This window comes from Dreissena polymorpha, chromosome 2, assembly GCF_020536995.1.
Source record: "Dreissena polymorpha isolate Duluth1 chromosome 2, UMN_Dpol_1.0, whole genome shotgun sequence".
Classification (NCBI taxonomy): Eukaryota; Metazoa; Mollusca; class Bivalvia; order Myida; family Dreissenidae; genus Dreissena; species Dreissena polymorpha.
This window is the reverse complement of record NC_068356.1, coordinates 145,519,658-145,663,836: the sequence shown is the minus strand read 5'-3', so window position 1 is coordinate 145,663,836 and position 144,179 is coordinate 145,519,658. Positions and strand designations below refer to the sequence as shown.

General features: G+C 35.0%; 2 protein-coding genes across 2 annotated transcripts; both read left to right on the top strand.

Moving 5' to 3' along the window:
* The first annotated feature begins 25,766 nt into the window (after nucleotides 1-25,766).
* On the top strand, nucleotides 25,767-28,308 carry LOC127870464 (uncharacterized). Its single transcript, XM_052413053.1, has 4 exons — nucleotides 25,767-26,066; nucleotides 26,611-26,774; nucleotides 27,233-27,472; nucleotides 28,031-28,308. Exons 1-4 carry the CDS (start codon nucleotides 25,901-25,903, stop codon nucleotides 28,298-28,300), a joined length of 840 nt encoding a protein of 279 aa, XP_052269013.1. The 5' UTR covers nucleotides 25,767-25,900; the 3' UTR covers nucleotides 28,301-28,308.
* A 33,430-nt stretch (nucleotides 28,309-61,738) lies between these two features.
* On the top strand, nucleotides 61,739-116,021 carry LOC127870156 (uncharacterized). Its single transcript, XM_052412813.1, has 16 exons — nucleotides 61,739-62,031; nucleotides 90,255-90,588; nucleotides 93,016-93,080; nucleotides 99,225-99,299; nucleotides 100,765-100,844; nucleotides 105,832-105,952; nucleotides 106,403-106,494; nucleotides 106,822-106,948; nucleotides 107,346-107,459; nucleotides 108,046-108,253; nucleotides 108,642-108,706; nucleotides 112,463-112,570; nucleotides 112,753-112,929; nucleotides 113,425-113,513; nucleotides 113,853-113,994; nucleotides 114,435-116,021. Exons 1-16 carry the CDS (start codon nucleotides 61,956-61,958, stop codon nucleotides 114,752-114,754), a joined length of 2,193 nt encoding a protein of 730 aa, XP_052268773.1. The 5' UTR covers nucleotides 61,739-61,955; the 3' UTR covers nucleotides 114,755-116,021.
* Nucleotides 116,022-144,179: the final 28,158 nt, after the last annotated feature.

Genomic DNA, 144,179 nt, shown 5'->3' with positions numbered 1-144,179 from the left:
ATTTCTTTCTTGTTTTTTTTATATTATTGTTAGTAAAATCAAACTATTAAGTTACCATTTTAAACTCTATCAAGCCAAACGAATTGCAAATTAATTTATGGGAGAGGTTGTTCACTTTCGAAATAAATCAGTTTTCTAAATCAAAATTGAGAATATGTTTGCCTTATCGTTGAAGTATTTTTGCCGATCAATTACCAATTGTGTGTTTATAACCAATCGACCAAAAGATGGTTCTTTCGTTAAGAGAAAAAACTGTTCGCTTCGTTGCATTCGAATTTCGTTTAAATGGGTATACAATGTTTACTGACTGTAGCATATTATGATAAAGAGGACTCAACCTTATTGGCTTGATAGAGTTTGATGGCGAGAATGCGAGAACGCGATAGTACGATGACGACAATGCGACAGTGCGATGATGACAGTTCGACAATAGATGGGTTAAGCATCTATAGCGTTCCACAATGACATCGGTTTTCGATTCCCTGTGTCCTTGTCCATCAATCAATCTCCTTCCTATCCAAATTATTAGGTCTTTCCTCCCAGTGTCTGTGTATATCTGTATTAGTTCCGTCATTCATTATGTAACGTATTCAATTACAAGAAATATACATCTGCGTTCGTATTATAGCTGGAATGTAAGACAAGTACGTTACAATTCTAACAGAATAACAGCCAATTTGTTTTATTATTGTATTATGTCGTCTTTCTTGGAAATTCATTTCGGTGACCTTAAAAAATAGTTGTTTGTTTCCATAATATACGACATTTCTGCATTTTGCATTACACCATTAGTTGATGCAAGTATTGTGTAAAAGTCAGTCACTTGAAATTTATTTTCATTTCAGAAAAACTAGCAAATGGAAACTTAAGCCGGCAAAAAAGCACGTCTGATATTGATCACTAACCGATATAAGAAAATCCGTCATAAAATTAAGAGAGCATGATGTAAATAGAGAATACTATGTTAGTGTGATTGTGTACTTAAATTTATCCCACGAGTGAAGAAAGGTTTACATGGCGAGGCTTTGTCGGACCGTATTTGGTACAAAAACGAATATGTACAAGTTTGTACCATATTCGGCCGAATATGGTACAACTGTCTAATTGTACCATATACGTATCTGCAGTTTTGGGGTAAAATGCCTGACCGAATATGGTACAAACTTGTACCATATTCGGATGAAAAATGTACCACATTCGTTCCGAATATGATACACACTCATCATCGTAATCATCATCATCATCGTTATCTCATCATCATCATCATCGTTATCTCATCATCATCATCATCACATCAATTATCAACACCCCAATGATCATCATCGTTGTTATCTTTACCAACACCACCATCATCATCACCATCAAAACCAACATCATCATATCCATTATCATGATCGTAATGGTGATCACAAAAGTTTTTTTTGTGATGATAATGACAGCGATGTTTTCGGTCGATAATGAGGATGTTGTGATGATGATGACGACGATGAGAATATCATCATCATCATCGGCCAATAAACATCGCCATCATCACAAATATTTTGTTATCATCATCATCATTATCATCATCGTCGGCCGATAAACATCGCCGTCATCATCATCTAAAAACTTATCATCATCATTATAACCATCATCATCGTCCGATAAACATCGCTGTCATCATCATCCCAAAACGTTTGTTATCATCATCATCATCATTATCATCATCATCATCATCATCACCACAATCATCAAACCCCAATCATCATAACCACTGTCATCATCATCACCACCACCATCATCATCACAATTTTTTTACCATCATCATCATCACAAATGTTTTGTCATCATCATCATCACATATTCATTTTACATTTTGTATTTTATAATTTGTTTCATTCAAGAGATTCAACAAACTTGTACTTTTTTCATTTATTGGTATACTGACAGGATTTTTCAAAGTAATATTGAAGAACATAGAACAGCATTTAAATTTTAATCCAACTGTAGCATTTTGACAAGACATAATATACATATATACATTCATTTTAGTAGCAGCCAAAATATCCCAAATGTGCTTCGTAAAAAGTTACCAGTAAATGAGCAAATGACAACAAATTTCCGGTAGAAGAACATAATCATCAATCACAAAAATAACATAACAGGTTTCCAAACACCGATATACATGTATATTTCACCTGTAATGTCTGTACATGACATCTATGATATCATACCAACCGATTCCACTAACACGCAAACGCAGCCATGCGTTTGCCCATTTTGGCCCCTTGATGATTTCTTTTATTGCCGAAATAAGACCGCTGTTTCTGCCCGCTCTTGTTAATAGGAAACGAACGCTAACAGGATTTCTGTTACTAGTATCTAGTCCAATATCCGGCCGAATGTAAATTCTAGGTGTTTGCAAACTCATTGACCTTATTAAATCTCTAAAGGGTTTGCCGACCTTCGCCAACACAAACTGGATTGACGGGTTTGATTGTATGCAGAACTTAAAAATTTCAACTTGAATGTGAAGTGGTAACATCAGAAATGGAAAAGTCGTTCGCTTCTGTGCCCTCCTATTGTTTATCATATCTTGAAGCTCTTTCAGGGCTGAACACACAGAGACGTCACCGTTGTCGCCAGAGTCACCGTTGTCGCCGGAGTCACCGTTGTCGCCAGACGCAGCGTTGTCGCCGGAGTCACCGTTGTCGCCGGAGTCACCGTTGTCGCTGGAGTCACCGTTGTCGCCGGAGTCACCGTTGTCGCAAGAGTCACCGTTGTCGCCAGACGCAGCGTTGTCGCCAGATGCAGTGTTGTCGCCAGACGCAGCGTTGTCGCCGGAGTCACCGTTGTCGCCAGACGCAGCGTTGTCGCCGGAGTCACCGTTGTCGCCGGAGTCACCGTTGTCGCTGGAGTCACCGTTGTCGCCGGAGTCACCGTTGTCGCAAGAGTCACCGTTGTCGCCAGACGCAGCGTTGTCGCCAGATGCAGTGTTGTCGCCAGACGCAGCGGTGTCGCCGGAGTCACCGTTGTCGCCAGAGTCACCGTTGTCGCTGGAGTCACCGTTGTCGCCGGAGTCACCGTTGTCGCAAGAGTCACCGTTGTCGCCAGACGCAGCGTTGTCGCCAGATGCAGTGTTGTCGCCAGACGCAGCGGTGTCGCCGGAGTCACCGTTGTCGCCAGAGTCACCGTTGTCGCCAGACGCAGCGTTGTCGCCTGACGCAGCGTTGTCGCCAGACGCAGCGCTGTCGCCAGAGTCACCGTTGTCATACTACTGTTCTAAGCGTGATATTATGTCCTTGTACACGCGTTGATTGATACGGATACTAACGTAATGCATGCCAAATCCTTCTGGGAAATACCCCAATGCAATTGTTCCAACATCACCATCGAACTTTCCATCTGCTGACACAATTGATGAGTGTTCTAGTCCTCGGGTAGAAACTACCAGGCACTGCAAATTATATTCTCTCATAAGTGCAATGAGCGTGAGGTTGTCGCCGTATGTCCCATTCTTAGACATATTCTTAACGTATTCATCAAATGTTTCATCATAGACAAAAGTTTCATAGAAATATCTGTTTTCTACAATGTGATGGACTGCTTCCTTACGTAAAGCATCTACGTCTTTGTATATACCAATTTTACCAAGTTGATGCGATATAGCAGCAAATTGACAATTTCCATCCGGATTTGGGTCCATGGCAATATTCACCCCATCCAACAACTGCAGATTTTCATGGTGTGTTAAAACATGATAGTACTTAGTTCTGTGATTTTGTTTCTCTGAGCGGTTCTGTTTTAATGAATGTGTTTTAATTTTTCGTTGTTTCTCTAACGCAACAGTTAGGCTAGTCATGTTTTCGACCCCAACCGATTTGCTTACGAATCCAAGTTCGGGTTTGTTCGGTACTTGAAATGACACGATATAAACCCCATTTCGTTTTACTTTTTCTACCTTGCCTTCGATAACATATCTTTTGGTTGGCACCCTGGATTTTCGAAAGGGATAGCGAATTAATACTGTCTCTCCTACTTTGTACTTGCTTGGGGAAGTTGCGTTTTTCAACAGCGACCTGTAAGCCTTTTTATTTGCTCGCCGTATGGTTTTCTTTATTTCACGAGAACCATGACGTTCTTTGGTAAAAACATGACTTCTTCCGTAGTAGGCTTCAAAGGGCGTGAGACCCCCAAGAACTCGTTTGAAACTTGTGTTTATGGCATAGGCTAAATCTTGAAGCCCTTCGACCCAGTTAAATCCACGTTTACTTTTTGTTGCAAATAGAATCTTGGCCTTTATAACACTGTTTGACCTTTCACACTTGCCCTGTGATTGAGGATGATACGGCCTACTATTGATCATTTTGATGTTGTACTTGTTCAACAAAAGTTTCATACTAGGGCCTTTAAATTCCAGTCCGTTGTCACATTGGATGATGTCAGGGGCAAGGTTAACCATCAACACGTCCTCTAATGCCTTTGCAAATTCACGCGAACTCTTCGTTTTCAGGGGTTTTGGCATAACGTACCTAGAATAAACGTCCACGACTTGTAGAATATAACTGTATGTGGACCCCTTGTAGCTAACACTTTGATTTTTCATGTTAATTATGTCAATCTGCCATCTTTTGTCTGGTTCCTCTTCTGTAATTGTCTTTGGCTTTGGCTTGTTTGTAAATCTCGGATACTTCTCATGGTAATACTTGCTATTGTACAGTATTTCAAGGATAGCTTGTTCCGAGAACCCCGTGTAATTTACTTTCAGTTTGTTGTAAATAACCCTTGCTCCACATCCTTTGTTTTCCATGAACATCTTCTCAACAAATCTAGGAAGATCTTCTTTCACAAGGACTTGCTTTCCGCCACACAATAAAGAACCCCGGTCACCAAGCTCGAAGTCCTTACGTTTTCTAATCATGGCCAAACAATTATTCTCTTCAGGTGTCCGTTTCTTCACAGGGACATCGAACGATCCGTTTAAACATCTGACAATAATGTCGTACTTCGACCTGGGCAAGCACCCTAATTGCTTCCTTTTTCTCCTAATTGCTTCCTTCATCTGAAATAATATAATAAGTTATTATACATTTATACTTCATTAGTTAATAGAGCTTGTATTGAACACCGCGTGTCGAAAACGAATGTCTCACGACATGAGCTGAGCTAAAATCACTCGTCTGATAGCTCCGCTAAAATTTACAATCCGAACTTCCGGGCAATATGCGCAATGAAAGTAGCAAGTACTTCATGTAAAGTTTCATTGAAATCCAACCGAATTCAAATTCAGGGGAAAAATAGCGGGCAAACTTATGGCGGTCAACGGACAAACGGTCTGTAGAAACCAATGCTACGTGGATGGAAGGGATATAAAGAAGGGGCCCTGGGGGCCTAGGTCGCTCACCAGAAGTCACGACTAGGCAGGGTTCGAAGGTCAAAGACCTATAAACTCCATAAAATTTAAAATGTTCAAATCTACAGATTACAGGAGCTCGATCTGATTTTGGTGGAAAATACACTTTCGAAAAAATGACTGTAGCTTAAATATTTTAGCAGTTTAGGAGTTACGCACCCGGAAGGAATGCCACGGACAATTGGATAGACGGACGGACAACTGCAAATGCACTCTGAGGGGGGGGGGGGGGCATAAAACATAAAAATCAATGCATGTTAAAACATCAATGCATATTAAGACAACTGAAAATTAAAATTATGTACAGTACTTACTGTCAAGAATTCTTTTGAAGTTTGAAGAAAGTTTGGATTTCAATTCTTTCTAGTCGAAAATCACAACTTTTCTTGCCGACCGCCAAGTCAAATATGGTTACTGACTTCTGAGTAAGACTCGTGTGCAAAATTCCCGCCTTTTTAAAGCGGCACGTTATCAAAGAAAAAATCGGAAACTTCAAAGCTTTGTCGGCTTCTCAGCAATATGACGTCGGAACGACAAATCAACTTTACAAAGTAATGTTTAGGAATACAGTCACACCTGTCTAAAGCAGCCAGTCAAACATCCTTATTTTTGGAGAGATATATTCATTTAAAAGAGCTCAAAATCTCTTAAATCGGATTTTGGTGAAAATACACTTTCGAAAAAAAAAGTTTTAAAAATTTGAAAATTGCTATTAATGATCTCCACGAAAGTATCTGGCCCGCCCGGGAATCGAACCCAGGCCGCCTGCGTGCCAATCTGACGCGCAACCGACTGAGCTAGCCGGCGAAACAGTTACACAACCAGCAAAATCCATGTAAAGTGTGGTTAGGTTAGCTGTTTCTGTTACTGCTAGTTACGACGACGACGACGACGATGATGATGATGATACTTTTGTCACTTCCAATATTAGGTTAATACAATGTATTTGAGTTTGAAAAAAAGTTTACACATCGGCAGACTATTTCATTTATTAAGAAATACATAATTTATGTACCATATACGTAGGCCATTTTCATTTTTATGAGTTTTTTTGGTATGTACCAAATACGTTTTGGCGAGCATAGAAAAACTTATTCCAACCGAATATGGTACAATGTTTGTACCATATTCGGTCGAAAATTGTACCATCTTCGGTCCGAGTATGGTACATTTGTACCATATTCGGCCGAATATGGTACAAATGTACCATATTCGTTTTTGTACCAAATACGGTCCGACAAGGCTTGCCGAGCCGTGTAAGCCTTTCTGACACGAGTGGGATAAATTTAAGTACACAATGACCCTAACATAGTATTCTATTTATCCTACAATTAACTGAATCTTACATTGCGTAGTAATATTTATTGTGATCTTTCCTGTTTACGGAAATCGAAATAGTCCTTAAGAATTCCACGCAAAAGAAAAGTAACGAGACAAAATATCGCTATACGCCTCGATTCAAATTTAATCAGCGTTCCAAATGTAACACACTCAAGTAGAACACAGACGGTTGTGTTCAAACTACATTTCTTGTTTCACCACTGTAAAAGACCATAAAACAGACATGGCTCCCGCCATTTTGAAATTTACAAAATGTGTAGACACATACCGTGGCTACGTGAAGCATGAGTCAGCATTTATTCCAGCCGATATTGTTAATTTTAGTCTATAAACACACACTTTTTTTTCACACTTTATACTTACTTACATAAATTATTGTTCTACTCACCGAAGTTGTATAATAACCACGTCCATGTTTTTTTCGTAATTTTTAATTTGCTTCCATGACGAGTTAAAATTCTAGACAAATTTCTTCATCGTCATCCATCTATTCCATTTTAAAGCACTGGTTGTAAGCAGGCAATTCTTTGTGGATAGACATTCTTTGATCGACTGACAAAGGAACGACTAAACCATCAAAGAAATTACCATTTTAATTCGACATCGATTTCCTAAGAAAAGATAAAGAACAATTCACTGACACTTTTTTTTAATTTAATCCATCAATTGTTCAACAAAACATCGCGTTATTCGAGTACATTCGACATTTTAACTAAATCGAAAATGCAGTCTCACCAGTTTCATTCCAGTTTTATATCCAAACACTGTGTTTTTCACATTCATAATATTATAGTAATCCATCGTAAACACACATACACACTCGTAAACTCGTTAAACGACTGCGTACCCAATGACCTAAATGACGCAATCAGGGGTGAAAGGCCAAAAAAACTAGTCCCTACGTAATGTTCTTAAAATAAGTGTGGATGAAACCTGATCTAAAAAAAACTGTGGAGAAAACCTTATGTTTTCTTTATGAGTCGTATTTGTTCTATAAAATCATTTAGCTGTAGGATAAACACCAGTATGTTGCTAATACTCCATGTGCAGATTTGAGGTTCATGTTTTTAGAACAAGCCACACGACTGGTTCTTCATGATGCGTGTTGTTTTCCATGGAAATAACAAGGTTTGTATGTTCACACAAAAAGTTTAATCACTTCGTCTGAAATACATATACCCAACTTATTGAGCACTTTGGGCTGGACTTATCTCACATCGCTGTGCAAACGAGCTCTAAACAGAGACACTAAATATTATGTCTGATAAGTAAGTGAATTTATTTATCTAGACATGTGTTTTTGGTTTCTTGTATGTTTAACTAACGATGTATATTTTACGAAGTATCTGGGGTCATAGCGAATAAAGACAATTAAGTTGACCATATCAATTGTGTCCAACGACATCAGGCGGCTAGACATCCCAATGCTTGTAAATGGACTGCTCCAAAAAGAGATTTGAACAAACGTATCACGATTTCATGTTTGCATGTATTATTACGCAATTGCCCTTTACTCCGATACTAAATATTGATATATATTAATGATAACGATAACTTTGACTGTCATACAGATAATATACGTGTTTTAAACAGGCCAATAAAGTCCGTTTGGGAAGTTATATATATTCAAATAAAGTATGGACATCCCGTTCTGTAAATTTCGTAAAGTACAGCATAGTAAAGTAGGAAATACTTAAGAAAGATGTGTTTATTAAGTTTTCTTTATTGGTATTGTATTTTAAACTAAATATCCTTGTTTCACACAATCGCTGCCAGTGTCTGATGTCCATTTTAACAGAACACCCTTTTTTATTTAAGTTCATTTGAAAGTACTTATAAAATGGTACTATATTTTTTTACTACGGATGATTGGTGTAGAACGATTAATGACAAGGCGGTTTATAAAACAAAACAAAAGGTATTATAAACCATTATTTGGGAATAAAATGTGAAGTTAAAATATAAAAGAAATTGAAACATATCACAACCAAAGCGAGATAGCACAGTAATACTAGTATTTTTCGATTAATGACCAACTTATCCCCCTTAAATTTGTTCGGCTTATGCTTTTATTAATCGTTGACAAGAGATTATATTTCAAAATTTAGTTCTTTAGTGGATAATTGAAAACTCGCAATGCTCATTGGCGCCTGGCTTATCATTTTGGAAACTTTATTTGTTGTTGTTTTATTTTATCTTATACTCAACTGCATAATTGTTGTCCTGATTTCGGAAACACTTCAATGCGTATATGAAATAGCGGCTTGTGTGTAATTGCTGTTCTAATCGCTGGAGTTCATCGTTATATGAGCCTTCTGACAGAACTGAGCTTAATACATGTGCGTTAAGTGTCGTCCCAGATTAGCCTGTGCAGTCCGCACAGGCTAATCAGGGACGAAACTTTCAGCCTAAACTTGATTTTCGGTAAGGAGGGACTTCCTTGAAACTAAAAATACCATAAAAGCGGAAGGTGTCGTCCCTGATTAGCCTGTGCGGACTGCACAGCTTAATCTGGGACGACACTTTACTTACATGCATTAAGCCCATTTTTCTCAGAACAAGGCTCATATGTATAAAGTCAGATAGGAATATATGGCTGTGTTACATCCGCCGGACTATACAAGATTTACTTGCGCTCAATGCTTTCCATGCACTGTCAAATGTTAAACGATTCGTTGATTCTGCAAGTATGAAGAAGTATTCTCAAGTCATGTTACAAAAGACAGTATCCATTATAAGATGTTCCCATACAAATGTAAATACTTTTGTATACGCTTGATATGAAATAAAACCGTCGTATGTTTAATCTTGTTGAGAAGAATGTGCCCACTTCAGTGCCGCTGTCAACTCATCTCTCTATGAGAATCATATGCAAATACAGCGAATGTTATAACAAGTATCATTGGTGTAAACATGGTAGAATACAAACATTCTGCAACTTGTTAGATCTAAAAATCGATTAACGATGTTATCTTATTTTGTTGTACGGATGATCTTGAGTCAGGATCGGATTCATTCGGTTTGCGTTAATTTGCATAATTTGGAGTGCACTTTCCTGTGCTTTCTATTGGGTCCGCGCGCTGTTATTGGCGTCGCCCTGAAGGGCGACGACTAGTATGTAATGCATTTTTTTCGCTTATGGGAGAAGTTATTTTACGGATCAATTAATATTTTTTTGTTTTAAGAATATCTTGCATAGTGGTAATTTTTTTGTGTAAATTAGTGTAAATAAGTACTTCATTTGTTCCTATTACATTTATTACAACATTTATTGGCAATAATGCAAAGCTAATTGTTTTAATTAATAACTGATCCACAACTGATCACAGGGGAAAGATCACAGGGACTGGGCAAATACGCGAAACTTTCTTGTTTTGTATAAAAACAAAACAAAATTAAAATATATTTATTTTGTGTTTTTTCTAATTTGCTTATTTAGTGCAGAATCAATGTTGTACGATATTTGACGACCTATCGCGCAAGCAAGTTTATTGGAAGGCGTAGTGGTACGAAAAGTACAATGTATTAGTTTATTAATATACATATAATAACGATTGCTATACACAACTTCACCAAATAGCAGTACATAAGTGAATGTCAGCCGGAATAGCTCAGTTGGGAGAGCGTTAGACTGAAGTTGTTTACGCAACAGTCATCTAAAGGCTTCGGCACGAACGGAACAGTTTGGAGGCTGACAATTTTTTTCAGTCAGGTTATTAAATAAAATAAGCTTTATTTTATGTAGACATTTTAAAATCCATTTACTACAATTAGACATTTTTATTAAAATTAATGGATGCAACGTGGTGACAACGTTAATTAAAATTTCTTACATCACTTAAATATCTTATTAAAAAATACACGTGTTTTTATATTAACAAATAAATTCAATCAACACATCTATTATCCATGTATTTTTATGGTTGTCTATCATAGGCCTATCCCTACCACATATAGAGCGCGAAGCGCGACACGTATTATTGATTGTAACAATGAGTTGCGATAAAGGAAGCAGTCGCTTATCAAGGAGGGGCTGTGTCCCAGCAACCTGTTTCCCTAGAGTCAAGCATTCCTCGGAGTTTTTTTTAGAACCACATATAGAGCGCAATGCGCGACACGTATTACTATCCATGTGGTATGGGTCCTTTAGAATTATCCGACCATTACGTCCATAGTCATCTTCCTTAGAATTTGAGAAATTTTGAAATCCTTGTTCGAAGTACAAAATTTTCATCCGATTGTTCCCAAACTTTCACAGGATTTTTTTATCAATGAGGACCCAACCCAAACTCTAAATGAGCAATATCGGACCATTAGTCCAGAATTTTGTCTCTTTGAATTTAAAACTAAAAGTGAAACACTGCTTGGTTAGGTAATTATGTCAACATTTTTCACCAAATTCTTTCCAAACTTAGAGTGTCTTCATATCAATGAGCATTTTTACCTCATTTAAAATGAGAAACATCGGGACAATAAGTGCAGATTTTTTTCTATTAAATTTGACAAAATAAACAATGTCCACTTGTTTTAAACATTTCACAACTTTCGTCTAAATCTTTCCAAACTTGTTAAGTGTTTTTATATCAGTATTACTCGAACCCTATTGAAAATGATGAATATCGGAGCAATAAATTTATTATGATCTTTTACTGAATTTCAAAGTATTGTGAAATGCAGCTTCTTTATACAATTTACAGTTTTCATTCAATTTTCTTTTCAAACTTTTACATTGTTTTCATATCAATGAGTACTCAACCCCTATCGTAAATGAGCAACGTAAGAATAAGTTCGGAATCATCTCCCCTTGAAGTTGAGAAAAATATAAAATTACGCTTACAAGATGAAGCAGATTTTTTAAAACCTACACAGTTCTGTTCCATTAATGAAAACTGCACACGGATACCAGTAAAGAAAAGGAAACCGATGTTAATAAAATGAACTATGAAATATTTGGAAGTTACACAAACTCATAGATAATGGTTATTTGGGGGTTATAACACAACATCATAAATAATGGTTATTTGGGGGTTATAACACACAATCATAGATAATAAACATATATAAAACACCTATAAAATATACACAATATTGTTAATTTCGATAAGGCGAGTCTTTTATATTAGTATTTCTCATATAATACCCTATCTCAACAAAACAATAATTCTTTGTAAAAACGTCATGCCAAAAAAGAAAAATATTGCAGGATACCAAACCACATACGCATACGTGGACTCGAGAAGTCTGATGGACTGGCACATAAAACTCGGCCGCAAGATTCCAAATGTGCAATCACCTAATTATGATTCAAACCAGAAATTCATTAACAAACACAAACGAAACATCCTTCTATCGTTGTCATGCACGAGTTCATTTTATTTGTATAATATTTTTTTGTAAATTTCGAAAGGCGAGTGTTGTGTGCGTCAACTTTCGTCGGGAACTTAATCAAACAAACCGATGTCGTCAAGTGGTCTTTAGTTGTAAACATTTGAAATGAGAAAACGCTCTATGCAAACAAGGCAAATCTCAGTCATATTGGAGATATATCCGCTCGAAATGACCTGCATAGCAATTGTCATTACATGGGATTCTTGCACTATGTGCACTAGCTAAAATGCCATTTCACTAAACGTAACATATGTGATTTCAAACATTTGCAATAAAAAAATTTAAAAAAGAGTTAGCTTATATGTTATGTGCGTACAAATAATCACACTTAAAAAGCAATCATGAATTGAAAGAAAACCAATTCTAAAAATGTTTTTGATAGTGCTTTTCATTAATTTATTTTTAATAGTTTCATTACCATCAACTTTCGAATAAGATATAATCTTTTTAACAAAAGAAGGTGATTATTATGTACCATTCTCCGTTTCATCATTACTCCCACCATTGTGTCAATTGCCATACGCCTTTTCTATTTCGTCATAATTCTTTCTTTTCCAAACAGTTATTACTTATATTTGTTAGTAAAGATTATTCACTTCATTATTCTGCCTCATAATATATGACATTCCATGCCTCGAAATAAAGTTTTACTTTTGGTATATTATAACATAAAATGTGTAGGGAATAAAACATGTTTGCCATTTCCAATAATTCCTAAGATATTAAAACGACGTTCGTAACACTTCACATTAAATAGATGAATATGCTCACGGTTAATGTATACATCATTCACAAAACAAATCATGCCATGAGGTTTCACAGTGATCAGCGTAGTGTTACAAAATTAAATTCAGGAAACTGTGTATTGAAAGTCTTCACACAGTTGCAATAACTATTAATTACTCCGGTATAAATCAGTCTTGCTTTTCTGGTCATAAAGTACTATTCAAATATGTCCGTAATTTAATGTAAAACCTTTAAATTAAGTCAAACATACAATCTATAGTGTGCATGTATATGTAGTATGACTGCATTTTAGGAATAATAAAGTATGTTATGTGATATGTAAAATAAACAAATTAGCACGTATCAAAGGTCACTGTTTTTGTAAACTTTGTTTGGCTTCTTTTCATTTGAGTGTAGCCTGACTTCCCGCAGGTTTTCCGTTGTTGTCTGCAATCTTGAAATATAACGTAGTATTTTACTGAAAACATGTCTTTCAGTTTATCACAATGATTGACCTAAAGAATATACCATTGCAAATCTCAACTAGAAATGGCGCGGCAGAGGCCGACGCGTATCCCCACGCCGCATGTTTGACCCAGGGGCGCCACATGGTTGGTAATAGGGTCAATGCACAGTTGAGATTGACCGTATTGTCATAAGAGAACTTCAGTATCAATTAGAAGTGAATCGGTGTAGAAATGAAGAAATTATAGTGAAAGACAATTTTGGGAGGGTGTGGCCTATTATGGGCCCCAGGGTTGGTAAAGGGGCCATACATAGTTCAGATTGACCTTATTGTCTTAAGAAATTGACGGTATCAATTTGAAGTAAATCGGTGTAGAAATGAAGAAATTATAGTAAAAGGCAATTTTTGGTGGCGCGTGGCCTATGTGGACGGGGCGCCCCAGGGTTTGTGATGGCTCCATGCATAGTTGAGATTGACTGTATTGTCATAAAAGAGGTTCAGTATCAATTTGAAGTGAATCGATGTAGAAATGAAGATATTATAGTAAAAGGCAATTTTGTGTGGGCGTGGCATATGTGGGCTGGGCGCCCCAGGGTTGGTAATGGGGCAATGCATAGATGAGATTAACTGTATTGTCATAAGAGAGGTCCAGTATCAATTTGAAGTGAACCGGTGTAGAAATAAAGAAATTATAGTAAAAGGCAATGTTGGGTGGGCGTGGCCTATCCTATGTGGGTGTGGCCTATTATGGGCGGGGCGCCCCAGGGTTGATAATGGGGCCATACATAGTTGAGATTGACCGTATTGTCATAAGAGAGGTTCAGTATTAATTAGAAGTGAATCGGTGTAGAAATGAAGAAATTATAGTAAAAGACAATTTTGGGTGGGTGTGGCCTATTATGGGCGGGGCGCCCCAGGGTTGGTAATGGGGCCTTACATAGTTGAGATTGACTGTATTGTCATAATAGATGTTCAGTATCAATTTGAAGTAAATCGGTGTAAAAATGAAGAAATTATAGTAAAAGGCAATTTAGGTGGGCGTGGCCTATTTTGGCGGGGCGCCCCAGGGTTGGTAATGGCGCAATGCATAGTTTAGATTGACCGTATTGTCATAAAAGAGGTTCAGTATCAATTTGAAGTGAATCGGTGTAGAAATAAAGAAATTATAGTAAAAGGCAATCTTGGGTGGGCGTGGCCTGTGGGCGGGGCGCCCAAGGGTTGGTAATGGGGCCATGCATAGTTGAGATTAACTGTTTTGTCATAAGAGAGGTTCAGTATCAATTTGAAGTGAATCGGTGTAGAAATTAACACATTATAGTAAAAGGCAATTTTGGGTGGGCGTGGCCTATGTGGGCGGGATGCCCCAGGGTTGATAATGGGGCCATGCATAGCTCAGATTGAACGTATTGTCATAAGAGTGGTTCAGTATCAATTTAAAGTGAATCGTTGTAGAAATGAAGAAATTCTAGTAAAAGGCAATTTTGTGTGGGCGTGGCCTATGTTGGCGGGGCGCCCCAGGGTTGGTAATGGGGCCACGCATAGCTGAGATTGACCGTATTGTCATAAGAGAGGTACAGTATCAATTTGAAGTGAATCGGTGTAGAAATGGAGAGATTATAGTAAAAGGCAATTTTGGGTGGGCGTGGCCTATGTGGGCGGGGTGCCCTAGGGTTGGTAATGGGGCCATGCATAGCTGAGATTGACCGTATTGTCATAAGAGAGGTTCAGTATCAATTTGAAGTGAATCGGTGTAGAAATGAAGAAATTATAGTAAAAGGCAATTTGGGTGGACGTGGCCTTTGTGGCCGGGGCGCCCCAGGGTTGGTAATGGGGCCATGTATAGTTGAGATTGACCTTAGTGTCATAAGAGAGGCTCAGTATCAATTTGAAGTAAATCGGTGCAGAAATGAAGAAGTTAATGTAAAATAACATAAAAAAATGAATGAAAATCTCTGACCCGGCCCCGCCCCAACCCCCATAACTTTTGACTCAGGGGTCAGATCAAAATTCCGTCACTGTCACCGTCGCACATATGCTTATAGCTACCATGTATGTAAGTTTCAAGGTTCTAGTGCTAATAGTGTAGAAAGAGCAGGTGGCCAGGTACGGACGGACAGACGCACATCTATACAATATCCCCACTTTTTCTCCAAAAAACGTGGGGATAATCATTTATTATACAGTAAACTTTTTTTCGTGGTATTTGCTGACTTTTTGTATCAACTTTAATATTCGATTTCCTGTGTACGATACTGAGCTCTAGTCATCCTGATTCAGGTATAAATTATTCCGAATATTGGAAATTTCGATGTAAATATCACCGGTATTTAACTGAGATCTGTCCGCGGCTGCTAACAAAGGGGATTAACAATGGCCTGAATTGGTCATAAATGTTGTGACTGCTTAAAGGGATCTTTTCACGCTTTGGTAAATTGACAAAATTGAAAAAAGTTGTTTCAGATTCGCACATTTTCGTTTTAGTTAAGATATTTGTGAGGAAACAGTAATACGGAACATTTACCATGGTCTAATATAGCCATTATATGCATCTTTTGACGATTTTAAAACCTAAAAATTATAAAGCGTTGCAACGCGAAACGATTGAATAATTTGGAGAGTTCTGTTTTTGTCGTTAAATTTTGTGAAACTACGAAGATTGCTTATATAAGGTATAAAATACGTCAAGTATGTGTATTCGGCGGAATAGCTCAGTAGGCTAAAGCGTTTTTACTTCAGGACTCTGGCAGGACTCCAGGGGTCACTGGTTCGAAACCTGCTCCGGGCTATGTTCTTTTCCTTTTTTTAATTTTATTCTTGATTTTTTACTGGAGCTTTTACGATCCAATGTTTACATTTATCAATATAAAGCATTTAATGAATAAGTTAAAAAATGCCAAAATCTGTGAAAAGGCCCCTTTAAGCGTACTATAGGACATAAACGATACGTTTTGTCTAAAATGACAAGATGTTTTTGAAAATGCCTTCGTTTAACAATCCGCTTATTGAGTAAACATGAATATTCCACATCATTGGAACACCATCCGATGTGTTCGTGTGTACATACGTCATACGATCACACATATAATGAAACAATGGTAAGTTGTCAAAAACAAAAAATAATTTTGTCTGGCGCAGAAATTAGATGATCTCATTACAAATTACCTGCCTATCTACGTCATAATGGGAAAATGGGATACCAGGAAAATGCAAATGTATTAACAGAACAATCGATACAAAGTCACTTAAGATATGTATAGTTACTTAATATAATTAGTTTTCACTGCCCTTAAGCATCAATCGCGTTTTTATCAGCCACAATATACCGAATCCCTTAGTAATTGTCACAGCCTTTAACCAATTCCTACGCATATTTTTCATTAAGTATTCACTTTTTTCTTTTTATACAACAAAATTATTTTCGTCATCTGATATGTGTTGTATGAAACACAAGAAATATACATCTGCGTTCGAATTATCGAACAAATGTAGCACAGCAATGTTACCATTGTAGTAGGACTATAGCAAAATTTATTATCGCTATATGTCGTCTGTCTTGGAAAGTTATGAGGGTGACCTTTACAAAAATAGCGTTTAGTTTCAAAGTGCATCTTTTTAAATGTGTGTTTGTGTCTTCTAAAACTATCCATTTTGTCTCCGCAGGAAGTAATAAAACCAAGCAAGAAGAAACTTAATCCGATACAAAAATTACATCTGAAATAACTCAGATACCACTAATAATAATCAATGTTAGCATACAGTTAAAGTGTCGGGTGTAGCTATATGCGGAAGTGGGAAGAAGAACTCATGACAGCTTTTTAAGTACTGGCATTTTATAGACGACAGTTTTGGAATATGGTTAGGCACCGCACGTGAGCTTGAGGCTTTCACCATAAATGCGAATTCCATACACGAGAATATTCAAGTCGACCTTTAATATAGTCCGCACAGTATCGTTTTCGTAGATACAACCGTACGCCATATCTACACAGATCTCTATGTTAAACCCACGAAGAAACGTAAAATTTCGTGCCACCCCTAGCAATAAAAGATCGTTAGCATATGGACTCGGGTTGCGAATATGAAGAATATGTGAACATGAAGAAGATTACAATAAGCATAGAAATGACCTGAAATTGCAGTTAAGAAAACGCGGGTATAGCGGGAAATTCTTAGAGGTCAGTTGCCCTAGGTAGATACACTGTCGCGAACAGATTTACTGGAACAATAAAAAAAACAAAGGTCAAATTACAGAGTTCATCTTGTGGTCATGTTTTTCAGTCTTCCCAACGTACACAGCATTGTACACAATCATGTTAACGTGTTGTACAGATCGGACAGGATGCGCGAGGTTTTCAGTGAAACGCCTTTGGTAGAAAACTGTAGGGATAGAAACCTCTGTGATACCCTGGCACACAACAAGACAAGCACGGGTACCTTCATCACGCATGCATGCGAGGCAAACTGCACGCACTCTAACACAATGTCAACAAGTTGCATTCAAGACACCGACGGTAAAATAACTTAAAGCACGTGCCACAATGTTACTTGTTGCACGAGGAACGTGGTATACAGTATAGAATGCAACAGGTGCAAGTACGTTGTTTATGTTGGCGAGATAGAGAGGCACATCCGAGAACGCATGATAGAACACTTACGAGACATACGCCTGCACAAAGAGAAGCCCATTACTTCACACTTTGACTTGAGCCATTTCGATGACAACATGTACTTCAAAGTCCTAGAGACGCTTAATATCGCTGGACGCCAAGAACGTGTGATTATGGAAGCGTTGTCGATTAAGAGACTACAGACTATGAAACCTTTCGGCTGTAATGTAAAAGACAAATGTAATAAACAATACGTCAGACAAACTAATCTGAGTGTTTCCCGCTGAATGAAAAGCCATAGATTTGATATCAGAAATTGTTCAATAAATCCTATTTCACATGTTGCTACACATTTTGGATCCACCGACAATGATTGCACTTTATCAGATTTCTCTTTTGTACTTATTGATGTTGTTCAAAACAATCAAGACCGTTTCTGCAAAGAAACATTTTGGATACATAAATTAAAAACTATGATTCCTAACGGTCTAAATAATAATTCTTTATGACATATGCAAAACATAATTTACATATTCATTTGATGTTTGTCTATTAATGTTTTTTATACATTATATTATTACTAATAGACTGTTGTATCATCACTGATCCATCTTTGTATTATGTATTATGTAATATTATTTTTCCGTCAAACGACGTTACGTTATTGTATGACGTCACTTCCTTTGTATTTGTTTATATTGATTAACTACCGATGAAGGCTACGGCCGAAACATGTTTGATACTTAAGACATTTTAAAGTGATAGTATGGGCATCTAACCGTTTATAGGTGTCTATCGCAACCGTTGTTTATTTTTGGTGTTTTCACTTCATATACACTTATATTTGTTAATGCAGCATCAACATACTAAAACAATATCCCGAAAAAAGAAAAATAATAATTTTGAATATCAACCGTAATTTCGTTTGACAACTGATAACGCATGTACAATGTGAACCAAATTTAGTTTTAAGGCAGATTCGTTTATACGACACAAAGACACAGTTTTGTTTTACGAATGATTTCGGCTTACAGGACTGGGTGGGTCACTTAAAATATTGAATATAAAATATATTTTTATAAACAACTGGTAGCAAGATGAGGTGCTTATAATTGGTCAGTAATCACATTTTAACTTACTCTTTTGACCTGTTAAAGCGGGTATATACGATTTTTATATGTGCTGAATTGTAAAATATTGATACAAATATGTTATAATAACACACAATATGCAAGAAAAATGATACATTTAAGACGAATTTCATAAAATACAGCAAATACAAATTAGCGCCCCAAGCCGATTGTGACGAAGATAATTCGTAATTATTTTCCTACAATAACCGATGCATTCGTCTTTTTAGTAAGTGTTCGTGTGTCGTATGAATCGATATCGCTGCAGGAATTTCAAATGAACCGTTAAACTAAATTTAGACTCACATCGTACATGCATGATATACATGCTGGCGAATTCGGCTGTACAGCCTTTTTCGATTTCAGAATTAAATATCTGGCTTATTCAGCATTTTTCGACACATGTTCTTCTTAACTTTTATTTTAGTTTATATTGAAATATATGTATAATAAGTTTTTAACACATTTTATATTAATTAATAAATATTTGACAAGATCGTATATACCCGCTTTAATTCTTTTCAGCTCAATTCAACAGTGAACAATGCCCATAATATCACTTTAATAAACGACGTGTTTGTACGATTTATTAAAAAAAAAATTACCACTAAATGTACACAAACATGTGTAAATCAGTTGTAAAAGACTTAAATCCTGCTTATGAGTCAGATAGCTATAAAGAGCATGATACTTGGGATTTCAAGTGCTTGAAATTACAAAAAGAACATTAAGAAGTAGAAAGAAAGAAGATTATAAACTATTTGTTGACATACAAAGATTATCAGTTTTATTTCACATGGTCATTTTGTTCATGTAAATATTATGTGATATCATAAATGTTTTTATTGTAACTTGTAATCAAAATATTTTTGTGTCATAGTAATTTATGTAATTCATTATAGTATACTTACCTTGTAATTGTTGTGTTGTCCACACGAATTGGGACAATTCTTGAAATGTGAGGGTACTGCTAGGCCGTTACCCCACCCAGTTGTTATTGTATTGCGTAATTTAAATAAGGTTCGTTTCCGATTAAATATCATAATCAAAGTAAGAATTTATATGAAACATTAAAGATAAATATCTTATTAATTGATTTAAAGTCATACCCATTGTTAAACTTGTGAATTTGTCCACGATTTAACTTATTGTTGTTGTTCGCGCTTGCATCTTATTCATTCATTAAGTCCGCCATTTCGTAAGACGTTCATTGGTAGTTATTTTTATGTCGTCATATGTCATTGACGTCACGCCCGGTTTAAGTATAAATAGCGGGGTCAAACGTAAACAAGTTTCACTTTCGAATACAGCTAAAACGAATACGCATAAAATTTAGTAGATAACTTTAAACATACTTCAGATTATTGATAAACACTTAGGGTTTGAAAATAGTGAGATGCAGGTACGAATATTTTATTATTGATTGTATACGATATTTTGATATATGCTTTTGTTATAATGAAACTGAAAGTAAAAATACAGAAACGTTTATAACCCTTTGTTTTATCCTGTTATACGGCATAACAATATGAATGGAAATAGCAGCTCATCAACTAGAGCATTGTACAATATTTCAAGAATTTTTAATGTTTTATGATGGTCAGTACATTTTTTGCACATTCAAGTGCTTTTTGTGTTTTAAAACCTAATTCAAAACATACATTTTCAACAAACACGTTCGAATTCAGTTCAAAAATGCTTTACACGCATTTATTTTAATGTGTAAAAGACCTGGCATTGGAATGACCCAGCCAAACTCAATTAAATTTGAAAGAGTGTTATTATAAAATGCTGCATGTATGGTCTGCAAAAGCTTACATGCCATTAAATGCTTCATTGCATCTGGAGGAAGAAAATACATTGAACAAAAGTTGTTCAACAATAGAAGAAACCTCTCAAATTCTAAAAAACATCCATTTTCTGTCCCCATTCCCCATAATGCCAGACCTAGCATCCAAGTTGTATAATATTTGTGAAATGTTTTCAAAACTTGAGGGATTGAAAAGATTTGGCTAACCAGTTTTTACCGCAAATGCATTTTCATTTATCTCTTCATATTTAAAGTGGTTATAAATGAGTGTTTGTATTTTTAAAAATTTACAGTCCCTAGCTACCCCCAAAATTTGTGGACTTTCTACTCTTTTTTTCATTTTGTCCTCCACGTTCAAGACATATTTTTTTCTGATACACTTTGCTCTTTCTCAAATATAAAAATATTTACTACATCCAAGTTACATTGACATTGACAACCAAAGGTTTATCGATTCTTCGATGTCATTACCCCACCAACCATTTAATGAATCGAAACGGAAACACAGCTCAGACAGCGTGAGTAGCTTTCTTTGATTATTTTTGAAAATTTACCAGTACAGCGTGGACCTAATTGCAACATTTGTTGATTCAGTTGTTTTAAACAAGTTTTTAAATACATAACTGCGTTCTTTGTTGTCCTTTGCAATAAACATAATCAAAAGTATTCATCATATGATGACTGCACGTCCTGTAATGAAGCAAGCAATGAGAAAGAGCTTGAAATGCAGAGGGCATTTGCCTACGACATAAAGTCAGCCAAAAGAAAGCAAATTTGGAGAGATAATTAATAAAAGTAAGTTTGCCCACAACGCAAAGGTGCTAGAGAATCAAAAAGGAGAAATTATACCGTTCAAACGTCCATCCAGGGTGACTGATGGAATGAAGTATGCTTAGTGTGAATCTTGTTTTGGTGCTTTCCTTGGATGTGACCTTTTGGGGCATGTGCAAAAATGTCATCCTGAGAAAAACGGAAATTGAACACAATTGAAAAGGTGTCACCAGATTTCAAGTGCTGTGCTATTGACATGTTCAAGTGAAGCAGCTGCTGATGTCCGTGAAATCATACTCAACCGAATGACAACTGACAATGTTTCCCTTATTGCAGGAAATGATTGTGAAATTGTTGAGTTTGGTAAAAACATTTTTATGAAGTATGCCAAAAACCAACATCAGCACCAATACATACGACAAAAGATGAGGGAGCTGGCACGATTTCTATGATATGTCAGAGCTGCCAGCAACACCATTGAAGCTAAGAGATTGTACTGACAATACAAAGTTTTCTGTCTGTGTAGAGGTAGTGAGGTATTTGTGTGGATACAATAAACATGATTTTTCATTTAAAGTGATATTATGGGATTTTTCACTGTTGAATTGAGCTTAAAAGAATAAACATTTCAAAAGAATTAGTTACAATGTGATAACTGACCAAATATCTACAACTCATCTAACTACCAGTTGTTTATATAAAAAAATATACATTGTCTAAGCCGAAATGATCCGTAAAACAAATGTGTGTCTTTGTGGCGTATGAACGAATATGCACTAAAACTAAATTTAGATTCACATCGCACATCATTTCTGTCATCAGTTGTCAAAACGAAAGTACGCTTGATATTCAAATGCATTATTTTTCTCTTTCCGGGATATTGTTTAGTATGTTGATGCTGCATTAACAAATATAAGTGTAAATGAAGTGTAAACACCAAAAAGAAACAACGGTCGCAATAGACACCTATAAACATAGCATATACTGTTAGATGCCCATAATATCACTTTAAGTTAAAAGCTAATGGCATTGGCATCACTGAGGTTGGGAGTTTTTGCTCGTGTTATGTTGCAGTTAATTTTGTTTGTTTTTTCCTGTTTCACAACTCCAGTTAAAACCTGTTTTCAGCAAACATGGAACTTCTAGTTCGGATCAACTTGTCTTTTTAAATTCTTCAAAAGAAAATCAAGGACAAAACTTGTTAGGTATTGGAAAATGTATCAAATTCTATATTATTTTAATGAAATGTAAATATAATTACATATATGTTTTTAGAGATTATCAGTTTACTAATGATTTATATCAGGGCTCAAAAATTATTTGAATAGTAGGTATAACTTGGTTTAAATGGTTTACATGTTTTATTATTAGGATCAGAGGCGCAGCAGAAGAAGTTGACTCCACAGACACTTCTTCACCACATGCTAGAAGACCCACAGCAACAGCACGATTATCCGGCCATGCAATATGTGGTGCCCATTGGCCGTTTAGTGCCCACATCAACGGCTGTAGTGGGACGAGTTTTTTCCGCCATGAACGCCATTTGCACCTCCAAAAGACACTCCCGCTGAACTACGTTACAATGAGAGGTGCGTCTGTACGACAACGCGATACGGCGTCAAAACTACAACGGTTACGGCGTCTTTCCACAGTTTGTTGACGATACGGGACGTTGTTAAAATAAATAATAATAACGGTACTTTTGAATAGTATCTGTATGTGTAAGCCAATGTATATTTAAATACGGATATTGTGTTTCTCTTTCACAGCTTGCCATATAATTTATTCATATATAATCGATAAAATGCAAGTTTTACAGACCTGTTTAGACAACTCATAACATCATTGGAATATAATTCAAAGTCTGACGTTAAACAGAAGAAAATGCAAACAGACGTAAGCAAGAACGCATATTGAATCAATCTTATCAGGAGCTGTCTCAAAATTAACTGCATGCAAGTGTAACGAGATAAATTTTTATGAATTCAAATGTTACGGCGTCTTACAGAGAGTGTTACAGTGCATTTACTACAACATGTTTAAGGTTACGGTATAGTATCGACGGGTACTAGAGGTTTCGGTAAATAACAAGTTCGGTTAATTGTATTTATATAGTAAATGTTGTGGAGGGTGCGGTAAAATGGATTTTTATAGAGGTATACTTACAATGAGGTGTTAATGCCAACTATTATTGTCTTATGTCAGGGGCATATATTTGCTTATATATCCTTTTTAATTGATTTATTAATGCAATGCCTACAGTAAATAATTTAGGGGCATGTATGAGCTACCACTGAACTTTATAAAAAAAATAATGTTAGGTACCAAACCAAAAAATGTAGATTGAATTTAAAATGTTACTTTATTGAACGTACATTTACGATTTAAATAAATCAATATTTTTGTTTATTTAAGATTTGGTTCATTTATTTAAAAAAAAATAGTAATAATAAATGTTGATTTAAAGACAGAATTATTAGAAGATCTTCAATTAAGATTAATGCTATTAACACATGTTCAAAGTCTTGTAAAATATTATAGTACCGATTTATTTTATAAAAAAAACAACATTAAACAAATATTAATGAATTTGCGATTCTAAGATTAATTGAGTCTTTAATTAAATATTTTTACTATTATTTTATCTAAAAACAAATATACCAAATCTTTTAAAATTAATTTACTGATTGATTAAAAAAACGCCATAAAGAAATACAAATAAATATTACCTAAATGAACTGTTGCTTTTCAATGACCTTTATATGTTATTGAATTCCCCACTTTCGAAGTGTGAAATACTTTCTACATTCCTGTTAAATTCTTTACAGTAATTGAGGTAATTAGTAACTGTTGTTGTTGCAATCAATGACGACACCCATACTCACGGCCAAAATGCTACTATCGTGGAACGAAATCTCCATGTTTGACTTCCTGCAGGCGCTGTAACGCTGTAAAGAAGACACCGTTACATGTCTTAGTCGTAAGAGAAAATACCGTAACATGTACACGTAGTTGACATGCTACAACTTTTTGCAAAATCGGATAGAAATCACCAATAATAGTACATACATGGGCATCACATGTTTGTAAAAGACTGAACTCGATACAAATCATTGAACATAATCATCGTGACAGAAATTGCAAGCCAGAAACAACGAATTTATTGGATTTTCTATGTTTTGAGCTTGAACTTCTTTCTTTTGTCATGATTTCACACTAGCAAATGTCTCGATAGCCTAGGTAGCGAGTAAAGAAACATTAAAGTCTCTACATCAACGAAAATTTCGTTAAGTATTTCGTAAAATAAAGTTTACACCTAAACAATCAGTGTTCCTTATAGCAATAGCCAACATTTCAATGCTAGATGTGGTATGATTACATAGATTTTTGTAGATACAAAATGCTCGTTATTATTTATTTGTGGCCACAATTAATTCCCGCGAATATATCTATTCATACGACACACGAACACCATAAAAACGAGCATTTTGTATCTACAAACATCTATTTTACCAGACTACATATTGCGTTGAAATGTCGGCAATTGCCATAAGGAACACTGATTTTTAATTGGTTAAAGCCACACACCTTGAAATGAAGTACATTTTAATCAATTAATATAGATTCAATTTGAAAGTGTGCAAAATTTTTATTGAATCTAAAGCCTAGTAAGCAAGTTATTTATTATTTTTCAAACGGTCCCGCTTTTAAAACCGAAAGTAGCATTTGTAATTCAAAGGATCACGGGTTATATGACACATTCGGAATACCTCCGGTTTCATCTACAGAAATAAACAAACATGGCGGATAGTGGAACGGACATGGTGAGTAGCATCTGTATTCTTACAAATATTTCAATTAAGAAACTATTAATAAGTTTCATATGCATATTATCACATAAAAGTGACTCTGAATTATCGATTGCAATATATGTTAGCCATATTTATGCAATCAAATTCTTTAAATCCTTGCGAAACAGTGGAAAATTTGCTTGGGGCCCCCCACGGGGAAATAAAAGAACATGTTTTTTTCGAAAGAATTCACTAGTTTAAGAAAAGGTGGATGTAAATAATAAGTGCTATCTGTATAAACTATACTTATTAGTTATAAATGTAATAAAACTCCACATTAGCACCACGTGTATACCAATGTGTCATTTATTTTGACTAATTTCTTTATACCATTTCAGACATGTAAATTATTATATCATTTGAGATTTTTTGCTATTATGTTAATGAAGAAATGTTTTCTTAGGATACAGATACATCGATGGATAGTTTAGGCTTTAGAGGGGGGAATGGTGGACGGGGCAGTCGTGGTGGTCGGAGTAGTCATGGTGGACGAGGTAGTCGTGGTGGCCGGAGCAGTCGTGGTGGGCGTGGTGCAACAAGGGGTAGTGCAAGTGGAAGTGGAAATGGTGGTCGGGCTGAAGAAGGTATTTTTTATTTTAATATATTTATTATGATTATCCCTCAGTTCACGCTTTCTAGACTTTACATATATAAGTATTTCCTGGTCTTTGTACGAGTACACTAGGTGATTGGAGCTGCAGTGAATATGCTTCAAAAATATTTGAATGATAATATAATATATATTCATTGTAAGTATAGTTCAGCCATGTCATGGCAAAAGGGACATGAAGGCTATCCAGATCAACCTGTTCTTGAAGCGCAGTCTGATCCACACTGTTCAATATTCAGATTGAACAATACAGATGTTGAGCAAACAGTTTCGATCCTGATCTGACTGTACTTTCAAGCGCAGGCTGATCTGGATCTATTAAATTGGTTGCAATAGTATAAAGGTCCCTTTTCCAGTGACGTGCCTCATTTGTAAACAAAATATATCCACATCAAATACATGAAAGAACTTTACAAATTGTTTTGTGTTTTTTTTTGCTCCCCCTAGAAGTTGATGCAAATGCCAAGTGAGTGACAGGTAACAAAACACTAATAAAACAATATGTCTTAACATTATAGGCGGTGGAGTAGAAAGAGGTCGTGGTGTTGCTAGGGGTCGAGTAGGAGGCAGGCGTGGAGGTAGAGGTCGTGGTGGTAGAGGTCGTGGAGATGAAGTCAGAATTGCGAGAAGTGACAAAGAACGTCTTGAGGCATTGTGGGCTGAGAGGAAGCAACAGATGAGGGTAATTACATAAAAAATAAATTATTACTAAAAAGGGTTGAACATATAATACAGCTGTCACTTGAAATACATACTTCAGCATCAGGATAGTGGGGGAAATGACAAATGTAACTGCACGGAAAGCTACCCGGGGCTTTGGTTCAGAGATAGTGGGCCCTGGTCTCTTTCAATTTAAGGCCAGGACACATAATCATTGGTTAACATAGACTTCATCCCCACAGGATAAAGATTATACAATGGTGTACTGACAAAAAATTGTCCTCATTATTCAACGGCCTTGTTGTGCATGGTTTCAATTGGCTGTTATATAAATCATAATAGACGTGTAGTTGTCAACACTATCACTCATCAATATGATAAAATAAGACTTAAGACTATATGTGGAACCTAAATAATGACACTTAAAATTTTGTATGGTTTGGACATGTCGATAAACATCTACATATTATATATTTTCAGGATGTAGTTAAAGACATGCCTGTCGACGAGCTCCGAGAACTTGTCCTAAAACTGATTGATAGAGAGCCAGGACTTGTGATCGATCTGTGCGAGGGTGCACAGGCCGGTGACAACCCTCCACCTACACCAGAGCCACTGCAACCTGCATGGTGTACATGTGGTAACTGCAGGGCAATGGCGACAGACCTAGAGAATGTCTGTTGTAAATGCCTTCCAAGAAACTGTGTTTCAACTAGAGCTGTAAGTTTCATTAAATCAACATTTCTCTAAATCATGTATAATGGGCAAGGTTGAATACTTAATTCGTAAGAAACTCAACTGGATCAAAAGTTCAAAACTGTTAGTTACATGAACTCAAAACTATAGTCTAATGTTACTTTAAAAAAATGGCACATATTTTTTATCAGTATTGTCCCACTTGAGCCATTTGAAGCAAAAATGGCACTATGGCAATGCATAGTCTTCAGCTGATGCCCTTTGACTGCAGTCTGAGAGAATCTATAAAATGCTAGTTCAGGTGAAATCTTGCCACTGCCATTGATCACACAGGCCGCCATTGCTGCAGTCAATAACAACACTAGTGCCTGCTTTGATTTTGAAACTAGGTATGAATAAATTATAACGACCAGTTTTGATTTAGACCACTCTGCGCTAAAAATTAGTCTACAGCCTAAACCAGGTTTACCATACTTGTTCGGACCATCAAGACTTATCGTCTTAATTGCACATTTAGGATAATTGTGCCCTACCTCTATTTCTCAAGCAATTGTTTATAATTTATAATTTTTCTCAATTCAGGAGATTGACAGACTAGTGTTGGATCCACAGGTCCTTGCTTTAGGCCACACTTATTACAGGGCAGTGTTGGCAAGGCGGCGCGAAAGAATTGAGGATGCCCACAAGCGTAACCGGCATTGTGCATACCGGAATTTCACGTTGTGGAGGTGGGGACGTCTGGGAGCAGGGGTTAGGAGAGTTATACCGAGTTGCTGTGTCCTGAGGATCAGAGCACAGTACCCATCTCCTACAGGACAGTATGTTGGATACATTCCTGGGCGGTATTACTGAACAATTGTGTTTCTGTGTAAATACTGTGTAAATAAAAGACAAAAGTGTATCCATTTTTTTCATGTTGTATTCTACTAAAAACATTCCGTAACAAGAAATTTTAACAACTCCCACCAGGAGCACATTTTATACAAAAATTAAATTTGAATATATAAAAGGAAGTTAATATGAAATGAGAAATATGTTTTATAAAGGGAGATAATTGGTTGGTATTGGGTGCGATGTGTTATCTGATTATGGTGAATAGTTGAGCTAAATAATTTAAAAACCCTTTGATAAATGTACAAGAGGATCATAGATCCTGCTCTCATCTGTTATCAGCAAAGTTATGGCCTCTGGATTATCAGCAAGGTTTTCTTATCATTTGAACTCGTTTTGATCCCACATGACCAACATTCAAACTTTACCTTTAAATCATCAAAACATAAATTGTGACCAACTTTCATGAAGATTAAAGCAAAAGTGTGGTCTCTAGAGCGGTAACAAAGTTGTGTATCATTTGACCAAGTGACCTTTTTATTTTCAACATGACCCATATTCCAACTTGACCTTAAAGTAATTAAACAAATATTTTGACCAACTTTCACGAGATTGGAGCAAAATTGTGGTCAATGAAGTGGTAACAAGATTTTTTTATTTGACCTAGTTTCACACCCACCATGACCCATATTCAAAGTTGATATTTCATTGGGATACAACTTCTCAAAAAGTTTGGTGAAAATCAAAGCAAAAAAGAAAGCGCTGGAGTATTAACGGTGAAATTGATTAACAGCGGAAGCAATCACAAAACCTCACATTGTCAGAGCTAAACAAGAATGCCAAACTGTCACAAGATACGCCCGTTTGAAGGTTTTGAACAATACCCATAAATAAAATACCGACTGTCAATTTCCTTAATCATGGAAAGCCCGAAGGAAATTCGGCGAAACAAGTGTATATCACAATTAATGGACTAGGGTAAAATACACAATGGTGATTGTTTTAAACGCACTAAGTGACCATGTGACTTATTTTTTTGACCCAGCATGACCCATATTTTAACTTGACCTATATATCATCTAGACACAACTTCTGACCTAATTTGGTGAAGATCAGATGAAAAGTATTTCAATAAGGGAGCGGACACCATGCTAAATCCTTGAAATGCACTAAGTGACCCAGTGACCTAGTTTTTAACCCGGAATGACCCATGTTCAAACGTGACATAGACATTGTCTAGATACAAGTTCTGACCAAGTTTGGTGAAGATCTGATGAAAATTATTTGAATTAGAGAGCGGACACTGCTGTGGACGCCAAGGGTTATCTTATACGTCCCGTTTTGAAAAAAGGCGTATAAAAATGAACCAGACACATAATATAACAAGTATAAGACTAGTGTTGACATTGGGACGCAGGGGTCTGGGTGTTTTGCATCGTGAGGGAATACATATCTGGCAGTAAACAGTGTTTTTCAAGGATGCTTGTTTATTAAACGATCAATTGTACGAAATTTTCGTTGATTTTGAGTAGTAATGTTACTTTTATACATGAAAATAAATGCCATATCCCGTTGAACGTGTAAGTTTAAACAAAGAATTTATCTGTATAAAGTAGTTATGACGCCGTATCGCGTTGTCGTACAGACGCACATCTCATTGTAACGTAGTTCAGCGGGAGTGAAAGACCTTAAATTAAGCAACGTTCACTTGATAATCTTCCTAGAATAACGCTTTTCTGTCAAGTATCATTGACACCTCAGCAAATCAGTTATGCTCTGGGTCATTTTAAGGGCCTGCGACCCAGAATGGTGAAGTTGTAATATAGTATTCATTATGCACTGGTGTGAACAATATATCTCCATTTCATTGATAAACATAGTGACATTTTTGATTTATAAATAAGACAGCTTAAACGTTTTTTCCAGTTAAAGCTGTATTGACAGTTAGAAAATAATACAAAGCAATAAATGGGGTAAAAGGTATATATTTTGTTTTTATATTTTAATTGGTGAAAAAAAACTTTTTAAACAAACGGCGCTAATTTCGCCCACCTGAGGGTACAGGTACTGTTCCACAGACCAGGAAGAGACCCCTTAAATCATCTTTATATTTACATAATATAATTATTATATTATAACAGCTGTAAGAACCATTAAACCAAACTGCCTAGCTTTAATGATATTTTGTCTTTCAAATAACATGTCAACAGAACCCACAATAATTTATTTACAAGAATCAGAAGCTACAATTACTCCTGGAGACAAACATCTTACAGAGGACGCACTTGCTGTGTCAGCCCTACATGCATCAATCGCAGACGAAGTAGCTGCACAAGTGTTAACTGCGTCTACCGAAGATGAAATAGCCGCCCATGCTCTATGTGACCTTGTTGCCTCGTCTAATCCAGTGGATTTAGTTTTGTCCGAGGATATTGTCATGCCAGCGTTTGATAACGTCGCGGAAATTTATGAAGACATTGTCATTGGTGACAACAAAGACATATCAACATTAGAGGGAAATGAGAATACAAGCATGTGCATGTCACCAACGTTAAATTTCAGCCCATCCGAACACCTACTCGAATGGCAGAAGATAGCACCATCAAGGCAAAATGGACGTGTCGTTCAAATGTAATGCACATAAAAGAATGGAGTCTACTTCTAAACGTAAGCCGACTCTTTTAAAAAGCATTTGATTGTCCAAGATAGCCGGCTACAACGTATTCGTATTAACCCAAGATAAACATGGAAAAAGATGTTACTTTGGTACAAGTCCTCTGAAAACTAAATTTCTATCTCAAGTGGGATTAACTTCGGGAAGCAGACTCTGAAATAATCATACAAACTAAACCGACCGTACTGTGTCCGTTACACCATCACCCAGCAAGCCGAACAGTAACCAGACATATCGTCCAGCTTTTACGCGTCTACAAGATGTTACTCCAGTCGTTTCCGTGTCTCAGGAATCACCTCAAGTCATGTATCCGCCTAAGGAAAACCAAAGAAAGGGCGATCACTCAGTTTCCGGAAAGAAAGTGCAAAGGAAGTAGCTCCGGATTCCCAAGAAACACCACCTCAGAAACCGACGACAAAGGGACGAGCAACCACATCCATGGTTATCAATTATAACATTGTTTGTATCCTGCTTTTTATGACCAGATGTATTTTTTAACTAAACATTTCTTAAAATTAGCAGAGCACTATCTAAAATTATATGCCTCACTTAAACTTTGTTTAGTCGTCCATAAATGTATAACGATGCATAACTGCAAGCCCAAGAAAATACGTCCAAGAGATGCCCATGTCATTTCCATAATGCCCAGATGCAACCCATCATTCTCGAAAATAAGAAAAACTGTTATTACAAGTCTTATAAGAACGTTTATGGGTGCACTTGATGATGATGTGGATAGATTGATATCAGTCATTATCTTTTATGAACACTTCAATGCAACATGGATGGATGGCGTCCAGTGGATACTTTTTCATAAAATATGATTCACAGGTCCATTAGACACAGATTCAATATAGCACACGAGTTTTAACATAACTTGTCAATCAAGTACTTTTAATCAGATTGTTGTGTTTTCTTGTTTATTATGTAATAACTGCGTCAGGTTAAGTTGTAAACAAATGGGTATGTTAAACTTGATCCTTCTTTTGTAGATGAAAAAGCTTCAGATAAATGATGTGTAGTATATAATTATAAACTTTAATTTTAGCAATTTTTGTTTTCAAATTCAATCTAGATTGAGTTATTGCTTCTATCAAAGTGATATGGGCATTTGTCACTGTTGAATAGAGCTGAAAAGAATTAGAAGTCAAAAGAATTAGTTAAAATGTGATAAATTACCAATTATCTAAACTCATCTTGCTACCAGTTGTTTATAAAAATATATATGATTTTCGATATTTTACATGACTCACCCAGTCCTCTTAAGCCGAAATGTGCCGTAAAACAAAATTGTGCCTTTGTCGTATGCACGAATCTGCATGAAAACTACATTTAGACACACATCGTACATCCAATCATTTCTAAGGAACGGTTGATATTCAAATTGATTATTTTTCTCTTTCTGGGATGTTGTTTTAGAATGTTGATGCTGCAATAGAGTAACATTACTACTCAAAATCAACGAAAATTTCGTACAATATTTCGTAAAATAAAGCTAAACAATTAAAAATCTGTGTTCGTTATGGCCATTGTCGAAATTTCTACGCCAGGTGTGGTCTGGTAAAATAGATGTTTGTGGATACAAAATGCTCGTTTTTATTATGGTTTTGACACTGGTACCATTTTAGTGTTCGTGTGTCGTATCAATAGATATATTCGCAGGAAATTAGCATGGCATTTAGTGTGGTCACAAATAAATAAAAACGAGCATTTTGTATCTACAAAAATCTATGTAATCATACCATATCTAGCGTTGAAATTGTAGCTATTGCTATAAGGAACACTGATTGCTTAGGTGTTAACTTTATTTAACGAAATACTTTACGAAATTTTCGTTGATTTTGAGCGTTATAGAGACTTTAAATATGATGCTTTCACTAATTGATATCATAGCCACACGTTTACCACCTGTGCTTGCTACCAGTTGTTTATAAAAATATATTTTATATTCGATATTTTACGTGACTCACCCATTGCTCTGAGCCGAAATGATCCGTACATGGTTCAAACAAAAATCTCAAACCTAAATTCAAGCACTTTTCAAGGACTTTTTAAGGCCAAATTTTCATTTTCAAGGCCGAGAACCGTATGTTAGTTTCCTTTAAAAAATGCATTTTCAAGCCAGATTAACACAGTATATATCATTTATTTGCTCTAACACATTAAACTAATTTCACAATAAATCATTTGTGTTATTTCTAATTATTACATACACATAAATGTTATCCATCCTTAACTCAATGAGTCTCACATATGCATTTACTTTTTAAAGTTATTACAAACAAACACACTGTCTCTTTACATGCTCACATCAAACAGACTAGTTCATTTCATTTAAACAGAAGTCAGTTACTATAACATTTTGTATTTCAAAGGGCTGTTGTTGTTAATGTCTGTTTTAGATTGCACAGTTTTAACAATAGCACCTTCCTGTTTCACCAAAAAGCACAATGCAGGACCCCTGTTTGCTTCTCAATTTCATGTTTTCTTTGTGGGTTTCCCCTTTATCGAGGCTTTTCAAAGCGCTTTCACCCATTCCCCCCGACACCAATGGTCTTTATATAGACCCAACAATGTGCTTTTCAAATGTCATTTGTTTTCTGTTCCGAGGAACATTCATAAGTTTCGCGCAAAACATATCGATAAACGTCATTTTGACAACTTCTTTATGACCAGAAAATAGCGCCATTAATATTCATGTTTAAAGAATGTTGACGTATCGTATAAGTTGTAATTATTTAAGCATTTTTCTGCATATCATCGGTGTTTATGACCAGAAAGTAGCGCCAGGAATATTCAGTTAACCACTCTGGTTTGAAACGACACTTCCCCATCGCTGAATTTTTACTCGCGAAAATTGATCACAATGGCGAACCTCTGACGTAGTACACATAATCTGTGACGTGTACACTTAATGTTTCGTACCCAATAGTGTACGAAACTTATATTTTGGTACACATTTTTTGCGCGAAGGAATTTATGATAAATTTTCGTAATATTTTCCTTAAGAACGATTTAAGTTTATGGCGATGATAAAAGTAATTTTGAACAAAATAAAAATTTTCAAGGCTTTTTTACATGAAATAAGTATTTTTCTAGCACTTTTTCAAGGCCAACCTTTGTTCAAGGGCTTTTCAAGCCTAGGACTCGTTTTCAAGCACTTTTCAAGCCCTGTGCGAACCCTGCCGTAAAACAAAATTCAATCGTGATACATCGGCTATCTCGGATTCCTCCGTAAGATAGGCCTCGTGGCTAACGGTCGCCATATTGCCTTGTATTACTACTTTACTACCCAACGCGTTGAACTAGCGCCAAACTTTTTACCGAAACTTTGATATTAAGAGCACTATTAACGTTCATTTGTGTTGCATTTTGACCTATTATCCAAGTGATTTACTTTTCCATTATTATTTAATCACCATATTATCCAATTTTTAAGGTGAAATTACGGTGTTTACAAAACCAACCAAACCGAAAGTGAAACTAGATGCATTACGTTTCGCGATGTAAACATTAAATATTTGTTCAGTTTGAGGAAGCGAATCGATACTAGACGGTGGAATATGTATGCAATACAGACTATCATTGCCGATTGTAGTACTGGCTAAAAAATACCTTGTATGACAGGTCATGTATACAACGTTAATCAAAATAGTGACCATAAATCACTTCAAATGTCTGGGATGATCATTAATATAATTAATGCACGTTTCTGATCTAATTGCCTGTATCTAGTTGTAATTACCATGATATTGATAAAATTAAAACGTTTTTTTTTCATAAATTAACATTACATGTTTTATTTTTATCATTTAGGTAATATATAATTGTATCATTATCATCATTAAATATTTTGAAAATAATCTAAATTATCATGATTACTTTAAAGTAGAATTTTTAAATTTTTCTCATTATTTTTAATGAATTTCCACATTTGCTTGATTCAAAATAAAATGTATAAATAAGGGTTTCAGTTTTTAATTTTTATCCAATTTTTAGTTCGATTAAATTTAAAGTACTAACTACATACATGTATGTGAAATGCTCTTGAGTTCGTTTCCTGGGCCTAGAACCAGTACTTGGGTGTCTCTTGGAGATTTCTTAAGAATGCTCCCACACTGGGTATCAAACCAGTGACCTCCAGATCATTAGGTGGACACCACATCCATTACACATCAGCGACCTTTAATTAGTAGGTAAATTTAATTACTTTAGTATTGCAGTATTATATAATATAATGTTGCTACATATTTTTGGAAAATGATTAATGTGCAGTACTAAATAAATCTAAATGCATACAATTTTAATTGTGTATATTGTGTGATTAATAGTTACAAATTCACTTTTTACAGGTATACTGGATTATGAAAGACTGATAAACATAAAATTGACAACTCATCTCCCCAACGATACTTTGTGTGGCTCATTCTCAGAACAAACCCATAGTCAGTGAGAAAACTACAGTGTAAAAAGACCACTTGATTGTGACAATTAAGGCTGACCAAGCAAATGTTATCATTTAAAATAAAGAAAACTTCCAGTTCAATATACATTTTATACCAATTATGACATTGACCAACACAGAAAATAATTATAAGGTTGATTTCCCCAAAATTGACTGTTACAATTGGATACTGTTTTAAGCTTCACTCTACTTTGTCTGAAAATAAAAGTCCTAAATGATGTAATAGAAACATACATATTTAATTTTTAGTTTTACAAGTATATATATATATATATATATATATATATATATATATATATATATATATATATATATATATATATTATTCTTATATCTTTTTATCGATGGTCAATCAATTTAAGTTAAACTAATATATATATATATATATATATATATATTCATACACATTATGCTTTGATTTTTTTCTATTGAAGCCAAATTAATATCCCATTAGATAGATAGATAATATCACAGCAGTATTCCTAGTTTGTCTGCAAATACTGCAGAAATCATGGATTATTATTTTACTGAGTCAGCCTTAATCTTTATATTATAATTGTTAAAACAGATTAAGATGTGCATAATACAATTGAGGATGCATCAAGATTAAAAAATGGTACATGTATAAATTAATAAAGAATCAATAACAATCAGAAACTGTGCATTTTTTTCAGTATTGTGTGAAAGGATTTGAAGTAATTATTCGTTTTTTTAAATATGATTTATGTTAATTTGAATAAATATATAAAATTTAGTGATTTTCTCAGACAAAACTGTTAAAGTATTCAGAATGTATTATTGTAATATTCATTCGAATTTTTTAGTACAAAAAGCACTTTTCCCTGGCATTTGTATTTATAGTAATTGCATATTTTATAATTCTGACAGCATTTATAAACTGTGTTCATGCAAGCATGAACACGGTTTCATTTTTTGAGTATTTAAACAAGAGGGCCATGATGGCCCTGTATCGCTCCACTGCTGAAAAAAGGCTGAAACAAATTTCTCTGCATGTGCAAATACTTAAATATAGGCCCTATTTAAGCACGTGTACACTTTTGTGACCTTCTGGGCTGGGTCAAATTTAACCCCAGGGGCATAATTTGAGCAAACTTTGTAGAGGACTACTATATCTCACTACATACAAAATGTGGTAGCCCTAGGTCCTAGAGTTAAGGACAATAATATTTTTAAAGTTTTCACAAAATAAGCAAGATATAAGCGTATATAATGTTCAATTTTGTGACATGCGGGTCAGGATCAAATTTGACCCAAAGGGCATAATTTGAACAAACTTGGTAGAGGACTATAAGATGTTACTGCATACCAAATTTGGTAGCCATAGTCCAAACGGTTTTCGACAAGAAGATTTTTAAAGATTTCACAAAATAGGCGCTTTAAAAGCGTTTATTTAATTTTGTGACCCCCCCCGGGGCAGGGTCAAAGTTGACCCAAGAGGCATTATTTGAACAAATTTGGTAGAGGTTTATTAGATGTCACTACATACCAAATTTGGTAGCCCTAGTCCCAATGGTTATGGACAACAAGATTTTTAAAGTTTTCACAAAATAGGCCCCATATAAGCGTATGTTCAGTTTTGTGACCCCGGGCAGGGTCAAATTTGACCCAAGGGGCATAATTTGAACAAACTTGGAAGATAACTATAACATGTCACTACATACCAAATTTGGTAGCCCTATGCCTTATGGTTAAGGACAAGAAGAGTTTTAAAGTTTTCACAAAATAGGCACTATATAAGCATATAATTGATTTTGTGGCCCCCGGGGCAGGGTCAAATTTGACCCCTGGGGCATAATTTGAACAAACTAAGTAGAGGACTATAAAATGTCACTACATACCAAATTGTGTAGCCCTAGGCCTAATGGTTATGGACAAGATTTTTTTTTAAGTTATCACAAAATAGGCATTATATAAGCATATGTTCAATTTTGTGACCCCCGGGGCAGGGTCAAATTTGACCCTAGGGATTAAATTTGAACAAATTTGGTAGAGGACTATTAGATGTCACTATATACCAAATTTGATAGCCCTAGGCCGGATTGTTATGGACAAGAATTTTTTTGAAGTTTCCACAAAATAGGCCTTATATCAGCATATGTTCAATTGTGTGACCCTCGGGGCAGGGTCAAACTTGACCCCAGGAGCATAATTTGAACAAACTTGGTAGAGAACTATAAGATGCCACTACATACCAAATTTGGTAGCCCTAGGCCCAATGGTTATGGACGAGAAGATTTGTAAAGTTTTCACAAAATATACCCTATATAAGCATATGTTCAATTGTGTGACCCCCGGGGCAGGGTCAAATTTGACCCCAGGGGTATAATTTGAACAAATTTGGTAGAGGACTATTAGATGTCTCTACATACCAAATTTGATAGCCCTAGGCCCAATGGTTATGGACGGGAGATTTTGAAAGTTTTCACAAAATAGGCCTTATTTAAGCAAATTTTCAATTTTGTGACCCCCAGGGCAGAGTCAAATTTGACCCCAGGGGCATAATCTGAACAAATTTGAAAGAGATTCACCCCAGGAACATTCCTAAGAAGTTTCATCAGAATTGGACCAGTAGTTTAGGAGAAGATGTTTAAAGGAAAAGTTTATGCATGGATGCACGATGGACACAGGACCTTTGGCCAGTGGAGCTAAAAATCAAATTAAACATTTAGTTTTGATGTAAAATCAGTTTTTATATGCAAGTGTCTATTTCACTTATACATTAAAACAGCATATTATTCATTATTGAAAAGATTATTCCAAGCTTGATGTCATATTTCAACTTTGCATAGTGTAGTTAATTGAACATTGTATTGAACAGTATGGGCAGCTATATTTTTTAATTTATGTATGTTGTATTATACAAAATGCATTATTTCTACCACAAGAAGACCATATAAGGCCTACTGCTACTAAATAGGCACTGGTATGAATTTGACACTGTTTTTGATGCTCATACAAAACTTTAATATTACTACACTTTAGTATATTAAATATTTTCAAGTTTTTGTTCAACATTTTTTGCAAAAGAAAAGAGTGCCTTAATGCATTTGAAAATATACTTAAAACAAACTAAAAATACATTTTAAAATACCTTTTCCTGGTAAAGTGTATTTGGGATGATAAAAAATACACTTGAAGAGTATTAATGCTGGAAAAATGCAGAAAAAATACATTTGTTTCTGTTAGAAGTGTGTCTTGTCTGCATTTTTAAGTGTATTAAATGCACATCAAATGCAGATAAATACAATGCCAATACTGTTACATGTATTGTAATGGACATAAAATGCACTTGTTCTTGTAATTAAATGCTTTAGTGAATTGAAATAACCTTTTATAACGTTTTAACAATTAATAATACCTTTTTATATAAATTTTCTTTTGAAATGTGACACTTAAATGATTTTTGCACCACTAGTAAGAGATATAATTTGTGCTCATAATGCTTTATCATTACACTATATAATATCATTTGTTGTATGAAAATTACCCGTAAAATTCCTGTGAAAGCTCAAGAGATCAATAGCAGCGTGCTATACTCTGCTCCTTTTTACGTGACTTGATGGTATTTAGTCCCCAATTCTACATGGCTAAGGGAAAATTAATGTGCAGATTTGACAAATAAGTCTTAACTGGGATCAAATAGGCAGACTTTCATATTACTTGTATTTAATTTAAATCATGATCTGAATTGCTCTTTGGCAAATCTTTGTTGGTCACAGTATTCAACTGAATTTTGTTCACTTTGTAGTGATTCTATTTTCTATATTTATCAGACAACAGTCTTTCTTCAAAAGTTTAACATGATTACTTGGTTAATTTAGAAACAAGATCAATGCATCATAACATAAAATGAAAAAATGTGTAATAGTAAAAATGGCAGCAAAAAGCACTAGATTATCTGCCGTAAATCTGAGACGATATGTTGATGTATTGGAATTTCTCATAAATAATGTGTTCCATAGTTGTATAATTGTATAGTCGCATGCATGAGTGGTGTCAATGTCACAAAACCAATTAAAGCCTATAGTTTACTAAAACAATTTGAAGTTTGATGCGTGTTTTTTTCAAGATCTGTTATATATAATTATATATACATGTATATATATATTGTTGAAAAGTTAACATGCAATAAGTTTACTGTAATTAAGTGACAAATAGTTTTACTGATTTGGTTGGATGCATATATGCAGATATATCATGGTTTGTGCAGAGGACAGTAGCAAAAACAAGAGCTGTCTCCGTAGGATGACATACGCCCCCGATAAACGATTTAATAGAAGTTATGAGCATTTTTCAAAACCTAAACGCCGACCCTAAGTTCAAGGTCAAAGGGATCAAAATTTGTGTGTGTATGGGAAGGCCTTGTCCATATACACATGCATACCAAATATGAATGTTACATCTGAAGCGACATAGAAGTTATGAGCATTTTTCGAAACCTAAATGCAAAGTGTGACGGATAGACAGACGGACAGTGCGATCACTATATGCCCTCCTTTGGGGGCATAAAAATGTGTTTCACATTTTTTTGGTAAATTAGTAATGTAGTTAAAAGAACAGAATCATCAATTATAAAGTTATTGATTATAAAGTGTTGCTGGCATATTTGATGCATTCATCTAGCTATAAGAAGGTCCCTGTTTTATCCCCACTGGCACCGAGTGAGGGTTCTCAAAATCTTTAAACAATATGAATAACTACATATAGGGTCGAGAGCCTTGTTGATATGGGGGCTAAACACCTGAAATCAAAGCGACCCAGGTTAAAGGCCGAGGCCAAATAAATAAACCAGAGGCCGCATGAGCCTGCTATACTCTGAACAAGTATTGTTTCTTCTCAGAAAACTGGCTTGAGTGTCTTACTAAGCTTTAGACTTTGAGTTTCAGTGCAATCAATCTAAAATAAATTGGTCAAATTAAATAATAATTTGTAAAAAAAACAAACATTCTGCACAAATTCAATTATTTACTTTACCTGTGTGCATGAATCATTTCAGTCTTGATGGTTATTGAACTATGTCAAAAGCACCATATCTATGAAACACTTGTATTTTGAATACTGTAGTGCAATGTTCCACAGAAATGATGCTGATGATAATTCTACAGGATGATGAATTATTAGATATATTTCTAAAATCCATTTCCACCAACAATTCGGTTATTCCACTACCAGTTCACATGATTCGTACGCAGTTTATAATAACACTATTCCACTCAACAACCGTGACACATGTACTCAATTGTTCAACTTTTCGCTATTAAAATTGTCTTCTACTTTTATTGTTGTTGTTGTACTTTTGAAAGTTGTTCGAAAGATGGCGACTATTAACCCAGAGATTGATTTATGAAATAAATCGTCTTCTGATCCAGAGTGAACAAAATTGTGTCTTTTTGTCGTATAAACGAATCAGCACTAAAACTAAATTTAGGTTCACATCGTACATGCATGATCAGTTGTCAATCGAAATAACGGTTGATATTCAAATGGATTATGTTTCTCTTTCCGTGATTTTGTTTAATATGTTGATGCTGCATTAACAAATATAAGTATATATGAAGTGAAAACACCAAAAATAAACAACGGTTGCGATAGACACCTATATACTGTTAGATGCCCATAATAAATATCACTTTAAACAGAGCTAAATTCATATTTCAAACCAAGTCAAACAACCGTTATTCGGAATTGACAAATTTTCCTATGTGAGTACTTTCCCCTTATTATATGAAGGTTGCATTGCGTAGGCCTGCGTATCCTATCTTGCAAAGTTGTTATATTGGTATTGTTTTACAACATACCAGTGTTATTTTGTATTCTAAAATTTAATATATTGAAATGCATATAAATGAAAAGATTAATCGATTCGCCGATTGATATTATGGGCATTTTTCACTGTTGAATTGAGCTGAAAAGAATTAACAGGCCAAAAGAGTAAGTTAAAATGTGGTTACTGACCAATTATCTGTAATTCATCTTGCTACCAGTTGTTTATAAAAATATATTACATTTTACGTGACCCACCCAGTCCTGTAAGCCGAAATGATCCGTAAAACAAAATGGTGTCGTTGTGTCGTATAAACGAATCTGCACTAAAATTAAATTTAGGTTCACATTGTACATGCGTGATCAGTTGTCAAACGAAAGTACGGTTGATATTCAAATGCATTATTTTTCTCTTAGCGGGATATCGTTTTAGTATGTTGATGCTGCACTAACAAATATAAATGTATATGAAGTGAAAACACCAAAAATAAACAACGGTTGCGATAGACACCTATAAACTGTAAGATGCCCATAATATCACGTTAAAGTGATATATTATGGGCATTTTTTCAATGTTGAATTGAACTGAAAAGAATTAACAGGTCAAACGAATTAGTTAAAATGTGGTAACTGAACAATTATCTACAACTCATCTTGCTACTAGTTGTTCGTAAAAAAATATATGTATATTATTTTCGAATTTTAACATGACTCACCCAGTCCTCTAAGCCGAAATCATCCGTAAAACAAAATTGTGTCTTTGTGTCGTATGAACGATTCCGCATGAAAACTAAATTTAGACTCGCATCGTACATCGAATCATTTCTGTCGTCAGTTGTCAAAACGAAAGTACAGATGATATTCAAATGGATTATTTTTCTCTTTCCGGGATATTGTTTTAGTATGTTGATGCTGCATTAAAGTGATATTATGGGCATATAACAGTTAATAGGTGTATATCGCAACAGTCTTTTTTGGTGTTTCACTTCAAGTGATATTTTGGGCATTTTTCACTGTTGAATTGAGCTGAAAAGAATTAACAGGTCAAAAGAGTAAGTTAAAATGTGGTTACTGACCAATTATCTACAACTCATCTTGCTACCAGTTGTTTATAAAAATATATTTTATATTATAGATTTTACGTGACCCACCCAGTCATGTAAGCCGAAATGATCCGTAAAACAAAATGGTGTCTTTGTGTCGTATAAACGAATCTACACTAAAACTAAATTTAGGTTCACATTGTACATGCGTGATCAGTTGTCAAACAAAAGTACGGTTGATATTCAAATGTTTTGATTTGCGTAAATGATCAAGTAATGTAATCGCGAGTATTTAACAAAATGAAACAAATATTACACACTAAGACGAAGCACCGTTATTTGGAATTAACAAATTATCCGATGAGAGTATTTTCCCTTTTGTATTTGAGGATTTAATTACGTGTGTCTACATATCCTATCCTGTCATCAAAGATGTTAAAACGGTATGTTTAAACAGTCGGCGTGGGTTTTTAATATATCAAAAACATAGAAATATTGAAATATATATGAGCCGCGCTCTGTGAAAAAGGGGTTCAATACATGTGCGTAAAGTGTCGTCCCATATTAGCCTTGGAAGTCTGCACAGGCTAATCAGGGACGATACTTTCCGTCTAAACTTAATTGTTCTATGAAAAGACTTTCTTTAAACGAAAATTATCATAAAAAGGTATTCTAACATCGTCGCTATAGGTTCCAAGCTGGGATATGCTAGTTTCTTAAAGTTGTGTGACGGTGTCAGTATGGCTTGTGTCTGCCCATTGATGTCAAATCTTTGTGGCTTATCAAATATTTTGACTAATATTCGGTATTTAAAATCTTTACATAAAACATAATTAAATCGTGCTAATGTCGTACAAGCTGTTTACTGTTTCAACAGCAAACAGTCCTGAATCTTTTTGGCAACGTTTCTACAATGAATACTTATTGAAGGTGAACGTTTGCAAATCTTTTTGTAAGATAAACGCGAAGTTAAGACTATTTTGTATTAACACAGATATTAACAACGAAAACGTTTTGTTACGCGGACTGCACAGTCTAAACAGGGACGACACTTTACGCACCTGCATTAGGCCCCTTTCTTACAGAGCACTGCCAATATAGTAATGTACAGATTCGTTGATTCGCCATCAAGTGTTGATAACGTATTGATTGCAATAAACACATAATCAATAATATAGTGTCGTGTAGGATAAGGGGTGGAGATATAGTAGGAAAAAAAATTGATGGATCTTATTTGTTTTGCAATAGTTGTGTGCTAAACGGTTGGTGACACAAATCGTTAGATGCATAGCAGCAGCATGATAAATCGGCCATGTTTTGAGAGGAACTTCTCTTTCATCCATCAACACGGTCGACTTATAAATAAAGGTCAATATATTAACAGGTAAAACCCCCCGGGGGGGGGGTAACTTCCTATATAGGGGTGTGCCGAAAATGTGGGGTGTGTTTTTCGACTTAAATTTTAGATAAGGGTATGGTTTTGAGCATCTAAGTATAGATATGGGTATTGAAATCAGAAATTTGCTTGTATATAAATGCATATAGATTTGGAAGTATCAGTATCAAAAGGGGTATGATAAAGTTCATTCTTGTATATAAATGGGTATAAAAAGTTATATAAAGTAGAATGATACAAAATGAAATTTACAAATAAACATATATTAACATTCAATAAGTATACTGTATAGATATGATAGAGATTAAAATTCTAAGATGAAACTTTTTGAAATTCTAGTATTAAAATGGGTCCAGTTTATCAAAATTCTTGTATTGAAATGGGTCCAGTTTATCAATAGTATCGTATAAAATTTGTCTGCTTTTTCAAAAATCTTGTTTCAAAATGGGTCTACTTTATCAGAGTTCCGGTATAAAAATGGGTCAAATTTCGGAAGTCTCAGTGGGACACCCCTACCCTAAAATTTTAGAAGTTACCCTTCCCCCCCCCCCCTCCCGGGGGGGGATAAAACCACATAGTTTTCGGATTTTAAGTTGAATACAAACTCATCACTAAAATGTGTTAAAATTTGGTCTTTAGAAATGTGTTGTGCGTTACATAAACTGATTGTTCTATGTGATCTTGTTTTAAATTATGTATGGTATTTTGTGAAAACAATGATACACTCATTTGTCTACAATGATACTTTTGCAAGAAAACTACATAAACACGGAAACTACTTGTTTACCTCGCAAAGTATAAGATGCATTTTATCATACTGAAATATTTATGATTATATACCAAATCAAAGTATGCACCACCAATCTAAACATACCTGTTTAATTAGTTCTAAAGATAACACATTCTACATTTAAGCAAAGAGCCTTATGTTAAAGATGTTTCTATAAAATGTCCTTAGTCCGAAATGGTGAACTTAAAACACACCAAACGCCATCCAATATTATTCAATATTTGCTCGATTTCTTTCTAAGAGTTATATTGCCGTATTGGGCGTTTGAAACGCTGTAGCCTTAATCCAATCGGATGTCAAATGAACGCTAATGTTGTCAGTTGAATTAAGCGATTCATGCGGCTGTTTTATTGGAGATTGTCTGAATTAAGAAGGCATCAGCTAGAGAGATAGCGGGTTAAAGGGTTTCAGAACAAAAACATATATCAGCCACAGTGTGAAGAACGCAATCAGTCCAGTTTTATTTGTAAGGAGTGCTTCTTATAAAAGTATGTATATGAGTCGTGTTCTGAGAAAACTGGGCATAATACATGTGCGTAAAGTGTCGTCCCAGATTAGCCTGTGCAGTCCGCACAGGCTAATCAGGGACGACACTTTCCGCTTTTATGACATATTTCGTTTAAATGAAGTCTCTTCTGAGAAAAAATACAATTAAGGCGGAAAGTGTCGTCCCGGATTAGCCTGTGCAAACTGCACAGGCAATTCTGGGATGACACTTTACGCACATGCATTAAGCCCAGTTTTCTCAGAACACGACTCATATATATAAAATAGTAAGTTGATCATGTTAGTTTAAAGTTAGCATTATTTTATCCATGTTTAGTAAATCATACATCCAGATAAACCTTGGGTACTTGAATTTATTTAAAGCTTTATTCACTTTAAACAACGCATCTATTAAATGAACTTTTTATTTCAAAAGTACATTTGTTGACTTGATTCCAAATGAAAATTAAAATGTTTGTTTTTATGCCGTCTTTCCGATTGAGGCCCAGTCGGTTTTGACTTAAACATGACGCTTTAGTTGCTCCACAACCGTGTTATTCGCAAAAGGTATAAATAAAAGAAAAGTAGTGCCATACTTTTTAAAGCAACCTCTCTTTTTCGAATTGATGTTTTTACCTAATATGCGTTTGTACTCTACAGTACTTAGCTTTTATTATGCGACATGGGACATAAAACACTACACCTACATGTAACATAAATATGACTCTGCCACCGCCTTATTACGTATAACGAAGTATTCGAGTTTAAAACCAGCTTTAAGGCTAGCAAAACATCATACTTGACACGGATTCAAAGACAAACTACGTTTCAAACCAAATGTATACAGGAATTTTTATTGTACGTGGAAAACATATACTTGATCAGAGTTACAGTCATGTAAGTTTACGGGGATAAATTGATACCAAACATCGACTTTTATTCGAAATTCTGAAATTAATTATATTATGCGCACACCATCTAATTCTTCCAATTTCGTCTTTCGTTCTGATCCCTTCAATAATTACGTGTCATTAATTTGATTTATCCTTTTGTGTCTTAACATTCGTCTGTATTATTAAATCCCCTTTCTGAAAACGAACATGAAATATTAGATTAGTATGTCGGCGTTAGATTCTAACACTCCCGTCTATAAATTGTTTATGTTTTATGTCGAAAGTTCATATACTGTGCTCTTAAGGTTCGGAGCAATAGTTTTACTTTGCTGTGCAGTTTTCACTGTCGATGTGTGAAAAGGGCTCAACAATTATGCACCATAAATAAGTATTAATTGCAGAAACGTTTCCAAATAGATACAGGACTGTGTGCTGTAAAAACAGTTAACAGCTTGTACGACATAAGCATGATTTAACTATAATGTTTTATTCGAGTTAAGATTTAAAATTCCGAATATTGGTCAAAATTTTTTATAAGCCACAAAGATTTGACATCAATAGGCAGACACAAGCCATACTGACACCGTCACACAACTCGAAGAAACTAGCATATCCCAGCTTGGAAACTATAGCGACGACGTTGGGATACCTTGGCAAACGTTGAAGGATTGAAAGACAATAGTTAAATGCATCGCATACTTTAAGTGTGCGCGGCGAATTTTTTCTAAAGGAAAATGCCATGGCTGCATACGGTTGACAAAGGATGTATTTTTTTGAGCGATAACAACTACATGCGCACGCGATTGTTATTGCATGCGAAAGCGATAACTATGACTTTGACTTGCGGACGTCAAATGGTCTAAATAAGAATCCCGTAGACGTACAGAGAAGGCAGTAAGATTGACGCAGAGTCACGGATCCTCTATGAACAAATTATCTGCGTTTCCATGGCGACCCTTTTGCGACTGTAGTAAGTCTCTTTCACGATCGTGCGTTGCTGTAGCGTTTATGGCGTCCTCAAGGCGATGCCTGCCACGTGAACATAGAATTTCGGCGTGTAGTTGTCCAGAACGGCGTCCAAACGCCCAAAAGGCCAACTATAAGGGCCTTTAAATTACTTTTTGGACGCCGTTTTTATGCTTTCTTGCTACGACACCATGGTACTCTTGTCGATCCTACCGCGTCCGTGGTCAAAATGCAACAAGAACGCTTACCATGTGTGAACGGGTATTATGCATGAAAAAAGTAAGTATACGGGTAGCCTTTTTATGTATTCATTCAACTATCAGCTAAAAGTAAACTAATTTGTATATCACAGTACTAAGTAGTATGCGTGCAGATAGTATGCTGTTTCAATGCAAATAATCCAGTTAATCGAGTGTACGTCTTTTCAATCCAATGAATTCGTTTCTCATAATCCGTGTACACTCAACCACCCAACGAAGTGATTGGGATTCCGGAAATGGGAAATCTGTGTAAATCGTATTTGCACCGAGAACGCTTTGGTGTGTGTTTTATCAACTTAATGAATTATTGAGCCCTGTAAGAGATCATCTTATTATGTGCATGTACAAACTTTCAAAGAAATAGTGTTGTCGGGTACAAATATAAATGTATGCGTGTCCCATGAGAAAAACACACGCATACATTTAGGTAGAAGCAAACAAGTGGAGGCAGTTGTTTGGTTGTTTGTCTTTTTGGTTTGCATTAAATGGAAAAGATTCATGCAGTCTAGTACTGAAGTTTGTAATGAAACATTATAAAACCATTATTTGTCTAATAGGTCATTGATTGGCTTTTATCAACTCGTCGATTCATCATCGTAGTATTGCGATTTATATCAGGGTAATATTTATTTACTTTTTGTGTTTGTTTGCGTTTTTGAATCATTTAAAAACTTTCAAATAAAGTTTCTGCACATACAGATGGAAAACTTGTGACGAGAAGCCTCAAGAGTTGCATCGAGATTGCGCTATGATGTTAAATCATCAAGCTCAAACATGGTGAACTTGTCCTGTTTGAAGAGGGCGTTACCTGGAGCAATTTTAAGAATGAAAATATTAAGAAAGGTCGATAGAAGGTAAATCCCATACATAAAATCCGCTAAGGTTATCGAAGCACCGCGCTTTCATTCACTGTCAATATAAACGGAAATGAACTCGCCATTGATGTTACGCGTTATATCCGACTTCTGATCAACCCCGCGGCCGCCATGGATCAAAATTCATGATAAGATTTAGCATTGAATTCTATAGGAAAATGTGGAACTGTGTATTCCAAACATTCAGTAATTTTTATTGATGTAACTATCGATATTGCATGAAATATAACTCTTTAACATCTATTCTTAAAAAGCGATATTGTTTCCGTTTTTTATTAAATTGATTGTTGAAGACAGTCATTTTTTTAGGTTTTAAACGTTATAGGGGTGATTATGTTCATATTTAAATCCAATCAATATTTTTTTAAACATAGACGAATAATGATGAAATTAAATGTGGAATACACTTTTTTTCGTCATTTATTTAGTAAGCATATATAACGTTGTATTGTTGTCCACTTTGCAAAAAATAGTGTTATGAGCATAGCCATCGGCTTGGATGAATATTTTGCCCCCAGCTTGAAAAATATGTTAATAAACAGCTAAATAATAGTTTATTGTCATTTACTGAAGAAGCGCATCATAACCGTTATATCATAAAGTATATTAATACTAATTAATCCGTGTGATTCATATGCTGTGTTATTGGGGTTCAGACAGTAGTATTAGACTTCGGTCGACCGTCTCGGGATTTCTTCAGCCCGCTAGGCCAATTATGAAAGACACTAATTAATTGCATTGTTATTTAACTCCAATGTGCGTTTATAAAAATTAAATTTTTATTCTCATGATTTCATTTTTTTTAAAATATTAGAAACAAAGCTATTTTCAGGAACCAACTATTAAGCTGTAAGGTTGAAGTGCTTACATACTTACGTTTCAGATTTTTTTAGATTGGTTTATTCGCAGTCATTGTGCATATTGCCATATCTCTGAGTAAAAGAAATATCAAACAGGACATCATTCCTTAAAAGATCACATTCTCTTGTATATTAATATCTAAATAACATTCAAATGCCAAAATTATCGTCTTCATTGTCAATGTCTATTACAAAGCAATATCTCGTTCGTTCACAACAGACATGCAGGGTTAACGAATGGATCATAGAGTGAGATAGATGTTGATTGGGGTTACGGTTTTAGAAATAAACATCGATATTTCCTAGTATAAATCCGTCTGTTCTTCCAACTAAATTAGCATATTTTGTTCTGAGAATGTTCAACGATGCGTTTTAGATTGCCGTTAGTATACATGAGCCTTGTTCTGTGAAAACTGGGCTTAATGCATGTGCGTAAAGTGTCATCCCAGATAAGCCTGTGCGGTTCGAACAGGCTAATCAGGGACGACACTTTCCGCCTTTAAGGTATTTTTCGTTGAAAGGAAGACCCCTCTTACCGAATATCTTGTTTAGGCGGAAAGTGTCGTCCCTGATTAGCCTGCAGTCCGCACAGGCTAATCTGGGACAACATTTTACGCTCAGGCATTATGCCCAGGTTTCTCAGAACGCGTAACATATTATTATCATCCCAAGCTATATGTGTAGCGTCATACATACGAAAATAAGTAGTATTCCATATACCTTCAGACCACTCCTGTAACGTCTTACAATGTTTCTAGCTTTCAGAAGCATATAGGGTAGTTTCTTGTTGAATGCGCAAATAAGAAGACTGATCTTGACTGACGCCTGCCGCATATGACATAAGAGCCACCTTCGCACAACGCTGCTCAAATATATACGTATTCAAATAAATGCGTGATAAGAAATTTCTACTTGAACTACACTTGCGTTTTTTTGAAGAGTTAACTTTGCAGACATAATAACAGCTGATGTAGTATTGCTGTTATTTTCAACAAACGAATTCAAGACATTTTGTGTAAACATTCGGGTACCCTCAATAATACAAAACAACAGTATAGGTCGCTGAACTTATGCAAGTGAGGTTTAGTTATTTATTGAAGCTATTTAAGATCCGGATTTCTGAAGCAGTTTTAATCTTTAATGAAACGTCCTCTAGACCAAGTGTTATTAGTATTGAGCCTGAAACGTGATAAGCTCATATAGACAGACCAATAACGTGGTCAAGGTGATGATGTAAGCCCGTGTAATTGACGTTTACATTAACATTAATTCGATGCCTTTTTAAGAAACACATAGATATATGCATTATTTATCAACATAGACTGCTATCAACAACATCTCTAACATAAACATTAATTAAAATAGATTCTTGTTTAAAGAATCACGTGCATGCATTATTTACCAAAACAAGAAGAGAAAACGGAAATACAAACATTAGAACTACTTTTTTTACAATAATGCGTTCACATTTATATTTGTCCAAACAACAAAACTAAATTTTGATGTGCATAAATCTACCGCATGATCATAGCAATATGTGCGATACATAAAAATGAAATAACATCAGAACAAAATGCGTTTTTCGTGAAATTGTTTTAAATCAATAATCTCAGTCTATGCTGCGAACGTGTATAAAATAGCTTTGTCACTTCATTCAATTTCGCATTAAAAACGTACGACGTAAGGTGTAGAGATATCAGCGTTCATTATTAAGCTCGCCTGAGCTATTGTGCTCACACTATGTCTGTCGACCGTCAGTCGTCTGTCCCCATTATTAAGCTTGTTAACACTATGAAGTCCACTTTGTCATCCGATTTTGACGAGAAAGTTTTGTTTTTACAGCATCGAAGCTGAATTGGAATCTTGGCCAAGTGCATCCAATCTAGGTCATATCTTGTTACTACTCTAAAAGACACATTTATGACTCAATCTTGGCAAAACTTTGTAATAAAGATATTTATCTAGATAAATATCTGCACCGATTTATATTCCGGGCCAATTTCGTCCAATACAAGGTCAATAAGTAAATCTTAAAAAAAACACCTGCCACATGAAGAGGCTTCAATAATTACTTTATCTACATAAAACTTTAATCAGTTCAATCAGGCAAGCACAACTGTTCCTTCAAAAATAAACATAGAGTATTCATACAGATTCTTTAAATATACATGGCAAGAGTTGCTTTCTCACGTTAAATATTCTTTCTTGTTAATAATTCATATGTGATTCGTTAAGCGAGCAGCGATTCCGTGTTTGTGTCAGCTATGTTTAGCAAGAGCAGAATGAGGGACTGCTAACCGGCATATGTTAATTTCGCCGTCTTATCAGCACACCGTCTCGACCGTCCCAAGGGTCTACTCCTATGTGGTCTTATCACGTTACGCTTGCTTTGTAAAATTAGTCTTGTTCTGCGGGACATTTAATATAACATTGCTACAGCTTAAGGCATCGGGGTCTAATTTATTACATCAACTGCATTTTAAATCATTTTAGCAACCATATTCGATTCGACTGGGCCGTGCTCTGTGATATTTGGGTTTATTGTATGTGCGTAAAGTGTCGTCTCAGATAAGCCCGTGCAGTCCGCACAGGCTAATCAAGACGACTTTTTCCACCTTCTTGATATTTTTTCGTTTAAAGAAATTATCCTCTAAGCAAAAATCCAGTTTAGACGGAAAGTGCAGTCTCTCATTAGCCGTGTGCTCAATTAGTAACTTATGATTGACCGCGGATAGTTAAGTGATTGTTTGCAAACGAAGCAAAACATGCTTTTTGAGTTTCGTGTTTCGAAACATGCCCATTGTTTTTCCGTCATAGTGAATGACCATTTTTCACAAATTCAAGAAGTTCGTGACTCACTTTTCATTTTTTTAACAGTTCGCTCAAGATTACACTTTTATTTACAAAATGAGGGGACAGGGCCGCATCACAAAGATGCTAAAAAGCCTTGATGTCAATTACGTATACAATATATATATATATATATATATATATATATATATATATATATATATATATATATATATATATCTAATCAAATATTTCATAATCCGCATTAAATGTTCAAGCAACAGCCAATACAAATCACAAAACTTGTAAAACATTATAAAAATGGAGGTTTTTTTCGGGTATGATCGACATTTAATATTTTTAGCGATAGAACATTGTAAGGAAATATACTCTTTTATGTCAACGAGTGAAATAAACATGCGATCACGCGCCGAAATCAATACATTTCTGTTTCTTTAATGCTTTATCAAGAAAAATTAACAAATGAAAACGCGAGTAAAGCTTCAACTCTGTACGTCCGTTTATAATGACGTCATCCAAATATGTTCCAAAGAACGAACGTCGTAAGTGTCATAAACTGTGCGTCGTTGTAACAAAATGTCAGGTTTGTTTAACGTTGCAGCAAAATGTCAGGTTTGTGTAAAAGTTTTCACGGATTTAATGTTACAAGTTATTTTTGAATTTTCTACACGCATATTAATTTTTAGGGAAGGCAGACAGACCGAGGTATTTAATGGAAATATGTTCTTAACCTATATTTTGACTTAATGAAAACATATATAGTCTGATATCGAATCTTCATTTACAAGTACAAATTTAAAATGTACAGAAAAAATGCATGACACATATAGCTTATAATGATAAGTCGAATTTGTTTCCCGCAATATTGAACGCATCAACAACCAAGATCAAACAAAATATTCTAATATAAGTAACCCTAGCAGGATTTATATTTGGAACGATCGGTGAATATTTGTAAATTGTAACCACAATCATCATCAATCTCACTGTATGCCCCATTCGTTAATCCTGCATGCCTGTAGCACACAAACGAGCTATTGCTTTATAATACATATTGACAATCAAGACGATAATTTGGCATTCGAGTGGAATTAATATATTGTCTTACCATTGATGAAACGTCAAGTGAACAGAAATATTTATTGTGTCCGAGTTATGGGAATTATATAAAGGTTCGGAGAAATCAATCTAAAACGAAAGTTTTTGTTCACAGTTTGTGACTAGAATGTATTATTCTTAAAAAAATACAATAATTACTACCAGTATACTAAAGTGTCAGTAAAATTTCTTACTATTCATGATAAACACACAAACCGATTTTGTTATTATTTATTCAATTCTTATTTATTTAGTTTTAATTCTAATTTACTGTCAAAACAACCAATTGTTTAAGAATTAAAAATAGAAAAACAGTTTAATAAATAAGAAATATCATTCAATAGCATGAGTAGCCCATTATTTCAAAGCAGATAAAATATTATTGTTTACCAGTTTGTAAATATGTTGTGGCTCCCACACCGATTTTACTCCCTTTCCTCTCAGAAGCAAAGTGAACATGTCTTTGTGCAAAAAGCATAAAACCAGAACAGCCTGCGAGTAACTCGCAGTATGTTCAGGCTTAACGCTGTTTGCTGCTCATCGGTATTTAAGGGTTGGAAATGAAGCCTTTACGACTTAAATCTAGTAAGAAATGTGTTTAATGTAATGTTACTTCCTAAGCGACCACAAATGCGTCAAAAACGTATCTATGTGAGAAAGGATTAAAAAGTCGCTAATGACAACGCAAATATTTTTAGTGCAAGAATTCTTCAGAAGAGAATGATTTGGTTAATCGAATTTCACGTGTTTAGAGATACACATTAACGCCTGTTAATATTTTCCGAGTAGATCTACATGTATATTAATACAAAGACAAACATTTCCCTAAACATTGATGACTTTAATAGTCTTGTTTTTACATATTCAGGTCTTTTTTTATGTCCACCACCACTATAATGGGGGACATATTGTTTTTGCCCTGTCTGTTGGTCTGTCTGTTGGTTTGTTTGCGCCAATTTTAACATTTTGCAATAACTTTTGCTATGTTAAAGATGGCAACTTCATATTTGGCATGCATGTGTATCTCATGGAGCTGCACATCTTGAGTGGTAAAAGGTCAAGGTCATCCTTCAAGGTCAAAGGTCAAAAAACTAAATCAAAGCGGCGCAGAAGGGGACATAGTGTTTCTGACAAACACATTTCTTGTTTGTAAAATGTCTCTAAATGAATGTTACATGCAAAACTGTAATATTTGGTACTTTTAAAACAAACAATAACACTAACAAATATAATTTGTTTTAAAACCTGCCTTGTGGTTCGAATCAGGGACTTCAGAAAGCTTCCACAACACCATACATGATTTCAAATGTGTTGGTTGTTTAATCGATTTGGCGGGAATACTTTTTTGCTATAAGCTCGATGAAAAGCACTTCAAGCACTTTATTATTGTTTCCGATATCCCATTATGAATATAAACAAACCAAAAAATATTTTTTTATTTATTCATAGTCATAAGTATGATATTGCATGTTTGAATAAAGTGCGTGGATTTTTTTTCTATAAAATTTTTAATAATCATTTTGCCAAACTGTGAACAAGTCCCTTTAAAGTTAAAATATGCATACATGCACGATGTATATTTGCTTCATCCCAAGTGCTATCAAATAATAGTTTGAAAATAACGTCGAAAACACAAACATGCAAAGATAATCCTTACTTTAAAAATGTGCATCCCGGATTTAAAATGTCAAGTCATAAATGAATCAAGCATGCATTAAAGAGATTCTTTTTGTGACATATGTTCTATTATATGAACCTTAAGATTATCAGTTCGTGTTATTTATCAATCTTACTAGTATACAATGGTATTTCCAATGACCATTTGTCCACCGGCATCTTCATTCTTTTTCCCTTTAGATCAGTTTTAGCCAAACAAGTTTTGGCTTAAAAATGCACGTTGACAATCGAGACTATAATTTCACATTAAATTGGAATATATATGCATTATAAGAAAGTAATCTTTCATCGACCAGTATGCGCCATATGCAAAAATACGTTTTAATATGTAAATATACACTTTAAGCAAACAGTTTAAAGGGAACAGATATCTCAAATTGTATTGATTTTATCAGTATTAAATCTGCAAAATGTATTATTTCGAACGGAAATTAATTAAATTTGAATGATTATTTACACTGAATAGTACTTTAAGTGACTTTACACTAATTTACTTTGTGAATTATAATTCATTTGAGACAAACAATATCACATGTGCATCAATCATATATGTGCAATATCGGGTTTACTGAGCTATGTGATAAGACTTTCACTGACAAGACTTCAAATTAAAAACATAAAAACAGTAAAATTCCATGAACGTACTACCTGTGTTACAGGTATTTTGTTTTACGTAAAATATTTGCCACCGTTGTACAAAGTTGTTTTCGTTTAATTATATAATTATTTACCAGCCAAACCAAGAAACGCGTATGCACTAAAATGTTAACAATTAATAAGTTTTTATTTGGGGTTCGGCTCAGCGGTGTAACCCAGGTCTTGACTTTTCTTTACATTTATAAACAGCCTATTAACTGTTGGAAAAAATTACCGCGAACTTACCTGAATAAATACAATTCTGCTTCTGTATTGGTCAAATTATAAATTGTATGTATTCAGCATCGCGCTTTGCATCAATTCTCAGCGAATGATGAGCGTAAATCTATCGTATCTCATACGAAAATAATTATCATGGTTAACATTTTAAACTCAAAAATTAAATGAGCGCTTGTCCCTTTATAATATATTATATTACTTCCATTATTGATGCGGTGGATAAGCAACTAAAAACTGAAGAAAAAAGTGATGTTTGTTATCCTCGTCAATCACAAAAATTTCTCTTTCATCAGATAACTCTTCAGCGGTTTAAACGATAAGCCGGTCAGCATCCCCTGTACGTTCTTTTCTAACAAATATTTGCCACATAATTGCCACATAATGTAATGAAAGCCTGTTAGTTAGTTTAGATGTTAAATTATTTTTAAAAAGATTCCTGCCTCGATCTAAATGAAGTGTTGAATGTAAAGTTCACATTAGTTTCAATCGTGCCTCTACTTCGACGATGGTGTGTTTTATCCTTTGTTGACGATCCGTTAGAATACCCATCGAAAACCACAGTGGTGCATTGGTGCGGTTATTTCTGTGAAATATGGTTGAAGTGTTTCTCGCATATCAACGGCGTGGACGTTCTATTTTTAGACCAGGTGATATTTTGAAGAAGAGAGACGTCGTCCAAAACATATGACCCTTTGGGATCATTTGTTGTTTCTGATGGTTCTGTTCTTTTGGAACAATCGCCTAATTTCCAAATGCTATCAGCTAGTACATGCTTCTGGGATACACGAGGTAATCAATTGTTGTCAAACAATGAAGAAGGGATACTGCATAGCTCGTGGTTGAATATTATTGAGAGATCGTCTACATATCAATCAGTTACTGCAATTATTCTTTGAACAAGTAGCCGATGATCTATTTGTATTGTGTTATCGATGACTCTTCCGTCAGCCGTAACACCAGTTTCTATATTTCACAATTCTGGGTGCGATTCATCAAACGGCGAAAGGTCATGCAGAAAGCGTAATATTCATTAAGAATCAATTTCATTTGTAGTGGACATTGACTTCCCCTTTTTTTGTGTTGATCACTAGTCTCATAGTCAGTGTTTTAGAATTGCTGCATTGCATGGTTTATTTTGGCGTTTGCTGGAATTGACATAACCCCTAACACTTTTTGTTCTTCTGTCATAACCCGTCCCTTAGTTAAGCCCTCAGAGGTTTTTATGTGTCTCATTAAAACTTGTTCTATTGTTAGATGTGTTGGAAAACCAGCCCAATATCTGTCACTGCGTCTTATACAATGGAATCCATACAGAAATTGCTGATATACATCAGGATTCTCTTGTTCAAGTTTTATCATTTTCTGTATTTAAATATTTGTTCATTTTATTTACAAAATATGGTCCGAGGCTGCAAAATATGGAAACATTTCGTTCAGTGGTTTGTAATGATATTTCCAATCAGTTGTCCGTTCTGCTCTTATTAATTGTTGAATGATAAAAACCATGTCGATGTATTGAACAACAATGCTGATGTCTTGTTGTGCGTCAATTTAATCCCGACAACCATCAAGGTCTCTTGAATCTCTTCAAAACTTTGACTTCTGCACACGTCGTCTTTAGATAGTTGATGATTTTGAAGTTTATTGTACAAATCAGCGAGATGGTCTAGAACTTCGGATTTTTGTGACACGCCTGGTAACTCTAAAAGTTGTACAACTTCATAAGAATGAATTGGCTCTTCTTCATCACATCTAATTGTTTCATCATAAATCGTACATTGATTTGGTAAAACTGGAATTTCATCATATGATTTTCTTTCTCTAAGGGTAAGTCTACTTCAATGATTTTGATATCAGTAGCGCATGAAGTGTATTGTCGATAAGAATGTGTCCTCTGCTCTTCAAATAGCTTTTCCTATCATCATGTGGGTGACAGCATTTTCAACATAAACAGTTTTTTAAACATTCTTCTAGCCCTGAGCAAGACATTAAATGACCGATACAGCCGAGGAAACTCATCTGAGCATAAAACCTTACAACCATAGAACCAAAAGCGTTCTGCTTCTGCTGTAAACTCATTCTATTATGTGTGTTGCGTTTTTTAATAAATGCTGTTCAAAATTGAGGAACAACGTGGCACCTATGGGCTTGATCTGTGACCAAATATAAAGTAGCACTAACATCCATGTCAATCATAGGCAGGAAATGAAATTGATACTTTCTTTGCCGGGTTATGTGTCATGTACAGTTCGGTCAAACAACTGCATTAAACCAGACCAACGAGGCATTGATAGTTTCAATGTATAGGTAACTTATGAAAATGTAACAAGCTGCCCATGATGATAATGGCTGGTCCTTTTTAATTGTTCTAATCTTTTTTAAGTTCATTATTTCAGAAACTTTGAAATATGTTATGTTGATTCTTCCCAGACTCTGTAATTCTTCTCAAGAAATATCTGATCTTGAAATCGGCATACACAGCTTTGAGGCTGGTCTGGTGCAGGCTATGATACCCATCCCGTGAAAGGTACCACTGCTATCGTATGGTGCAAAATATATAAAGCTAATAGAGAAAACAATCGTTTAAATTTTTCTGTACACTGATCATGTAAATGATCATACTACGACGCCTCCGTACTTTTGTTTTGCTGAAAGAATCCGAGTGACATCATATGTTTAACCGGACATGTTTTCTGTGTCAAAAACAGTTTACTTCGGATTTTGATTATTTAAAATGCTAGAAATGTTTCCTTTTATACTTTATGCAAGCAAGAATCATAATAAAACATGGGTTTATATGTATTTTTGCTCTTTGTTATTAAATCAATATTTGTCAAAAAGGTCAATGAACCTTTATATGCGACTTCAGAGCACATAATGTTGATAAGGCATGTATAATAGTATACAAATGGAAAATGTATCCAAATATTACTTACAAGTCTGTTTTCCTGACATCTTTCTATTAAACAACAAAAAAATGCCTCGCAATATTTGCTCTAATGTAAAGTTTACCTTTGTTGCGCGTGAAAATCGTATCGGAAGTTGAAGAGTACTCTCTACCGTGTAAAATAAGTGCAATAAATAATTTGATTTTTCCCCCGATATTAGGTTAATATAATCGTTAATATATCCTTTAACCCAACGTTCTGAATGTGAATTTTTTTATAGTTCGTAATACAAATGTAAACTATCGATAGGGGCCAATATTAATTCTTTTGCAATTAGTTCGAGGTATAGTTGTAAATTTACTAGCCCATTAGTAAACGTGTCAGTATCGGTTTTTTTAAAACTGTGATGCACAAATTAAAATCAAAATTGCAAGCATGTCGTACATAAATCGTACGTGAAGACCATATGTCGATGTTTATCAGCCACCACTGAGCGCTCAAGTTTTGGGGTCAATTTGGCATTCTATACATAGATGGTGACGTCACTACGTTATTGTCTCTAAGACCGGTGTGACATGTCAATAATGTGCTGAATTATTACGACACGTGCACGTATAGCAAGGGATGTGAAGACGACGCAACCATCGACCTTGATACTAATATGAGTCGCGTTCTGAGAAAACTGGGCAAAATGCATGTGCGTAAAGTGTCGTCCCAGATTAGCCTCTGCAGTCCGGACAGGCTAATCAGGGACGACACTTTCCGCTGTTATGACATTTTTCGTTTAAATGAAGTCTCTCGTTAGCAAAAATCCAATTTAGGCTGAAAGTGTCGTCCCTAATTAGCCTGTACGGACTGCACAGGCTGATCTGGGACGACACTTTACGCACATGCAATATGCCCAGTTTTATCAAAACAAGACACATCTAACGTCTGAGGCTTCATGTCCATTGACATTCATCAAGAAACAAGAGCTGTCATCATAGAATGACATATGCATCCGATAAACTCTTTGATAGAAGTTATGAGCATTTTTCGAAACATACACGTATTTTTTCGAAACCTAAACGCGGACCCTAAGTTCAAGGTCAAAGAGGGTCAAAATGTGTGTGCGTATGGAAAGGCCATGTCCATATACACATGCATACCAAATATGAATGTTGCATCTGAAGCGACATAGAGCATTTTTCGAAACCTAAGTGTGACGGACAGACGGACGGACAGACGGACAGTCCGATCACTATATGCCCTTCTTCGGGGGCATAAAAAAGAGCTCCGGTCACCGCGTCAACAATGTTTTGAATTCGCACAGCACGTTCACGTGTTTCATTGAATGTGAATTCATATTCTGATAACGTTTAATACGATGCAATCATTTGACATTGATACTAATCAAACGTCTAATGATACGTGTCAAGGGACGCCATGACCATGGGTACTGTTCTACATATCGATTTGGCAGACTTCATCGCTTAAATCAACAAGGAATAGACAATTGACAATTAATTAACACACGCTCGCTAGTAAGTAATGATTGCACGTGGCCAAATCAAATGGTAGCATATGAAGCATCGCAGTATACTGGTCATTTATTAAGTATGGAACACTTTATTGTCAGATAATAGGAAGGATTGTGTTACATGAATAATTTATCATCTAAGAAATCCTCTCAACGTTCGATAAATCATAAATGTGAATTAATGATCTATTTTATTTATTATATAATGGCATTGCATGATTATCGCGACAGACACCGCGTTAAGTTATATCATGTTCTTCTAAAGGGGGGGGGGGGGGTGAGGCTGTCCGGACTTTTTATTTAAACAACAATTGCTAACACTAGCGTCAAATACATTTTTTTGTAACCGAAGTATTTATCAGCGTAACGTAGGAATGTAAAGTATTTAATGAACGTATGTATATGTAAAGGATCATTTTACCGCAATCAGCTTTCCAGTAAACAATTAATGAAATAAATGGACCGTGCTCTGTGAAAAGGGGGTTTAATGTATGAGCGTAAAGTGTCTTCCCACATTAGCCTGTGCAGTCCGCACAGGCTAATCAGGAGGGATATTTTCCGGTTGTATGGTATTTTTCATTTTCTAAAAGTCTCTTCTTAGCATAAACCCAGTAAAGGCGGAAAGTGTCGTCCCTGCTAAGCCTGTGCGGACTGCACAAGCTTATCTGGAATGACTCTTTACGCACATGCATTATATCCCCTTTTCACAGAGCACGGTCTAAATAGTCCTGTATGTTAACGATACTGCAAATATGATGGCTGTGGTGATTTCGTATAGGGGGATATTGATGAAAAGGTTGATGATGATTAGTCTTATCAAGGTACTGTTACATTGCTAACCACTTAATTTTGATGATCGCTTATACTTAACATCGACCGCAATGTGCCGTTAAATACCAAAGTCATTTTGTAAGCAAGGTGAGATGAATATTCATGTACCATACGATACATGAATCTTATTAACTCTGTTATAAAAAAAGCAGAAATGGTACATTTAGGGTTAGAAGGAATGGGGAGGATACTGAACCGCTTAAACATCGTTGTTCAATTGTACGCCAGTGCCTATGGGGAGGCATTCGAACAATTGCAGTTAATTGGCCTAATTGAACGAATGAACAAATGCTCTCTTAATTGCCTTCGGTGTTAGGCTATTGACTTACTTTGGTGTAAAAATTAGCTAAGTCTCGAAACGATCAATATGTAGTATACCTCATGAAGTATGTAGACAACGCAAGATGGGCGTAGAAAATGAACATTCTAAGGCCAGTTTAGTCTTTAAACAAACGTGTATTATCTCAGAATAGTCGCTTATTTTTGATGGCGACTCTAAACTGTGCTTTTCCTACATTTAAAAATATTCGGGAAATTTATTTTTGAAAATAAAGAAATATGTGTTCAAAGAGGTTTGAAATAATTATTTATTTTATCATTTTTATGAACATTACTAAAACTAATTCTTTGATTGAGAACAACTATGTTTATCAAATCTGACATGTGTGCCGCGTCATGTGACAATTGAACTTGGTCATATAGGACCATCGTTGCACCTGACCAGATAACAGACCGCCCATGATAAACAAATTATAATATCTTATTTTAATGTTGTAATGCCATATATCCATTTTTTTTCACTATTATACCATGAGAATGACAAGTGCAAATTGTCGAGAAAATTTTCATTTAGCCATGCATGGATACCGATACAATCAGTTGTTCAGATGGGTACCACTATCTGTTGAAACTCTATCGGAAAATTTGCCAGCCCTTTTGTGCGACCAAACATTATGATACTCGGAATATTAGACAGTATATACCCAGTCTTATATATGTGTGGATAGCTTCCTCTTATGAACTCTTTTTATGTCTTACATAAATTTCAAGTATGGGGTTGAGTTGTAAAAGATAAATCGTGTAATCAATTTAATTGTCGTGATACGTATTGATTTGCTATACGGGTTTGCTTTTGTCCGATAATAAAAACGCATTATTTTCCTCTGTTTTATCAATACGATATTGGTCAAATGTGTGTAATATTTATGCTCCGTTTATATCTGAGATATAATTTGTTTACCACTAAATTGTGCATAAGAACAAATGATTTCGTTTTGCAGGGAAATTAAAACGTGTTTCTTGGACATTAAATGGAACGCTAGTAAGCAACTCATTTAACAGAGCAACATAACTAATAGACGTCCTCTAAATATAGTAAGACATGTTTAATATAATCACCGGTAATTTAAGCTTACTATCTTTACGTGAAAGGTGCTTTTAAGGTATGATCCAACGTTTTAAAATAAATAGACATAACAATTACTATGATAGCATTACATTGGACCACTGGAGGCTTTCGGACTCTCTTATTCGCTGTGTTACTGTATGGAATAAATACAGGTATGTACATGAATAAAAGTCGTTATTTTCAATGTATCATTGTATGTAATAGATAAGATGATATCAATTTCCATCTAACTATTTTATCAATCTATTACTCTTACATATTGTTGGGTTGATTGCTCACTCATTTTTTACATCGACATTGTACCACACATAGGTTTGATATTTAAAAATATTAATTTCGTCGTATGCGTATTCCGTCATATAAACGCACTTATATATTTTGTAAGCAACGACTGTATCGTATCCACATCGTGTACGAAATCAGTTGTATTATGCACGTTTACACAGTGTATTAAGTTATGCGATGTAATTTTTAAAATCTGATCATTTATGCATGTCAGATTTGTTTAAATGAATGCATGAATGACTAGAGAAAAACTACATTTGTGTCTTAAAAACCGCGTGACAGGACACATTTCCTCTTCTATAACCCGAAACTTTATTAGATATGTTTTCCAAATTTTAAATATAACGACTACCAGTATAAACCGTATCTTTAAACGTATTCAATCAGGTTTTAACATACCTGAAACTAGTTTTGTGATTCAATATAATCATGAACTAGGCTAGTAAGACTAGAAAAGAAGAAAACCATTGATGCTAAGCATATCAGGGGTTCCATTGAACAGATTATACTGCGGTGCAAGTAAACCAATATATATATATATGGCCTTTAAGATGAGTATCGACATAAAATGTTTTGCGTTTCTCATCTTACAAGTGTTATTAATAAACGAATCGCAACTTCTTATAGGCAATACTGCATGGTAACTATTTTATCATTAAGGTTTTAGAATTGTAATATGTTATTTTGATATCATGTTCTTATGAATAGGATATTATATTGCCTATTGCAAAAATTATGCAATAAAATCAAAGAGTAACGAAGAGTACGGAATAATTAAGGCTTCTCAGACATATAAGTTGCCAACTCTCATTCGTTTTCCCAACTTATTGTCATATTCATTTAGTTACAAAATTCACTCTAATGAACCTGAGTATTGATAAATCAAGACTGAGTTGTTATATATTTAAATAAATGCAATCGCTTCTCTTTATCTACCCTCAGAAAGCCAGCAAAATACCAATATATATTTATAATCATTTGAACAATATCTTTTAACAAATAACGACATGAAGGAAAATACAAACTTCGAGCATATACATTTTTATGATGGATCGTTCAATACAAAACTATGATATTTTCTCCGCACATATTTCACGTTCCAACTTTAATTTTCAGTGTACCAATGGCACAAATGAATATGTTAAGACCATGCGGAAGTTGATAATGTTAAATGTTGCACAACTTATAAAACATGGTGTATGTACATACAACTAAAAAAGAAACTGCTAATAAGTATGAAAAACATAAATTAAATTAGATTTTGACCTAAGATCGTAGATTTATTCACTTATCTCTTAGAACGTTCTGGGCAACGTAACGTTTATTAACATCAACATCTAAAAATATATAAAAACAATGACGGGCGTAAGCGATTCTCCGTTCTATGCATTTACCATCATAGATTGTGTACGGATAGTAGAGTGTTATTACTGCTTCAATTTAAATAAGCGATATACATTGTTATGTCAGCAAATTAATTTTAGACCCATTTACGGGACTGAATTGTGTTGGGATTGCACACACTTATAGATTTACACGATCTGGCCTTAAAGTTTGCAAAAACTTAACCATAATCAATTATAATCAAATCAATGTACATGTATTTGGAAGATAGTTGTTGAAATCTGAAAAGAAAACAAACATATTATGTGGAAAAACGCTTACTTTTTTTAACAACTATTCATCATACTTGAGTGTGAATGAATAATTCAAAGAAATACTCTTTTATCGAGTAATTTTCGAGCGGTCATGCAACACCAATTGACTAAACCTATTTAAACCAATCAGACGTTCGAGTATCGTTACATTTGAAATTAAACCAAAGATGTTTATTTTACGATCAAATCTTGCTTTAGGAAAAAGCTTAGTGAGACAGATCAAATACAAGTACAGTTAAATTTCAGCAGCACCAGCAGGAAAACCCTTAGTATACAATGCGGTCCTGTGACTTAGTCGTGTTCTAGAACTGGACATAATGCATGTGCGTAAAGTGTCGTCCCAGATTAGCCTGTGCAGTCCGCCTAAATTGGATTTTTGCTAAGAAGAGACTTCATTTAAGGAAAAATGGCATACAAACGGAAAGGGTCGTCCCCGATTAGCCCGTGTGGACGTGTGGACTGCACAGGCCAATCTGGGACGCCACTTTACGCACATGCATTATGCCCAGTTTTCTCAGAACACGACTCAATTATGAAACGGAACCAATCGCTAAACAGTCAGACACAAAACAAATGCAACCGACACGACATACGCGCAAACATAACAAAACTAGGATCACCGTCTTGAAACTCTCAGTGCATAAACACTGGAGGTTAAACCGGTTTAAAGGAGCTCCAAGCTTCAAACTAGGTCAGTAATTATCATCATTAAACATTTAACTATACATACACATTAACCTCAGAGCATCACAACTCAAATTAAACAATATAAACAAAGAATACATTTCAATGTAATAACCGTAACTTTCTGATGAAATGAAACCAAAACAAGTATCAACTACGTCTCGTCGTATTTAAAAGCTTTAAATACATTACTTCATATAGTCTCCACATGCAAATCATCGTCGGGGAATGTAGGAGGAGGCCTAAATAAGGTTTTAAAAGCAAAATTGCAAAGAGGTGGTTGCGTATCAAGTCCAAAATCACACCTCATAATCGAAACATTTCAGGTTCTTTACATTAAGTCGCATTGAAGACGATAGTTATACCATTAATGATTTTATAAATTGAATTGTGCTGGTAAGACAAGTTTCTTTTTGTGTGTGGAAGGTGTCGAATTGTTAACTTGGGACCGTTTTGATTTGCCTCCAAGCAACGTAATCCACGTTTAAAACAAACTGGAGCAAACCTAATTGGGAGGATTTTTAAAAATTAAAATTTATTAAAGCAGCAAAACCAAAATGAAAGAAATAACAAATGAATAAAAATTGTTAATATACAATAGTTGTGTTTTATTTATCAAACATAGTCGTTATTCCTAACAACATTATGAAACACATACACATAATACTATCTTTCTCTTCCTGAGTCATAAATGAAAATCTCATTTTATATACTTTAGACAGCAACACGTCAATGTGACTCCTAATAAAAGCTTGTTATCACGTTCTTTTTAAATTCTAAAATTTACTTACAAAACCGTCTCAAATTTAGAGTGGCATAACTGATGGCACGTACCACATCCGCTTCTAGGTATGTTTAAGGACTAAGTAATAACTAAGTGGAAACGGCGCGCACAGAATACGTTGACTTCGCCATCCATATCCGTTTGTTAATAGATTCTTGATGTGCTTGAAATTCGTATTTCGCATCAGATTTTAATTATGCTTTTAATTAACTTAAATATTGAAAATATAATTACTTTTTTTACATTGCACTGCGATACATCAACAAGACCTCTCTAATGAGGAACTGGCGTCTTTATGGACTAATATGTGTTTATAGCTTATGTTTATCTTAAACCATGTTCTTATGTCGTAAACGTTTTGTTTGTGTGGTATTACTTAGGCACGTACATCGTGTAATCAATGCCATGTTAGATTTTTAATGACTCACCCACTCATTCTTGGGTAATGGAAAACGCTGTTTGCCACGTTTGAAACTGCTCGTTAATAACATTTTTGCATATTAAATTTACAATATATAAATAAAATTTTGCTGCGGTTAAAATCGCATCACGGTGTTAATGAATCGCTTTATGAATTAGTTTTCGGCACAGACTCGACATCTTTATAACTGCACTGTATGCTTTCCATCATCAATATATACGTGCATTTATACAAAATAATTATGTTAATATATTACCTAAGATGATAAGGAATATTTCAAATCACACTCTCGCACATTTTATCTTAATTGAAAACACATTTCAGACATCATTTGTATGAGTTTTTAATGAACATGCATGGATTGTACAGTGTTATCCAACTGAATGTTTATTCTCTATTTAAGACCAAACGACAAATACATATATGCAAACAATGCAGTCTGAACACAAAGCTACATAGTCTTGAGCAAAACGTACATCATCCCTGTCTAATATTCGTTTTATGAACAGAGTAGACATTCTTTATGATTGGCTGCCATTGCGTGTGCAGAAGGACTTGTGTAACAAATAATGCATGATATATTGACGCGATGACCACAAATCTCTAAACCCGTTTCTAACAGGACCACATTGTACAATACGTCGCCATACGTCGTTTAAATCCAGAAATAGGATATGATAGGATCTTCCAACGATTGTTAAGTATGTTTGCTACTTTGCTTTTACTTAAGCTGAAGAGAATAATAGTTATGGTGGGTGCAAAACATTACAAGAAAAACGATACACCGTCGCGTGTGCTTCTTGTTAGGGAGAAATAGTGGGCAATATTTCCAATTTCAATTCAATTGCTAAATATATTACACTGGTTAACATAATCCTGGTCAAGATACAACGGCACTTTTCCTATTGAATATATAATATAATTTGATATAATATTTAAGTGTAACATTTTAATTCAAGTACATTACGCTCTGTATTTTGTCATCGAGTTCTTAATTTATTCAGACCTCGAACAACTTTCGGATATCCAACGTCCCAGTAAATATCATATCTATAGTCATATCTAATTCTGATCACAATGACCACGTACATCTAGTTTTTCATTGAATATGGTATGTATATTTTATTATCACATGCCATACCCTGTTTCTCATGTACTATAACCATTACGAATATTTGTATCTTACACATGTGTAATATACTTTTAAAGCGTTTTCATTGGCTTATTTTCGTTGTATTGACCAATCATATTTTGTTATTTTGCTGAAATGACGTAACAACGTCAAATGACGTCACGAAATTTAAACAACATTCGAGATTAATAATTATGTTTGCATAAAAAAAAATTTGCTCATTCAAAAGTATATGATACAAAAATATGACACTCGTTGTTATTTCATACCATCCAGCCAAAGGCTCGCTTACTAACAAAATTCCTGAGCTCGTTTAATAAAATATGGTGTGATAAGACAACTCGTGCCAGATCCTATATATCCTACGCGTTGTTCTCATATTTCAACAATTAAATACCTCAAGGCATATAGTCTACAGCCAACAGGGTAAATATCTCAAGAAGATTTATATCAATGATCTTAAAAACACAACAGATTGCCGACTTATAATTTGAACAAAACAATCTTTGAAACTGCCGTTTAACTTGATTGTAGTTGTTCACGCAATGATCAAGCGAATGGTTGATAATGCACTAGACTACTCATCAATGTCTCTGACAGGAGCACGGACAAGATTTGCTCAGAACACGAAACAAGAGGGATTTTTTTGTGAACGTATGGGCTTTACTGATATATTTATTTAACGCATACTTGTGCATACTTTTGCATGTTACATTATGTTCAACATCGAGTCTGTATAGAACACTGTCAGAACCTCTATTTGTCCTGGGATTCGAATAAGATAGACAAGTGTCTTTATTCAAATATTGAACATTACAACCAACTTTTGCAATTTTGCAAATGTGTGCGGAAATGCAATTTTAGAAAATGTGTAGCTTAACTGTTTGATGTGAAGATTTAGTTAAAATCTAATTTAAAAAGATTAAAAACGGTAGATTATATTAAAAACTTTAGACCCTCATTAAAATCAAGACACTGTCTCTGCAGAATTTTGTTTATCTACATCGTCATAATTTGTGATACTGGAAGTTGACGTATTTGCGTAATGTTGAAAAATATATCATTATATATTTTACTGAATGATTGTACTACCTTTATATTCTAAATGAAATATTCTAATATCATGAGTTGTTTTATTCCGTCGTGGTAATTTTTATTACAATTTTAAAACCATTTGTAAATTAAATACAATCTCATAATTTATTATGGAAAGCATAACACACGATTGATATATTTCGAATGGTCATTTTACCCGAACGAAAAGACATTTGTAATATAGTTCCTTGCCATGAGTTTAAATGGGAGAGTTGTACTTCAGACCTATAGTTTTGTTTTTGGAAGTAAGCTTCGTTTGATGAAATAAATTTATACTAAACAGGTCCCGTAAATGTATTTTTAAAACCGATGCTGATATTCAAAAATATTATTTGAAGATAATTAGTCGAATAAAACTGCCAAATATTAATTCATTATTATCATCATTGATTAAATGCTTATTGGCTTTAATTACGTCAATATCGAAGAAGAGGGGGTATATTGCTTTGCTCATGTCGGTCTGTCGGTCGGTCTGTCTGTCGGTCCGTCCACCAGGTGGTTGTCAGACGATAACTCAAGAACGCTTGGGCCTAGGATCATGAAACTTCATAGGTACATTGATCATGACTCGCAGATGACCCCTATTGATTTTGAGATCACTAGGTCAAAGTTCAAGGTCAAAGGTGAAGGTCACAGTTACTGGAAATAGGCATTTTAAGGATTGAGCATGGTTCAAACAAGGGAAACAACTACCGTATATGCATGTTCTTTTTGTCACAGCAATTACCTCCCTTGTAATATATTTAAATTTTACCAAATGTAAGGCTACTGCATTTTTGTATTGTATTGTCTCGTTTGGATTGAGGTAGTTGAAATGCATTTAATAAACTTAACTGGAAAGATGAAAGGAAATTAATATGTAAGTATATTTGTACAATCAAAGATATATTAGATGTAACGAAAGCTTAACACCGGTTGCATCCGTATAACTTCTTTTTTATCATCTCACGAAGGTCTCTTATTTGAGGCAATCGACCTTTTGCCCTACTTGAGACACCGGAAAAAAAGGAAAACACCAATTAACAAAACTGGTGACATCGTCTTTGAATAATAAATATAAAGCATAGCATCGCGGGTTTAACCCGGTTAATTGAGTGCAAACCTAACACTTTGATGTCGTATTTTTATTTGTAGCTGGAAAATATCGGATATGCCAGGTAGCAGTATTCAAAAATGGACAATGTTTAAGAAGAAAAATACAAATCATATTCTTACAGATTTTAATCATATTCATAAATTAGGCTATGATGATCTAAACATGATGTACAACTAACATCGGTGTTGTACAAGAGCTTGATAAGACAATAAAAATAACAATCATAATAAAGCAGACAGGCAAGGTGACCGGTTTGATTTACACATGTCGCTGTAAAATAGTTGCTTTAATGCGTGTGGATATTAAGTATACTGTTTTCTGTCCCAATTATTAAAAAGATGCTCTTCATATAGTCAAAAGTCTTTATTGCAACACATACACACCCTGTTAAGTTTCTAAATTTTATTTGTTGGCTTTCTCTGGACTAGGGTCACTTGCAACGAGTTAAACTGCCTTTAAAATGCCGAAAAGCACTGCGTTTTGGCTATTTGGTTTATAGTTGTGCTATTTAGCTTTTAGGTGTATTGTTAAAATTATACCAGTTAGGTCTGGTAGACCTAAGACTGTATTATTTACGTACGAGAATTGCAATCAAGTGAACGTAATTAGACATGATGCTAAGTAGCCATTAATCGATATTATGTCATAAGCTATAGCAATACTTTTGTCAGCAAGAATTATTTTATGCCATCTATGTTAATAAACAATTTATACTGGACTTGGGTATTCTCGGAAGTTTAAGGTTTTGTTTACTTTTCATATTAGGTATGATATTTACTGTGTGTAGTCTTTAAATGATTAAAATCATATTGCAGGTTATGTCTTTGGAAACATATTTTGTTATTGTCTTTAGCATATATCGCAATATGTGTTTTCTTTTTGCGGAATCCCATAAACTATTGAACACAAATTAAAATACGCCCCGGCGTAAGCCGTTGGAAAGTGAAAGGACCCGTACACCTTCATTTTTATAGTAAAAAACTGAATGAATGAAAATGAAAAAAGTGTATGTTGACTTCTTGTATGCTAACGATAACGGTTCAATATAAGTAAAGACTGTATAAGGGTCTTATATGAAACGTATGCAATGTAAAATTGTCATGCGCAAATTAACCCATTTATTCCTAGCGTCTAGAAAAAAAGGCCTTGGCAAACAGCGTAGACCCAGATGAGACACCGCATGATGCGGCGTCTCATCAGGGTATGCGCTGTTTGCTTAAAGGTATTTCTGTAAGAAATATTCTAAATATAGAATTAAATATAATAGACATCCCTAATTTTGTAAATAAATTGATCAAATTAGAATGATTGGGAGAGTCCACTAGGCATAAATGGGTTAAAATCAAGATTGCAAACATGGCGTACATAAAGCGTACTTTAAGACCATATGTCGATGTTGATCAGCCACCACCGAGCGCTCAAGTTTTGGGGTGGATAAGGCGATTGATAAAAAGAGTGATACATAACATCTTCAACTCCAACCTTGTTTTCTAACGACATCATTCGTTGCGCGTTCACATTTCGGACAAGTAGTCTCCGATAAGATTCTTAACTACATTCAACCTCATGAATTTGTATGTGGATATAATGCGTCTAAGAAAAAAACAACCCCAACTTAAGTCATAACTCTGTGATCTTACTGATTTTAGTTACGGTCGTTTTTAACCAACAAAAACAACTATATTCATCGCCCTATATCTTATTTAAAGATATATCGTGATCAAGCTATATCTAGTTTGACTACAACTAAAAAGTCTAAAATCAACCACTTAAACTATTCATACCTTGGACATTTATCAAGACAGAAAATGTCATGATCAACGTGTCAAGAATGTGTTGAATTATATCGACACCTTCACGTAAAGCAAGGGATGTGAATACGACGCAACCATCGACCTTGATACTAATATGGGTCGCGTTCTGAGAAAACTGGGCAAAATGTATGTGCGTAAAGTGTCGTCCCAGATTAGCATGTGCAGTCCGCACAGGCTAATCAGGGACGACACGTTCCGCTTTTATGACAGTTTTTGTTTAAATGAAGTCTCTTCTAAGCAAAAATCCAATTGAGGCGGAAAGTGTCGTCCCTGATTAGCCTTAGCGGACTGCACAGGCTAATCTGGGACGACACTAAACGCACATGCATTACGCCCAGTTTTATCAAAACAAGACACATATAACGTCTGAGGCTACATGTCCATTGAAATTCATCAAGAAAAAAGAGGCCAGGTCACCGCGTCAGCAATGTCATTTATTAAGTATGGAACACTTTATTGTCAAATAATAGGAAGGATTGTGTTACATGAATAATTTATCATCTAAAAAATCCCCTCAACTTTCGATAAAGCATACATGTGAATTAATTATCTATTTTATTTATTATGTAATGGCATTACATGATTATCGCGACGGACACCGCGTTTAGTTACATTATGTTATTCTAAGGAGGGGAGGCTGTCCGGACTTTTTATGTTAACAGCAATTGCTTAAACTAGCATCAACTACTTTTTTGTAACCGAAGTATTTATCAGCGTAACGTAGGAATGTAAAGTATGTAGGGAACGTATGTATATGTATAGGATCATTTTACCTCAATCAACTTTCCAGTAAACAATTAATGAAATGAATGGGCGGTGCTCTGTGAAAAGGGGGTTGAATGCATGTGCGTAAAGTGTCTTCCCACATTAGCCACTGCAGTCCGCACAGGCTAATCAGGAACGACATTTTCCGGTTGTATGGTATTTTTCGTTTGCTAAAAGTCTCTTTTTAGCATAAACCCAGTAAAGGCGGAAAGTGTCGTCCCTGCTAAGCCTGTGCGGACTGCACAAGCTTATCTGGAATGACTCTTTACGCACATGCATTATATCCCCTTTTCGCAGAGCACGGTCCTAAATAGTCCTGTATGTTAACGATACTGCAAATATGATGGCTGTGGTGATTTCGTATAGGGGGATATTGATGATATCTTTGATGATGATTAGTCTTATCAAGGTACTGTTACATTGCCAACCACTTAATGTTGATGATGATTAGTCTTATCAAGGCGTACATGAGAGTAATAAGGAGACGGAGAGAGAGGAAACGGATCAAAGTACTGTTACATTGCCAACCACTTAATTTTGATGATCGATTATACCTAATATTGACCGCAATATGTCGTTAACTACCAACGTCATTTTTAAACCGAGGTGAGTTGAATATTCATGTTAAATGCGATACATGAATCTCTGTTATTAAAAAGCAGACTAGTTCGTATGTAAAAGTCTTCAGGGAAATAATATCGGTGAAGTACCATGGGTGCTTTTCACAGTATAATACAAGTTTAAACTCTCACAGTCGAGAAAAAGTTCAAGGCACGTTATTAAATAACTTAATAATTTATGCGCAAAGTTGGTTTCTATCGCAGCACATACCACATTTGAAATAAAAATTCGCTTGCAAGACATCTAATTGGACAGAGATTCAATTATATTCCTTTATAAAATACGATTTTTAGCCTGAACTTATATGTGGACTTTTAAGTAAGATATTATCCATTGGATGATTATGAGTTGTTTTATTATTTACTTAATTGTATGTGTCGTCCTCAGTTATCTCCAGGTATCTAGAAAATCACCTCTTTGATGTCATCTAAACTTCAATTAAAAAGTCAATCGGCGATATTTTCAGACGATTTTTTATTTCAAAATTGGATTCCATATTATTTTGCCTATGCTTTCTAAACAAACATGTTACAACAATAAAACTGCGGAAGTCTACACTGTGTATTAGCAACCTGCTGTGGTGATCCCTTTCTTATCCATTTGAGCGTCAAGTTATCTCATATAGATCAGACATCGGCTGGCTCCCTAATATATTAGTCTGACTTGAATTTTCTGTCGTAAAGTATTGTGGTTAGGTTGTCCAATTAAGAAACGCAAGAAGTCATACATGTGTGATTAGAATGTTTGGAAAGACAACTGCGTCTAAATGAAATACATAAATACCATATAGTTCAATCGTTGAGAACAGACTTATGCTACATATATAATATTCCATATGACTGATATGAGGACGCATATAACAGTGCTTAATGTAGTTCAAGTTATATGTACGCACACAAGTATGCAGTTTGATTACACCTTTACATTCATTTACTTGATACTTCATATATGGTTTTCTTTCACGGCAAATACTATAATAAGTGTATAAAAGTGCACGGGAAATGTGATATGCCCTTTTTATTGATTTATAAATTATATCAGCATGACTTCAAACTGTCGTACGTAAATATACAATACTCTACATAAAACATTTGATGTGTTTGATATGCGACTTAAAACTTAAAAAAATCGGTAATTTAAATATAAACGTTTTATTTCAACCTTAATTTTCACGATCGGGATATGCACCGAGCATCTTTAAAAAAGGATATTTCTTGCTACCATTAACGTTGTTTCATAAAAAAATTAAACACATGCAAAAGAGTCAATTGCTTTGGTAAATTAACAACTTTTTTAAAATGTAATTTCGTATTAAATCTTTAAACTAAAGACAGTCACACTTAAGATAATCAATATACGTTTAATATAAATTGAAACAAAGAAAGAGTCAAATAAATAACCTGTGGCATTTGTTTTCGCAGTCTCGTATTGTTAAGCAATAGAAATTACAGTTATCACCATGATTATTAAAGGCGGCTTTATCGCATTAAGGGTCCAATAAACAGGACAATGTAGCATGACACACCGACATCAATCACCTTTCGGCATGAGATGTCATAAAGTACCCAAGGCACCTCTTCCTCCTGCTATGTGACGATATTACCAATCCATTTTTGTAACTTAATTCAATATTTATTTAGTTTTAACGTGGCAGCATTAACATAATATGCATTTAATATAACACAGTACAAATAATACAAAATATATACAGAAATGAAATAAAAAATAAATAAAAATAAAAATGATGATAATATAGATGATGATGTTAATGATGATGATGATGATGATGATGATGATGATGATGATGATGATGATGATGATGATGATGATGATGATGATGATGATGATGATGACGCACGCAGAAAAGCTCGAAAGCACAAACGAACGAACGAACAAACAAATTGACGGACGCATGAACGAACGAACAAAATAACAAGCGAGCGCACGACCGACAGGCCGGCCCGCTCGCTCGCTCGCTGACTGAGTGACTGACTGAGTGACTGACTGACTGACTGACTGACTGAAAGAAATTACGATTGAACGAACAAACCAATAAACGAATGAACAAGCTCACGTACGCACAAACGGAATGAATAGATAGATCAATAAATAAATAAATGAATAAATAAATAAAGAAAGAAAGAAATACATGAACGAATGAATTAACGCATGAATGAACGCATGAATGAATGAATGGATAAATAAATACATAAATACATAAAAATACATTAATACATAAATAAATAGATTAATACATAAATAAATGATTGAATAAAACCCTGTTCTGTTTACAATTATTGATTATTATTTTTCGTATTTCATACTTTAATATAATTAAACTATAAACAAATCCTGTGTTTTCAAAATTATTAATCTATTCACTATCAGTGTGCAATATATTTAATCTTAAAATGTTCTAAATTCATTAAATAAAATATGAATTTATAATCAATATTTCCTTCCTTTCTTCATTTATTTAAGACCTAAAAGGGCGTTTTTCTTTCATTATTTTTCATAAATAATCGAGAAGATCGAGATACTATCCCTTTTCCTTCGCTTCGTTATATATAGATTTTGTATCCAGGCTATCTACAGGCTAACCCCATACCAAATGGTATGACGGTAATACCATTGTCTGTCCGTACAAGCTAACTCCGTTAACCCTAAGGCCTGTTGAACAGACTAACTCGAGTCGTATCGGGTGAGCCGTATGTATTTTATGCTTAATATAAGCAATCCTCGTAGTTTCACAAAATATAACGACAACAACAAAACTCTCCAAGTTATTAATTCGTTTCGATTTGCAACGCTTTATAATGTTCGGGTTTTTAAATCGTCAAAGGATGCATATTATGGCTATTTTAGAGCATGATAAATGTTCAGTATTAGTTTACTATTTCCACACAAATATCATAACTAAAACGAAAATTTGCGAATCTGAAACGACTGTTTTTAATTTTGTCAATTTACCCAAACGTGAAAAGGCCCCTTTAAACAAATGTGTATTTCCTCTGAATAGTCGCTTGTTTTTAATGGCAACTCTATACTGTGCGTATCATACATTTGAACATATTCGGGAAATTTATTTGAGTCGCGTTCTGAGAAAACTGGGCTTAATGCATGTGCGTAAAGTGTAATCACAGATAAGCCTGTGCAGTCCGCACAGTGCACACTTTTCGAAAAATACCATAAAAGCGGAAAGTGTCGACCCTGATTAGCCTTTGCGGACTGCACATGTTAATCTGGGATGACACTTTACGCACATGCATTATGCTCCGTTTTCTCCATTAGCTCATTTTTGAAAATAAAGATATATGTGTTTCAAAGAGGTTTGAATTAATTATTTCGTTTATCATTTTTTATGAACATTACTAAAATTAATTCCTTGATTGAGAACAACTCTGTTTATCAAATCTGACATGCGTGCCGCGTCATGAGACAATTTAACTTGGTCATAATAATAATAATTCGGCCATCGTTACACCTGACCAGATAACAGACCGCCCATGATACACAAATTATAATATCTTATTTTAATGTTGTAATGCCATATATCCATTTTTTCACTATTATACCATGAGAAATGAAACATGACAAATGCAAATTGTCGTGAACAGTTTCCTTTAGCCATGCAGGGATACCGATACAAACAGTTGTTCAGATGGGTACCTATAGCTGTTGAAACTCTATCGGTAAATTTGCCAGCCCTTTTTGTGCGACCAAACATAATGATACTCGGAATATGAGACAGTATATAGCCAGTCTTATATATGTGTGGATAGCTTCCTCTTATGAACTCTTTTTACAGTCTTACATAAATTTCAATTATGGGGTTGAGTTGTAAAAGATAAATCGTGTAATCAATTTAATTGTCGTGATACGTATTGATTTGCTATACGGGTTTGCTTTTGTGCCGATAATAAAAACGCATTATTTTCCTCTGTTTTATCAATACGATATTGGTCAAATGTGTGTAATATTTATGCTCCGTTTATATCTGAGAAAAATTTGTTTACCACTAAATTGTGCATAAGAACAAATGATTTCGTTTTGCAGGGAAATTAAAACGTGTTTCTTGGACATTAACGGAACGCTAGTAAGCAACTCATTTTACAGAGCAACAGACGTCCTCTAAATATAGTTAAACATGTTTAATATAATCACTGGCAGTTGAAGCTTATATCTTTACGTGTAAGGTGCTATAAAGGTATGATCCAACGTTTTGTAATAAATAGACATAACAATTACTATGATAGCATTACATTGGACCACTGGAGGCTTTCGGACTCTCTTATTCGCTGTGTTACTGCACGGAATAAATACAGGTATGTACATGAATAAAAGTGGTTATTTTCAATGTATCATTGTATGTAATAGATAAGATGATATCAATTTCCATTAAATTATTTTATCAAACTTTTACTCTTACATATTTACTCATACATATTGTTGGGTTGATTGCTCACTAAATTTTATATCCTGATTGTACCACACATAGCTTTGATATTTACAAATATTAATTTTGTCGTATGCGTATTCCTTCGTAGAAACGCACTTATATATTTTGTAAGCAATGACTGTATCGTATCGACATAGTGTACGAAATCAGTTGTATTATGTACGTTTACACAGTGTATGGAATTATGCGATGCAATTCTCAAAATCTGATCATTTAAGCATGTCAGATTTGTTTAAATGAATGCACTGAATGACTAGAGAAAAACTACATTTGTGACTTTAAAAACCTCGTGACAGGACACATTTCCTCTACTATAACCCGAAACCTATACATTAAACTAGTTTTGTGAATAAATGTTCTAATTCACTAGGCTAGTAAGACTAGAAAAGCTAGTAAGAGAAGAAAATCATTGATGCGAAGCATATCAGGGGTTCCATTGAACAGATTATATTGCTGTGCAAGTAAACCAATATATATATGGCCTTACTGATGCCTGTCGACATAACATTTGCGTTTCTCATCTTACAAGTGTTATTAATAAACGAATCGCTACTACTTATAGGCAATACTGCGTTGTAACTATTTCGTCAATGATGTTTTAGAATTGTAATATGATATTTTGATATTATGTTCTTATGAATAGGATATTATACTGCCTATTGCTAAGATTCTGCAATAAAATCAAAGAGTAACGAGAGTACGGAATAATTAAGGACTCTCAGACATATAAGTGGCCAAAACTCATTCGTTTTCCCAACTTTTTGTCATAACCATTTAGTTACAAAATTCACTCTTATGAACCTAAATATTGATAAAGCCAGACTTATTTGGTATATATTTAAATATAAGCACTCGCTTCTTGTTTTCTATCCTCAGAAAGCAAGTAAAATACCAATATTTTTTATAATCATTTGAACAATAGCTTTTAACAAGTAACGACAGAAGGAAAATACATACAAACTTCGAGCATATACATTTATGATAAATCGTTCAAAACAAAAGTTATTTTCTCCGCACATATTTTACGTTCCAACTTTAATATTCAGTGTACCAACGTTTGCACAAATGAATATGCGGAAGTTGATAATTTTAGATGTTGCATAACTTTATAAAACATATTGTATGCATATACAACTATAGATAAAAACTGCTAATAAGTATGAATAACATAAATTAAATTAGATTATGACCAAAGATCGTAGTTGTATGCACTTATCTCTTAGACCATTCTGAGCAACGTAAAGTTTGTAAACATCAACATGTAAATTAAAAAAAAATGACGGGCGTAAGCAAATCTCCGTTGTATGCATTTACCATCATATATTGTGTGCGGATGGTGGAGTGTCATTACTGCTTCAATTTAAATAAGCAATATACATTGTTATATCAGCAAATTATTGTTAGACCTATTTACGGGGCTGAATATTTTTTGAGATTGCACACAATTATAGAGTTACACGATCTGGCCTTAAAAAGGAATGTTTGCAAAATTCTTAACCATAATCAATTATAATCAAATCAATGTACATGTATTTGGAAGATAGTTGTGGAAATCGGAAAATAAAACACACAGAGTATGTGGAAAAACGCTTTATTTTTTAAAACAACTATTCATACTCGAGTGTTGTGCGAATGTGTAATTCAAAGAAATACTCTTTAATCGCGTATTTTTCGAGCGGCCGTGCAATAACAATAACTCAACCTATTAAACCAATCTTACATTCGAGTACCTTTACATTTGAAATTAAAACCATTTTAAGATCCAATCAAGCTTCAGGAAAAAGTTGAGTGAGGCAGATCAAATACACCTAAAGATAAATTTAAGCTGAACCAGCAAGAAAACCCTTAGTATACAATGCGGTCTTGTAATTATGGCACTGAACCAATCGCCAAACAGCCAGACACAAAACAAGTGCAACAGACACGACACACGCACAAATATGACAAAACTAGGATCACCGCCTTGGAACACCCTCGGTGCATAAATACTGGAGGTTAAACCGGTTTAATGAGCTCCAAGCTTCAAACTAGGTCAATGAGTATCATCATTAACTGTACATACAGATTAACCTCAGAGCATCACAACTCAAATTAAATAATAGTAAATTTAAGAATACTTGTCAATGTAACAACGATTTAACTTCTCAATATTGTTACATACAGACCAGAGCACCACAACCGTAACTTTCTGATGAAATGAAACTAAACCAAGTATCAACTACGTCTCGTCTTATTTAAAAGCTTAAAATACATTACTTCATATGTGTCTTGTTCTGAGAAAACTGGGCATAATGCAGGTGCGTAAAGTGTCGTCCCAGATTAGCCCGTGCAGTCCGCACAGGCTAATCAGGGACGACATTTTCCGCTTAAACTAGATTTTCTGTAAAAAGGGACTTCCTTAAAACGGAAAATACCATTTAAGCGGAACAAGAACAAGACACATATAGTCTGCACTTGTCGATCAACCTCGGGGAATGTAGGAGGAGGCCTATAGAAGGTTTAAAAAGGCAAAAAGGCAAAGAGTGTTTGCGTAGTCCAACATCACAAATCATCATCGAAACTTTTCAGTTTCTGTAAATTAAGTCGCATTGAAGACGATATTTATACCATTATTGTTTTATAATTGAATTGTGGTGGTAAGACAAGTTTCTTTTTTGTGTGTGGAAAGTGTCGAATTGTTTACTTGGGACCGTTTTGATTGGCCTCCAATCAACGTTATCCACGTTTAAAACAGACTTGAGCAAACCAAATTTGGAAGGATTTTTTAAATAAAATTTGTTAAAGCAGCAAAACCAAAATGAAAGAAATAACAAAGGAAATACAAAAAATAATATACAAAAGTTGTGTTTTATTTTATCAAACACAGTCGTTATTCCTAACAACATTATGAAACACATACACATAATACTATCTTCTCCTTCCTGAGGCATAAATGAAAATCTCATTTTATATACTTTAGACAGCAACACATCAATGCGACTCCTATAAAAGCTTGTTATCACGTTCTTTTTAAATTCTAAAATTTACTTACAAAACCATCTCAAATTTAGAGTGGCATAACTGTTGGCACGTACCACATCCGCTTCTAGGTATGTTTAAGGACTAAGTAATAACTAAGTGGAAACGGTGCGCACAAAAAACGTTGACTTCGCCATCCATATCCGTTTGTTAATTGATTATTTATGTGCTTGAAATTCGAATTTCGCATCAGATTTTAACTATGCACTTAATGAACTTAAATATTGAAAATATAATAACTTTTTTTACATTGCACCGCGATACATCAACATGACATCCTTAATGAGGAATTGGCGTCTTTATGGACTAATATATGTCCGAAAAACAAATCTAGTAACGGTTTATAGATTATAATTATCTTAAACCATGTTCTTATTTCGTAAACGTTTTGTTTGTGTGGTATTACTTAGGCACGTACATTGTGTAATTTATCAATGCCATGTTAGTTTTTTAATAACTCACCCACTCATTCTTTGGTAATGGAAAACGCTGTTAGCCACGTTTGAAACTGCTCGTTAATAACATTTTTGCATATTAAATTTACAAGATATAAAATAGATTTTACTGCGGTTGAAATCGCGTCACGGTGTTAATGTTTCGCTTGATGAATTAGTTTTCGGCACAGACTCGACATCTTTATAACTGCACTGTATGCTTTCCATGGGTTAAAAGTTATTACTTGTAGGCAGGGGATATCACTCGTATCATGCCAACACAGTTTAAGTTTATGTTAAAAACATTTCGGGTAAAAGTCTTTTTACCATGAAAATGCCATAGACTTTTTGGGATTCTCTTTGGGTAGTGTGTGTACACGCCCTAAAGAAAAATAGTGTTATTTATCATGAACACTCGTACTTTCGCCATGTATCTGATTAATAGTAATTTTAACAGTATTGTGACTCGTTTATAATAATTGTACTTCCGATCGTTCATACACATGTAGACATAATGATAAGACTGGGTGCATTTCTTTACAATACATTTATAGTGTAGTGTAACGTCAGTAACTTAGTCAACTGAAATATTGTTACGTTATTAAGCATTAAATGATTTCAAGCATAAAGATAAGAATCTACTTACTCTCGAAGCCAAAAGATGGTTTTCATAGATAGTGTAGTCTTTAAATTTGATCATTTCAAGCTATTATATACGTTACTTTGTAAATGTTAGTTCATTTGAAACCAAGTATAACGTTATGAGCATGCACAAAATAAATCACATGAAACTCATTAGCTGTGTCATAGAAGTCCTCCAAATGCTCCTTCAAAAATTAAAACGAATTTCGATTGATCAATGTCATATCATATTAGGATCATGTCCTTGCCTTTTTTTGTTTTCAGTGTTTTGGTCGCAAATTCTTTCCGTGAGTTGATACTTTAATTTGTTAACCCTTTGCATGCTGGGAAATTTGTCGTCTGCTAAAATGTCTTCTGCTGAATTTCTAAAATTAGCATTTCCTTCGGTTTTTTTCAAAGAATACTATCAGATTAGCAAACAGTTTGGATCCTGATGAGACGCCACGTTCTGTGGCGTCTCATCTGGATCCAAACTGTTTGCAAAGGCCTTTAAAATTCAGCTCCAGCGCTTTAAGGGTTAATACGTGTTGTAATTCACACCTGTGTCTACCCTTTGAAATGTCACTATCTTTCTCGTAAACACCATCTGTGTCCCAACAAGTTTACTTATAAAGTGTAAAATTAACTCAATTTTCACTTAACAATACATTTATTGCAAGTAATGCGCTAGATGTACCCACTTCTGTTTCGGTTTGCTGTAAATGGATTCGTTAATAAGTAGTTCATCTCCTTCACACAAACGATGTGGTTACCTTTAAAATATTGAATAGAACAAAACTCAACAATTGACATTTGTAAGTTTACTTGACTTTTCTACGTATTGTCGTTCACTTTGAATTTTGTCAATACAATGCGAGTGTGACTTTATTGCTTTGGAAAAATATATAGATTAAAGTGGCAAACATGCAACTACAAAGTCATTCATCAATATATACGTGCATTGTACAAAAAAAGTTATGTTAATATATTACCTAAGATAATAAGGAATATTTCAAATCACACTCTCGCACATTTCATCTTAATTGAAAATGAGCTTTTAATGGACATGCATGGATTGTACAGTGTTATCAAACGGAATGTTTATTCTGAATGTTTATTCTCTATTTAAGACCAAACGACAAATACATATATGCAAATAATGCAGTCTGAACACAAAACTACATAGTCTTGAGCAAAACGTCCATCATCTCTGTCTAATATTCGTTCTATGAACAGAGTAGACATTCTTTATGATTGCTTGCCATTGCGTGTTCAGAAGGATTTGTGTAAGAAATACTGCATGATATATTGATGCGATGACCACAAAGCATTAAAACCTTTCTAACAGGACAACATTGTACAATACGTCGCCGTATGTCGTTTACATCCAGCAATAGGATATGATAGGATCTTCCAACGATTGTTAAGTATGTTTGCTACTTTGCTTTTACTTAAGCTGAAAACAATAATAGTGATGGTGGGTGCATAACATCACAAGAAAAACGATACCCCGTCGCGTGTGCTTCTTGTTAGGGAGAAAATAGTGGGCAACATTTCCAATTTCAATTCAATTGCTTAATATATTACACTACAGGGCTTAACACTAACTTTTTCAACGAGCCCATTCGGGCTAGTAAATGCAGAACCTACTAGCCCTGACCAAATCATTCATGTGCCCCGACCAGAGTATTATCAAAACCTTTATATTTATCATTTAACTTGTATTTTCGTGTGCGTGGAGATGCGCAATTATGATTCAATCATTCTTATTAGCTTGCCTTACTGATGCTAATGAATTCCATTATTTATCTACTTAAGACATCTATTTGTAATCTTCACGCCATTTCGGGAGAAATTTTCTTGTTTTTTGTTCCTTATACTTTCTCTTACTTTCCTTGTTCCCTTTACTTTTCTTATCCGTGGAACCCCCATCCCCACCCGTAAAGCTAAACTTAAACAACGACATGAACGTTAAAACCTTTTTACATAGATTGCCGTGGTTGCCGTCTGACAACAAACGGTATGTGAATCTTAAGTGTCGCAAAATAACAAATAACGTGTTACGGTAGTCGTAACAATTGTACAAGGTTAACTCTCTACTAAAAGCCGGGATCGACCATTAATATTAGTTTTGCTAATTTAATTGCGTAAAAAAGATTGTCAAAACACTTATAATAGATCAAACAAATTAAAATTATTTAAAATTGATAAATAAATAATAATTTGTACATTAACTTTGTGTTAATGTCGAGTATTATACCGTCATCAATCCCGGACAATCCTGGACGATCCCGGCTTTTAGTTTAAAACGTATTTTTATCGCGGTCACTTCGAGGTAACCAATCAAAACCGTATCTAGCGGAATTCTGTTTAAAAATAGGAACTGACGTATTTTACCAGGAAAACAGCCGGGGATTTTCTGAATTGTCGGCCTCTTTTTGATTGCAAGCAGGGGGTTCCAAATCTATTTCGAGTTACGATCTGTTTGTAGTCTCCGACTTCACTCTGGGATTTAATTGTCATCGCATCATACTGTATTAAGATTTTTGCATCTTTCAAAAGCTTATTTAAAACGAAGTTTATTTATATAGAACACATAATCGCGCCCAAAATACACACGACCGGTCGGGCATGTTACTGGGACATTGGCTAGCCCGGACCTAGGTACAGGCAGTAAATGTCGTTCGGACGTGCCTTAGTGTTAAGCCCTGCACTAGTTAACAGAATCCTGGTCAAGGTACAATGGCACTATTCCTATTGAAATTATCATATAATTTGATATAATATTTAAGTGGAACATTTTAAATAGTACATTACTCTCTCTAATTTGTCATCGAGTTCTTAATTTATTCAGACCTCGAAAAACTTTCGGATACGCCACGTACCAGTAAACAATTATAACAAATATAGTCATATCTAATTCTCAGCACAATGACCACGTTCATCTAGTTTTTCATTAAATGTGGTATGTATATTTTATTATCACATGCAATACCCTGTTTCTCATGTACTATTACCATTACGAATATTTGTATCTTATACATGTGTTATATGCTTTTTAAGCCTTTTCATTCGCTTATTTTCGTTCGAGTGACCGATCGCATGTTGTTTTTTTTTGCTGAAATGACGCTGCAACGTCAAATGACGTCACGAAATGTATACACCATTTGGGATTTATCATAATGTTTGCGTAAATATTAATTTAATTTGCTCATTCAAAAGCATTTGATAAAAAAGATCTGACACCCGTTGTCCTTTCATACCATTATTTATATACATTTTATAAAACTCGTCCAGGAAATTCGTTAGTAAGCTCGCCGAAGGCTCGCTTACTAACACAATTCCTGAACTCGTTTAATAAAATATGGTGTAATATGACAACTCGTGCCAGATCCTTAATATCCGTAGCGTTGTTCTCATATTTCAACAATTAAATACCTCACGGCATATACTAGTAGTCTACAGCTAACCGGGTAAATATCCCAAGAAGATTTATATCAATGATCTTAAATACACAACAGATTGCCGACTTATAATTTGAACAAAACAATCTTTGAAACTGCCGTTTAACTTGATAGGAGTTGTTCACACAATGATCAAGCGAATGGTTAATAATGCACTAGACTTCTCATCATTGTCTCTGACAAAAGCACGGACAAGATTTGCTCAGAACACGAAACAAGAGTTATGTTTGTAAACGTATGGGCTTTACTGGTATATTTATTTAGAAAACGCTTACTTGTGCATACATTTGCTGTAACATTATGTTCAACATTGATCCTATATTGAACAATGGCTGAACCTCTTTTATCCTGGGATTCGAAAAAGATGGACGAGTTTCTTTATCGCAAATGTGTGGGGAAAAGCAATTTTAGATAATCTTCGAAATGTGTTGCTTTACTGTTTGATGTGAACATTTAGTGAAAATTTAATTTGAAAAGTTTGAAAACAGTAGATTATATTTAAAACTTCAGACCCTCATTAAAATCAAAACACTGTTTCTGCACAATTTCGTGTATCTACATCGTCATAATTTATGCTACTGGAATAAGTTGACGTATTTGCGTAATGTTAAAAAATTATCATAATATATTTTACTGACTTTATTGTACTATGTTTATATTCCAATGAAATAGTCTGATATCATTTGTTTATTTTGTCGTGGTAATTTTCATAACACAATATAACGCGCTAACAACGTGACCGTTGAGGCAAATTTTAAAACAAGATTTGTATATTAAATACAATCTCAAAATTGACTATGGAAAGCATAACAAACGATTGAAATATTTCGAGTGATCATCATACCCGAACGGAAAGACATGTGTAATGTAGTTCCTTGCCATGAGTTTTAATTGGCGAGTTGCACTCTAATCTATAGATTTGTTTTTGGAAGTAAGCCTCGTTCGATAAAATAAATTGACACTAAACAGGTCCCGTAAATGAATCTTTACAACCGATGGTGACATTCAAAACCATTATTTGAAGACAGTTAGTAGATTAAAACTTCCTAAAATTAATGCATTATTATCATTATTGATTAAATGCTAATTGGCTTTAATTACGTCAATATTTATTAAACGCAATAAGCGCAGGGTTGTTCAGGTTTTAACACATGAAATGGAGAAGGTATTTACATTGGTTTGCTAGTTAGATTGCAACTAGTAGACTATTATTGGAAGGAACACAAAGCCGGTCAGTAAATACCAGCTGTCCAGTTAGTAGATTCAATTACAAGAGCATGGTGTAATTCTTCTCAACAGTTCTTTAACTCACCAAGCATGCTTGGATCACAATTAATTAGTTTGTCGGACAATTACAGCAATCCACGATGAAGAAAGTATACGCATATGGTAGTACAATAATTGGGTTTTAGATACACGGTTTCTTCTTGCATATTATCTGCCCATCCTTATTGTCTCGTTTGGATTGAGGTAGTTGAAATGCATGTAATAAACTTAACTGGAAAGATGACAAGTAAATAAATATTAAAGTATATCTGTGCAATAAAAGATATATTAGATGTAACGAAAGTGTAACACCGGTTGCATCCGTATGACTTCTTTTTTATCATCTCACGAAGGTCCCTTATTTGACGCAATCGACCTTTTGCCTTACAGGACAAAACAGGAAAACAACAATTAACAAAACTGGCGCCATCGTCTTTGAATAATAAATATAAAGCATATAATTGGGGGTTTTAACCGGTTTAATTAAATGCAAACCTCATACTTTGATGACGTTCTTTCATCTTTATCTGGAAAATGTTGGATATGCCTGGTAGCAGTTTTCAGGAATGGACAATTTGTAGGAAAGACAAGAAAATTCATATTCTAGCAGATTCTTATCATATTCATACATGAGATTATGATGGTCTTAAAATATTGTACAACTAACATCGGTGTTGTACAAGATCTAGATATGGCAATAAAAAAATCAATCATAATAAAGCAGACAGGAAAGATAACCGGTCTGATTTACACATGTCGCTGTAAATAGTTGCTTTAATGCGTTTGGATATTAAGAATACTGTTTGCTGTCCCAGTTATAAAAAATATGCTCTTCATATCGTTTAAAGTCTTTTTTGCAATACATACACACCCTGTTTAGTTCCTTGATTCCATTAGTTGGCTTAATCTGGACTAGGGTCACTTGCAACCAGTTAAACTGCCTTTATAATGCCGAAAAGCACTGCGTTTTGGCTGTTTGGTTTATAGTTAGGCTATTTAGCTATTAGGTGTATTGTTAAAATTATACCAATTTGGTCTGCTAGACGTACGACTGTATTATTTACGTACGAGAATTGCAATCAAGTGAACGTAATTAGACATGATGCTAAGTAGCCATTAATCGATATTATGCCATAATCTGTATCAATATATACTTTTGTCAGCAAGAATTATTTTATAGCATCTATGTAAAGGTTTTTTTTCTTTTCAGATTAGGTATGATATTTACTTTGTGTAGTTTTTAAAATGATTAAAAAAATCATATTGTCGGTTTTGTCTTTGGAAAAATATTTTGTTATTGTCTTTAGCATATAACGCAATATGTGTTTTCTTTTTTGTGGAATCCCATAAACTATTAAACCCAAATTGAAATAAGCCTCGGCGTAAGCCGTTGGAAAGTGAAAGGGCCCGTACACCTTCAGTGTTATGGTAAATAACCGAATGAATGAAAACGAAAAGAAAATGTATGTTGACATCTTGTATGCTAACGATAACGATTCAATATGTGTAAAGGATGGTCAGAGGTCGCTTATAGTAATATCAAAATAACATGGTGAAATAGTGAGGATTAAAACAACCTCAGATAAAACAATATTCATTTAATTTACTTTCTTATTGTATATATTATTATTTGCAATTGCGAACATTAAAAAACATAGTTTAAAATATAATCCTTTGAGAATTAATAATCATTAAATTAGTATTTTTCTTAAGCCGTTTTTCGTTTAACCAGTGTTTATCTAGCATCGATTATGCTGTCAATGGAAATAAATACATCATTAACAATATATTATTTCCAGACTAAAATGCAAATCGAAAAAAACATTTTTAAGGAAATTAGTATCATATAAACATAAGGTCAGTATCAATTTAATGTAACTTATTATAGAACAGAACATAACTTGAATTACGACTTGTACATAGTACATCGTCAGTCTACACATGTAATAATTAATATATCAAATTATAACGGGACATTGTATAAGACGCGAACCGGGAGCGAATATTCAATATAACCGTGCGTCAATCAAATTATATAATGTGTGTGTTCCTAAAAAATGCAGCTGTGTTTTCGAAAAACCCTTTAAAACTTATAAACGGCAGATGGGTATAAAATGTTTTTAATCATTAACACTTGATTTTTAAATCATAAACTTAGAAATCACTTGTGTGTTATTTAATGTTGTTTTTTAATTTCCGTTATGTATAATTTATAACATAAGCAATATACATGTAGAATCATTTTTACCCTCTTGGTTAGTAATGGCTTACAACGCAAAAAGGAATGTGATATAGAGTGTGTATCAGACTTATGGCATATATTAGGTCTATTTTTTTACAACTACCCATATATGATGATTTTGTATTTACCGGTTAACTTTACGCAATCGTCAATAACAAATGCTACTGTTGAATATATTTGTTATATGTCCAGCTAGTCTAAAACTGTTTACTATTTCAGAACTAGGTTAAAAGTGTGTTAACATATAATCAGAGTGAAAGTCAACAGTTAAACACGTATAAATGATAAGTCCGATATCTTAAGAGCATATAATTAGATATCAACAACAGAATGAATACTCGTCCACGTAACTTTGATGAAAACGTCAGTGTAATGAGATTACCTCACATGTATGCGAATATCCATGTCTTCAATAAACAACCATTAACACTACATTCAGAAGATAACAGCTATTGTAACATCTTGCTATTAGATTATAACGGTACACAATATTAGATTATGTCAGCTCTCCACCTGGAGTTAATTTGTCAGGCAGCATTAATGATCGGCTTAGAAAGTGCAACAGACGGTAACAAAGTATTTAAAATCAACAAAAGCTGCCGTTTCCATGATAAGTTATTCTTTAAAAGGATAAATTTCAGTTAAATATTTCAAACAATATTTTAATTCTATAAACTATCGTGCAGAAAAATGTATTTAAATTCGGGTGATACCAGTACATAAATACACAACCGATATTAATCAACAACAATTCAGGATCTATATAATTGACTGATGTAACTTCATTTTCACGGACATTGGTTTTCATATAAATAACACATATTGGCATAATATTTCTCTTATCAGCAGTTTAAGTGATATCTTACCCTTCTATTGCCGTATCGACTTCATTGGCGCTGTAGTTAATATTTCAGAGGTTTCTCTTGTAGTAATTGTTAATATCTTTGTCTTTGTTAATCAATACAATGTCAAGAAAGACGCCAGAAGACAGGAAAATTATTTGTGATGCTAGAAGACCAGGATGCGTGCGTTATGTACGGCGTCGCTCTGTCCGGATTGAATTATCGCCTTGCATGTTGTTGACATTGCTGTGAAATGTGTTGTTAAATAGTTGCAACAGCAGATGGGCACCTCAACACTTCTTTTCGTCCGTTTCGTTCGAATGGAGAAAAAATATCCTATGTTTCCAGTAACTTTTATTTAATTATATGTGAAACATAGCAGCAAAGAATCAGTGATACTTTAACACATTAAGCAAGGTTTTAATAACAATAATAGTAATTATACTAGTGGTAGTAAAAGTAGAAGTAGTAGTATTAGTAGTAGTAGTAGAAGTAGAAGTAGTAGTATAACTTGTAGAAGTAGTAGTAGAAGTAGTAGTAGTAGAAGTAGTAGTAGTAGTAGAAATAGTAGTAGTAGTAGTAGTAATAGTAGTAGTAGTAGTAGTAGTAGTAGTAATATTATTATTATTATTATTATTATTAGTAGTAGTAGTAGTAGTAGTAGTAGTAGTAGTAGTAGTAGTAGTAGTAGTAGTAGTAGTAGTAGTAGTAGTAGTAGTAGTAGTAGCAGCAGCAGCAGCAGCAGAAGTAGTAGTAGTACTACTAGTAGTAGTAGTAGTAGTAGTAGTAGGAGTAGTAGTAGTAGAAGTAGTAGTAGTAGTAGTAGTAGTAGTACCGGTAATAGTAGTAGTAGTAGTAGTAGTAGTAGTAGTAGTAGTAGTAGTAGTAGTAGTAGTAGTAGTAGTAGTAGTAGTAGTAGTAGTAGTAGTAGAAGTAGTAGTAGTAGTAGTAGTAGTAGTAGTAGTAGTAGTAGTAGTAGTAGTAGTAGTAGTAGTAGTAGTAGTAGTAGTAGTAGTAGTAGTGGTAGTAGAAGTAGTAGTAGAAGTAGTAGAAGTAGTAGTAGTAGTAGTAGTAGTAGTAGAAGTAGTAGTAGTAGTAGTGGTAGTAGTAGTATTAGTAGTAGAAGATGTAGAAGTAGCAGTAGTAGTAGTAGTAGTAGTAGTAGTAGTAGTAGTAGTAGTAGTAGTAGTAGTAGTAGTAGTAGTAGTAGTAGTAGTAGTAGTAGTAGTAGTAGTAGTAGTAGTAGTAGTAGTAGTAGTAGTAGTAGTCGTAGTAGTAGTAGTAGTAGTAGTAGTAGTAGTAGTAGTAGTAGTAGAAGTAGTAGTAGTAGTAGTAGTAGTAATAGTAGCAGTAGTAGTATTTGTAGTAGTAGTAGTAGTAGTAGTAGTAGTAGTAGTAGTAGTAGTAGTAGTAGTAGTAGTAGTAGTAGTAGTAGTAGAAGTAGTAGTAGTAGAAGTAGTAGTAGTAGAAGCAGTGGTAGTAGCATTAGTAGTAGTAGTAGTATAAGTAGTAGTAGTAGAAGTAGTAGTAGTAGTGGTAGTTGAAGTGATGGTGTCGGTGGCGGTTGCGGTAGTAGCGGGGGTTGTAGTTTTAGGAATAGTTGAAATTATATTTTTATGAAACGATACGTAGCACTTGTCATACATTATAGTTTGTTGTGTTTTTTTATTGCAGCAACGGCGGATGGGTGTAATTTCCCTGAGTACGCTCAAAGTCCTCTGGACGAGTATGGCGAACCCATGGCATGGCACACGAGGGTATGGTGGCTCAACCTTCGCCATGAACCTAAACTCCGAGAAATGCAAGAAATCTACGTCCAGAAATCTCAAATCTGGAGCCTGCGACAGAACAACAAATTGTCTTGCGACCGGAAGTCCAAGCGAATGAACCATCGGGCGATTTCGTCGTTCTTTGGTTCTTGTTCGGAAAAGTTTTTGCTTTACAACAGGACTTGTCTGACCGAGGAAAGGTTTAATCGATTCCGTGTGATACAATACGGACCGGGCAGGTAGGTAACCATTTTTAAAATTAACATATATATACATTTGTAATGACGCAAAAGAAAGAAAATAAAGATATATTATGATTTTAATTTAAGTTTGTTTACATACCATAGTTCTTAATAAACATTATTTTAAAGATGCAAAACGATGTTATGAGCAATTCTATCAATTGCCCTTGTTCTACAATATTTCATAATGTTACAAATTCAACGTTTATGTTCCAAATAGTAATTTGACCAATCAAATATAAACAAAGCAAAACATTAATTCTATAAGCAGTATTGATGAACAACTCTTTAATCAAAATGAATTTTTACACACCCTTTTAAAAGTAGAATGTTACCAAACATTGCATAATTGTGTTTGGTGTGGCAAATCAATACTATATGCTTAATTTATCAATTATATTGTACATTTATAGTCAGTATTTCCATTTTTTAAAAGACGAGAAAGTAGTCTATTTTTCATTTATTTCACTCAGTCTCGACCTGGTTGGCATAAATTATTCATATATTATTCTATAAAAGGACCAGCGATTTCCTGTTTGTGTTAGCAATGTTTAGCAAATTTTTTAAGGAACTGCTGACCAGTATCATGTTAATTAAACTGCCTTACCAGCATGTCGTCTCGACCGCCCCAGGGGTTTATACTCCTATTTATTAATATCGAGTAACTCGTGTTTTTATTACTGATAGAAGTTTTGCATGACTTTTAATTTACCGTTTTAACAGATTTACGTTGATTTTCATACCGACTGCACGGTAAAGCCCCAGCCCCATATAGATGCCAGATCAACACGGATCATATTCGGCATGATCCGGCATATGAACCATGTAGCCGCGTTGTAGCTCCGTGTCGATCCTTGTTGGTCCTGGAAAGTTCGGAAATGTCCTTGGGGCTCCGGCAGTCCAACACGTCAGTTTTGAAAAATTCAAAACAGCCGCGTTGATCCGCAACGATCCAAGACGATGGCAGCATACGGGATGATCCGGGATGGTCCTCGGACTGCCGTACTTTGGTTGTTCAACATATGCCCGGACTCCAGATTAAGCTCTGCTGCGTTTGAATTCGAGATACCTGTCTTCTTTGCCGTGTGATAGCATTTTATCTTGTTCTTCTTGTATAACACACGGTCTTCATTGGGCCAATCGGTCATGTCGACTCTCTGTTCATCTGAAAGGACGAGGGACGTCTTCCTTTTATTTAAGCGTCTGTTTTCGTTGGTGTGGCTGATGCTTGTAGACCTACATTTGAAGCGGAAGGCGATCTTGAGCAGGGCATCGAGCTTGTTTTTTCTTGTTTCTGTTGTACTTCATCGGTAGCGGGTGGTTCTCGTAAAGATTGTTTGGAAACTGGAAACCCAACGTTTACGGTACGTTTTATTTTGTTTGGCATTTTGACGTTTTAGCGTCCACAAAATACCAGGTTACATGTCGATATCCGATTGCAGAATGATGGAATCAACGTGTGTTTGTCTGTGTGTGCATTTAAGCAATACCTGCAATGGCCGGCGATGGTTTAACTGAAAGAATTTAATATTAGTGTGGTATTGTGCTGTTATGGAAAGCCGGAGAAAACCCAACCGGTCTGGTTTTTCGACAACCAACCAAACTCACATACTGCCGGGAAATGGTATTGAACCTTGGTCGCCTAGGTGAGAGGCGCAAGTACCAACCGATGCGCTTACCGGCCAGCCGAACTGAAGGAATCAACCTGCTTTTATATAAAATAGTGTCATGTTGGGTCCGTTTTGCTGCCGTGTTTATCCTAGTCGTTGACGTATATGTCCGGGATTGTTAGTGTAGATGATGTGCATGTCCGTCTTTATCCGGGACTATCCGTATATCTGCTTTGTTGTTTGGTCCGTGTGAATACCATTTTGTCTTCGGGGTGATGGTCTTCGGAAGACCGTCGACGATGAAAAAATCCAAAATGTCCATGGATCGTCGCGGATCTTCATGCAAGAAAATCCGGAACGATCTGGGACTGCCGTGTCCATCCGCGCCTATGAGGGACTGGGGCTTTAGTCAAAGTAGTCGATATCGGTATGCGAGTGGTCTTCGGTTGATATCCGCTAAGAGGGATGTCCACAATAATTTTATATTGATCGTTGTTAAGCGGCCCTTAAACAACGAACTACTATACGTAAAAGTATACTGCTGTATTTTGATAATACTGGTGCGTACGAATAATAATACCACAAGCGCTTTTGCCCAAGTTTTTACAGCAAAGAACGAACACAACAAAGAGCTGTTTATTGGCTGACAAATAATTAACATGCGACAATTGCGATCATTCTTACATAATGAGAATTTATTTGTTCAAATACTATCAGACATATATTTTGCTATCTTAAGCGCATATCTGAAACTCTTAGATTAACAATTATCGAGTTAGAATAAATTATAGTATATGTCGTTTAATTGTTTTAGGCAACCGACGTTTGTGTGTCTGAAATTGGTGAAGCGTAGCGAAACTATAATACAGGTGATGGAAGGTAAGACAAAAACAACTCACTGACCTGTCTTATATTGTTTTTGTTGAAAGTTTTTGTATGTTTTTCAATAAGTGTGTTTTTAGTTGTATTGTTTAGGCACCTTTTGTTTGTGTTCATAATTTAATGTGTCGGGCAAGGCTTAAGATTTTTAAAATTTAGTTTAAGTAATGCATTCTACAAAATACATTTAAGAATTGAATAGCATTTTTCTGCATTTCATCGGCGTATGAACTGTCGGGAAAATTACGCCTAATTTGCATAAACGCCGACGGCGTTTATGCTTAAATTAGGTGTATTTTTCCCCGACAGTTCATACACCGATTAAATGCAGAAAAATGCTATTTAATTCTTATAATTACCACACAAAATGATCTTAAAGCTGAAATTCTATCGTAGTAAGGGTCATAAAAGTCATTTTTAGTCTAGCGTATTAATCTATGTTCAGTTTCGGTTTCATCTCCGTCAAACGGGTACATCGTTGAAGTTCGCGCAAAAAATATTACGTCATTTCGCTATTGACCAATAAAAAAAACGCCATTAAGTTGCGCGCAAAACATAACGTCATTTTGGCAACTTGTTTATGACCAGAAAGTAGCGCCATGAATATTCATGTTTAAATTTGCATACGAAGTGGGTTCATCGGAAAATGAAAAACCGGTCACGTGAACAAATTATCCAATCAGAATGCAGCATTCATATGAATGTGACGGAAGTTGTAATTATTAATACAATAACATAAGGCCCCACATCGGAAAGTAAAAATTCCTTTTTGTTTTCAAATTAAGTGTCTGAGCTTTATAGAAACGTTATTTGGAAATAATCAGATATAATCTACTATAGTTTAGACAGCTGGTAAATATTTACATTTAAAAACCATTTTGTAATTGTAAAATGCATATTTTCTATAAAAATAAAATACAGTGCAAAATTAAATACAACATACAATAATTTGTCGACTAAATCCATGACTGATATGTACATAGTGGTCATTTTTTTTACATATTTGCTAGAAGCTTACCATAACTATAAAATATTTAGGTATACGATAATGCTAGTGAATATTGTGTTGAATAGGTGTTTTTCAGATTTAGGATTGTGTAAGTAACTGGTTCTATCTCATTAAAATCTCACCCAAACGTTCGCTAAATGATTTGTAATTGTAATGATCGAATAGGATCGCATACGAGGAAACGTTCTCGTTATTGCTTTTATCCTTATAAAGAAATAATTTTGACATTGCTTAAATACCATAGTATCATAACCTTTTATGCAATGTCATCAGATCGTGTAGGCCGATATTGTAATACGGCGCTTCTTCGGAGACTGGAGTTGCATAAACTCTCGTTAATGTGTTTGTTGATAAATTGCATTGAAGTTTACATTGTGTGACTTATTTTTTGTGTTACGTCGTTTTGTAAAATAAAGGCAATCACTCATTTACGTCACATGGGAACAATGGCGTGTATTTCACCGAACTGCAGACACGTGTTAAAACAATAAGTATAGTGCCTCTTTTTATGCAAAGTAAAAACTATTAAACTATAAAATCTTAAAGAAGAAAATACTTTCAATTTAAAAACTTTTTGTTTTCTTAGGACAATTTTAAATTAATAAAAATAGTATATCACTCCGCTTTATTCGAGATGATTGCTTTAAGAATCACTCAAAAGACCCAAATGAATACAATAAGGATATACTTTATTTTCACAATATATACACCAGTATTAAGCAGTCTTTATTTCCCTTAAACAATACATAAAGGTCAAATAGGTTGATCTTTTAGTGATATCTCCAACGTTTCGCTGTTCTTATTTTCTTCAAATATAATTGGACATTTAAATGGAGAGCGCAAATTGAAACACAATCATTTTGTCAATTATATCATTTTTTAAAAGATATATATTGCTTTCGTGATGTGTATTCCCCTTAGGAAATGCTGTCTGTTCTCTGAAAATTCTCCCAAAAATATGTGTTGAAGGTTAGTAGTAACAAGCAACTTTTAAGGCAATACATTCAAAAGTCCCAAATTTACCACGGAAATGTGTCTTTACTAAACCATGTATGTAATTTGTATAATTATATGTTTCGAAAATGCAAGAGGCACACCAAATGCGTTAGGAAGTCGTGACTTGGTTCTTGTTTTTACAGATATGTATGTCAATGCACAGCCAATAACTTTCAAATTTACTGCTTTTAGCGAATGATAAGGCTGTCTTAATGACCCGAGTTATCGTTCAACACGTGCCGCCATCATAATGGTTAGTGTGTTTCACCGATGAATTGATTGATATCAAATAAAGAAGTTGCAATTATAACTGTATTTTCGATATTTGCACTTGAGTGTTATGTCGATAATTTACATTTCTTCAAATATCATATTTTGCTACGATATTTCAGCTTGTGCACTCGTGTTAAGGTAGCGCACCTCTTAATGATTTCCCGCGATTTCTTCGAAGGTTGAAGAGCCTACTATTAGGTGCCGTAGCCTAGTGTTTAAGGCGATAGACTAGAAATCTTTTGGGATATTCCCGCGCAGGTTCGAATCCTGCCGACGACGTATACTTTTTTGCGACGCGTTTTATTTATTTTCTAACGTAATTTGATTTAATATGGCATATAAGCTATATTTATTGTTAAATATGTTGCAATTTTTATGCACATTCTTCAATTATTAAAATTAAAACAACGTTATGGCGAAATTGGGTGATTTACTGTTGAAAATACGAACCATGCATGTTGCATTTTATTTTATTTCAAAAAGTAAACGGTAAATCTGTCTATTTCTTGGTATTTTTGCTGTATATAGTGTTTCTATAAAAACTAAGTTTAAAATATGACTTAAATGATACTATTTTGAATTTTATGACACTTTGTTTTTAACCGACCCAATTTTTACTTGGCTGAAATCACTTACATTTCATGGCGCTCTTCCATAGATACAAATTTGTAAAAAATAAATGTCTGTAAAAGAATACTTATTTCATCTTGTTTAAACTTTAAACACCTTTACAGCATCTGTACACACCAACTGCATGCCCATATTTGGAAATTTGAATGAATTATGGAACTTTTATATACCCCAGGGGTGAAAATAAACTGGACAAAAGCCGAGCGTGGGGGTGGTTTTGAAAAAATCGGTATATTTTTTTAAAAAGCATGGAAAGCCTACCTACAAATTTGCATGTAGTTCAATGAAATGATGCTGATTAAGAAAATAATTAATTAGATTATATTTGGATATGTGCCCATTAGAGGTGCGCTACCTTAACGTTAACATTTTACAGTGTAATAATTGTCGTAAAATATATCCTGATCAATTATTGGGACTTTTTTAGAATGCAATTTTAACATTTCGCTCATTGTTCTTCGTTAGGTACTTTTTTCTTGCTGGGATGCTCCTAATAGAGAAGATGACAGTATCTGATTGTTTTGTGACCAAAGTGTTCAACGTTTGATTCTTGAGTTTGAAACTGGTGCTTAGTCTTTACACATTCTTCATTGCTGATATATCATTCATCGTGGAGTATTGAGACATGAAAACGCTTTCAAGTTAATTCGTAATAACTATGGCCAAACATTTAATGCTTTCGCTATCTTGTGTAGACATGAGAAATGTCCGCGTTTTACAAACAATATAAAGATTATAAACATATATGGCAATTTTAATGTAACATTCACACATAGTTCGGATTTTGATTGACTAAAATAAGTTCAAATTACCAGTGACCATTTGAAGCAAATATCAAAATGTGTTATTTCATCTGTTTGAAACATTTCGAACCGTAACGTATGTAAGTGTGCTTGAGTGCTTTTGTCCGTTCGTCTGATTCAGAATTTACTTTTGTTTTGTTTTTATTAAACCGAATATTACAATAAAATGCGTTTCAATGAGAATAATTTGTTGCAAAATATATTAATTGTCTGTTCGTGCATTACCGTTTCTTTAATCTATAAAATCGTTGATTATCGCGTGTGTTTAAAAAAGCAAATTCCGAACTATCTTATCGATGAAACGTCAAATTACTATTGCACAGAACCAAAGAAAATACCAATGGCGCAATAAATATTGTTCTTTATCTCAAAAGCCTTTGATCTTATATGAACCGCGATTTAAGCTTTAGATGCGCATCGTTCTGATCGATTAGTCAGATATAAGATCTTCACCAGTGAAAAAGCGAGATTATACGATTTTTTCTTTGTGTTAAATTGATATATATTGATAAAATATGTTACAATAACACAAACTAGGCAAGAAAGATTAAATATTGAAGACGAATTTCATAAAATGCAGCTAAGACAAATTAGCGCCCCGAGCCGATTGTGACGAAGATATTTCGTACATATTTTCCTTCAATAACCGAAGCATTCGTCTTTTTAATAGGATCAGAGTTAGTGTTCGTACGTCGTATGAATATATATCGTTGCAGGAGTTGAACCGTAAAACTAAATTTTGATTCACACTGTACATGCATGATATACATGCTGGCGAATTCGACTGTACAGATTTCAGAATTAAATATCTTGCTTATTTCGCATTTTCGACACATGGTCTTCTTAACTTTTATTTTAATTTATATTGAAATATGTATAAAATAAGTTTTTACACACAAAATCGAATAATCTCGCTTTAAGGGTTGAATTTTAATGTTAAAATGTATGAAACGTGTGTAGTTTCTTCGAGTCGTTTTTACTGAAGCGAACATCCGCGACCCTAGAATAGACTATTGACATTGACTAAAATTGCATGCTGCATTAAGTGAGGTTTATATACGGTCCCCTGGTGTGTTTGGTTGTCAGAATACTGTTGTCTATGTGGTTTCCGCAATATCATTGTAAAGCGATAATAACCGACTTCAAAAAGCTTTGAATTACCGAACAAAGCTTTCTATATGAAATGCTGACTAAATTACTAAACGAAACAAAATGACACGCCTCTGATTATATTTATTTTATACGCTGTGACGTTAGGCTCTATAATCAAAATGTAAGCATTTGTATAATTAAAAAATAAAATCTTGTTTTTGCAATATTTTTTACAGATCTATATAAAGGGTTTTTCCGTAATTATTGCATACCTATCGGTTTTTATATAAGACATCAACAGGACATACCTGCAAGCTAAAATGTAGCTATTACTACTTTGCATTGTTAGTCTACTTACGAAAATATCAAAGTTATAATTTCAATTCAGAAAACAAACTCAAGAAAAATAAAAGAGCTCTTTCAACTTATGCTGCGGTTCAATAAGAAATTCAAAACAATTCATTAGACGGATCTGTTTTCTTGCCCAATGGTATTCTTCCCCGCGAGAATTCAATATGGATAAAATGTCAAATGCTGACATGTTTACAACACAATTAGGTTGCTCTTGATCCAATAAAGTTCTCTTATCTTCGAGGTATTTCTTTTCCTGAAGGCTAAGAGATTTAAGGCACTGTTAATTTTAAAAATATTGCCCTACATCTCTGTGTGGTGCGTTCACACGCCGGACCTCAGTTGAACCGAACAAGTGGAGACATGAAATTGCGTCGGTGTTAAGCTTAAAGCGTTCAATGAGTGCGTACATATATGTCTATCATGCACGACATTAAACATGTCATCATTGCATCGTAAACTATGAATGTTCGAATTGTTTTAGGCATAAACTGTCACTTTGTAAATAGGACTTCAATCATTGTTTTGCCATTCTGTTATTGGTGGCTTAGAATAGGTTGTGTGATGTGTTAAAAACTTGTTTGTTTGAAGAAATGTATATACATTTATATTCATTTCAGAACAATTTGGATAGTTTTTTGGACTCAATAAAAGTGTTTAACATAATTTCCAGACTCAACATTTTTCATTTATATAAATATATATCAGCAAAATAATCATGTGTAATGCAAATTCTACATGCATTGTTATTAAAATCAGGATAGTAAATATCATAAATAATAATACAAATAAAGCGCGCTTTTGATTGAAACTCTCTACCGACAACAGTATTGGTGGAATGTTTGCCCAGTTTTTAAATGTATGTTATGCCACTTGAATATGACGAACCCTTACACATGGTCTTATTAAACATTTCATTTGGTATAGTAAATTGATCGTGATGTTGCGTGCCTACAGCTTTTGTGAGGATTGTGTGCCTTTAATTTGCAGGGCCAACGATGGAAAGCAACGACCCGAACTTGTGCGACGAACGAAAGCTTGTATTTGATGAATGGCCATGGATTGGTAATGACTTCATAGTTATATCTTAAATGTATTGTTGATGACACAACAAATGCTTCGTGCTTTTGTTTAAAGACAGAAACGTTAATTATTATACACGCTTGCAAAATGACTTATTTTACCACTTTGTAACTTTTAATTTGATTGTAAATCACTTAGAGGTTTGAATTGCACAATTTAATGAAGTAATAGTAATTTATGCATATTATGACGGATAGAAAACGAGTGGTTCTTAGTTAAATTCCTACTGGGATACGATTTATTTGCATGTTTTTATTGAACGCATAAGCGAATACTTGCTCCACATAGAGAAAGGTCAATGCAATATACCTTTACTTTTAACAGTCATGAGGAATAAAACAGAGAGGGTAATCACGTGACAATCAAGATGGCGACGTATCTCTTCATATCGACTTTTGTTTCGCATCGAGTAAAGTTGATATATAGAGTGAATATCAATACGATATAAACTCTAATCACTTGCTTGCCGATATTCCAAGAAAATGAGATGCATTTTAACAATTAATACATGTAAAAGTAATTAAGGGTATACAACGGCATGGCATGTACGTTGCATCTTGTTCATCACGTGATTACTCCCTCTGTAAATGTATGGATCATCCATTGTGAAGTGTTCCTAGAAAATTCATATGTTTATATTGATTTTATTGCATATAGATTCTATATGCTTTTTGCAAAAGACACATTTTTATCAGTGTATATCGTCTGTTGTAAACCAGTTTACCTTTGTATATGCTAAGGAATGAAGGAATGTGATAATTTGGTCGTACAATGGAAGATAAATACCGTGAAATGAATATCGACTTTGAAACATGGTCTAATATCACATACACGGCCGTTAATCACGGCGCACCTCTTTAATGAGAGGCATTAATAAATGAGTCTATGCAACTTCCGAGTTGGCGCTCAGGCCCGGATGTTTTGAAATTTCATGGATAATTTTACAGGTCGATTAGGTTTTATATGGGTTTTTTTTTCAGCATATATCGCATTGTTTTTACAATAACTTGGCATAATGACGACCGATTTGGCGAAATAATACCGCGTGGAGTAAACAGAGTTGTAGTTTTATCTTGTCGAAAACACAACATATGTTTACTTTCATGTCGTCATTTATATTTCATTGTGGATTTGTTTATACCGTTTACGTTTGTTTGATTTCAAACTAAAGACTGAAACAAGGAAAATGATGAAGCAAACATAATACCAGGCTTGTGCATGAAGATAAATGTGTATGCTCGACTTCAACACAGGGACGGGTCAGGTTTTCGTAGTGTCGATAAAAAATACACCTGTTCGTATCCAACGCTAACATAGTATTCCCTTTGTATAGTCGGCATATAACTACTGATAGCTAGCATGTTGCACAAACAGAACTTACTGATTTAAGCATTTTAATAAAACAAGATTCAGTTAAACATCACATACCTCATGTTGTTTCCTGCAGCCCCGTGGCGGAAGGAGGTGGTCACGTGTCCCATCAGTGGAGGATTTATGTTCAGGACCATGAACAAACTCACCACGCAGGTAATTTTTATGTTGTTGTTACAGTTTTATTATATTACTTTTTGTATTATTGTTATTATTGTAATTATGATGTTATAGCATACATGTAGGTTCATCTGAAGTTTTTTTGGTGTTGTATGGGTCAATGAATAAATCAAATATATGTTCGATGTCGAGCTATATAATAAGAGCGAACATGTATCTTATGCCATATGCGAATTCGCGCAGTCTGGTCAGAAGCTACCCTTTCCGCTATTAAGTCACGCAGGGTTGTGTGGTCTCATAACAGCATAACTACTGACCGGTCTGTGCGAATGCTCAGGCGTGTCATGCTCTACTGCACATTGAAACACATGGCATAGGACACATTTTCGCATGGCGAAGGGTGTAAACTGATAACATGGATTGAATTTTTCACTAAGTTAAGCCTTATTGATAATCACAAGATTTTATGGTACATTATGGTATATACATTACATAAAAAGTATTTTAACACGCACAATCGAAATAATTAATGTATTTTCGTCTTCATTCATTTGACAAAACTGATGCCAATGTGATCATTTAATACTATGATAAACGCGTGTCCAATACGAGATTACATTTTTGAACACAAGTTTGAAAATGCTTTTGATTAAAATGCTGGACTTGGTAGTTATACGTAAACTTTTATAGTAACAACCACACAAATATTACATGTTTCTACATATTTGCGGTAGTTTATCGATTCACAAATGACCTATATATCTTTTGACCGGTTCGATTTGCTACCAATTTCATTCTAATTTATATTCTTGAATAAGTCTCGGTTTATGATGTTGTAGTCGCATGAATTCGGATATACAGTCAGTGAATGAACAAAATAAAGGAAGAGGAATCGGCGGGTAAGCAGAGCGTTTGTTCTGTCTATTCGCTGACATTTTCTTCATATTGACACTTACAATATTTCATCATTACAACCATTAAACCACTGACATGTCAGCTTAAAGCATGGATGTGTGAATGAGACTAAGATACTAATTATTGTTAAATTTACTTCCTTGATGTTGTCGTCGTATTCCAAGTTTGAGATATGTTTTTGCAGAGTTAGATGGGTTGTTTGATTGTTTTAGACGCAAGTTGTTAAAAAATTATCTATTTTGCCCCAGGCGGTCGTATTAGCATACGGAATATGATATTGCACTGCTGTCCTTCACTATATGAATTCAACTTATTTATAATGGCATATTTATTATGAACATAACAGTGCATATACCTTTACACACCCACATCATTTAATATATAATTAATTCGCCTTGATAAAACCTCACACACATGTAAATCTATTTAAACAAAGTGTTACCATATATTTGAATATTTTAACCTTAATGTAGGTACTAGTTTGCTACAATTTATATTACTGCCTGTGTGATAGACATTTGTGGAAAGTATATTAGCTCAATTACAAAAATTATAGTTGTGTAATGCTTTTCCATATTCTGATTATTTTGCAGTGTTATCCAATTTTGGCACTTATTATTATTACATGACGTGTTGAGCAGATAATCTATATTATCCGAAGACAAACACATACCGTTTAAGATATTCAAAAACACTAAACGAAACGAAAAATTCATCCAGAGACTCAAAACCTCAAAAACACCAAGCCCAGTTGACAATATCCTTTACGAATTCATTAAGTCTATCAAACACATTTACAAGTTTAAATTTAATAATTCAATCAGTCCTGGAAACGGGCTTTACCCCGCAAAGTTGGTAAATAATATTAGAATCCCAATATTCAAAACAAGAGTGCCAAACTGTCACAAGATACGCCCGTTTAAAGGCTTTGGACAACTTGATAACTTTACCATGACCCATATTTGAACTTGACCTACATATCATCGAGACACAACTTCTGACCAAAGTTGGTGAAGATCTGATGAAAACTACTTCAATTAGAGAGCAGACACCATGCTAAATACTTGAAATGCACTAAGTGACCTCGTGACCTAGTTTTTAACCTGGCATGTCCCATATTTGAACTTGACCTACATGTAGATATTGTCTAGACACAACTTCTGACCAAATGTGGTTAAGATCGGATGAAAACTACTTCAATTAGAGATCGGACACAATGCTAAATGCTTGAAATGGTTTAAGTGACCATGTGACCTAGTTTTTGACCTGGCATGACCCATATTCGAACTTGACCTACATATTGTCTAGATACAACTTCTGACCAAGTTTGGTGAAGATTGGATGAAAACTACTTCAATTAGAGAGCGGAAACTGCTGTGGACGCCGCCCGCCCGCCGCCAATGTGAAACTATAATACGTCCCGTTTTTTAAAACGGGCGAATGAAAAGATGATCCAAAAGATCCGAACAACTACTGAACGATTGTATTCTCCGCTGGTTAGGAAACCTCTTTACATCTATACTTAATGACAGGCTTGCTGTATTTTTAAATGACAATAATAGCTTAAACGAAAATCAAACTGGTTTCAGAAAAGGCTATTCATGATCTGACCATATCTTCACTTTGTACTCATTAATAGAAATCCTGAAAAAGTGAAAACAAAAACAATTATGTGCCTTCCTAGATTTTGCACAAGCCTTCGATAAATTATGGCGTGCTGGCCTATGGCATACACTACTCAATGATAAAATTAATGGCAAATTTCTGCAATTGATTCAAAATATGTTAAAGAATGTATAAACAAGCATTTCTGCAAGCGGTAATATATCCAAGCCCTTTATCTCAGAAATTGGCGTTAGACATGGAGGCACCATAACTCTTTTAACTTTTCTTAAAAGAACAATTTTTAATCATTACTCTGTTCACTTTTCTTAAATGTCTTACTTCGCATCTCAAAAGCTACATTGGCAAAGAGTTAACTAATCCCCTTGATATATTCCTGTGGCCTAAACTTCTTGCCCTTTATGCTGACGACACAGATATTGTATCAAACTCACAAACTGATTTTCAAACCAGTCTAAACATCTTCTATAGCTACTGTGATAACTGGCATCTAAAAGTAAATTTAAACAAAACTATCATAATATTATTCGGTGCTAAACAAAAGCAGAACGTCAATTTTAAACTAGGTAACAATCCTGTCGAGATAACCAACCGTTATCACGACCTAGGCCTAACTCTTTCTAGCAATGATTCCTTCCGTAATGCCAGAAAACACCTAGCGGAACAAGCAAATAAAGCAATTTACCTCTTATACACACATGCAAACCAAGGAGACCTGCCCATTGACCTTACCCTAAATCTATTTGACCACACTGTCTTACCAATCTTAACATATGACATCACATAAATCTGAGACATTTGGCTTCGAAAACATAGATATCATTAAAAAGGTTCATAACAACTTTCTAAGTAAAATCACTAATGCTAGAAATTCAACCCCAACGACGTTTTTGAATGGAGAACTTGGCAGATATCCTATAGCAATTAATATTAAATGTAAAATATTCTCATTCTGGAACAGACTCTAAGCAAGCAAAGAACATACAATATCTCTCCTAATTTACAAATATATTATGGATTTTCCAAACTCTAATTTTGAGTGGACTAACAAATGTAAGGAAATTCTCACATCAGTATAATTAAATGACCTACATTATACACAATTTTAATAACACAAAATAATATAAAACACCAAGTTTAATCTTAACTCCTAACTAACTACTTACTAAAACTTTCTAACAAAATATCACACTCAACAACAACAAACACACAAAGGACAAATGTGTATAAGTTTCAAACAAACCCATCCTTCGAAAATGACTTAATTCAACTCACCAAATCTGAATATACCTACCTCTTTATATTCCAACCACCTAACCACTGGCAGATAAGATCGAACCCCATTTGATCAAAGAAAATGTACAATGTGGTCAGGTTGGCTTTGAAAATAACTACCTTTCAAACTGTGCCTTCTTGAACCCTGAAAAAGAACAATCCTTGGGACATAAACTGCCTGACGCCACTCTAAACACAATAATATCATCCGATATCATACATATACATATACATAAAAACACTTATAAATTTATTCGCTTTATCTTTAGTAAGTTCAAGACATTAACTATAACTTTATTTTTCTTTTATTTTGACCAATGCCTCCAATCATCAACTTTGTTATTTGTTGTTGTTGTATTAAATAACTGTTTGTTTTTCTTGTACCACAATGTTTAATATAAATAAACTTGAACTCTCTGTTTTTCTTTTGAATATTATTTGTTTCACTGTTAGTAACTGAAGGTGTATGGGATATACACCCTCAGTAATTTCATACCATACGAGAGCTAAGATTTAAGATGTTGCTTTTCGATCAATAGAAATTTGTAGTTGATCAATATCTGGAAGAAGTGATTAAGCAGTTCGTGACAATACACGTATGGCTCTTAATTTGATTCATGACACACTTCTCTGCTGAATACATGTGTTTACAGCCAATCAAATGATGATCAAATGTCATCATTAATTATTTATATGGGAAACTTTTAACTGTAGATATAATTTTTGTTACTTTACATGAATCGTGAAACATTGCAATGCTTTTCGGATAACAAATTATTATACGCATTAAAATACTTATGTAATAGTTTTTATACAAAAGTATAACATGGAAATAAAAATGCCATACGGTATATAAATAATGTGTTTCGAGATTGCCAAACTTTGCTAATGCATACATACACATGCCTGAATGACCTCACAAGGTACACGCACATCTCGATCCGGAATTGTAGTTAACTCGTTACAATTTTAGAAAAGACACTTCTTTTATTCTCAGAAATTCACTTCCACGTTCGCAGCATTTTCTAAAATTACCTAAGCTTAAATTATTAAGCTTGAATAACGACTAAGGAACTTTCCTTATCTCTTATTTAAATGAGTAATAAGGAGTTAGGGCAAGGAACCAACTTACTATCAATGTGTCTATGCTCTTTTCAATATGACTTGCATTTGTTAAAAAGTCTAGTATCACAAATATGTATCTCATCAGGATTTCTGTGAAGACGAATGGCGGAAATCTCGTCTGGAGGTGGACTGTGCCAAGGGCGACGGTCTGCACTTCATAGCGCCACGAGGTAGCAGGTGCAATCCCTTCTCATCAACGTCGGAAGGTGGGCAATCTGAGCGATATTTGTATAATACAATTTTTATGTTGCAAATAGTATTAAGCTGTAAAGCCATTATTATGTGTTCGGTGTAGGTGACCACTGCGCTTGTAAAACTAATTCAGGTAGTAAGTTTTTTTGTTTAAGTTATGATGATATTAATGGGTTCGATTAGTGTTATGATGGTGGTGAAGATGTTTGTTGAAATGATGAAACATATTTATAAAAAATGTCAATAATTATGAATTATTATATATAATGATGCATAATGATAAAAATAAAGGTGACATTAATGATTCATGATGATTATGGTGATTGATGATGATTGATGATTGGTCATTAATGATGATGATGATGATGATGATGATGATGATGATGATGATGATGATGATGATGATGATGATGATGATGATGATACTTTATTGATGATGATGATGATGATGATGTCCTGTTCAGAGTCCAAGTTCTACTGTTGGGCCGGCTGGCAGGAGAAGACGTACACATTCCTGGTGGTGGGAGACAAATCGGGACTTCCACAGTACTGTCTCGTAAGCAATACTGTAGTTCAATTTCTAGAGTAATTGCTCTTTAAATAAACTGCAACCGGGCTCTATGTTATAAATTGCTTATTTAATAAAGAATTTAATTATTGTGCATATGTGAGTGTATGTTGCAAAGACAGAAGGCCACTTTCTTTAAATCAAAGTATTTTCTATGTTTCCCTTTCTTTTCAAAAAAGACTTGTCGATGTCGACAATAATTTTATTATCCGACAAAAATTTCATTATTCCTAAATATTACGGCATGACATAAAGCTAATTACTCCTTTGTGTGATGAAAGACATATATGTTAATATATTTGGATCTGTTTTCAGCGCTTCCCTCGCGATATTTCTCACGAGTTCACGGTAATGGTGTACTTTAGTGTCCTCTGTCCGCTGCAAGCAGACGGGATGCCGCCGACAGGGATAGAATATCACGAAATGCAAGTGGAAACATTAGGTAAAGAAAGTTGGTGAAAGTAAATATATGTTTTACGTAGTCTTTCGTTGTGTATACTCTTCAGACTCTAAGTAAGCTAATGATCGAATATGTTATTATGAGCATTTTTTTTTTTTGCAGTGAGAGTTCCTTATATCTGAATTTTTATTTCTATATACTTTTGACTAGACATATGTCAAAGTTACCTATTAACATAGCTTATCTGTTGTTGTTTTTTTTGTCAACGGCTGTTGTTGGTTTTCTTTTGTCAAAACTAGAATGATTAATCTATAAAACTATGCAGTAAAGTGGCAATATTTAATATTTATACGCAAACCCATGGTTATTGCTGAACCCAACCTTTGTTGCAACACAAAACCCCTGATCTATTCACAATATAGTATGTTCTCGTCCGTAGTTGACCGCTGTGTGGACGACGATCATGACCGCTGCGATGAGGTGGCGAGGAAAGGACAGTGTAAGAAGGAGGAAAAATATGCCGCACATTGCCAGAGGGCGTGCAATAAATGTGGTAGGTATATATCAGGAGTGGAACTATATCGATTCCTTTTAAACGTTATCGGTTAACTTTGATTTCATCGAAAGCCTAGTTCCTATAGTGAAGCCATAGATTCCGTTTTTTGGTGCAGTACGTGGTGTCACTGGGAAGGTCAATTGAACCACATCAGAATAAACGTTGCCATCTGTTTTACACCAGTTCCGTTAACAATTACGATAGTTTAATGGAATTTCAGCTTTAAAATTTGATGTTTCACTTTAAGAATTTTAACACAAATTTCTAGGAAATTTTACAAAAATAACTTTTTGAAGGACAAGTGTATTTAAGAATAAAACGTAATAGATATGTATTATATCGACTGAGTGTCCATTATTTTCAAAACTATATATCTATATGTAAGACTTATGTTATAAACATGGTTTGTGTTTGTGTTATAATAACTGTCTAATTTTATCACCACAGTGTTAAAACATATTGTTTAACAATGAGATATAATATAAACTTGTTGCCATAAATTCCCTTGTTTAATAAATCATATGATACAGTAACATGACCGCTTTGGAACTTAAATAATCTTAAATATTTCTGTTATTTTTAGGAGAGCAAAATAACTTACTGGATATCACGTGCCCATTTTCATCTAGCGTCCAGGGCGACTGGCTGTATATCGACAAACATCACAAAGAGGATGTTCACATCAACCAGTCGACCGTAATTTTCGGCAGACTGGGCTCATTTCTATGCAAAGAAAGAAGCGTCTTCAGTGATAAATTGTTTAAAACAGTCACATTGTTTGATAACGGCTGGTAAGAGACACATTGCTAGTCACAAGCAACATGTACCTCATCATCATTATATTCGTTAACATCATCATATTGCTGATTTTTTTACTCTTAAGTAATACCAATATTTCCATCGGGGGCGTCATCATTAATATTGAAATTACCAATGTATTCGTAATCGTAACGCATTTGTCCATTCTATGACAAATTCTTAAACCACAGAAAACATTATCGTGCTACTATCAAATGCCTTATAAAAATCATCGTGTTATTCGTCACCACCACACCATCTCACTATCAACATCAACAACATCGTCTCGTCATCAATGTCTTCATCATGATAACCATCAGAAGCAGCAGCTGCGTCGCAATCTAATTCATCTTCTACAGCGTTTATGTATTGTTATTTCAGCGCCATGAGATACACCTGTTTTGAATTCCAGCGACGGACCAACAACGTTTTGCAGGTTAGAATAGGTAAGTCATGCCATTGTGTGAGTTCGCCGTGGCGTAATGGATAACGTATCCGCCTAGCGATCGAGAGGTCAACGGTTCGATCCCCATTCGGGGGAGCGTTCCCTAGATCTTCCCCAAAGAAACCAGGTACTGGTCATAGGCCCAGGAAACGGACTGGAGAGCGTCTATAAGCCTGTGGCTTTCGATGCAATCGAGCTAAAATAAATATGTTTAAACTAAGTGATAACTAAAAACAAACCGCAATTAATACAGATTCGAATCAAATGGACATAAATAAAATGCATTACATTCCCCAACACACTGTGATCGCTATAGCAAAATAAACATCAACGTTCATGTTTTATAGCAAATACCTTTATTTCGAGTAAAGTATGGTTACCTGAACTATTTGGCAGAATGATCACGTGTATGTGATGTACATGTAATATCGGCTAAGGTGTCACACCTGGTGTGTCTATTGACTTGTCAGCAAACTTGTGGAAATAACCAATCAATATATGAATTTATATAAAATGTGTTTATATATATTTCAATATAAAATTAAATCAAAGTTCAGAAGAATATATGTCGAAAAATGCGAAATAAGCCAAATATTTAATTAAATTGAAATCGAAAACGGCTGTAAGGTCGAATTCGCAAGCATGCAAATCATGCATGTACGATGTGAATGTAAACTTAGTTTAAAGTGATATTATGGGCATTTTGCTCTGTTGATTGAGCTGAAAATAATTAACAGGCCAAAGAGTTAGATGCCCATAATATCACTTTAACGGTTCATTTGAAATTCCTGCAACAATATGTATTAATACGACACACGACCACTTACTCTGGTCCTAATAAAAAGACGAATGCTTCGGTTATTGTAGGAAAATATGTTCGTCACAATCGGCTCGTGGCGCTAATTTGTCTTTGTTGCATTTTATGAAATTGGTATTTAATGAATACTTTTTCTCGCCTATTTTGTGTTATTGTATCATATTTTATCAATATAATTTAACAGATATAAAAAATCGTATAATCTCGCTTAAAACGAGTTCAGAAATTTAAACGAATTTCCTGAACGAGTTTAATCAAATATGGTATGATGTGACAACGAGTGTCAGATCTTTTTGATCACATGCTTTTTAAATGAGCAAATTAAATAAATATTTACGCAAACATAACGATAAATCCAGAATGTTGTTTACATTTCGTGACGTCATTTGACGTTGCAACGTCATTTCCGCAAAATAACAAAATGCGATTGGTCAATAAACGAAAACTAAGCCAATGGAAACGCGTATAACGTTCATTACACATGTGTAAGATACAAATATTTTAATGGTTATATTACATGGGAAACAGGGTATGGCATGTGATAAAGTATTTAATTTATTTTAGAAGAAAAAGTATCATATCATCTTATCTCATAGTGGCTCGTGTGGTAACTAAAACTCTAATTTCATTTAAAAGTGATATTATGGGCATCTAACAGTTTATAGGTGTCTATCGCAACCGTTGTTTAGTTTTGGTGTTTTCACTTCATATACACTTATATTTGTTAATGCAGCATCAACATACTAAAACAATATCCCGGAAAGAGAAAAATAATACATTTGAATATCAACCGTACTTTCGTTTGACAACTGATCATGTATATACGATGTGAACCTAAATTTAGTTTTAGTGCAGATTCGTTCATACTACACAAAGACAATTTTTGTTTTAAGGATCATTTCGGCTTACAGGACTGGGTGAGTCATGTAAGATATCGAATATCAAATATATTTGTAATAAGCAACTGGAAGCAAAGTGAGTTGCAGACAGGTCAGTAACCACATTTTAACTAACTTTTTTGACCTTTTAATTCTTTTCAGCTCAATTCAACAGTGAAAAATGCCAATAATATCACTTTAAACGTTACGTAACACTGTTTATCTAAAACGATATCACTATGTAAAATGAAAATATAATTTGAAATACGCGTTTCTAGAGAAATACTATTTATTTAAAGAAAGATTAACAAGAAATAATGTTTTTCGTAATCCCTGTAGATTGTAAGTAATATTTTTCCGTGTCATTTTTTTCATCTTCTTCAATCAAACACGTTTTCGTCTTTGCAAATACAGAAACTGAAGGACCTATGTGAATGGGCACGATGTATTGAACTCATTTGGACTTGTTTGACGTCTCTTGTCTAGCGAAACTAATTCATCATACAAATGAGTCATACTTTGTGTTTTTCCAAGTATACGAATGTCCTTTCAAGGTGTATCGTAATGAATACTATCGAACATTATTACATATAAATAGTATAATATAAATTTTAACTTAATGTGTTTGACAGTATATATACATGTAGTTTAAATAAATAATTGAATGATGGCTATACTTAATAGATTAATTGGACATTATTATGTATAAATAAAAGCATTTAATCTTGAAAATTATTAATACATCTTTTTGTATAAATCGAATTTAAGAAAATATATCATAAAATTTTATATCATAACAGCCAAAGTTATAGCAATGGAATACATCTAACTACGGTAAAATGGCAATAACACGACATACTAGTAGCTCTTTTGAATAATATTGAACCGATCTGTTTGAATTTGAACGTTTATGACATATTTAGTTTAGTAAATTATAAGTACACAAATCTCTTTCGACCATATCATTTTACATATATATTTTATTTTTAACGGACTCTCACAAGTAGTCAAATTGACAATTATTCAACTGTTTGCTTCATATTAAAAAATTAAAATAAATGAGCACTGTACATCAGGTAGCGAAATAACTTTAACGACAAAGACTCGTACAGAAAATACATTTGCGTATATTTGTTAATCACCAACAATATATGTATAAGTATTAATCGTAACAAACGCGAAACGAAGTTATAAATTTCAGTAGATGTATTTCTATTGTTTTCGTTTCATTCTTGACAAAACGATGAATGCTTATGAAGAGCTTTAATTGCATTTTTGTAACAGGACGGCCCGCCTTATGGTAATGCTGATAGTTCTTTTTATTCAGATGTAAGTGGTTTGAGCACAGGTGTTTTTTCCGCTTATTCTACTATTGTTATTATAAATATGTGAACAGGTCCTTAAATTGCCCTTCACATAAGTTTTTATAACAGTTTATGTCAAACTCATTTGGGTCGTGCTCTGTGGCAATCGGGTTTAATGCATTTGCGTAAAGTGTTGTCCCATATAAGCCTGTGCAGTCAGCGGACTGCACAGGCTTATCTTAGACGACACTTTATGCACATGCATTAACCCCTTTTTAAAAGAGCACGGCTTATTTATAATTACTCGCGTGTAAACCCTAGTGTGAACATATGAACTGTCCGTAAAGAAAACCTTTGTAATTGATCAATAGTAAACACAATAGCGCAAAAAGAATAATGTGATTCCAGCCAGTTCAGAATGGTACAAGCATAAATCTGAAATTTACCATACATTGGATCAATCCAATAAGGGGTGGCCTTACTTGATCGTCAATCTAACGCCCCCACCCCACCCCTCCCCGCTTCAAAACAAAGCCACACACACTTCTCAACGCCTCATTTTTAGTACATTAACGTCAAATTGAATCATAGTCCTTATTCGTCAAAATAGTGATTAATTTATCAGTAAATTATAGCAAAGTATAATTTAGACTATATCCTGGTCCTCAAACATGCAGTATCGTTGTTTAGAGAGAATCCATATCAACTTAGAAACTCATTCACAAGGAACTGTATGTAAATATGATGCCCCCATCCAGGGCCGAGCTCGCGACTGGACGCCTCCTTTACGGACCTGTGTGTGTTTGAGGACAACATAAGCCCAGTGGTAGACGGCTACCAGAGCAAGAACATGAAAAATCTAATCCGTAAGTTCATAACAGCGGCGTTTGAAATTGGTTTAGGAAATTTTTCACATTTTGTTGCCGTATTTTTCTTTTAATAGATATAATCACATGATCCGTGTCAATAAAAAGTCATGTAGCAATCTTTGAACATTGGCATGTCAGTTTGCGAAATGAGATATTCAGCGAACACAACCATTTTACAGTTTCCGGTCGACTTCGTGACGAACACTGCGGTTTCAGTCACTTGATCCCATTCAACGGCAGTGTGTACGGAGAGCCGTGTGCAGGAAGTGTCTCCGACTGGGACTCGGACGCATGCGTGACACGAGGAGTCATCACCCTTACCTCCGACAGCTGCAGTAACCTGGAGAAACCCTTGGGTGAGTATATGTAAATCGATGTTGAGCAGTTTGTCTGTATCAAAACTTGTGTTCGATTGTTCAATGTATTATCGGCACGTTTGGAAATGGGTTCAAAATACGTCGGACTTGTAGTGCGAGGACTCGACTGGAACAACACTTTACGCTTGAACGAAATATCATGAACGCGTAAAGTGTCGTTCCTGATTAGCCTGTGCGGACTGCACAGGCTGATATGGGACGTCACTTTACGCACATGCATTTAACCCCCTTTTCACTGAAACCGGCTCATATGTATTTCGATACCTACAAGAACGAACAATGCTGTTTATAATGCATATATCTAAACAAACCTCGCTTTGCAGAACTCAGAGTGCGGACTCTATTTACGTTGTGTATTTGGGTTGTTTTACAATTTCATTTTTTTCTCTGTAAATCTTTGTCAATGAACACTGCGATACGTAAACATTCGACGCTATGTATTTCGAGCATGTGTAGTTTTCCTTCCGCTCACAGAGTACCAATGCCTGGCGTTTCTAAGCGATCATCCATTGGAGAAATTTCTCATAACCAGATCCCTCGTGAGTGGCGAATATAACTGCTGGGTAAGTACATGTATGTAAACATATGCTGCTTCAGCTACTGCTACTGCTACTTCTATTAGTACAACTATTACTAATTCTACCACTACTTAATAATAATAATTAAAAAAATATAATAATCATAATAATAATCATCGTCATCATCATCATTATCATCATCATCATCATCATCACCATCATCATAATCATCATCATAATCATAAAAATCATAATAATAATAATCATTATAATAATCAAAATAATAATCATACTAATAATGACGATGACCATGATGATGATGGCATAAGTGATTGATACTTATAACATTGTGTTTAATTATTTCCTAAATCCGGTGTAATGTAGATTCTTACCAGCTTCTTATGCGACACGTGGCGCTGGCAGTATCGCGCCCTGTATAAGCTGGACACGCCCCAGTGCCTCGCCCTCTCCGACAGCGCATGCGTATTGGACAGGCCACCTGATCTTCTGCTCTACCTTCACGATGGTACTGCTAAGCAAGGATGTTGAAATTTTTAAGTGGTTCCCTAATATTACGAAATTGAAATAAAATCGCTACATCTAGTATGTCAGAAAAATTATTAGGTTTAAATAAAAAAAGCCAGTAAGACTTTGTAGGAAAAAAATCGTTGCACATTTTCTGAAAAATAAATGCATTCAGGTTTAATGAAAATAACCCTTTCAGCCAATGTACGTCATCAAGTCTATAAGTTAAATTTATGCACTTAATATGTTAGCACTTTTTACCGTTGATTTTATATCTTTGGACCCACACGTTCTCTTAGTGAACATAATTAATGTATATCTATACAAGACTCCTTTTGTATGCTTTACTGGTGTAAAATGTATTGACAAAGAATGTTCGCTCTGCTTTTCTTCTCCATTTATACATCTACGCGTTGATTTGTGTATTCTTATTTGTTACAGAGGACAAGACTCGTCACTGCAAAGGTTTTGTGAGAACGCACATTGCGCCATCGGAATCAACTATGACTTCACTTACTAAATCCAACCCAACACAAGTTGACAACGATATCGTGGATGCAAATATGCCGTACCTCGGGTCCGATACTGGGTCTAAGTCACACGGGATATACCAGATGGACTCGGTTGGACGAATAGAGAACATGGCGTCATCGAACGGCATCAACATCATGAAGAACTACGTCATACAAGCACAAATTGCAATATTACTGTTCCTTGTTCATGTGACAATAATAACACAAATAATCATCTTTCCGACGTGATATCGATTACCAAAACATTAAGAATTTCCATAATATGTGATATATGGTAGTTCAAGAAAATAAATACCGATACAATAAGACACACTTTATATAGAAGAAACTGGGAGTGGCTTAAAGTTTATGATCACAAATAACTGTAACTATGCTAATGTGTGTTAATAAAAACGGTGTTTCCCAAAAAATCTTCGTAAGTTCATTTGTATTGATAACCTTTAAAGGTGCGTTATTCATACACGTTTCTATGGCTTAAATTCAAAGCCTTGAAGTAAGGCCAATGAGTAAGTTACAGTAAATCAGTCACTATTGCCAATGAAATATTTTCAATCATCGATACATTCCGATATTATTTTGTGCAAAATATGTCGAAATTTTGATTTATTAATTTGATTAATGAACACGATGTGTAAATTTCACTAGAAGAAAAGCAGCATCATTTGAAAACCGGAATATTTTTTATCGACACATATTGCATGCGATTAAAAAATATCATATAACACTGTTGTAAAGTAGAAACTAGTGTAATGATTTTAGGAATCATTATCAATGTGTTTTGTTAAATGATGTATACGATGTCGATGTCTTCATTGTTTCTGTTTTGCTTCATTTTACCTTGGGCATTGAATATATGCACACAGCTATCTCACACTTCGAAATAGTCAGTATTTCAACGAGTCCTTCAAGTATTGGTAAATTATTTGATCGAATAAAATAGCATGTAAATGTTGAGATTTGTTAAGCATCGCTTAATTAACTTTTTGTGTATTAAAGACTAACCAGGTATTATTTATACCAATTAAATGCCCCTAGATGTCTGACATTCTAGTTTGATTTTCAGTTTAGAGCATTCGCATGTGCATTGAAAACTTGTACAAGTACGGTCAACTTTACTCACATTTCGACACGGTTAGTTTGTACGCAATGCTACGCCCTTGAATAACCGATCGAGTATTATGATTATAAATACGGAAACGCAATGGTGGACTACCTTAAATATGGTATAATAACAAGTACAATAACGATTCTATGCACGCTATAGTATACGCTGATTATATTTCTTTTTTTATATACGTCTGGTAAAAAAAAATCCCTGAAAATCTGCTACCTAAGGTTATTACAGTTATCTATAGATGTTTAGATTTACAGTCTATACCCAGTCCCTCACCTTTGTATACACTGTTTGTACAGTGGACTTAGTAATTCACACGTTTCATTTGTACTTTTCAAATGCTATGTATATATCAACCATCGCCTGTGATCGTTTGTGGGTGTCGAGAAACAAAAAAAATCAAATAAAACTATAATTATTATATATGTGTGATTGTTATTTGTAATGATATGTATTGTTAAAGAAATACGGAATTGTTATGTAAGGATTGTTCATACTAATTTGTAACAAATGTCGTACAAATGCTGTTGCAACGAAATAAAGACGTGGATTGATATATTGCATATTTAATCTTTTTTCAACATACAAGTAAATGTATCTGACATATATAAATTAACTGTCCTTACGAATCAATATATTAAACTACAAAACATGTTTCAATATTTGGTCCCGGTTGGATTCGATATCAGGCCTTCAACATTCGAGCAGTTTAATAAGAATTTTACGCAAGGTGCATGATCACGTGACTTTGTGAGGTTTCCACTTTTAACTTTAATGGATGTATACACGACGGTAGGGCCAAATAGTCATACACAACAGAACGACCGCAAGCATATACAATTGACTTCAATTCTAAACATTTAATGATATTCAATTGCGATTTGGAAAACAAGAAAAGTGTATATCAACATAATACATTCATAGTTTGTTAAACATTCAATTTGTAAAGTAAATGCAAACCTGCACCAGTCAATATAGTTGACAAAAAGTATTAACGTTGGGGATTGCTAGTGAATTTATTCTGAAAAAACAAACAGTCGATTGGTTCAATCATTTAAGATCGCCTTACTAAAATATATGCAAACTGAAATTCCTGTTGCACCAGCATTAGATGATTCTTATGAGCCGCACCTTGCAAAAACGGGTCTTTTCTCCATATGCGGACTACGTAGCTCTAAACCAGATAAGACCGGCCAGAAGCTACCTGGTCAGCTTGTATCACCACCAAACCCTGTGTGACTTAATACAGGACAGCGGACCTCCTGGCCAGATTTGACGAATGCGCATTTTTGTTCAGAGCTTAATTAACCGCACATTGAATAAGAACCATGTTCAGTGCATTCGATCTAAAGTTTAAACCGGTTTTAATTAGCTCCGAACCCCACACTAGGATAATGTGCACAATATTTAAATGTTCATGTTTATTAAAATAAAAATTGTATATGGGATATAGTATGTCCACGTAGAAAAACTTGTTTTTCGTTTACTTTACGGCTTTCAACAAAAACATTATTACTTACATTCTTAGTATATAAGATAATTAAATTCATGACATGCACATTCCCATTTCCTGCACATTTTCAATTTGTTATGCATACGGGACAAGTAGAAGTACCGTCACGATGCGACTTAAATGTCCTTTTTCAATTATGTTTTCGTACGTATTTTAACGAACAGAACGGTGTATGGTTATAACAAATCCGGTGAATCCGGCCACACTAAAACCTTTTTAGGGCTTTGAAAAAACGTTAGTAATAGTTTATTCATTAACAATTGTATGTATGCTTATTATGTGTTATTATATATATTGAAGCAACGGTTCAGTATACTGGCTTTAAAATTGGATAAAATGACTGCTTAAACGGGAAAACACGAACACTTGTGGCCAAGTTTAGCTACTTCAAAGACAGAGAAATGGGTAGGAAAAATGGAAAGAACTGGACGGCACGGGGTTTCGCGTCTTTGAACAATATCCTCCGGAAGTGATACAGAAAAGTCGGGTATTGGTCCCAAAAATGAAAGAAGCCAGGCGGCTGGGGAAAAGAGCGTACCAGGGCCCCGTTTCATCAAAAATGCGATGCGATATCATAGCCGATCGCTGATTTTATACCTGCGATTGTGATATGGTTTAAAATGCGTTTCATGCAACATGTCGCAGATTCTTGCCGGTAGTTTTGTGTGATAAGCGATAAACGCGCACAGTCTACTATCAAAATATCGTCGACAACGGGCACCTGCTGATCTCGCGCCACCTGTCATATTTGACAGACGAGAGGTAAACAAAATTGACAACACTCATTAAAAATAGAAGTGCCGCTTGGCAGCCGAGAGAACTTGAAGAACTGTTGGAAGGCATACAACAGCACTTTGAAGTCTTGTTCGGAAAGTTTTCCGCAAATTTATCGAAGAAGGACAAACACCGGACATGGTTGGAAATTGTACAAACGTGAGCTAAAATTTACATTGACATGGCTTATAATTTTCTTGTTAATTTCACATTAAATTGGGGGTCAGTTTGAAACATAGTTACATTGGTATGACATATTCACGTTTAACAGGTTTTGTGTAATGATTATCTAAATAATGTAAAATCATTAAGTTCAAATGCAGCGTGACTGCAATGTACAGAAAGAAAGGTATTACAATTGTTTACTTTTCAGCATGGATATTCCTTGACATTTTGAATATGCACACTAATTCCACTTAGTCACTTCTCCTTATAAGTATAAATAATTTATAATTACCCTGAAAAATGTAATTGATATATTAGTGAAGTGGTTATGAATGCACACTTATTAATTGTTTTAACATCAAAGTGCATGTGCCCATGGAAAGGTGTGATCATAATCAAACTGAATGTTCATGGGGAGTGAATCCATGGGGAGTAACGAATTGTTACATTTTGATAGTGTTGGCTTGTAATAGCCTGATATATTTTTTGAATTTTATATGAAATATACCAGAATAAATTGATCATGTCTACAGTACTTCTATAGATTTCCAAATACAACTCTCCCTCACACGCACCACTTTTTTTTGTAAATAATGAAAGAACATACTGAAATGTATTCATTTGTTTCATTTGAAACTTTTGCAGAATAAATTGCGTAGGGGGAAATTAGTTTTGCCTTCTTTTCAAATTAGCCTTTCATTTTAAAATAACATGTTTGTATAGATCCATATCTCAGAATCTGTCAATGATATATACTTCGCACTTCCTTTGCTTGTTCATCATCATGTGGGGACCACAACTCACAAGGGCAGATAACCTCTATTACACTTGTAGAAATTGCTTTCATAACATTTTCCAGCCCCTAATAAGTGGAGTGGCTGTTCATGGACAGCTCTTATTATAAAGAATAATGTTATGTCTCACTATGTTTACCATCATTAATTGATTGATATCATATATTTTTGTAATGAAAGGTGACATGAAGAAAACTTGCAGATAAGCATAGTGTTCACTCCTTTAATGAACACTTATAGTCACTTAGAATAACAACTTTGTAAAAGACAAAGAAATTAATTAATGATTCATCCCGTAGCTTATAATATCAGTTTTATTTGATCCCACTTGCAGATTGTGATTGTCATCAGGAGATGCTGGACATTTCTCGGCGCATGCTTGAGGAGAGCATAAAGAGAAATGATATACTGCGTGAAATCAGTGCATCACTGAAATTTACAACAGGAAAGACATACATGGTGAGCTTGCTGGACCAGACAATTTTTTTAAAGCGGGGGCATAGACAAAACAAGTCTTAAAAATGTGTGTTTATTTACATCTGATAAAGACAAAACAAGTCTATAAAATGTTTGTTCATTTACATCTGATAAAAACAAAATAAGTCTTAAATATGTGTGTTCATTTACATCTGATCAAGACAAAACAAGTCTATAAAATGTGTGTTAATTTACATCTGATAAAGACAAAACAAGTCTTAAAAATGTGTGTCTAACTTGTCCAGAACAAAATAATCAGATTTATAAAAGGTTACTCCCCGAGACATTCTATTACTTGGCAAGATGATAGTTAGTAAGTGTTGCAAGTATGAAAACAATAGCTTTGATACTTTAGAAATTAAAAGAACCTGAACACAAAACTTAACCAAATTTTCAATTTTCTAAGTATAAAAAGGGAACATAATGCTTACAAAATGTTTGATACAGTTGTCTGCTCATGTTTATAGATTCGGGTCATGTTGGCAAAGAAGAATGCAAAATACACAGACCAGACACCAGGGTGAGCAGGATAGGCTATAGCTCCACTATATATATATATTCCACACATAATATAAATAGTCGAGCTTAAAAGTCAAACTAAAACAAAAAATGTTTTTGTCATAAACAATATGTCCCCTACTGCGCCGCTTTGAAGCTATATATTTGACTTTTGACCTTGAAGGATGACCTTGACCTTTCACCACTCAAAATGTGCAGCTCCATGAGGTACACATGCGTGCCAAATATCATGTTGCTATCTTCAATATTGCAAAAGTTATGGCAAATGTTAAACGTTTGACGCAAACACATAAACAAACCAACAGTCAGGGCAAAAACAGTATGTCCCCTACAATAGTGCTGGGGGACATTAAAAGGAACATTTCAAATTACAGTTTAACAAATGGGGCCAAAAGCCATAAAGCACTCAAATGAGTTGCACCAAGCATGTAATACCATGTAATATGATGTTTGTTCAATCATATGATGCAATAGTGTTCAAAAGTTTTCAATTTGACCTGATGATCTACTTTTTGACCAGAGATGACCCAGTTTCGAAATCTTGTGTGATTTCAGTCAATCAAATGTTCTGACCAATATGTATTCTGATTGGGCTATAAATGTGGCTTCTAGAGCGTTAACAAGCTTTTTCTTTAATTTGACCTGGTGACCTAGTTTTTGACCCGAGGTAACCCAGTTTCAAACTTGACCAAGATTTTACTCATACAAATCTTCTGACCAGAATTTATGGTGATTGGGTAATAAATGTGGCTTCTAGACGGTTAACAATGTAATTGCTGACGACGCACGCACGACAGACGACGGACAAAAGGCGATCTGAAAAAAACATATTTTCATATTTGATAATGTATCTTTAAAATAAAAAAGAATGTTAATTTAGATTAACATTAAACTCCCGAACAGATGCACCACGTTGACTGTGTTTAACTTCAACACGGTCATCATCATTGTCATCATCCTCACGTACATCAACATCGACTTCTTGTACATCCCCATTTTCCATCAGAAGATTATGCAGGCGGCAGCACGCAACAAACAAGGCCGCACACTGATGTGGCTTATAGGGCAGAACACCCCCTGATCGATGTAGACATTTATAAATATGTAAGGAAACACATCATGAATACTATTTAAACTTTGTATTCTCCATTGAACTGGTCAGTTCTGAGATAAGCATCAAATTGAAATTATATATTTCAGTAGAACAACTGTTATTATTGTCTGAATATTTGTATTACTTTTCAATTGCTGTATGAGGTTATTTCAACATGGTAGACATGACAACATGTCTGTATACACTAATAATACATGTTTGCAGGACAAAATTTTGGGCATCCCCATGTAATGAAGAAAATGCACAATCATTTTTAATATGAAAAATTTGAAAGACATAATAAGTTCATAAATATAGCAATAAATGTGTTAACAATTATGTGTGCTCGCAATCGATATCACTTAGACGCATGGTGGATACTGTAATCGTTTTATCGATCGAGATTATCAAATCTCGCGCACCGGTTTATTTTGCGCTCTGAAATGAGATATCGCGAGGTTGCTAATCCCTTTGTTTGTATAGGTCTTTGCCCTGAGTTCAGGTCTGATATATATCATACTTGTATATTATGGTTGTACCACTTGAACGTTTTGTAATATGTCAAACTTAAAAGAAAATAAGAGAAGTGATTTAAGATATTTGTACTTTAAAATGGTAATCCATTTCACAACAAAATATAATGTAATTGTTTAATAAATACAGAGTTGCTACATTAATTTAAGAATGTATACATACTTCAAGCTTGTGTTCACTATGGCCTGGCAGTTGATGGCATGACAACCTCTACGACAAATGTAGACTTCCTCATCTACAGTTGGAGTAGTGATTGGGATTAAGGTCCCATCCACTGCTGCAACAAGATTTGGAAATCCACATTTGTCGTAAAAGGCCCTCTTTTCTTTGACAATGTCTTCTCTGTTGTATGGAAACCTGTTTTTGAAAAATTATAACTATAAGAATATGTTTAAGCGTTGATGTGTGTTATATAATAACCATTTAACCATTAATTTTACTTTACAAGTTACTAAAAACGATAATATAACACAAATTACCAATATATAGAAAGAAGACACCGCTGAGAATGCACTGAATTTTAGAAAATGTTCATCATATTAATTAGATTTTATTCACTTTCATCATATAATGGTCATGATATTGATTACAAAAAAATGTTTCATAGTAAGAATTGTTAACTACAAGGCTACATGAATAAAAATATGTTTACCCAGTATATTTTACCATTTAATATCAACATTTCAAATAATAGGCTGATAAATTTATAAGAAATTGGAGAAATAAAATGTGAAATATTGCGGTAAAATTGTTCATTGCCACCTCCGCATATCAGTGGCTACATGAGCAATTTGGAAAAGCTTCAGGAGTCTGGAGATGCGTTTTTATATATAGGATTTCTTAGAAAGCTTAATATTTCTACTGTTGCAGACTATTGAGAATTGTCCGTGTCCAGCCCGGGTCTAAACTCAATAAGTCGACATAAGATTGTCTGTTTGTAACCGTAAGTGCAATACTATTATATCAAATCTATCTTACAGATATGTACCTAATGTTGTCCAAGTTGTTGTCGACAGACTCAACAAAGGCACGAACAGTTCTGGACACGCTTGATCTACTGATTCCGTGCGTGTCCGCCAATTCTGAATAAAATGCCCCTTTAGCCAGGAATCTCAGGCTGACGAGGATCTGCAGCAAAAAAGTTTAAAACATTTGTAGTGTTTTCACGGTTAGCTCTTTGGGGTTCTTTCACAACCACTACAGCAATTACTAGCAACGACAAGATACTAAACTACTCACATGGGCATCAACTGGAATGCTCGTCAGGATGGCACCAATCGTCCTCGTCGTCTTCGAGGGAACTCGTCGGCTATACTCGTCGGCTATACTCGTCGACTCGGCGGGTGGACACTCGTCGGCTACGGCTCGTCCACGTCACAAATAGCACTATACATATACTTCTGGGAATACACCTCCAGGCAAATACGTACTTAAACACACAGTCACCGGCTTACATACACATATACTTCTGGGAATACACCTCCAGGGAAATGCGTGTCATTGACACAATCACAGGCAACTCACAGACTCACATACACAGTCACAGACTCACTTATATCTTCTGGGAATGGCCTTCCAGGGAAATACGTGTTGAACACACATAAAATACAACATAATACAATATGATACAATATAACCTATACTCAGGCTCACAATTACTCACTCAGGCTCACAATTACTCCAAGCAATACTCAGCTTGGGAAAATACGTCTACTCGCATCAGTCACCCGTGCATAAGAGACCGTACAAACTCGTGCTACCCAGCATGCACTATACCGATTTGTCGCTGGTTCCCAATCACGAGGTATGTGCGCATTTTGTAGACCGGGCACCGGCACAACACTCCTCCCACTTTTGTCCTTTTGGGACGACGCCACACAGCGAAGGAATCGTACCGGCGCCACCGATGAAGTAATAGTGCCCCTTGCGTAAGCACCTTGACCCAACTCCCCTAAGTCAGGCATAGCTTTCGTCCGACCTCTCTTTTGGCACAACGCCTGCCATAAACCACAACTAAAGTTAATGCATCTCCATTAAATGACCATTTGTGTTTAGCACCTTCGCACAAATATGAACGCATATGAGCCTTAATCTTTGTTAATAAAGTGTTAAAAATAAAAGTTCATAATAAGGCCCGGTAACTCTTGCTCCTTTTCTTGTCTGCACAATAATTGGACAAGTGTACCCACCTTCCAACCTATTTTCACAAATTTTAAGAAATAAAATAACTGCATACAAATACATCTCCTCGCAGCCCAAATGAGAAGGCCTACGCCCTCTGCATGTGACTGCATAATATACAATAAAAATCCGCTTGGTTATATTAAAATATAAATCACAAGAAACGTAACCTTCTAAGGCACTACAAATGCGTTTAAATAATATCTCAGTGACAAAAAGGTTAAAAATATAAGAATAAAAAATCTTATTTTTGTCCAAATAATACATATAATTGCTTTTAATTTTATACATAATCATTGACATTATATGGAGGAAAAGACAATTAAAATAAAACTATTGTACCCACTACATTCCTCCCACTTTTGTCCTCTTGGACCGCCGCCCTACGGTCGCACCCAAGGCAGAAGAGATAGAGACTCAAATGGGACCATGATCCCCCTCCCGCAGGCACGGGAGTGCCTTTGCCAAGCGGGGTACATACAGACCGCTGCATTCTAGCGGTTAGTGACCAATATGTTTCTTGCATAAGAAAATTTCCATCACATTAGTAAATAAAAAAAACATTATTGTCGGCTATCGTCCGACAATTGCTTAATCAAGAAAAAACATTCTTGTTGGCTTTCGTCCAACAAGTACAGTCACTTATGTATTAGAATGTGGTGATCACACTGAGAAATAATGTACTTTACAAAAATAAAAACAAAATAAAAGTGTGCATGCACCGGGAAACATCTCCGGTCATTCAAAAAATCAAAGTGACGCTAGAGACAGTTGCCGTCAAGCACGGTCACACACAAATTTAAAAAGACCTGCAAATATTGTTTAAAAGAACAACTCCGGGAAATACCACTTCCGGCCAACAGTATTGAGTGTGACAGTGGTCGTCAAGCACTGTCACATATAAAAAACAAACTCATGCGACAAAATTCTACGACATTGCTCGGCATATGGTTGGTAGAAAAGAATTTATAGAAAATTACGGAAATAAATGACATGATACAGCAATGACGAAGTGATTGAAGTTAGATCGACTCACAAATCTTAACATGGAAGGATAAAAGGTGACGGAGGTGCCAAGACTGGGATATTGCAGGGGAAACCGGGTTCCTATTCACCATCTGCGTAGTTACCACATCCGATGGTGCGGTGTGACAGCGGTCGTCCGACAATGTCCGACAATGTCACACCCGACCATAAGGAAAAAAAAAACAACAGACTTCACGGGAAATAATCAAACACATCCGTGACTGTGCAAAGCACTTCTTAGCGCGGTAATACAAAAATTACAGGAAGTTAAGCGCGGACGGCACAAGATAATTTGGGACGACACTTTATGCCTATTCATTAAACCCCCATTTCGCAGAGCACTGCTCAGATTAATTTCAATTTTATAGTTCCAACAATATTGCAATAAAAGACTGGGCTTAAACTGAGACAATAGGAAATATATATTCAAAACAATATAATCAAACTAATCAAAATGTTTAAGAGAACTATTACTTTTATACACCGCGTACTTCATGTAATATTCATAACAACAGCTTTTACTACTACTACTACTACTACTACTACTACTACTACTACTACTTCTGCTACTACTACTACTACTACTACCACTACTACTACCACTACCACTACTACTACTACTACTACTACTACTACTACTACTACTACTACTACTACTACTACTACTACCACTACCACTACTACTGCTGCTGCTTTTAGTGTTACTACTAGAGTATACCATTAATTTCACATGCTTATTATTATCGAAATGTTTAAGAGAACTATTACTTTTATACTCCGCGTACACCGTAATACATTATCAACACCGCGAATAGAATGTCACTGCAACTTTACTGTAATTTTTTTTTTTAAATTGGGGGTCTTTTGTATTTTGCATTGTTTTCCTAGTTTTACTAACAATTAACCTCGCCATTTACAATTTTAGGCGGTACAGATTTTGGAAGTTAGACGCTCTGGTGGTCGCCAACCTAATTTCCACCGCTGGGACCGCTCCCAGCGGCGAGAACTAGAGGGTCGCCACCCTTTGGAACCACGCCTAACAAGTCTTCGAACACCACCTTCCCAGCTGTCATCTGGGGTAACTCGGCATCCGCATGCGCCGCCCTTACGGCGGTCACACGCGGCAACTTCTGTCGCCCGTCTGACAGGTACTGACCTTCCGGTGGCGAGTAGTTTCAGCAGCTTTTCGTTGGGCTATTTTGGCCCCCACCTGGTCGGCCCTGTCGGTCGCCATGCTTTTAGCCGCCTCCGCAGACTGAACCGCAACGCGCTGCACGCGAAATTCATCATCGCACACAGGATCTCCATGGTATCCTTCAGTGCTCTCGCCAATGACCATCCTTGGATCACTGACGACATCTGGCACTGTTGGCAGCACCAAGGGAACTGCATCGTGCACGTCCTTGGCATGCTGCACCTTCATGCAGAACTGGGAAACCGGACCTAGCTGGTTTACATGATCCATTTCCGGTTGGCCCAACTGCTTAGTCGTCGCAGCTACCACAACGGGCTCCTTCTCCTTATGGTTGGGCAAGGACATGGCATGAAAATGTCCCCAGTTGGAACCATATCTGCCGCGATACGATCCCTCAGGGCGGACTTTTGAATTTTGGTTCCGATGCCCACGTGCACCTCCGCCACCCGCACCCGCAGGATACATAACCTGGCGTTGGTCGTTGTACCACCGGTTCCGGACCTTCCCTGGGTAGGAGCACTCCACAGGGTATTCGGCATAGCCTTTTTTATTTCGAAACGGCTTACCCGGTTGTCGGACAAAGGGATCAACGGCCGAACTTCCAAAAGAGTTTGACAATCTCTCCACAGCATCAAGCAACTTCTCGACCACCTGGGTCAATTTGTCGACCGCCGACACACTGACCTCATCCGCAGTGGGTGCTTTCTTCACCTCGTGAACCCACATTGACTCTTCTTGCTCAGTCTTCTGGGTATACCTCGGAGCCGCGGCGCAAGCCGACTGAACATGGCAATATATCTTCAGCATGTTCATCGCATCTCCCATAGATGTTGGTAACTGCAGACTAACATGCTTGCCGGCCTCCTCGTCAATCAAACCGTGACAAAACTTCGTCACTGCCTGTTCAGCGGCGTATGCATAGGGCAGATCACGAAACGCCGCTGTTGCCAGCTTCAGCGCCCGATCTGACCAATTGTCTAGGGACTCGCCTACTTCCTGATGGGCAACGTGGAAACGGCCCTGCGCGGTGGCGGTAAGCTCCCTGGCGCCAAAACGCTCCTGCAGTCGCTGCATTAGCTCTGCGTAAGGTACCGTCCCTCTCCCTTCGGTAAGCAACGCATAGAAATCGACCGCCTTTCCTGTCAAACACCAACCAAGGCAATCGGCGCATTCTGCGTCAGACCAATCTTGCACCCTTGCGTAGCGCTCAAACTTGCATTGAAAAACAAACCAATTGCTCTGCCCATCATATAGCAGGCTCTTAGGCAATTTTGTCAGAACATCCCGGTCTTTCTGTGTCGGGGGAATACTTGGGCCAGGAGGGTTGCTTGGTCCGGGCAAATTATTGAAAACCGGTGCATTGCTGGGTATGGGAATAGTGATGGTAGATGGAATTGGGACAGGTAGACCATTCGGGGAAAGAGGGCCCTTTGAGGCACGATGGGATCCCGTAGGCCCATTGTCCCTACTCTGGGGCAAACCTAACAAAGGGGGCGGGGCGGGGACGCTTGATGCGACATTAAACGGTTTCGGTATGCTTGTCATCATACGGTCCGGCTGTAACAACAGACGCTTTGGGAGCAAAGGCTTTGCAATCTGGGGAAGAAAATCGTCCCATTGAGCTACGTCCGCCTCAAGAGCCGAAATTTGGGCTTCGAGTTGGGCCCTCTCGCGATCCTGACTTACCGACTCCTTCTCAAGCACAGACATATCTATCCACCTTTCGTGCGGGTCAATGGGCCTATTTGCGATTGACCGCCCCATTCCACCCTCCCCAACATGTTCCGCCCCATCCCCATACCCCAGGGCTTCTCTAAATAATGCGGGGTTAGTACTAAAATCCAACTCGGTCATGTCACCAAAGGTCAGCGGCCGCCCTATAATTGCCTCTAAAGTATGTGGTAAAAAATTTCCCGTATTTTCCCGTATCAAAACAATGGCCTGTGCCAGTTGTCTGCCCACACCCAGAATATTGCATAATCTAGTGGGAGTGTCGTAGTTCACTCGAATTTTTCTTGGGGCTATCAGTAAAAATGGTGGGGTATATCCACTTCCCATATCCATTGTCAATTTAGAACTTTACAAGTAAATATGAAAAAGTTAAATTAATAAAAAACCTAAAATAAATGGGCCAAGAAATTCTGAAATAAAAACTTTTGTGTCTACTGGTAGACAATTAACATTTAATTGCCCAACAATAACCAATTAACAAAATCGCTATCACTGTTGTTGCTATCAATAATCAATAAAAACTGAAAGTAAGAAACACGTCGCTTAACTTGACGTTAAGCACTAATTTCCCGGGACCCAGTTTACATTCGCCAAAGCACTGCTATAAAAAGAATTGCCAATGACAAAACTCGTGCGTGTAAACTTCTATTTCCTCGGACTTTAGTTACCGATACATCAGCAATTTACACTGCTATATACAGCAGTCAACCAAACACGTTTTTCATGAACTGCTGCGCACAGAATACGCGCCAACTAATCACGGGAAAATTGCCAAATAAAAAAAAACACGTGGCCATCCGTTGATTACACAAGCAATTAAACTGTAACAAACAGCATTGGAAAATCACGTTTTTTAAGAAATATTTCACCAACTGATAACATGGCCGGCGAATGCCAACAATGGAAAAAAAAAACTACGATGCCGTCTGTTTGTTACACACTTCTTAAAATAGACGAACACTGAGTTCAACAAGTTAACAACAGAAATCACGTTTTATGAAACGAACAGTTTCTATACACTTCAAATTGAATTTGATCCGTCGATTGAAAATAAATTATGCGATGCCGATTGATTTTGCAACTAGCCTAACCGTTAAACACAAGTTTCACTGTGCCCCACGTTGGGTGCCATTGTAGTGTTTTCACGGTTAGCTCTTTAAGGGTTCTTTCACAACAACTACAGCAATTACTAGCAACGACAAGATACTAAACTACTCACATGGGCATCAACTGGAATGCTCGTCAGGATGGCACCAATCGTCCTCGTCGTCTTCGAGGGAACTCGTCGGCTATACTCGTCGGCTATACTCGTCGACTCGGCGGGTGGACACTCGTCGGCTACGGCTCGTCCACGTCACAAATAGCACTATACATATACTTCTGGGAATACACCTCCAGGCAAATACGTACTTAAACACACAGTCACCGGCTTACATACACATATACTTCTGGGAATACACCTCCAGGGAAATGCGTGTCATTGACACAATCACAGGCAACTCACAGACTCACATACACAGTCACAGACTCACTTATATCTTCTGGGAATGGCCTTCCAGGGAAATACGTGTTGAACACACATAAAAAATACAACATAATACAATATGATACAATATAACCTATACTCAGGCTCACAATTACTCACTCAGGCTCACAATTACTCCAAGCAATACTCAGCTTGGGAAAATACGTCTACTCGCATCAGTCACCCGTGCATAAGAGACCGTACAAACTCGTGCTACCCAGCATGCACTATACCGATTTGTCGCTGGTTCCCAATCACGAGGTATGTGCGCATTTTGTAGACCGGGCACCGGCACAACACATTCATAAATAAAATTTGGTGACATGTACTTGAAATATTATTTACAATCAAAAGACCAATTACAAACAAACAACGATCGGCCCTAGTCGTTTTACTCCACTGAATCCACTCTTTAATTGAAAAGATCCGTATAAAGGAAAACAATTATGATGATGAAAACTCAGTGAATAATTAATAAATTACTACATACCACTAAAACGATCCGTTCCAACTTACGTGACCTAGATGGTATTTGCTTCATATTGTAGGTTAAACAATTTGATATTCCCCTTATTTCGCCTCCAATTAATCCATAAATTGAATGAGTCGAATTACAATTCAATCCTATCCAACGGTACTACATCATAAATTTCACTTTAGTATCCGTGTTTACTTGTTTACATGAGAACAAATTTAGACCGGATGTAAGAAAACAGCACTCTACTGGGAGTTACTGTACTTGATAACGGTCGTAATCCACGTACTGTGTGTATCAATTTCTCCGAGCCAATATAGAGTAGTAAATTAGCAAATGCATGTTGATTGCAATAATCTTACCTTGGTCTCTGGCGAAATGGGTTTTCCGCCCCGTTCGGATCTGGCTAGATCCTGCCCCAGAAGCTCGACCAGTTGTTGCGCGGTGGTTCGGTTCACGCGATACCGACTGACAAAGTCGATATCGCGAACCCCGCCAACCTCCAGACGGGGCCGGAACTCCCGCTCTCTCCTCTGGTTAATTTGCCATCATAATAAATAACATGTCGGCCATATTTGCTTTTTTCACGCTCTGCGACTGCGTTTGTGTGATCGCATTTTTTTAAAGCAAAATATCTCAAAAAACAGTTGCTCTTGCGATGTGCGATTTTGGATGAAACGCAAAATAGCCTAAATATTGGCGATGTGCGAATATCGCAGCTCAAACCGGCGATGCGATATTTGATGAAACGCAAATTGCGATCAGATAAGCGATGTGCGATATTTTAGCAGTAAAATTGCAATGCGAGCGTTGATGAAACGGGGCCCTGGCCTTCGATACGCTCTACATTGACGGAACGCCGGTGCGTGCCTAGGAACACGGCGGTGATGAACTTAAAATCCTGTCCTGGAATGTTAACGGACTAACCGATTGTAAAAAGTTATGTACACATTTTGAAAATATCTTGAGTTCTATTGATATATGTTTTTTATTTGAATCCTGGACGAATAGCTCTAGTAATATCAATTTGAGTGGATATTTATGTTTTTAATTTTTTAGAAAATTTCAACATCGAAAAGCTCGAAGAAATAGTGGTGGTATTATTGTCTATATTAAAGAAGAACTAGCTGATGGTGTTTCAATCGTAGAAAATCATTATGATACAATAATTTAGTTAAAATTTGATCGTACATTTTTTAATATCTCAGATGATTTTTATATATGTGCCACTTATGTATGGGGACACAATTCTCCAGTATATAATACATTTAATGTAGATCTCTTTGAAATTTTAGAAAACGATATACCGGTTACTTATTTTTCTGAATTTGGTAAAAAATGTGTTACTGGCGACCTAAATAGCAGAGTTGGCAATAAATGTGATTTTATTGTACAAGATAGAATAAATACTGTATATGATGACTCTGATTACTGCCCCGATAACACCTAAGTTAGGGCCTCTATGGATAGTTCCCTTAATAGTCGTGGCGTTAGATTACTTGATTTATGCAAATGTACCTGTTTACGTATTGTTAATGGTAGAATTGGAAAGAGCTGTAAGCAAACTTTTTATTCTAATAACGGTACGTCTGTCATTAACTATTTGTTAACAAAAGAATGCAGCTTTTCATATATATCGGATTTTACCGTGCATGATTTTAACGAGTTCAGTGATCACGCCCCGTTACATTTATCGTTTATTATGCGATAATGTCTCGTCAGAATATCAGTCTTACACCGATGTTAATTATAAATGGGACGATGTATTACGAGAGCAGTTTCGTTCAGGGAGTGATTCTTTGTTACCTGCATTTAATAACAATGTGCACCATATAGATTTTTCAAGTCGATCATCAAGTAATGACGTTTTGAACAGTTTTACTGACACCGTTCGCAGTGTTGCGGACCCGTTATTTGCCAAAAGTCGTGTTTATAATACAAACCCCAGTTTTAATGTTAATACCTGTATAAAACATGCGGAATGGTTTGATCACGAGTGCGTTACTGCGCGAAATTGGTACCACGCCACTTTACGTGTTTTTAACTCGTGTAAAACAAATACAAACAGAGAATTTTTATGTTCAAGTAAGAAATATTATAAAGACTTAATTCATAGGAAGAAAGCCGTTTGCTATGGGCAAATCAAAGCGCTGAAGGCACTGAAGATGTTCGCTATTGTATAATTTAACACGCAATTCATTTTTGAAAATCAATCGCAAGTTTAAAATGAACACACACGCCATTCAACTTTATAAAGTGTATGTCATAGCGCACGGGTCGAATTTTGTGTGCACTTTTTATCATCCTTATAATTTCATAGAAATAACTAAGACAAAATAAAAACAACATGCTTTTTTGGAAGTTCTGAAAGCATAGAAAGTATGATGAAAATGGTTATGAGAACTTAATATAAAGAAAATTTGCAGTCACCATCATATTAAAGGAATATTTTTCTAATATCAAATGACTATCTCACCAAGAATATAAATTCATAATGAAAGTTCCGTGTACAAAACTTTTGATTTTTGACACCATATACAAATTCAAAATTTACAATAATCTTCGTATATTGTATATGGAGGAATAAAAGTATATAAACATTGCTGTTTATGCTTTACTTGTTACCCGAGCAGTTCACACGGTGTCAAAAACGCTAACATAAACATAGGTATAGAGCACTAATGCGCTTTTAGGCGTAGCTGTTTCAGTTTTCATCTTAGTGACTTTTACATAACGCCAACAGACACGCATGAATATTTTCGAATATTTAATAAGCTGATTCGAGATACAACCTCTGAATTTTTGCTACATCACTGCGTATGTGCTCAATTCAAAGGATGTAGCACTGTTCAGTGTAAGGAATTCCGGACTTCTCTCTGTATGCTCAAACGACACAAAATGTGGCCCTGTTACAATTAAGCGTTACAATCCATCTCGCAGAATTTCACTTTCGCCTCCAAGATGAGAAAACAATCATTAGCGAAATAGTATAGTGTCACGATAAGAGAAAATCGTTTAATTATCATACCACAATGTTTGACGTACTTGGTCAGCACGTCTGGAAATCATTCCTTAATGTGTGGATAGGCTGCCATTATTAACAAGTTTGCTATTTTGAATTCAATTTTGTATCAAAAAGCATTGTTCTTAAATGTGGTTTTTTCAATTCGCAATGAGATTTGTAATGACCCTCGTCATGCGAAAATGGGTCTTATTCCACATGCGCCCATCATATAAATAGCCCACTCAGCTATCCCTCCTTCTGGTAAGGAGAAACATAACATATTGAGTAATTTTAAAGCGAACAGCATCGCCTATGGCCTGACTGCGCAAAAGCACATGTTGGGTTTAACAAACGCTTGCCGAAACGCATAAGACCCATTTTCGCATGACGGCGCTATTGACGTGTGATTTAAATGTGTCGAAAGGAAACTGCGTTTAAATCAAATATAAACATACGATATATTTCGATAGTGAAGAAAGATACTCATAACAAGGCATATGAGGACACATATGAAGTGCTCTCCCGTAGTATATTTTTTATTTACTCACACTAATGTGTGGTTTGACAATGCTAACACACATTTCATGTGGTGAATATGCATCTTACAAGTGAAAAACACAACACAATAGTTAAACTTTTGTTTAATTGTATTTAATTATTTAGAAAAGTAAATTGCTAACTTTATTTCAAAGTCAGCGTATACGCCGACTATATTTTTAAAAGACATTTATTGTTATAAATATATTTAATGTAATATATTTAGTTGTTTTCGGTTTTAGCGATTATAAAGCATTTTCGAGGTTGCCTATAGTATGCCTGTAGTAATTGATGAACTCATATCCAACTGTCTATGTATTGAGAACTGTGAATATAAACATGCTAAACCTTCTACTAACCTTCTACTTTTGCGTTACTAGCACCCGTAAATTCAAAAGATCGCCGCTATCTGTTCAGAACCAAAGAACGTTTTTAGAAATACCCGCTGTAGTAGCATGAACGAGGTTATGAAACAGGTCATTCGTATTATTATTATAAATTGTTTGTTATATTCGGGTTAAGCGATTATGAAACTTTTGTTTTTGTTTTTGTCTATCGTATCGCTGAAGTTATTGTTGAACTTATGTTCAACGTTTTATAAATTGAGAATATAAATAAGCGTCAACTTTTTCCCGAATCTCTCAATTTACGACCTGTACTACGTCATTGAGTTGTATGTGAGAGCGTAACCTATTGCGTTGTTATAACCCGTACACTTTCCTTTGTTTATCGACAGGCGCATCTATTAATAGCCTCATATCATGAATGCCAAAACACCCGCGAAAAAAGAACCACGTGACCAAATAGGACGCTAAACGCAAATACCATGCGACTACGACTTTTATTATCGCTCCGCAATTCCTTTGAAGCCGGAGCCTTGTAGTTGCTATTACGTAAAGAATTGACCTCTAACTGAAGTAGGCAAAGGAAACGCAGCACCCATTTGAGCTCGTTTGGTCATTGTCGGCACGGGTACTACTTACATGTACCCCGGGTACATGTAAGTATACTTACATGTACCCCGGGTACGGTAAATATACTGAAACGTACCCGGTCGATATTAGACTGTACCCAAGTTTCATTCCCTCCTAAAATCCGATGTGGTAAAACGCGCTATCGATTACCGTAATTACGAAGCATGCAAACTTCAATTAAAAAATATCTGCATAAACATATTTTTTGAGTAGGAGTCTCGATAATAAAGAGGCAATTTAACAGAAAATTGACATACATATGAACATAATTAATTTTTAAAAATATAGTCGACAACGACCGATTCAGCGTTAAAATTCCCGGGTACGTCTTAGTATATTTACCGTACCCGGGGTACATGTAAGTATACTTAAGTGTACCCGCGGTACATGTATGTAGTACCCGAGCCGACAATGACCAATCGAGCCCCATTTGACCCATTCCTTCTATGTGCGAAGGCAGATTGAATTTTACTAATGTATGGTTTGCCTATTATAACACACATTATACTGCGGTAAATATGCGACTAACAAGTAAAAAACACTATTATTAAACTTTTGTTTTGAATTAAGTTATTTAGAAACCAAAATTCCAAACCTTATTTCAAAACAGCAAGACTACATTTTTTAGAGAATATTCTTGTTATATTTAAATGTTTTTTTTAACAGTTTCAGCGATAATGAAACATTTTTTATGTTGTCTATCGAATCCCTGTAATAATTGTTGAACTCGTGGTCAACGTATTATTAATTGAGACCTGTGAATATAAACAAGCGTAACCTTATACTAGTGCGTTATTCTCACCCGGACTCCCCTTTGTTTATCGCCAGCCGCAGAGTTATGAATGAGCTGAGCGAAAATACTACGTCACGCAGACGCAGCAGAAAGTGGACTATTTTAATCATTCATAAACAATCTCCTCCGCGACACGTACAATACGATCATTGTTTATTGATTCTTTTCTATAAAACACCGTTCGAAAATATTGAATGTAACACGATATTAATATAATGTTTCCATTTGTGAATACACATAATTGGAGAACTCAAACCTCTTGCATAAATTATACAACTCTTTCTTGCGCGGATACGCAAGCGGGTATTGGGTTAATCATACCTAGGCCGTATCGACCTGAATTTCACATCAAGCGCTTTAGACGGTCGCTAAAGCGACCATCTAAAAATGGTGAAGATCGAAAATTTAAGGAAGCACAAACCAAGTGACTTCTGGCGATTTTTCAAAGCAAAAAATAGCGTCATTAGAAATAAAATATCATTAGAATAATTTAAAAAAAATTGAAAACCTAAGTAACAATAATGCAGGTTTTTCTCATACTGAGGCAGAAGATATCGGTTCACATAACGCTTTTAACTCAGAAAATTCTACATTTCTTGAACTTGACTTGCCTATATCTGTTGAGGAGGTTCGCAATGCGATTAAACATTTAAAACGAAATAAATCATCGGGTAGTGATTGCATGTTGAATGAATATTTTCTTGAATGTAGTGATATTTTGTCCGCCCATTGATGCGATGTGTTTAACGGTATTTTTGTATCGGGCGTTTTCCCCGATAAATGGACAGAAGGGGTTATATTTTTTTGCATAAAAAGGTTTAGTTAATGATGTAAATAACTATAGAGGGATTACCTTAGTTAGCTGCTTTTCAAAATAATTTACCACGATTTTAAATAAACGCATTGAAACCTTTTGCAATAAAAAAACTACTATTTCGGATGCACAAAGTTTAGAAAAGGCTTTTCAACTGTTGATGCTATTTTTATACTTATGTCAATTGTTATAAACGATTTGAATGAAAATAAACGTTTGTATGTTATAAACGTCGATATGTTAATTTTTTTTAAAAGTATTTACCGCAATGCATTATGCTTGAAAAAAAATCTGAAATATAATGTAAATTGCTAAGAATAGTTAAGGATATGTATGCGAATGTTAAGTGACGTGTAAAACCATTCATCGTATTCAAATTATTTTAGCTATGCGGTCGGACTGAGGCAAGTGGAGGTAATGTCGCCGATCTTGTTTTCTTTATTCGTTGAAGATCTTGAACTCTACTTACAAGATAGTATTAACTCTGTTTTGATTATAGATGATATTGTGTTGATTTTATTATTATTTGCTGATAACATGGCTATTTTAGGCAAGTCACCTGCTGAAGTCCAATCATATTTAGATAAATTATATGTATACTGCAATTCTTGGGGGCTAAATGTTAACACTGCCAAAACTAAAATAATGGTATTTCGGAAAAGAGGACTATTAAAAGAAAATGTAAAATGGTCATTTTATGGCAATTATATTGAAGTTGTTGATAACTTTAACAATTTAGGCACGGTGTTGAATTATACTGGAAGTTTCAAATTAAACCAAGAACATTTGGTTGGTAAAGCCCTTAAAGCATTGAATACATTATTGTTTAAATGCAATGAATTTGATATAAAACCTAAAATATTTTGCCAGTTGTTTGACGCTTTTTTGGGTTCTATATTAAATTATGCTTTAGAAGTGTCGGGTTTTACGAAGTCAGATTATATAGAACGCATACATTAAAATTTTGCAAGAGATTGCTACATGTGAAAATAAATACAAGTAATGTTGCTGTTTATGGAGAATTAGGTAGATAACATTGTTTGAAAACAGGTTTGTTAAAATTAGTAAATATTGGTTTAAAGTTCTGAAAAATAGCAATATCATAATGCAAACTGTAGACAAACAAGCCTTGAGCGATTGCAATAAAGGTTATACAAACTGGGTCTCAAATGTCAAGAACATGTTTAACAATCTTGGATTAGGTTATGTATTTGAAAATCCAAACGCTGTACAAGTTATAAGTTTTATTAACGAGTTAAAATGTAGACTTGTTGACCATTTTAAACAAGAGTGGTATAGTAAAATGAATAATACTACTGTATTAGATATGTGTAAAGTTTTTAAAAGCTGTTTGGAATATGAAACATATTTAGATTTACTTCCTATACGTCTGCGATTATTTTTGTGAGATTAAGAGTATCTGCACATCCGCTGAGGATACAAACTGGCAGATACGCCCAAAATAACATACCACGAAATGAACGTTATTGCTTATGCTGAAATGGCGTTGACTTAGAACATGAATACCATTTTATATGTATATGCCGCTGTTACACTGATTTAAGGAAAACATATATTAGCCGTAATTTTTATATAAACCCATCTGTATATAAAATCCACAAGTTATTAGTTTCATGTGACAAATCAGTTATTTCAAATGTATATACATATATGAAGGAAGCTTTTACTATAAGAAATAAAATTCTAAATAATGTTGTTTAAAAATTCATTACCGCGTTGATGGAACTTACGTATTCTTGCAATTGATTGTATTTATTTATAAAACCCGCTTTGATGGAATTTACGTACTCTTGCGATTGATTGTGGTTATTTATACATGTATTTGTATTCTTAAATGACCATTTATGTTATGTTATGTTTAAAAAAGTTCATTATCGCTTTGATGCAATTTCCGTATACTTGCAATTGATTGTGTTTATTTATAAACACCGCTTTAATGGAACGTACGTATTCTTGCAATTGATTGTGTTTATTTATATTTGTTTTATTAAATGACCATTTATGTTATGTTATGTTTAAAAAAAACATAATCGCTTTGATGGAATTTACGTATTCTTTCAATTGATTGTGTTTAGTTATATTTGTATTCTTAAATGACCATTTATGTTATGTAATGTAATGTTGTTACACCTATTTACGAGACAGAGAATAATGTGTATATTTGTGTATTAAGACGATGTACTTATGAATAAGTCTGTTTGTCTGCCTGCCTGCCTGCCTGCCTGCCTGCCTGCCTGCCTGCCTGCCTGCCTGCCTGCCTGCCTGCCTGCCTGCCTGCCTGCCTGCCTGCCTGCCTGCCTGCCTGCCTGCCTGCCTGCCTGCCTGCCTGCCTGCCTGCCTGCCTGCCTGCCTGCCTGCCTGCCTGCCTGCCTGCCTGCCTGCCTGCCTGCCTGCCTGCCTGCCTGCCTGCCTGCCTGCCTGCCTGCCTGCCTGCCTGCCTGCCTGCCTGCCTGCCTGCCTGCCTGCCTGCCTGCCTGCCTGCCTGCCTGTCTGTCTGTCTGTCTGTCTGTCTGTCTGTCTGTCTGTCTGTCTGTCTGTCTGTCTGTCTGTCTGTCTGTCTGTCTGTCTGTCTGTCTGTCTGTCTGTCTGTCTGTCTGTCTGTCTGTCTGTCTGTCTGTCTGTCTGTCTGTCTGTCTGTCTGTCTGTCTGTCTGTCTGTCTCACACATCAAGAAATGTTGAAGCAGACGACAAATAGCAGTAATGACGGGGATAATAAGTTGATGGCGATTAAATAATTCTTTCATCAAGCAATGTTCAACGTAATATAATTGCATGACAAAAACGGCGTGAAAAACTAAACCAGCCGACAATACTCGCGGCGATTTTCAATAATCACGCTTAAATAATAATCGGCGAAAAAAATAACGAAAATCTAACAGTTACCGATAATTGGTTAAGCACTGGGAGATTAAAGACGTTTTTTTCCGAAATATATCACGTCTGTCGGACACTGATTGAGAAGAACGCTCTAGGCCACAATGTCGCAAAAGTTATTGACGCGTGTATGACAATACACAGGGTCGAGTGTGTACACAGGTAATCTTGTTATCGATTTTTCCTGCTTGATGGCCCGATTTACAGGCGTTCCGCATTCGCCGGAAAATTTGTAGAGGCAAATTTTTTTTTTGAGGTAGCCGGATAAAATAATCGCCATTTTTTCTATACAATTTTAAGAAATAATAGCCAGTTGGATTAAATAATCGCCATTGGCGATAATGTCTGGCAGCAGCGTGAGCAATGAATAATAACATTAATCAACAGAATTATTTTATGTGCAGCAAGGTAAGTTTTTTTCAGACAAATAAAGGTTCAGATCAGGTACAATATGTTGCGTACCTAAAATCGATCTATTTGTTGTTTGTTTTCATTCGTTAAATTTAATTTATTCTGTAATAAGTTCAATTAATGAGAATTTTTGAACCAAAAAATGGTCGCGAAGAAGTGCCAAGTATGGAGGTTTTTGTCGTTACCACATACCGAGCTCTTACATTGTTTTCTAATCCCGAGTTCGTTTTTAGTAAAAATAAATAATAACAACAATACAATCGTTTCAAAAATGCATTTTCTTGCATGCAAATGTTTTATTCAGATAAAATTAATCAACTTTTATTTGATATTGTGCACGATTATTATTAAAAACGATGATTTTGTCAACCTTCCCTATATGCACTTATATAAATTCCAATGTGTACAATTTTTTCTCTGGCGGATTTTGTATCATCTTATTACGTCACATCCGGCTAAGGGACACAACTCTTACACTAGTAAATGCGAATCACTGAAAGGGTCTATAACATTATTTGAAGGAACAATCATGTTCATGTTAAAACAGGTCTATTACCTCTAACAAGTCTGGGATTTAAATAACAAAAGCAATAAACTAATACTAAGGTTATAAAATTACTATTAAAAAATCTCACAAATTCTTTCATCAAGGTTTTCATTTCGACAGACTTCGAAAATGGTTTTCGCGTGTACAAATGCAACGTCATGCCTTTGCGTTCAATATTCTGTAATAAAATATAGTCTGACGAGAATAATTCTCACTGACCAACACGTTTATCTAATAGTTTCTATCATATGTTTTATACATTTTAATAAGATTCGTTTTAACCACTGATATCACTTATAAAGACGCCAAACCAGACAGTAAACATAACATGGGGTAAAAATTTCGGAAGATTTACAGACTTGACATTAAAACAAAACAACAGACTGCCGACTTACACATTGAACGTAACAATCTTTGAAACTGCCGTTTACCTTGATTGGAGTTGTTCACGCAAAGATAAAGTGTATTGGTGATATATTACCAGACTCCTCATCAATATCTTTGACAATAACACGGACACAATTAACCCAGATCACGTAAAAAGAGTTTCTTGTGAACGTTAAGGCCCGAATGATTAATACCGCAGTCGCATAGTTTATAAGAGTCGCGTTCTGAGAAAACTGGGCGTAATGCTTGTGCGTAAAATGTCGTCCCAGATTAGCCTGTGCAGTCCGCAGGCTAATCAGGGACGACGCTTTCCGCCTTAATTGGATTTTTTTCTAAGAGGAGACTACATTTAAACGAAATATACCATAAAAGCGGAAAGTGTCACCCCTGATTAGCCTGTGCGAACTGCACAGGATAATCTGGGATGACAATTTACGCACATGCATTTAGCCCAGTTTTCTCAGAACGCGGCTCATATTGTAACAACCCAATGCATAGTTCATTATTTAAGTGTAAATCAACATTGAAACTAGTTACCTGAATGTCCTTGTCAACAGCATAATTGAGTTCATTGTTCATTCATTCATGTTGCTTTTCTTAGCCTGGTCATATAATTTAATAGTGCTGACCAATTATATGTTACAGTCCAGCCACTAATATCACATGTTTAGGCTAGGATTAGTTTTCCTTCATGCTTACGATTTTTACTCCATTGTTATTGTCAAAATGTTCCTACTTCCGGTTTGAAGATATACATTTGTCTCTTAAAGTTAATGTCATTATTTAAGAATTCATATAAAATAAGTAGCTGCTATCAAATTTTAGTCATATTGTGCACATTTCTGACAATTTTTAACAGTTACACTTGTTTAAATCCATTGCTTTTTAATTTTAAACTCTCACACCTGTTTCTCAGAAATATACGACAGCCATCTTGATTTTTACAGTGGCGGTTGCTAAGCAACTTCTGTCAAGCCGACTTTTAAAGTCCTTGAGCATCATTTTGTGTTTGAATTATTGGTTTAAGTTCTGAAATGAATCCAATTCAAGGCAGAAAACGTTCCATTGATGTATTATTATGTTGTTATATGTTTTTGCATATTTTAAAGTTGCTTTTACATTACAAATTGTCCATACTTAAGAACATTCTATTTGAGCACCTGTTAAGAAGGCACATAGAATACTGTGTCGGGCACAATTTTTGTTGTTGCAGACACAATGTGTCATGTGTATGACACACTGCGTTATGGGCATGACACAGGGCACAGTGTGTCACTGGAAAAGTATATGTACCTCAGATTTTCGGCCAAAAAACAACCTTCCATTAATAGTAAAACTACGTTCTGAATTTTGTAAAGAAATCTGGTGCCAACTTGAAGTTTAATATTTTAACACATTGTAAGTGAAATTTGCTCAGTGCTACTTTACAGGCAATAATAAAGAATATATTTCATCATACATGTTACTCTTTTAAGTTCCTTGCTGGATAATAAAATACATCGACTAACATAGTCTGGGTTGACTTTCGTTCATGGACAAAAATAACCATTATATTTAAAAGCCACACTGCCATAACTATTTACTGAAAGAGAGCTACTAGTTATTCCTGGTATAAGACTTGCGCATGAAGCGGGGCACAACATTATATACCGCAGACGCACATTTTATAATGCTGCATTCTGTTCGACAATAATACTAAATTGAACCATTGCTGAACGACTATTAACCAATTTATGCCTTGTGGACTCTCCCCATCCTTCTAAATTGGATCCATTTATTTCCAAAATTAGGAATTTCTAGTATATATTTTTCTATATTTAGAACATTTCTTACAGAAATTCCTTTAAGCAAACAGAGTAGACCCTGATGAGACGCCGCATCATGCGGCGTCTCATTTGGGTCTACGCTGTTTTCTAAGGCATTTTATCTAGACGCTATGCATAAATGGGTTAAAATAATCTGTACCATTTAATGTTTAATGTTGTGTCTGGCTTAAGTATTGATTATACAAGTAGAAATAAGGTCATTTAACTCTCACATGGGGTAATCACGAGATAGTCAAGATGGCGACGTCCATACCGAGACGGTTATTTTTCGCCGTTTTATACCCTTTATTACTTCTGTTTATCTTTTAAATGACGCTCACTTTCCAACCATATCAGTAAAAAGGTGATAAGCGTTTATTTCGTATTTTAATTCGCCTTATATCTCGACTTTACTCCCCGCAAATTTTCTTCGTGGAGCCCTAATTAGGTCATCACGCTAAGAAATTTCGCACCGAGTAAAGTCGAGTTATAGAGCGAATATTTATATACTATGAAATAAAAGCCAGTAACTTTCTTCCTAATATGGCTGGAAAGTGAGCGGAATAAAAAAATATAATACAAGTAATACAGGGTATTAAACGACGAAAAATACCTGCCTCGGCATGACGTCGCCATCTTGTTTGTCACGTGATAACACCCCATCTGACTTTATGAGCTGAACCCAAACACAGTCTCTGCAGACTTTTGTGTATCTACATCATCATAGATTATGATACTAGAATTAGATCACAAATATTGAAATGTTTTAATACGTAAATAAATAAATTTCCTATTAAATATAACGTTTGTATATTCTAAATTGACCTAAGTTCTATATCAATAGTACAGTTGTGAAAAATACCTTTGCGTTAATTATACCACGGTTCCCTTTTAAAACATGTTCATTTTCAACGCTAACAAGGCGACCGATCAGGCAAAGTTTAAGGTTTTATTTGTAAGTTGCAGACACTTTAAAAATTTACAGTGAAATTTCTTCCATACTTCTTTATCTTTTTGGAGTGATAATTATAATCAAAAATGACAACTATTTAATTTTAATATGTTTCTCAGTTGTTAGTGTAAATTGACTTTTCTATACATTGAATGTTTTTGTTGAGCCTAAGCCATTTTTAACAGGTCCGTTGATGTAACTTTAAACTGATGATAACATATCATAAGCGTTGTTTATGTATAACATGTATATATTCCGTTTAAAAAGACATTTTAAACTTAACATTTATATGAAAAACACTGTTTTTACTTTCGTTCGGTATTATTTATACCAAAGGCAATATAGGACCATTTATTTACGTCTTGGATGCTTATTGTGTATAACGGTAAATGGGAATTTTATATATAATGCTTAACCGAAAATGGAATTTATTGGTAAAAATGTTTATTCTCTAAATACCTTGATTTTTATTCAAACAAAACTCAAATAATGCTTGGTCCATATATTATGTTGTTGTATTAACCGGTAAATATATCGAATAGGTCAATAAACAATGCTACCGGTGAGTTAATTTTGTTAATATCCCACTAGTCAATAATTGGTAAATATTTGAATACAATTGTAAAAAAGGTCAACACTTAAATTGCTATTTATGATGATTACATTATACAAGGGAAATATAATTCGATATTAACTACGATATGAAATGTGCTCATGTAAACGTTGATTAAAAGGCAATATACATGTAATCAACAATAGATGCAAATTTCTGTAGCATTAATAAACTACCATTCAAACAAAAGATAACAGATAATAAAACAATTCTCCATTCACATAAGATAAACTAACATTTAATAATTATTGAATATTTTGAACAAACAAATTAATTTCATACTGACTATATCAGTTTGTGTTTTATAGTTTAATTCGATAAACTATCTTTTATAATTAAAATTATGAATTGACCACGTGTCGGATGAGTACTGATTGTAATTCGAATGATAACGGTAAATAACTCTACAGCCCAAATTCAGAAACAAACATGCAGGATCCATGTAAGCGAGTTTTGTTACTTAATTTTCATGGGTATTGGTTTTCATATTAATTACACATATCGAACTTACATGCGTCTTATTGGTAGTTTAAATAATATTTTATCCTCATATTACCGTATCGACTGAATTCGCGTCGAAGTTACTATTTTCAAAGGTTTCTCTTGGCGTTATTGTCGACACCTTTGTCTTTGTTAATGATTCCGATGTCAATTAAAAAGCACTTGTTTGAGACGCTGGAAAACCTGACGAATATTAATTATTTAAGTAGCCCAGGATGCGATTATATTTTTTGGCGCAGATTTTGCGGATTTATTTATCACCCTGCATGTTGTCAACATTGCTGTAAAAATGTGTTGTTGTGC

Bases quoted from the DNA above. Each gene is read 5' to 3' on its own strand.
- LOC127870156 (XM_052412813.1), top strand. From the start codon at position 61,956: ATGATAGCATTACATTGGACCACTGGAGGCTTTCGGACTCTCTTATTC. The intron at 90,589-93,015 runs GTAGGTAACCAT...TAATTGTTTTAG, and splicing joins ATACAATACGGACCGGGCAG to GCAACCGACGTTTGTGTGTC. The intron at 108,254-108,641 runs GTAAGAGACACA...TTGTTATTTCAG, and splicing joins ACATTGTTTGATAACGGCTG to CGCCATGAGATACACCTGTT.
- LOC127870464 (XM_052413053.1), top strand. From the start codon at position 25,901: ATGGATAGTTTAGGCTTTAGAGGGGGGAATGGTGGACGGGGCAGTCGT. The intron at 26,775-27,232 runs GTAATTACATAA...ATATATTTTCAG, and splicing joins AGAGGAAGCAACAGATGAGG to GATGTAGTTAAAGACATGCC. The intron at 27,473-28,030 runs GTAAGTTTCATT...TTCTCAATTCAG, and splicing joins ACTGTGTTTCAACTAGAGCT to GAGATTGACAGACTAGTGTT.